Raw genomic sequence first — 144,179 nt, 5'->3', positions numbered from 1 at the left:
GTAGGAGCAGGCTATTTAGTCTCTTAAACATGCTTCATTGTTCAATAAGGTCATAGCGGATCTGATTTTTACTGTAGCATGAACAAAACTCAACATTGACTAAACACTATTTTAATTGATGACTTGTACTCTAAGCTAGAGGAAAGATTCCCTCCATTTAAGATTTACAATGGCTGAAAGTTTCACTCTGTCCCTTAATTAGACCAGTCCAAAATAATTCTTAGCTTGCTTTTCTTTTTTTGCTTTACTAATTGAACAGTTTCTTATCCCCAGACTAGCTTTTATGGTTAGTGTTACTCTGAAGATTCTTCTTTCCAGACACAGCTGGGCAAATCTTCCAGTTTCACTTAACTCCTCACAAACCAGATCTCTTCAATTTGAGCACAAGCTCCCAACCTCTATCTTTGCATGGTCAACCATTGAGGCCTGTTGCCAACATCCCTCAGTTTGCGTTCTGTCTCTCAGGTTCTGTCAGACGGATTCTGTCTGCGAGGTTCTGCGATATTTTTAGAAAGCATACTATTACCTGACTCTACAGTTGCTTCCCGTGGGCTCTTGTCTCTCTTAAAAACCAAAATATTTCCAGGGCAATATGAATCACATACGTCTAGAATCCATCTTGTAGAAATATTAATTAATTATCCTTTAAACTTCAAACATGATTCTTGAAACTAAATAGATCGTAGTACAAAGCCAGATATTGTTAGCACCTTCCCAGGGCTTCAGTGATTAAAAGTTAATTCACTATCAGCGCAGATGTTTTGGCCATTGTAAATACATATAAATTCTTTGCATTTTCTTTCCAGTGAAACAAGCTGAACCTTTCCCCAAAGTTTAAACACCTCAAGTTTATGACTAGCAGAATTCCGAACAGGTCGCAAGATATACATAATTTCTTCATTTTCCATTAAGTTGAAAACACAGTCCCAAAACTTCACAATCTTATTCCATTTGTAACAATGTCTGCTCCCTCACCACTTAACTATATGTTGCCATGGTGCCAGCAAGTCAGCCTGATCCACAATAGCCAAATTGAATAGTCTGAATCCCAAAGTCTCCAGCCATGAATGTTTTACAGGTCCCATCATGAGCTGCCTTTCACCAGCTTTTCTGAGAGTATTAGGAAAGAGCTTTGTAGAGGTGGTGGGTTGAATAACAATTATATATTTTGTTTATTTGGGAAAACCCACCACATAGCAATGTCATCATTAAGACAGTGCATTTCCACCCTTGTATCCTTCCAGATCCTGGTCTGTGTTTAGTTGCCAAAATCCTCATCCATGAATTTGTTCTCAGTTGACTAGGCAAGGCCAATGCACTTCTGGTTGGCCTCCAGCCTTTTGTAATCTTGTGACCATTCAATATTCTGTTACCTGTGTCCTAACCTGCTCCAAGTCCTGTTCACCTATTGCACCCATGCTTCCTGACTGATAATTGCTTATAAACCTGTTTTTCAAGCAGTCTCTGGATTTGCACTCTCCCTCCACCCAATATCTATTATTTCCTCAAGCACCAAAAGGGAATAACCTATCCATTGTCTCTTGATATTCAATGGCACTACCAGAGCTGAATCCATCACAAATAGCATTCTGGATTTACAACTGTGATTCACCTCTTGATTCCCCACACCCTGCCCACCATCTACAAGACACAAGTCAGAAGTGTGATGGAATACTGCCCACTAGCCTGAGTGAGTACATCTCCAACAACACTCAAGAAACTTGACAACATCCAGGACAAAGCAGCCCACCTGGTTAACAAAACATCCTCAAACATTCTGAAGAAGGGTCTTGACCCGAACGTCAGCTTTCCTGCTCCTCTGATGCTGCTTGGTCTGCTGTGTTCCTCCAGCTTCACACCGGGTTATCTCGTGTCCTCAAACATTCGTTCCCTTTTCCCCTGAAACACGGCAGTAGCAGTGCATACCATCTACAAGAGACACTGCAATAACTTCAAAGCTCCTTAGCCAGCACCTTATAGACCTGCAAATTGTTACCATCAAAGACAAGGATAATAGTTGCAGGTGATGGTGTTCCCATGTAAATTCCCCTCCAAGCCATTCACTATTATAATTTGGAAATTTATTGCTGGTCTTTTGCTGTTGTTGGGTCAAAATTCTGGAATTCCCCCACTAAAAACACCGTGGGTCTAACTATATCAAATAAACTGCAGCTGTTCAAAAAGGCTGCTCACCACCAACCTCTCAATGGCACCTAGGAATGGGCAATAAGTTTGGCGCCATCCAGTGAAACCCACATTTCCTGAACAATTTAAAAAATCTACATGAGATTCAATTTAAGCTAACAGTTTCTAAAGAGAGGCTTTATCAAATGCTTTCTGGAAGTTCACATAAATAGTATTTATGGCAATCCTCTGTCTATTATGTAACACATCTCTTCAAAAGGTTCAGTTGGATTCATCAGGCATGACCCATCCTTTACAAATACACCTTAATTTCTTAATTTCCCAGCAGCAGAATTTAAGTTAACTGATCTTTAACTCTCCTGTTTGTCTCATGAGAACGTCATTTTCAAACCTAGACAAAGGTTCCAACATTGAGAAAACATTGATATACCATACTTTGAGTCTGAGCAATGTTCTAAAACCTGGGATGGAAATTATTTGTTCATGTATTGCTATTTAGTACCATTAGTTTCTCAGTTACTAATATCATTGGACAAGCAAATGGACATACATGGAATAGTATAGGTTAGATGGACTTCAGATCGGTATGCCAGGTCGGCACAACATCAAGGGCCGAAGGGCCTGTACTGTGCTGTAATGTTCCATGTTCTATGTTCTATCTTGCCTATGTTAATTTTGTTCAGACACCGTTTCTAATTCAATAAATTTCTTTAAGGTATCCTATATGCTGACCTCTTCTTCCACTGGAAGTACAGACATAAAGTAATTAATCAATATCTCCACCACTTCCTTATTATCAACAACCAGATCAGTGATAAGTTTTCAAAGACCTCACATTGCTTCTGAATAGAACTTTGTTTATTTTTATATCTGGTACAAGTTTATTTTTGTACTCTGCTTTGTAATTCTTATTTTCTGCTTCTCACTGTTTACTGTCTTTGTAACTTGCTCATTCACCAGGATCTGAGTGGTTTATCTTTACTTTTTCTTTTGGCTTTATATTGTCTTTTCTTTAGGTGACCATCCTGTCCTTTTTGACAAGTTGACATGAACTTGAATGGGCTGGTTCTGTATCAAATTAAATTCTTTAATACTTCCCACTGATATGTTTTGTTTTGTCCATCGAACAATGTAGGGAAATGTGTTTTCATTTTTAAAAAATGCATTCATTTTGAATAAAATGAAATGGATCCAACTTTTTTGTGGTATTGTTCTTCCTGATATGCTATAAAATATTTCTTGATTGCCAGGGTTGAAATTCCTAAGATATGATTTTTCTAGTGACAAAAGATAATCAGTTTACAATATTTGAAATTCTATGTATTTTGATGTTTATGTATTATTTGGTGATAAATGTCATATATTCCCATTAACCCTGTGTGACTCAGGTTAAGAAAATTATGGAGTTGAATGATGCATTTATCCAGAGACATCAAAAACACTACTTCATGAAAATGAAAAGATCGTCAGTTCTATAATTTATTTTGCTTTGGTGAAAGCAAGATCATTAGTTTGAAACATTTGAAGCTGCAAATAAACAAAATGACACATTGTACAATTTCAGCGTTTGCTACATGATGTAACAAGTCTCAGCAACTTAATCTACTATAACATTCAGTTCCCAAATATATGCAACAAAAATCAAGAAGTGACCAGTTTGTTTGATCTCTGAAAAGTACTGTATGCTTGACAGCACTCTTCATCCTCCTGATCAACTTATTCAATTGCTTTGATGATATGTGGGAATGTAGGGTTTCATTTTTTTTCTGCATGTTTCTTGGTTTACTTGCAAAACTGTTTGAATCTAGTATTTGGCTCTGTAATCTCTTTCAATATTAAAAGGACAGAATCCAACCATTCAAAGACACTACCATAGCCTAACCCGCAATAGCAACATCCTGAGAGTTGCAATAAATTGGAAACTTAACTGGACCGACCGTATAAATACTGTGACTGCAACGGCAGCTCAGGGTTTGGGAATTCAGTGAGCAACTCATCTCTTGACTACTCAAAGTCTATCCACCACCTATAAGGCATCTACAAGTGTAATGGAACAGTGTCAGCCACTTTGTGGATCTTATAATATCAGACTATTTAAGTTTGTTCTTTGACTGAATAAAGTTAGTTTTAAAAGTCTGTTGTATTTTCTTTATTCAGTGGATGTAAGCAGCATTTATTGCCCATCCTTAATTGCCCTTGAAAGCTGTGGTAAGCTGCTACATTTCACTGTTGCTGTCCTTAAGGGGTTGGGACACATCACTTTGACCCAGCGATAGTGAAAGCATGGTGATATAATTCTGGGTTAGATGGCATGTCTCTTGGAGGGGATATTGCAAGTGGTGGTGCTCCCATGTACCAGCAGCTCTTGTCCTTCTAGATGGTGGAGGTTACGGGTGCGAAAGGTGCTGTCTAAAGAATCTTGGCGAATTGTTGCTGTGCATGTTGCAAATAGTACACACTACCATTGTATGTCATTGATGGAGGGAGTAAACATCGAAGGTGTTAGATGGTGTATCAGCCAAGCAGACTGCTTTGCCCTGGATGCAGTCGATCTTCTTGAACATTGTTGGAACTGCACAGATTGAGACAAGTGGTGAGCATTCCATTGCACTCCTAACTTGTACATTGTGGATGGTGGGCAGGCTTTAAGCAGTCAGGAGATGAGTTACACACTGAATTCCCACCCTCTGACCTATTGTTATAGTCACGGTATTTTTATGACTGATCCAGTTCAGTTTCCTACCTTTTACAACTCTCAGGATTCAACTATGGTAATGCCATTGAATGGTTATATTTTTTCTTGATGGAGATGTTCATTTCCTACACCACTGCAGTGTAAATGTTACTTTTCCTTTGCTAGCCCATACATGTATATTATCCAGGTCTTGCTGCTTTTAAACATTGACTGCTTCAGTATGTAAGGAAACCTGAATTGTGTTGAACATTGCACAATCATCAATGAACATTGTGCAATCATCCCCATGTCAGAACTTATGACAGAGGATAGGTCATTGGCAAAGCAGGTAAGAAGGTTAGCCCCACTAACTGTATGAATTCCTGCAGTGAAAACCTGGGGCTGACTCCAACACCATACAATCACCCTTTGTGTTGGGTATGATTGCAACCAGCAGAGAGAATTCCCAGATTCATATTATCTCCAGCTACTTGAACCCCATTTGGTCAAATACTGCCTTCTTTTCAAATGCAGTCACCCTCATAATCTCTGGTTCAGCTGCCATGTCCATTTTTGAATAAAGGCCGTAATGAGATGTGAAGCTGAGTGGCCCTGGCAGAACCTAAACTGGGTGTCAGTTGCAGGATTTTGTTCAGTAAGTGTCACTTGACAGAACTGTTAATGATACCTTGCTAATGATTGAGAATAGACTGGTGGGACAGTAATTGGTGAGGTTGGATTTGTCCTGCCTTTTGTGCACATGACATATCTTTATAATTTTCCACATTACTGAGTAGATATCACTGTTGTAACTATATTGAAACAGCATCTCTAGGTCTGCCTGAGCCACTCCTCATTTTTAAAAATTATTTTAACAGGATTAGGGTGTCACTGGCTAGGCCAGCATTCTTTGCCCATCCCGAATTGATCAGAGGGCAGTTAGGAGTCAACCACATTGCTGTGAGTCTGGAAATACATATAGGCAAGGCTAGGCAAGGATGGCAGATTTCTGTCCCTAAAGGACACTAGTGAATCAGATCGGTCTTCCTGATAATTGACCATGTTTTCAGAGTCATCATTCATGGCAGGGGAAGCGGTGGCCTAGTGGTATTATCATTGTCCTGTTAATCCAGATACCCAGGTAATGTTCTGGGAACCCAGGTCTGAATCCCGCCATGGCAGAAGAATTTCAGGTTGATACTTGATTTTTAGATATGCCTGGAATTGTTTCCCGACCTGATCTTTTCATTGAACCAAGGTTTGCCCATGGCTTGGTGGTAATAGTAGACTGGGAGAAATGTTCGCTCACAAGATTGCAGATTATGATTGGATACAATTCTGCTGCTGAGGGCCCATAGTGCTTCTTGCATGGTCAGTCTTGAGTTGCTGGATCTGTTCAAAATTTATCCATTTAGCGCAGTGGTAGTGGTGGCCTTCAGTGCAAAGATGGGTCTTCATGTCAACAAGGACTGTGCAATGGTCACTCTTAGTGACACTACCATGGACATCAGTTATGGATAGATTCATGAGGATGATGTCAAGTAGTTTGTTCTGGTGTATTGTTTCCTTTGCCATATTCCGCAGACCCAGTAAAGCAGATGCATCATTTGGGCTCGAGCTAACTCAACTGATTGCGGGTGCTACCAAGACCGTTTTGGTGATGGAGACTTAAAGTCCCTCAACTAGAGCACTTTCTTTGCCCTTTCTATTTTTAGTGTCACCTTCGAGTGTTGTTCAGCATGGGGGAGAACTGACTCATTGAGGGGGATACAAGAGATGGTAATCAGCAGGAAGTTTCTTGGTCCATGTTTGACCTGATGCCATGAGACTTCATGGTTCCAGTGACAATGATGATGACTCCCAAGACAACTCCATCCTGACCATTTACCACTCTGTCTCCTGATCCCGTGTGTCTGTCCTCTTGGTGGAACAGGTTGTACCCAGAGTTAATAACAGTGGTGTTTGCAAATTATCTGTAAAAAATGTTTCCTAGAGAATGACTATGTCAGGTTGTAGCTTGACTAGACTGGGGGACAGCTCTTACAATTTTGGCGTGAGCCTCCAGACGTTATAAGGTAGACTGAGCTGCACGTGTTGTTATCATTTCTGGTGCCTTGGTAATAAAATTGGTTTAATTCCTTTTCTCAAACGTTTTTGAAGTTAGATTAAACTGGGAAGCTTTCAAGGCCATTTCAGAGCACAGTTAAGAGTTAACTACATTGCTGTGGATCTGAAATATCTCAGGCCAGACCAAATGATCATAGCAGATTTTCCTTCTCTGGAGGATGTTAGTGAATCAGAGGGGATTTCATGACAACTGACAATGACTCATAACCACCATTACACTGGCTTCAATTCCAGGTTTATTAATTGAATTCAAACTTCATCAACATGCCTGGTGGTATTTGAACCCATGTCCCCAGAGCTTTAGACCCAGTTTGAGGTTTCTAACCAAAGTGCCAATGCCATGATGTCATGACTTACTCAAGTTGATTCAGCATTTTTTTACAGAATAAACCAAAGGTCATTTTAATCAGACATCTCCTGTTTGGTCTGCTGGCCCATCACTTTATGTTCAGCTCTATTGTATTTCATGTATTTTAAGATCTTATTGCAGCGTAGCCTATATTCTTTGCTTTGCTGCTGTGCATTAATTTTCCACAAGATAACTCAAAGAAAAGGTCATTGTTGAATTTGCAAAGAATGCCACTTGTTCAATATGGTTGACTATAGTTTTTAAGAATATCTGTATCTCAGTTTGTGGATGAGTTTGTAGACTTGCTTGCCGAGCTGATGTGTTTAATTGCAGATGTTTCATCACCCTGCTGAGAAACATCATCAGTGTGCCTCCAATGAAGCATTGGTGTGCCGTCCCATTTGTTATTTATACACTTCAGTTTGCTGGGTTAGTTGGTATCACTTTTGGTTTTGCTCTTCAGTGGTTTGTATGTTGGGTCCAATTCAATGAGTTTGTTGGAGTTTTGTTTGGAAAACCAGGCCTCCAGAAATTCCCTGGAATATCTCTGTTTGGCTTGTGCTATTATGAATGTGTTGTTCCAGTCAATCTTGTGTCCTTTTTCTTCCGAACTCCAGACTAGTGTGCGCAGAAAGACAACACCGACCACATACTGAATTACACCAACACCCCCCTCAATACCCAGAAACAGAGCTGTGTTAGGGCATTTTTCAAATGAGCCACAACATACTGCAGCAACCTGGAACTGTGCAAAGCAGAACAGGAGCAAGTATACAGAGTTTTTCAAATGAATGGATACCCAAAAAGCACAATCCACTCTTACCTCTGCCATAGACCACGACAGGAAGATACAACGCGGCCAGACACAGTGGTCACCCTATCGTATATCAGAAACATATCAGAGATGACCACCAGACTACTCAGACCCCTAGGTATTGGGGTGGCCCACAAACCAACAACCACCCTACGACAGCTACTAACGAACGTAAAGGATCCCATACCCACTACCAATAAAACTAATGTAATATACAAAATACCATGCAATGACTGTGAGAAACATTACATAAGCCAAACTGGAAGAAAACTGACCATAAAGATACACAAACACCAACTAGCCACCAAGAGACACAGCTAGTTCTCACTGATCTCAGTACACACGGACAAAGAAGGACACAAATTCGACTGGGACAACACATTCATAATAGCACAAGCCAAACAGACACATGCCAGAGAATGAGAGATAATGGGAACTGCAGATGCTGGAGAATCCAAGATGCTAAAATGTGAGGCTGGATGAACACAGCAGGCCAAGCAGTATCTCAGGAGCACAAAAGCTGACGTTTCGGGCCTAGACCCTTCATCAGAGGGTCTGATGAAGGGTCTAGGCCCGAAACGTCAGCTTTTGTGCTCCTGAGATGCTGCTTGGCCTTCTGTGTTCATCCAGCCTCACATTTTATTAACATGCCAGAGAATTCCTGGAGGCCTGGCATTCCAACCAGAACTCCATCAACAAACACACTGAGCTGGACCTGGTGTACAAGCCACTGATAAACAGAACCGTAAATAATGCCAACCATGCCAGCAATCCGAGGCATATAAATAACAAGTGGGACGGAAGATACACTGATGTTGTTACCTATCAGGTTGACGAATGTCTGCAATCAAACACAGCGGCTCGGCAAGCAAGCCTGCAAACCTCATAATTGACTATACTTAGTCGAATAATGTGTATTGCAACGGACATGCTATAAATGCTGGCCCAGTCAGCAATCCTCACATCCCAAAAGTGAATAAAAAAAGGCTATCATTTAATGTTTCCCTTCAACTGTGTTATTCACCCAATTTCTATAACTATTACATAAGTCTAAGGTACATTACACAAATTGTGGGCATTATGATAACAGAGTGGGAACATCTCCAGGAAAATTCTGCCATGGTCTCTGCTGCATTTGCTAACTCAAAACATGGATCCAAATTTTGCACCCCTTTGTACAAAAATTGTTACTTCTGTTCCTTGTCCTAAGTCCTTTGCTTTCAAAAAAGATGGAAAGAATTGAATTTAAACCATGTCTTTCATGATCTCAGTATGTCCAAATTTACTTTGAAATGTGGTCTCTGATAGAAAGTTGTTAAAACAATTTACACAAGATACCAAAATTATCAGTGAAACAAAAATAACCAGATGATTTGTTTTTTGAGTTGGTACAAAGTAGATATTGGCCAGATCATCAGATGAATCCCTTGCCATTTTTCATAAAGTGCAACAGGAAAAATTGCCATTCCAGATAGATCCTAGATTTCGCATCTCATTTCAGAGATAATGCTTCTAACTTTTCATGCTTCCTCTGAATTGCATAGTAACAGGAATTACTTTCAGTCCATCAAGCCTGCTACACAGTGCAATCAGATTATGGCCCATCATTCACCTTAATACTTCCTTCATCTCGCTTCCTACTCTGCATTCACATCCCAATTGCACTGAAGTTTGAGATTAATTTTAATGTTCACATGCAGAATCTCCTGATTCAAAGGAGAGAGCACCATCAGTGAACCAAAGCTGATGCCTTTAATCATATTTGTGGCTTCTGGTTCTGCTCAATTTGCCTCATGTAGTAGAAACAGGCGACTTACTCCTTCAATTTTAGAAACACATCATTGTTATTGAGAAAACAGCCTTACTTTTCAGTTGTTCCATATCTTCGTATGTAGTAGTACCAGACATCTGAGTGAATCCGCAAAGCCCCTCGTTGTTACTGCAACATTTTTCTTGCATTCCTATTCCTGTATACAGTATTTGAATTCAAGTCACACTAAGACTTTATATAGATTGACCATTATATCTTCACTTCTATATAATTTAACTTAGCATTACACACATGTGCTTAGGTACATTTTTATACACTTTGATCCCTCAAGTGGTGACTGCTAGTTTGTTTTGGAGCATTGATTTTGAGTGTTAGGAGGATAATTGCACAGTATGTGGCTATAAGGCTATCACCTTGAAGCCTGCTTCTTTCTTTACTTAGAATGTTTCAGACTGAACACGAACAGTGATTATTATTAGAAAATGTGAGCAGAATTTGTTCCTTCCCTAACCTGTGAACTACCATGGTAAATTTCAGCATCTTTGACCTGAGATTAAGAAATTTGATACAAATAAAAATAAATTACAAAATGCAAAAGTTCAGGATCTGTATAACTCAGCTGTAAACTGGGTATACCCAATAAGCCACAATGGAAATTAAATACTCTTAAAACTGAAATCTTCTTGTGTGAGTCCAAACTGTAAATAATGGTAAGTTATCTAATTTTGTTAGATATCAATAGCAGAGCCTAATTTTGCCTCTATCTAACATCACCTATGCACTTTTCAGTAGAGGCATTGGATAGCAATTGATAGTAGAAACCATTAATAATTATTCCGTACTCCAGCTCTTAATCTAGAGACAATTAAGCCTACATTGCTGCTCCAACTGCTATCAGCTAAACAGCACTGACTTTCCTGGATTGCGCTGCAAATATCATGTTTTGTAGAGAATTTACTTTGAAACCATTTGAAAAGAGTTTTAAATTCTAATCAGTTCAGTCTGATACAATGTCTCCAGCTGTTAAGGGTTTTCTATGGAATATGTTCGGGCAGCATCATCTGAGTTCCTATTCAGGATAAATTCATTGCAGAAAATGTTACATTATTTTCCACAATAAGAAATTTGAACATTGAAGTTAAGTAAATTGTTATAACATAATTGAAATAGCTTTATCAGTATTTGGAACTTGATGTGCCGGCATTCTGTTTTGAATGGGCAACCTTTTAGTTTTAAACAGTGGTCCCTGGTTCTAGATTCTCTCCTAAGAAGAAACATTCAATCCACATCCACCTTGTCAACCCTGTTGGAATAAACATTTAAATTGTTTCAATGAATGTCATTAGTCTGACATGTTTAGCAGAATTTAACCATCCTAGGTTGGATGGGCTTAGAGATAGAAGGAGTGATTGTTAAAATGGGGTTGGGTGTTGTATTGGGATGAAGCCGGAACATGCTGCTGCTTATGGTCATTCATGGTGCCTTTGGTCAAAAGTATGCGTAGCTTCAATAAGCAAGCAATTGAGCCTGTTAAAAAAAATTGACACTGCCACCTATATTAGATCCTGTTTAAATTTAACTGGGGATGCTGTAGATCCAGGAATATTGTGTGGCTCATGGGTTATAAGAATGTGAGAGCTCAGAGGCAGATAAGTGGTGGTTAGACTTGGAACCCACTGACAGCAGTTGCAGTAGAACAAAGGGAAAGTGAGAAGTGTTAAAATGCCGGAGAAATGGACTGAAGGTACTGCAAAGTGGACAGAAATCAGAGGCAGAATTTTCTAAACGTCTGTCCAAGATGGAGGGCATGCAAGCAGACTCAATGAGGTTGAATAAGCAATATGGCTTGTGCAGTTAGCACTTGAATCCTTCAGTGAGGATAAGAATGAAAGAGAGAGAGAGAGAGAGAGACAGGGAGGGAGGGAGATAGAGTGTCCACAGCAGCAACATGATCAGGAGGGTAAAAAGGGGCGCAGAGGATCATGAATGCAGGATGATGCAGAAGGTAAGAGATACTGGAGCATTCAGTATCTGTGAAGACTGCAGCAGTCGAGGCAGATGGTGTTGGAGTTCTGCACAATACTTAGGAAGGTTTAAGGCCAATAGACAATCCATTGCTTGTGCAGTGAAGAAAACTATGGTCTTCAACTTTTTAACTTCAAAATCTCTCCAGAGATATTGGTCGGACCTTGAGATTGGTGGGTTCTTGCTGCATCAAGCCACCCATAGATACCTTGGCAAGCTCATTAGTCAACTTCATGCATGTGATCATCAAGGCTCCCACATCAAGCCAAAGCCTTTGTCAACAAGAAGGAATTCCACTTGATGAATGTACAGTTCCTCTGTGACTACCACAATTGACCCAGCAGTTGTGTACACAGACCCTGGGAAGCTGTTATAACTTATTCGTCCTGAGACAATCTAAGTGTTTTTCTCAGGCTGCTTAAAATCTTCTATAGACCCAGGGTGACTAAGGGTATACTTTGGAGACATGGCTCCTTAAACCTTCCCAACACTCCACATAGCATGGAACCTCTACATCTGCTAGTCTACAATTACAAGGGTAACTATTAAGCAGTCCACAGCCCTTCTGAGAGTGAGTTTCAGATGCTGGGCTAGATCTGAAGGCGCCTGCTATATGCATTAGCGGAGAACTGTTGAATGCTATAATTTTTATAATGTAGCATTCCAGAAGGAAGTATTCTTGACGGTGGAAGTACCTTTGGTTTTTAAGCTGCTCTCTCCTCCTGAGAGTAATAGATGGAAGGGCCCCCAAACCAATCAAATGATAACAGTGTCATTATACGAACACATTTCTCTGAAGCTTCCCAAAAATACTCAATAAACAGCTTTGTCTTCTCCCTCACAGCTGTGATGGTTTTTCCCTTAATGTCTTTACCATCTCAATTGGCATGTCAGAACACTAACCCTGGGTATGCATTCATCACTACTGGCCTGCATTGCAGACCTTTCTATTACTTCTTTTTCAAGAGTTCACAAATTGGTGACTGCTTGAAACAAAAACAGAAATTACTAGAGAAACTCTGCCATTCTGGCAACATCTGTGGAATGAGAAATAGGATGAATGTTTTGAGTCCAGTGATCCTTCTTCAGATTGGACGGCTTGATTATGCAGAAAGAGTTCAAACTATTAATTGAACCAAAATGTGACATTTCAATTGACATATTAGCCAAATCTTTGACATTACACAATAAGCTATCTTGCAGTGAAACTAAATGCAAATGGGTAGATCTACCCAAATGTGATGCTGCTCAGTTGAACCCTCCTGGTACATGAAATCAAACTGGAAGCAGGTTCTCATAGTTTTGGTCCAGTGTACTTGCTGAATACTATCTGGGTGCCTGAGAGCATGAGGACCTGAGCAAATATGGGGAGAACATAGGAATAAGGGAAGGTCATTCAGCCCATCTTTGGAGAGTTAGAGGTGTCCTTGGTGAAACTTAGAAAATTCTTATGCAGTGTGACTGGGGGAATGTAGATAAAATGTTTCCCCTGTCTTGTGAACCTAGAACAAGGGGAAAAAAAAGTCTCAGGATAACAGGTAAGCTGTTTATGATTGAGATGAGGAAGAACTTCCTCACTCAGAAGGTGGTGAATCTTTGGTATTCCCTATCTCAGGGAACTGTGGAAGCACAATCATAGAGTACGTGCAAGATGGAAATCAATAAATTTCTGGAGACCCAAGAAATATGAAGATGTTGCAACGAGCCACCTGTGTTATGTGCAGGAGCTGCCTCTGTCACCATAGTTTTGCAAAGCATTGGTGTTCCTGCCAAAGCAATCCAGGAGCTAAGAAAAGACCCCAGTGCTTCAGGCGACTGCTCAAACATCCTTTCGGTTCTACCCTACAGCTCAAGTGCATGAAGACCTAAAAAGGACTCTATGTATCTTAGGTTCAACTCATCCAATCCTGCTGCAGCCTCTGGGTAACTCTGCATGCAGATACTTGATACCATTCAAGGCATAAGTGGATGTGTCATTGTCTGTTCATGGTTGCAAGTGTTCTCTGGGAATTCTGACAGATGTCCACACATTTTACGCTGTGCCTCCAGCATCTACTAATTTGAAGCTGACACCAGAGGCTGACAAACTGCATCACTGGGCCTTTCCTGATCTCTCCAGGGGAAAAAAAGCCACAGTGTTCTCCCCCTTTGTTACCAGCCTTTCCGTGTGTGTGTGTGTGTGTGTGTGTGTGTGTGTGTGTGTGTGTGTGTGTGTGTGTGTGTGTGTGTGTGTGTGTGGTACTCAGCTGCTTGTGCCAAGCATGATAATGATCACTGGTATGAGAGTAATTGCACCAGTTAAGAGTACACCAGAATGATGTGACGTTGATTCTGTGGTCTCAGGGGGCTCTGCTGCCATTTTTGGCACTTCAGCTGCTAGGTGACCTGTGAAAGGGATGGCTGTGTGTTCACGCACAATGTTTCCCACCAAGTCTTTCTGCCTGTCTTCCATTTGGCGTTCACTGTGCTCACTGTCCACAGGTGTGCCACTGATCATGCTGGTCCAGAAGGCTTCAAAGCTACTTCCATCATGTTCCTCACTTTCTGTGGGCTGCACACTCTCACTCAACTTAGCAACACAGTGCTTTGTTTAATATCTGCATTGGCTGCTCCTCCATTGTTGCCAATACAACTAACAGTCAAAATCTCCTTTTTTTCTGGCAGTTCACTTCTCCTGGAAACACACACCAACACCATGTCACTCGTGTCCAGCTACATTTTCCAATCTCAGTTGAAATGAATGCAGGGCAATGATCAAATCTGAATCACTGTGGGCTTCACTGTGACACCATGAGGCTCTTCGCTGTGTAGACCCATGCTAGGGTAGACTGTAAGAGTGTTGTCAACCCTCTTCCATGTTTCCCTGATGGTTTTTGGGGATCCATGACTGTAAACCTGTTAGAATGAATTCCACTCATTTTGTCCGACTGTAACAGATCCTTGAATTGCTTGCAGCTCTGGAATAATGTCCATGTGATCAACTGATGGCTATCTACTTCCTCTGGCCTTTCCTTCCCATTTTCTGGGGAAGGATTTTTTTACATAGCCTTTCACCAGGAAGAGCATCTCTATCATTAAACCTGGAAGTTGCCCTTCTCTAACAGCAGCCGTTCATTTCAAACCTCCCTTGTTGGCTTCTAGCCTGCTTCCATTTACGATGCCTTTGATGTGAAGACTGTTTTCCCTTTAAACACAGTACTTAACTATTGCATTTCAGGTGCCAGGACCTCCTTCCATCTGCCAACCATTGGTAATTATCAGCTCCTCATCCTGTTGTTTATTAGATGGAAGCATCAAAATCCATTTCTGTGTTCCATCAGCTGTCCAGGTCTGATTCAGATCCCATTCCATGACTTCCTTTTGGTAAAATTTAGCTCATTAACTCTCCCGAAATGCTGGCTGACCATCTGAGATTTTCCAGTATTTACTGTTTTTCTTTTGCTTTAATTCACTGGCTGAATTATGTTAAATATCTTCCACTTTTTAGTATCATTGTGAATCTACATGAAATCGCTGTTTGTTTTGAATAAATTCATAGTTAAAACATCATTGTAGCTTTGTACCTTTCACAGGGGAGGCGATGACCTAGTGGTATTATTGCTGGACTGTTAATTCAGAGAAGCGACTAATGTCCTGGGTTTGAATCCTGCTAAGGTAAATGGTGGAATTTGAGTTCAATAAATATCTAGAATTAAGAACCTAATGATGACCATGAATTAATTACATTCCCTACAGTGTGGAAACAAGCCCTTTGGCCCAACAAGTCCTCACTGCCACTTGAAGCATCCCACCCAGACCCATCCCCCTGTAACCCACATACCCCTGAACATTACGGGCAATTTAGCATGGCCAATCCACCCAGCCAGCATATCTTTGGACTGTGGGAGGAAACTGGAGCACCAGAGGAAACCCATGCAGTCACGGGGAGAATATGCAAACTCCACACAGACAGATGCCTGAGGCTAGAATCAAACCCAGGTCCCTGGAGCTGTGAGGCTGCAGGGCTAACCACCGAGCCACCATGCTGCCCATTAAAGCCAATTAAGTGTTTCATTCCTGACTGACAGAGGGGGGAGAAAGCCTAGCTTGTTCATTAATGTCCTTTAGGGAAGGAAATTGCCATCCTTTTACTTGGTCTGGCCTACATGTGACTCCATGCCCACAGTAATGTGGTTGACTTGTTAACTGCCCTCTGGGCAATTAGGGATGGACAATAATGCTGCCTAGCCAGTCATACCCTCATCCTGTGAATGAATAAAGAAAAAAAATCATAACTTTGGGCTGAATCAATGCTGTAAATTCAGTTAAATGCCTCAAAATCATTATTTTACTTTTAAAAGAGGGAATTCATGTTTTCAAAGCACCAAACCATACAAAAGAAGAGTTACAAAAAATGACTCTGAATTGTGTTTCCATTCAGACTGGGAAGTAACCATCCTCCATCACAAATAGACAATAATGTTTATCAGTATTTCAAACTGTTTTTATTGAAATAGAATGTAACATATTTCAAAAGTCTAGCAATTGATTTCATGGTTTAAGGATCACCAGGACAGATAACAATTTTGTTTTTTTTATTTCAAAACATTATACTTGTGTTTTTGTGCACATTACTTTGTCTATCTCTTAAATTTGATCTTTGTTTGTTGTGAGTGCTGTTGACGAGGAAAACTTCTTCTTTCATTTTATCTGTCTGTAACTAATTGCAAGGATTACTGGAGAATCTAACCTCAACCTCTCCTCTTCATGTATGAGATATATGCAAGTTGGGAAAGCGGAAACTGATAGAGTAGAATCTGCCAGGTCAGATATCAAGTCTCCAAAAACTGGAGCAGGAATCCAATTTCTCTCAAGCTGCTCACTTCTGGTTTCAAGGGAGGTGAGACAAGGGTCCAGTGAGTTCCTTATTTACATATCACAATGAAGCTGTGTATCTTCATTTGACAGTCATTATATTTTTAACTCCTGTTCATTGGATTTCTTGAGTTTCAGGAAACCTGACAAGTTAAAAGATGCGAGAAGGCCTGGGTCCATGAAATAGATAATTTACACCAAACTGTACAGACCAGGAGGCCAGAATATTTTGATTAGACCCAAAAAAACTACCTGATAAACACCCTGTACATCCTTCCCAACCACATGATCCTATTACAAGATCACAAGAAGCTACCAAGACAAGCTTGGAAACTTGACCAGAGTAATATTTAAAGGAATTTGTACATTGATTCTGGGAATGCTTCAACAAGACAAACTATCACAGCTATGCCAGGACAATGTTGGTGTCAAGAGGACAAGGTGCCTGGCAAAGGGGACGATATATAGGCCTGAGATATACAGGTAAATGTAAAGTCACCACAGTTACAGAGGACCATAAGGTTGCTCTCTCATTAGACAGATATGACTGGCGGTGGTTTAACGTGAGGGTCACCACACATGAATTCATAGGAGATGTCGAGAAGGAGAATCCTTCATGGTGACCTTAGCTGGGGTGACAATTGAACCCACACTACTGGCATCATTTTGTTGCAAAGCAGCCATTCAGCCACTGAATTAACTGATCAACTATTGCCTGGGCTAAACACTGATGTTAAAGATTGGTGCTAAAGGTGCACCCTGAACGGTCAATCTAGCTCAAAGAATTGTTCTGTCCTCATAAAGTTCTCTGACTCGTGGCCAAGGACTGCAATTGATTTATTTGCCATCTGAGTTGACATCTTTCTCTTCTGTTCTCAGAATTTCCAATAGTTTAGCAGTTAAGGAATATATCTAGGATAGCAAATACTAAGTGCAGTCTTTAGCCTGTTTACTTCTATGGAGAAGATCATGTCAGACAATGTTTCAAATTATATTGGAAAACTATTCCAAGAAAGGTGTGCCAAGTATAGTGCAAACCACTTTATTGGATCACTGCATTAGCTGACAACAACAGGCTCATAAAGAAAAAGGTTCTCAAACTCAAATTATTGAGGATTACCAAGTTGCTATGTGCATTTACAACAGACCATTAGATGCAGATTACCTACAGCCAAAATCATGTTCAAGTGGCAGATCAGAACAGCACTCATCATCAGTATGGGAATGTTTACTAGATGGACAGTAAATGATAGTCTACAGAAGTAGCTTTCTTTGCATATGGGTGGATGATCTGAGTTATATGCCAAGAGAAAGAACCTGGTTTTCTGCAGAGGTGTTTAAAATCTGCAATGAGCCAAGATTATATGAAGTAACCATTGGAGTGATACTGAATTGGAGTCCTGTAGCATCAAGAACATATGTGAGTCCATAAGCCCATGACCTTCTGAGAGCCGATCTGAGATCTTCCTCAGATAAGTACTAACTGGGTGATGCCTTTCACAGAGTGTATGCTTTCTGGTCCTGTACAGTCCCAGAGGGGAAACAACCTCTCACTCACAACCCTGTCAAGACCCCTAAGAATCTTGTATATTTCAATCAGGTCACCTCACTTTTCAAAACTTCAATAAGTACACACCCAAACTACTCAACCTCTAGTCTTAAAATACATCCCTCCACACCCAAGATCAACCCAGTGAACTTTCTTTAGACTGTCTCCAATACCAAAATACCTCACCTTATGTAAAGGGACCAAAACGGTTAACAACGTTGTAGCTGTGGTATAACTATTGCTTTGGATAATTTTACCAAAACTTACCTATTTTTATACTCCATTTCCTTTGAAATAAAGGCTAACATTTCATTTGTCTTCCCTATGACACTGAACTTTTATGCAAGCTTTTAGTGATTAATGTATGAGAATAACCCAAATCCCTCTGTTTTGCAGCATTCTGCAGATTTTCTCCATTTAAACAATATTCAGCTCCTCAATTCTTCCTTCCAAACTATATAGCTTCACATTTCTTCATGTTATATTCCATCTGCCAAGTTTTTGACCCCACTTACACTGTCTATATCCATCTGTAGATGCATTGTGTCATCGTCACCACTTGCCTTCCGATTATTTTTGTGTCATCCACAAGCTTGCTGATAAGTACACTCACTTCCATCATACAAATTATTAATATATTATTGTAAATAATTGCAGCCCTAGCACTGATCCTCCATGGCCACTAGTTGCAAGTTACCATCCTAAAAACAAACATTATCCTAATTCTGTCTTATCCTAATTAACCAATCCTCTATCCATGCTAATGTACTTCCCACAAATTGATGGGCTGTTATTTTATTAAATAACAGTACTTTGTTGAACATCTTTTGAAAATCCATGTGTAGTTACTAATAGGGAGCCTGTTCACCACTGTCTCAAATGACTTCTTGCCTTTATCATTCCGTATCTTTACTCAAATCTTTCCATATCTTGGTGTGCTGAACTTTGGTGTTTACTTCTTTTTGGGTATTAATGCTACTATTTAATGTACAAAGCCACACTTCCATCTTTTCCAACCTCCTGTCCTCCCTAAATGTCCTGATACTTCAATATTTCGCTACCAATCCAGGTCATGTTTCTCTGTAAAAGGGACCTGATTGTATTTGTTTATGTCTGTTTGCTCTGTCGGTATATCTGTTTTATTCTGAAAGCTACATGTTATGTAAAAGCTTTAGCATCCTGGAGTAACTTTGTGATAATGTTAAGATGATCCTCATTACTGGGCAAGTATTGTGATAATCTTAACATGAAATAAAGAGAAAATAACAACTAGACTCACCATACAAACACAGTAACTACAAGAACAGTTCATAGGCTAGGAATTTGGGTGAGTAGCTCACCCTTTAACTCCCCAAAGCCTATCCACAAGGTGCAAGTCAGGAATGAAATGGAATACTCCCCACATGCTCAGATGGTTGCAGGTCCAACAACAGTCAAAAAACTTGACACCAGTCTGCCTGATTGGCACCACATTTACAAGCATCCACTCCCACCATACCAACACCCAACAGTAGCAATGTGTACTATCTACAAGATGCACGTCAGAAATTGACCAAATATCTTTAGATAACACCTTCTAAACCCGTGCCAACTTTCATCTACAAAGACAGCGGACACATGGGAACGCCACTTCCTGCAAATTCCCTCCAAAATGTTTACCATTCTGAGTTAGAAATACATCGCTGTTCCTTCACTGTCACTGGGGCAAAATTCTGGAATTCCCTCCCTAAGGGCAATGTGGGTTTACTTAGAGCACATGGGCTGCTGGAAAGGCAGCTCATCATCACCTTCTCAGATGAAACTAGGTCAACAGCGGACAGGTAATAAATACTGGCCAGCCAGCAATTTTCTAACGTGATCTGAACACAGCCTCATACAACCTCAATAGTACATCCCTGCTCTTGTATTCTAGCCCTCTGGAAAAGAATCCTAACATTGTATTTGCCTTCCTAACTGGCAATTGAACCTGCATGTTAACCTTTAAGTGCATCCTGAATTCAGAGTCCTAAGTCCCCTTATGCTTCAGACTTCTGAAGCATTTCCCCATTTAGAAAATGATCTACACCTCTATAATTCCAAAGAAAATGCATAAACTCATACTTTCCATCACTAATTCCAATTGCCATGTGCTTGCCAATTCACCTCGTCTGTCCAAGTCCTTCTGCATCCTCCCACTTCCTCAAAACTATTTATTCCTCCACTATATTTGTGTCATAGGCAAGCTTAGCAACAATGCTGTCAGTTCCTTTGTTCCAATTGTTAATGTATGACATGGATAATTGTGGCTAAAACAGAGCTTGCTCATTACCTCAAAGAATTCTACCAGACTTGTCAAGCATGACCACCTCTTGATGAAGCCACACTGACTCAGCCCTATTTTACCATGAACTTCCTAGTGTTCTGCAAACTCATCCTTAATAATGATCTCTAAAATCTTAATAAAAACTGAGGTCAGGCTAACCAGCCGATAGTTTCCTGTCTTCAGCCTCCCTCTTCTTAAACAGAGATATTACATGAGCCATGTTCCAGTCCTCTGGGACCCTCCCTAGCTCCGATGATACCTGAAAGATCACCACCAACGCCTCCAAAATCTCCACAGCTATCACCTTCAGAACTCTGAGGTGTAGTCCATTTAGTCCAGTTGAATTATCTATCCTCAGACATTTCAGCTTCACCAGCACCTTCTCCTTAACATTGGCCACTACACTCACTTCTACCCCTGAGTCTCTTAAAGTTCTGGTATGCTGCCGTTGTCTTGCACCATGAAGACTGATGCAAAGTACCTAATCAGTTCATCCACAATTTCTTTGTTCATCATTACAACTCCTCCAGCCTTATTTTCCAGTGTTCCAGTGCCTCTTGCCTATCTCTTACATTCTATACATCTAAAAAATAAGGTAGACAAACTGATTTTAAATTATTAGCTAGCTTACCCTCAATATTTCATCTTTTCCCTCAATATTGTTTTTTTAGTTGTCCTCCACTGGTTTTTAAGTACTTCCAGTTCCCGTGCACGCTCCTTCTGCTTTGATGCTGTCCCTGACTTCTCTTGTCAGCTTGTCCTCCCCTTTGTCTGTTTCTTCTTCCTTGAACTTCTGTCCAGCTTCCTGAATTAGCCCCAGAAACTTCTGCCTTTGCCGCTCCACCATTTTCCCTGGTAGGATCCCTTTCCAATCAACTCCAGTCAGCTCCTCCCTCATGACTTCATAGTTACCTTTACTCAGTTGTAATACCATTACAACTGAATCTAACTTCTCCCTCTCAAACTGCAGGGCGGATTCTGTCACTTATGGTCACTGGCCCCAGGCATTCCTTTACCTAAAGCTCCCTGATCAAGTCTGCCTCATAATGCATCAGCAAATCCAGAATTGCCTGTTCCCTAATGGGCTCTAGACGCAAACTGTTCCTAAAAGCCATCTTGTATACACTTCATGAATTCCTTTTCTTAGGATCTGCTACCAATCTTTTGTTCCCAGTTCACCTGTGTATTGAAGTCCTCCATCATTATTTTAATAATACCTTTCTTACACACCTTTTTTATCTCCTGGTTTATTTTTTTTCCCACAGCCTGACTTCTGCTTGGAGGCCTGTACCCAAATCCCATCAGGTGTTTCCTTTCCTTTGCAGTTCCTCAACTCTACTCCCACAGCTTCTATGCCTTTGACTTGATATCACTTTTTGCTATAAATTTGATTTAATTTCTTCCAAACAAGACAACCCCCCCTGACACTGCTCATCTGCCTGTCCTTTTTTGGACATGTATCCTTGAGTATTTAGTTCCCAGCCCTGATTCCCCTTGTGGACTTGTAATGTGGTGGCCACATCATTCTCACTAATTTCAATCTGTGGTACAAACTCATTTACCTTGTTTCATATACTGTGCGGATTTAAGTGCAACACTCTCAGTCCTGCATTGACCGCCCCTTTTCTCATAGTTGGCAGCTCATATGCTGTGCCTGAAGTTGGGGAGGCAGTGGCTTAGTGGTATCATCACTGGACAGTTAATCTAGAAACCCAGTTAATGTTCTGGGGATAATAAAGTGTGAAGCTGGATGAACACAGCAGGCCAAGCATCATCTCAGGAGCACAAAAGCTGATGTTTCATGCCTAGACTCTTCATCTAGGCCTGAAACATCAGCTTTTGTGCTCCTAGATGCTGCTTGGCCTGCTGTGTTCATCCAGCTTCACATTTTATTATCTTGGATTCTCCAACATCTGCAGTTCCCATTATTTCTAATGTTCTGGGGACCCAGGTTTGAATCCTGCCATGATAGATGGTGGAATTCGAATCCAGTAAAAATCTGGAAATAAGAGTCTAATGATAACCGTGAATTGATTGTTAGCAACACACATCTGGTTCACTAATGACCTTTAGGGAAGGAAACTGCCACCCCTACTTGGACTGGCCTACATATGACTCCAGATCCACAGCAATGTGGTTGGCTCTTAACTACCTTCTGGGCAATTAGGGCTGGGCAATAAATGCTGCTGAGCCGGCGATGCCTTCAACCCATGAATAAATAAAAAAAGTTAGATTCCTGACCCTTTCTATACTCTCTGTCCTATTATTCGTTCTGGAAACTTTAAAAGCCTCTCCTGATACCCTTTCCCCAGCTAGTTTAAAGTTCATGTGACCTCAACTTTCATCATCTACCTTAGTCCAAATATTTCATGCTTTAATATACAAAACCTTTATGTTTGTTCTATTGTTGAGTTTCCCCAAACACTTTTTGGTTCTTTGGTACAATATGACATTGGCACATTTTGTCCCATACTTTTATTTTTCTATTAATAATCAGCCCCATCACTTATCTGTTATCCTATCATTTCCTTTGCCTTTGATTTTATTCTTTTCCATGCAACTGAACACCCAACCCCAATCCCACAACTTAGCTTAAAGCCCTATCCACACCCCTGGCTATGTGATTCATCAGGGTTCTAGTTCCAGCATGAGACAGAACAGTACCCTCCTTCCCCAGTATTGGTGCCAATATCCTATAAATTTCAACCCGTTTCTCCCATACCAATCTTTGAAACACTCATTTATCTCTTTAATCTCATTGGGGCTGTGCCAGTTAGCACGAGGCTGAGGTAGTAATCTGGGTATTCTTGTCTTTGTTTAGTTCTGCTTTTTAATTTAGCCACTAACTACTCATATTCCCTCAGCTGAACTTTTCTCGTTCATTCTATAATGTTAGTAGCTATGTGGGCCAGGACTGGATACTCCCCTCCCATTCCAAGTTCCTCTGCAGCCCAGAAACAACCAGGCAGGTAACACAGTCTTCGGGACTCTCATAGTGAGTCTGGCCACAAAGAATAGTGTCTCTTCTCCTGACTGTACTATCCCACATTACAACAACATTTCTCTTTTCTCCCACTTCTTGAATGGCTCCCGGTACCATAGCACTATGGTCAGTTTGCTCATCCTGCCTCTAGCTCCTCCGTCAGAGGCTGCACTGAGGATGTTACCCAGCAGGGTAATAAAACGTCTGTAGAACAACAAACCACCTAGGCGAGCCAACCAACATCGACACCCACTACCCGAGCTACAGATCCAGTCCAAAACCTCTAGCTCCTTCTGTTATATGTCACAACAAGCCTGTTTGACAAGCTCAAGGGCTGAGGCTCCTTTAGCATTATCTCCTGGATCCCTCTAACTGCTTTGTTAACAGTGGCTCCCTCCTGTCCTTGATCACTGACTGAATTAAAAATAATTAATCTGAATTCTTCCTGAACCACAGTGTCCAGGTAACACTCTCCCCTCCCTGACGTGTTACAGTTTGAAGCTCAAAATCTAGCTCATTTTCACTGAGCCAGAGTTTCTCAAGTAACTAACTCTTTCTACAGATAACAAGGTATAGAACTGGATGAACACAGCAGGCCAGGCAGCATCAGGGGAGCAGGAAAGCTGACGTTTTGGGCCTGGGCCCTTATTCATTTTCTGAAGAAGGGTCTAGGCCTGAAACATCATCTTTCCTGCTCCTCTGATGCTTCTTGGCCTGCTGTGCTCATCAGCTCTACACCTTGTTATCTCAGATTCTCCAGTATTGGCAGTTCCCATTATCTCTAGCTCAAAAGATATTATTATACCGTTGGTGGTCTCTATGAACTACGGTGGGGTCCACCAGCTCCTTCATGCAGGTACAACATATTGCCTAGCCCTGCATCTCTGATTTATTAATTTAGTTCTTAATTTTTTTAAAATTCCTGCCGGTATTTTAGTTTGTGAGCTGTAAATATTTCTCCTATTTACCTTCAATCTGAAAGTAATCCAAAACAGTCAAATTAGTATCAGAGATAATGGGAACTGCAGATGCTGGAGATTCCAAGATAATAAAATGTGAGGCTGGATGAACACAGCAGGCCAAGCAGCATCTCAGGAGCACAAAAGCTGACGTTTCGGGCCTAGACCCTTCATCAGAGATGAAGGGTCTAGGCCCGAAACGTCAGCTTTTGTGCTCCTGAGATGCTGCTTGGCCTGCTGTGTTCATCCAGCCTCACATTTTATTATCTCAAAACAGTCAAATTAGCAGCTTTAAGCAACCAATGAACTTACAGTTTTCCTGTGATGTCACTCTAATTCCAGGGCTTCAATTTTTCAAAAGTAAAGTACAAAGTTTGAACTAAGAAACCAAGCAAAACTCATCCCTTCCCCTCTGCAGCTGCCTCCAAAGTCCCCAAATAATGTGCACATTATTATAATCATCATTATGAGCAAACCCGACTACATTGAGAAAGAGAGATAACAAAGCGTGGAGCTGGAAAGCATAGGCACGCAGATACAAACACTTACCAACAGGTGGTGATAGAACTAATACTGCAGCTAGGAAATAGGATCACCCAAACACTGAAGAGGCAAAAGGATGCAGGATAGATAGCCAAGACAGACTACATGAGAAATGAAGCCAGAAGGCACAAACAGTCGTACTTCTACGGACTTCCCAAAGTATACAAACCAGACATCCCCCTCAGACTCATGGTCTCCCTACTGAGCATACCTTCACACAAACTCACCAAGAACCTACGACAAAGACTGAAACATCTAGTCGATGGATCACCCCATTCCATCCACTCAACCCAAGAATTCCTCAAGAGCATGAAAATTAGTGATGACAAGGTTATGGTACCCTTTGACATCGCAGCTTTATTCACATCAATCGACATCCCACTAGCCAAGGAAACACCAGCCACATTACCAGAGGAAGCAGCAACATAGACCAGCAGCTCCATCTGCAATGACAACATACTCAAACTACTAGACTTGAGCCTCACCACACACTTCGTCCTTAATGGTCTAGTATACAAACAGATCAATGGCACACTCATGGGCCATCCATCCCCATAAGACCATAAGACCATAAGACATAGGAGTGGAAGTAAGGCCATTCGGCCCATCGAGTCCACTCCGCCATTTAAAGCATGGCTGATGGTCATTTCAACTCCACTTCCCTGCACTGTCCCTGATAAGGCCATAAGACATAGGAGTGGAACTCATTGCACTCTCAGCACTCACTGCAGAAGGAGTCATGCAAACACTAGAACACACCACCCTCCCCTGCATTCAACCTAAACTGTGGATCCGGTGCATGGACAACACATTTGTCATCGTTAAACGCACTAAACTAAAACAGACCCACCACCTCATCAACAACGTATTTGCTGGGATTAAGTTCACAAGAGAAGAACAAAATAACAATCAGCTTCCGTTTCTGGATGTCAGAGTTGAGCATATAACCACGGGGGAGTTCCAAACCTTGGTGTGCAACCCACACTGATCAAATCCGCAGCTTCCACATCAACCACCCCAATGTCCACAAACAAAGCTGTGATAGGATACAATTTAAATGGGCCACCACTCACTGCAACACGCCAGATCTACATAAGAATGGGAACGAAATCTTCGCTATGAACAGATATCCCCACAACTTCATCTGCAAATGTCTACTAAATAGATGACAACAAGGGGACACAGTACACCCTAATACACTGGACACACTGCCCTACATCAAGAATATTTCAGAATTGGCAACAAGCCTCCTAAAACCACTAGGAATCATGGTGGCCCACAAGCCTACAGCCGCTCTATGACAAACACTCACAAGGATTAAAGACCCATTATCACAATATACAGAACCAACATAGTCTACAAAATACTGTACAACAGTGTATCACAAGCACTGCATTGGGTGGACAGGAAGGAAACTAGCCATCAAAATACACAAACATCAGCTAGCAGCAAAATGACAAGACGAACATTCCTTAATATCAGTACACTTGGACAATGAAGGCCATCAGTTTAACTGGACAACATAACCATAGCAGCCCAAGCCAAACAAAGACACAAACAGGAATTCCTGGAGGCATGGTTCTCAACCCTTAATGCAATCAACAAACATATAGAATTGGACCCCATATACAAACCCAATACAGAACAAAACAGGAAATGACACAACTCACCATGACGGACTGGACAGTATAAATTCTAAGTGGAGTAGAACAACATTGCTTCATTAGAGGCCTCACTGATGATATTACCTAGCATGGGGATGAAACATCTGAGCGAAAACAAGCCAGCTCAGTGAGCAAGTCAAAACCACATTATATACACAGTCGGGCTGTGTATCCCTCAGATGTTGATTTCTCCTTCTTGACTGTGGGAGGCTTACTGAATGTAAAAAGATAGCTCAAATTCAGATAGGTAAGATGACAAATACAACAAATTGTAGAGGAAATTTTGTAGGGAAGGTCTAAAGCTGGGTCAAAAACATAGACTTCAAGGAAGTTTTTAACAAAGAAATCGAGAATGGCAGATTTTTAGGTCAGGAGTTCCAGAGAGGACTGAGGCAGCTAAAGGACAAGGGAGCAAAGTACAAAAGCTGAAGCCAAAGAGTGGAAAAGATTTTAAGTCTGGAAGAGGTTTTGTAGGTAGAAACATGCATCAAAAGAACATGACAACTTTCCACTGTGAGGCAATTTATTAATGAGACGACAGTGTATATCATTGTCTCGGGCAGTATGTCTGTGATGTGCCTCAAGGGTCAGAGCTGAGGCCTAACATTTCACACTTTTTATAAATAACATTACTGAAGGGACTAAATTTCCTGATATCACAGAAGAGATAGGAAAGTACGTTGTGAAGAGGATGTAAGGAGGCCATAAAGTGATGTGGATAAAGTGAGCCACAGGAATGTTCTAGCACATGAAGAAGCTATTCAGCCAATTGTGTCTGACTAAACTGCACCTGCTGAATAAATTAGGGACCCATTCTAATCTCATTTTCCACCTCCTGGTCACTGTGCAGACAAAGGTCTGGGATGTGTAAAACGTGAACTTGCCATTTTTCACAAAAAGAATAAAAAAGAAGCATAATATCTAAATAGTGAGATTGCTGAGCTCCCAGATGTAAAACGATTCACATTGCCTCATGCATGAAGCTCAAAACATTAGTATGCAGATACAACAAGTAATTAGGAAAGACAATAGAATGTAATAATTCATCGAAGGGAATTGAATAGAAAAGTTATGCTTCTGTTATATAGGGCACTTGTGAGTGGACATTCAGAGTTCTGTGTGCTGTGCTAGTGTCCTTATGTAAGGAAGAATGTAAATGCATTGTAAACAGTTCATAGAAAATTTACTAAACTAACACTAGTAATACATAAGTTGACCGATGAAAGATTGGTCAGAAAGGTCGAATCCATTGGGGGCCAGAGTAATGAGGTGATTTGAATAAAATATACAAGAACCTGTGGGATCTTGACAGAGCAGATGTAGAAAAGATGTTTCCTCTTGAGGGAGAATCTAGAATTAGTGATCACTGTTTTAAAATAAAGCAACACCCGTTTAAGACAGGAAAAAAAATATTTTTTGTTTCTCACTTAGGGTTTTGAGTCTTTGGAACACTCTCAAAAACCTCTGGAAGCATAGTCATAGGGAAAGAATGATTTTCTGACTGGAGAGAAGTGTATCTTGAGATCCATCTTAAATTACTATTGAATTTCTCGTTCTATAAGTAACTTGGACTTGTGACAGGGAGTGTAGTATTGAAGTTTGCAGATGGTAATATAGTCACGATGATAATAGACTTCAGGAAACATTGACAGTCATGGCAGAATTAATTCCAAATTCAAATTAGCCACTGAACTTAATATCTGTCAGAGGGAAAATGTTAGAATCTATTATTAAAGATGTTGAAACAGGGCAGTTGGATAAGTTCAAAGTTCCTGTTGGCGTGGATAGGAGATTGGCTGGCTGACAGGAAGCAGGGAGTAGGCAAAAATGGATTTTTTTTTAAGGCTGGAAGGATATCATGAGGGGTGTGCTAGAAGAGTCAGTAATGGGGCCTCAAGTCTCTACAGTTTATACAAATGATTTGGACGAAGGGACCGAAGGTATAGTAGATAAATTTGTTGACATCAATAAAGATAGGTAGGTTGAGGGCAGACAGATACAGACTCTCTACAATGTGGTTGAGCCTTAAGTTCTCTCTGAAGTGGTCTTAACGAGTCACTCAGATCAACGGGCTCTAAGCAATAAATGCGAGCCCTGCCATTGGCTCCCACTTCTGACAACCAAGCGAGGAAAATAAGTGAGTTATGAAAAAGACATAGGAGCCTACAAAAATATATAGATCAGTTGAGTGAGTGGGCAAGGATCTGGCAAATGGAATATAAAATAGGAAAATGTGAAATTGATTATTTTGGCAGAAAGAATAAAAAGTATGCATATTTTCTGAGAGGTTACAGAGGTCTAAGATATAAAGAGATATTTGGTATCTTACTGTATGGATCACAGGCTAAGATGCAGGTAGAGCAAATAAACATAATAAAAGATAATGGAATGTTTGATTTTGTTTTGAGGGGAATTGAATATAACACTGGGAATTCTATACTTCAGTTATACAGCATTTGGAGAGATAGCATCTACAGTACTGTCCACGGTATTGCTCACTGTGCATATGGAAGGGTGGTAGTGTGTTGGAAACAGTTCATGGACAGTTTACTGGGCCAATCCCTGGAATGAATGGTTAGGCCCGTATCCTCTGAAGTTTGGAGGTGTCAGAGGTGACTTAATTGAAAACATAAGATCCTGTGGGGATTTAACTAGGTTGATATGGAAAGGATGTATTACCTTGTTGGACAATCTAGAATTAGGGGTTATGGTTTAAAAATAAGGGGTCGCCTATTTAAGACAGGTGAGCAAAATAAATTCTGAGAGTTGAGTCTTTGCAATTTCCTTCCTCAAAATTCTGTGGATGCAGAATCAATATATATTTATAAGGAAGAAGTAAATAGATTCTTCATTACCAAGGGAATGAAAAATTATCAGATTGTGCAAGATTGTTGGGTCGTGGTTAAAATCAGTTCAGCTACAACCTTAGTGAATGGTGAAGCAGGCTTCATGGGCAAAGTGGCCTAAATTTGTTCATGTGTTTGTATGTTTGTAGTGCAAATAAGTGTAAAGAAATGCATTTTAGGAAGAAATACACGAAGCGCAATAAGCACATCAGAACATAACAAATAAGAATAGGCCTTTTGGTCTCTCAAGCCTACTACGTTATTCATTAAGGCCATGGCTGATTTGATTGTGACCTTAATTCCACTTTGCTGCCTGCTCCAATAACCCTTGACCACCTCATCAATCAAAAGCTTAGCTCAGCCTTGAATATATTTAATAACATAGCTTCAGCTGCTCGATTGGGAAGAGAATCTTGAAAGGCAAAATTTCTCCGAGAAGAAATTCCTTGTCATTTCTCTTTTAAATCGGAGATGCTTCTGTTGAAAACTGTAGGGAATGTGTTTATCAGATTGATTAAAGGGATGAAGGACCTCAGTTGTGTAGAAATTGGAGAAGCTGGCAGTTCTCCTGTTATAACAGAAAAGATTAAGGGGACACCAAATAAAAGCATTTAACATCACAGGACGTTTTGATACAGTAAGCAGAGAGAATCTTATTTCTCAGGCAAGTGGGCCATTGAATTAGCTAAAGAAGTAAAGGGGAAGTGAGTCGTGTTTTTGTTTGCAGTGGATTGTTAAGATTGAGAATTCCCTAAATGAAGTGAAGAGGGAAGCAGGAACCAAAGGAACTATCAAAAAAAAGGCAGTTGGACACTTAGTTAAGTATAATGCATTTGTAAGTTATGGAGAAAAACTTGAGTTGTGGGACTACACTCGACAGGTCTTTCAATAAACCAGCCCAGGTAAATTAAGCCAAATGGCCACCTCATATGTCGAAAGATTCTATGATTCAATATGCACATGTGTAGTGTGTATAACCACACATAATAATTCCAGTAATTTTAGCTGCTGCTTCCTCTCTACATTTGGCAAACCGGAGTTTATTTTGATTTGTACCCAACCAAAATCAGTCTTCTAATTTCTATGAATCTATTTTCCTATCAAAAGACACTGACATATCATAACTAACCTTACATCTTTCTTTTAGAAATTACCTGGGTCATGATCTTTCACTTTGGATTATTGGATTTTTTTTCTGTTGTCGGAAACCGTGGAAAGGATTTAACAGCAGCTGAATTCACAGAAGGTTCTACTGGTGATCTTCAAAGCAAAGGGTTTGAGGCATTTGAGAAAACAACTTCAGGAAGCACATGAAGAGGAAAGTCTGCAACCACAGGCTAATTCAATAATGTTTGTATGAGTAAGACAGAACATGATATTACATTCTAATTATTGTAACATTTTCCTCTACGGCATGCCTAAGCATGGAAAGAATGGTCAGAGATCGGTTACTCTGTTTCTCCATCCCATACCCTGTGCGTGTACAACCATTCTGCCTGTCTTTTACATCTCAAAGGCTTTTAAAAGAAGAAGCTACATGTGCAAATTCAAGTAAGGAACAAATCATTTTACAATGGTCTGATGTCAGGCTTCCTGAGATCTTATTTGTAGCAGTTTGGTGGTAGACAGCTTCCATGTAAAGTAAGTGCTGGGGCACAGAACAATGTTTTTAAGGGCATTGACCTTAAATTGAACTTCTCATGTAATTTCCATATTTACTTTAATTTATATATGAGATGTGAACATCATTGGCAATATCATGGTAACAAAGTGTGGAGCTGGATGAACATAGCAGGCCCAGCAGCATCTCAGGAGCACAAAAGCTGACGTTTCGGGCCTAGACCCTTCAGCTTTTGTGCTCCTGAGATGCTGCTTGGCCTGCTGTGTTCATCCAGCTCCACACTTTGTTATCTTGGATTCTCCAGCATCTGCAGTTCCCATTATCACTTGGCAATATCATCATCTGTTCCCTGTTATCCTGAGAATTTGCTGGTGGTTGTCTTGAAATTCTGCTATCTGTGTGGGGAGTACTGACAGTGCAAATAAGGAAGTTAGAGAGTTTTGACAGTGAAGGAGCAACAATATGGTTCCAAGTCAGAATGATGTGAGACTAGAAGGGGAACTTTAGTTGTTGGTGACATTTTCTTTTATGGAATTCCTACAGTGTGGAAACAGGCCCTTCAGCCCAACAAGTCTCACTGACCATCAGAGCAACCCCCATAACCCACCTAATCTACACATCCCTGAGCACTATGGGCAATTTAACATGGCCAATTGACTGAGCCTGCACATCTTTGGATTGTGGGAGGAAACTCACATAGACACAGGGAGAATGTGCAAACTCCACACAGACAGTCACCCAAGGGTGGAATCGAACCTGGGTCTCTGGTGCTGTGAGACAGCAATGCCAACCACTGAGCCACTGTGCCACTCAGCTGTTCTCCTTGCCTTTCTACGGAACAGAGGTCAGAGTTTGGAAAGTGCAGTCAAATGGAACTCGATGAGTTGCCGCAGTGCATTTTGGACAAAAGGCTTTCTGATATTTGCCCGGTTTGTTTTTTTCAATATAAGAGTATGGCGTGTTCAAAGCACGGGGCCCTTATGTTACTGTAGGCCATACTTCATTTTAATACAAGGGAAATTCCACATCATTGAGGATAGAGTGGAATTTACCCTCCTGTTTGGAAGGTGTTGGAATGGGTATGGCTAGGTTGGGAATGGCCTTTTGGTGACAGGTACATTATTACCATGGGAAATATATGCAGAATTAGTCTGCTGGAAAAGAAGGATTTGTTTCTGGACACCAGTGACCTCACTGTGGAAAACTCAGTCTCCTGAGGCACTGATGGAAAGTAAAAACCTGCATAGAGGGTAAATATTTGCATGGACAGAAGATTTGCTGGTTAACAAGAAGCAGTGAGTCAGAATGAATGTGTGAAGCTGGATGAACACAGCAGGCCAAGCATGTGCTCTTGAGATGCTGCTTGGCCTGATGTGTTCATCCAGCTTCACACATTGTTATCTTGGATTCTCCAGCACCTGCAGTGCCCATTTTCTCTCTCCAGTCAGAATGAATGTGTCTTTTTCAAGCTGTGGGGATTTCCAACTGTGTATTGTGCCAAGGATTGGTGCTGGGGGATGAAGAGATCAAACATAATGTATCTAAATTTCTAAATGATACAAAGATAGGTAGGAAAATAAATTGTGAAGAGGTTATAAAGAGCCTTCAAAGGGATGTAGGTAGGTTAAATGAGTGAGAAAAGATCTAGCAATGAGTGTACAATTTGATAAAGTGAGAAATTGTCTACTTTGGCAGAAAGAAGAAAAATGGAAGCATTTTATCTAAATGATTAAAGGTTGCAGAGTTCTGAGATGCAGAGAGATCTGTAAGAGATCTCATTAGGTGTCTTAATGTATGAACCACAGAAAATTAGCATGCAAGGAATTAGGAAAGCTAACAAAATATTATTGTTTATTGAGCGGGGAATTGGCTGTAAGAGAAGGCAGGTTATGCTTCAGTTATACAAAGCACTGGTCAGACTGGTGAGACCTTCCTTCTGAGGAAGAGTCACCAGGCCCGAAACATCAACTCTGATTTTTCACCGATGCTGCCAGATGCTGAGCTTTTCCAACAACTTTTGTTTTTGTGCTGGTGAGACCACACCGGGATTATTGTGTACAATACTGGTCACTGTACTCATGGAAGGATGTTTATGCATTGGAAACAGTACAGAGAAGGTCAGAAATCACATGACACCGGGTTATAGTCCAACAGTTTTATGTTAAAACACAAGCATTCAGAGCCTCCCTCCTTGTTAAGGTGCTAGAGAAGGTTTGCTAGATTAATAACTGCAATTAGCAGATTGCCTAATGAGGAAAAGCTACACAGGCTAGGCCTATATCATCTGGAGTTTAGAGTCAGAGGTAACTAAATTGATACATAAGATCCTGAGGAGACAACAGAATGGATGTGGAAAGGACGTTTCCTCTGTGGGAAAATCTAGAATTGGGGTTCATAGTTTAAAAATACAGGGGAACTGAGATGAGGAAATATTTATTCTCTCAGGAGGTTGCAAATTTGTATTCCAAAAGGCATTGGAAGCAAAATTGTAAGAATTTTTAAGGTAGACGTACATAGATTCTTGATTACTGAGGAGATGAAAGATTATCAGGGGAATGCAGGAATGTAGAGTAAAGATTAAAATCGGATGAGACTTGATCTTGTTCAAACATGTAGAATTCTTAAGGGGCTTGACAGGGTAAATGCGAGGAGGATGCTTCTCTCCAATGGGAGAGTCTAGGGCACAGTCTCAGAATAAAAGGGTGCTAATTTAAGACGGCGATGAGGAGCAATTTCTTCTCTCAGAGGAATTGAATATTTGAGACTCCTTGCCATGGAGAATTTTGGGGGCAGAATCCTTGCGTATATTTAAGGCTGATATAGATTCTTGACCAGTAGGACAATCAAGGTTTAGAGGGAAAGGGCAAGAAAGTTGATGTGAGGAATGTCAGATCAGCCATTACCCTCGAGGGAGGCCAACCCCACCACCACGCTTCCTACCCTCCCTTGGCCTCTTCATCTCCAACGGCCGTCAAAACATTAAATACCTCAACCTCTCCACCCCTCTCACTCACTCCAACCTCTCCCCCACAGAACGGGCAGCCCTCTGCTCCCTCTGCTCCAACCCCAACCTCACCATCAAACCCACAGACAAGGGAGGCGGAGTGGTAGTATGGCGCACTGACCTCTACATCGCCGAGGCCAAAAGCCAACTCTCCGACACCTCCTCCTACCGCCCCCTTGATCAAGGCCCCACCCCCGAGCACCAAACCATCATCTCCAACATCATCCATGACCTCTTCACCTCAGGTGATCTCCCACCCACAGCCTCCAACCTCATTATTCCCCAACCCCGCACGGCCCCCTTCTATCTCCTTCCCAAAATCCACAAACCCGCCTGCCCTGGCCAACCTATTGTCTCCACCTGTTCCTGCCCCACCGAACTCATCTCCACCTACCTGGACTCCATTTTCTCCCCCTTGGTCCAGGAACTCCCTACCTACATCCGTGACACCACCCACGCCCACTACCTCCTCCTGAGCTTCCAATTCCCTGGGCCCCAACACCTCATTTTCACCATGGATGTCCAGACCCTATACACCTGCATTCCTCATGCAGATGGATTTAAGGCCCTCTGCTTCTTCCTGTTCTGCAGGCCCGACCAGTTCCCCTCCACCGACACCCACATCCGCCTAGCCAAACTCGCCCTCACCCTCAAGAACTTCTCTTTCGATTCCTCCCACTTCCTACAGACAAAGAGGGTGGCCATGGGTACCCGCATGGGCCCAAGCTATGCCTGCCTCTTTGTAGGTTACGTGGAACAGTCCCTCTTCTGCACTTACATTGGCCCCAAACCCCACCTCTTCCTCCATTACATTGATGACAGTCTTGGCGCTGCCTCTTGCTCCCCAGAGGAGCTCAAACAGTTCATCCACTTCACTAACACCTTCCACCCCAACCTCAAGTTCACCTAGACCATCGCTTACACATCTCTCACCTTCCTGGGCCTCTCCGTCTTCATCTCAGGCAACCAGCTAGAAACTGATGTCCATTTCAAGCCCACCGACTGCCACAGCTACCTAGAAGACACCTCCTCCCACCCACCCCCCTGCAAAAATTACATCCTCTATTCCCAATTCCTTCACCCCCGCTGCATCTGCTCCCAGGATGAGGCATTCCACTCCTACACATCCCAGATGGCCGTGTTCTTCAAGGACCGCAACTTCCCCCACCGCAGTGGTCGAGAACACCCTTGACCGTGTCTCCCACATTTCCCGCAACACATCCCTCACACCCCGCCCCCACAATAACCGCCCTAAGAGAATCTCCCTCATCCTCACATACCACCCACCAACCTCCGGATACAACGCTTCATCTTCCGACACTTCCGCAATCTGCAATCCAAGTCCACCACCCAAGACATTTTTCCAACACCACCCTTGTCTGACTTCCAGAGAGACCACTCTCTCTGTGACTCCCTTGTCCGCTCCACACTCCCCGCCTACCCCACCACACCCGGCACTTTCCCCTGCAACCGCAGGAAGTGCTACACTTGCCCCCACACCTCCTCCCTCACCCCTATCCCAGGCACCAAGATGACTTTCCATATTAAGCAAATGTTCACCTGCATGTCTGCCAATGTAGTATACTGTATCCACTGTACCCGGGACGGCTTCCTCTACATTGGGGAAACCAAGCGGAGGCTTGGGGACAGCTTTGCAGAACACCTCCACTCGGTTCGCAATAAACAACTGCACCTCCCACTCGCGAACCATTTTAACTCCCCCTCCCATTCCTTAGATGACATGTCCATCCTGGGCCTCCTGCAGTGCCACAATGATGCCACCCGAAGATTGCAGGAACAGCAACACATATTCCACTTGGGAACCCTACAGCCCAATGGTATCAATGTGGACTTCACAAGCTTCAAAATCTCCTCCTCCCCCACTGCATCCCTAAACAAGCCCAGCTCGTCCCCTCCCCCCACTGCATCACGAAACCAGCCCAGCTCAACCCCGCCTCCCTAACCTGTTCTTCCTCTCACCTATCCCCTCCTCCCACCTCAAGCCGCACCTCCATTTCCCACCTACTAACCTCATCCCATCTCCTTGACCTGTCCGTCCTCCCCGGACTGACCTATCCCCTCCCCACCTCCCCACCTATACACTCCTCTCCACCTATCTTCTCCTCTATCCATCTTCTGTCCGCCTCCCCCTCTCTCCCTATTTATTCCAGTTCCCTCTCCCCATCCCCCTCTCTGCTGAAGGGTCTGGGTCCGAAACATCAGCTTTTGTGCTCCTGAGATGCTGCTCGGCCTGCCCTGTTCATCCAGCTTCACACTTTGTTATTATATGGCCTATTCCTGTTCCTACTTCTTATTGTATGGCAGAGCAGGCTTAAAGAGCCAAGTGGCCTATTCCTGTCCCTTGTTTATATATTTGTATAGTGCTCTGACATGTTAAGAGAGCTGATCTTTTGCTATAGACTCTGCATTCGCTTCTGATCCAGTTGAATTGCAGTTTCCTTTCCCTCTGCCCTGTAGAATGATGTGAGGATGAGGTGAAGGCAGCTAATTCTGTTTCTGGTATTGCTGTTCCCTTTGCAGCCATGTTGCCCTTTCCGTTACCCATGGTCAGAAGTGCAAGTTAATCTGTTCCAATGCTGTGGTGAAGGCTGATAGCAGGGAAGTATGACTGAAGATGATTGAAGAGCCGGACAGGTGAAGTGCCTTCCAAGAGATTGGCACTCAAACCGTCATAACATTCTCTGAGATTAGTGCAATGAACAGCAGCGTCTCTTTTATTAACAGCTGGAGCTCTTCAACTTTACCGAAGCTTCCTGAACTTGTCACTTTCACTAAAGTGGTTCTTCCTGTGGTACACTTGCTTCAGTGGCGCTGGCAAGGTGCTGATATTCCTGGAAAGGTGGGCCTGCCGAGGAAATCCAGAGTTCAGGGGTGAAACTTTTGAGAGTTCTCATTGATTGGTAAATAGGCCTTGAACGGATAAAAAGAGGCGTTGCCATGGTGGATGCATCAGTTAATGATTAACCACAAACTTTCATTTAACTTTACATTTTAAACAAGGCAGATTGACTCCGATTAGTCAAGGCCCAAGCTGAGAAACGAACAGCCAATGTCTGTCACCAATGAATTGAACTGAAACAGGCAGAGAATAGAAGCCAGGAGTAAGCCAACACTGCCAAGGTTACAGCTGGCTTTTAAGGTATAACGGCTTCTCCATGGACAAGAGGCATATGAAAAACAGCGTGTTTGGATAATGCAAAGGAAACAAAACAGGAAACTGAGCATATACCACAGCCCCTTGAGGAAAAGTAGCACCTACCTCAGAGTATTCTATTTAAAGTACTTGATCATATTCTGGAGTTATAGCTCTAAACTAGAGCAAATGTTACATGATGTAGGTGCAGGATTGAAAATTGAGTTTATTGTACATCTGCTTTTTCCAATTGACAAATTTATGTTAAAAAAACACCGCAGCTTTTCCTTTTGGTTAGCAGCATTTTGGTATGCAATCCAGGGAATTAATTTTACACTGTTAATGAGGTTTCACCCAGAGAAATTCTACAATTCTGGAGACTTAAAACTAAGCAAAATTAAACAGGCTTCTCAGAGGCAGAAAGCAGATTCTAGAAATGATTTTTTTCGCTGTTTTCTTTGTATTTTACCTCTTATTTAATTTAGTTCCAACTATTAGTTGGTTTTGTTGGGCCAGTTTCCATTTATTGTATTCTTTGTTTCTTTGCCCTGGCAGTGTTGACTTATTATTGGCATTTAGCCAGTTTGATGTTATACTTCAAAGTGAAATGGGTTTTTAGTTGTGCTATGTAATTTAGAGGTGTACTGGAGGGATCAGCAAGCACAGATCTACATGTCATTCGTTCATACCTGTAGCCACCCAAAGGCCTGCACTCGAGCATCTCAGAGGATTTCTGCCTTTGCTGCCTCCCTTTCACAAAACCAGCTGTTATTGGCTTTGTGGCAGTAATCTGCACGCAACATCTGCACCAAGAATAGCTCTTCCTGTTTGGGGGGAACATTACCACATCATGAAGCTTTCAAGCTACTGTAAGCTTCCAAACAAACACATAAGGCTGCTGCCGCATAAGCCTCCCTGCAATGCACATATGGATCAAAGAATAGACAGCCATTACAATTTAAGACATGTGCCATCATTATTTTCTTGACAATTGGAAGAATGGGTGGAACACTTCACACAGCTTTCACAGGATAGTAAGATTCCTTTGAATGAAGCAGTTGCAAATAGTGGTCTTTGAAGACAGAGGCTTGGATTAATTAATGTTTTAAGTAATAACTGACCACAAAAAATACCACTCCACATGTCAGTGCCTGTTACTGAGAGACCAACTATATACTTTCATTGGACAGCAATCCATGGGACTGATACAATTTAAATGAGAAATGACACTGGGGTAACTGTCCAGACCAGGGATTTCCTCTGCATTCATGGCTGCTGACCCAAATGATAAGGGATCTTTTTGCCAGAGAGAAGGCTTTTAACTAATAGAGGCAAGGATGTGTTGTGAGAGAGGAAATACAGGGCAAATGTTCACATAATGATGCCCTAGTGTGACAGTTGAGGACTGAGTACACAAACATAAAACACAGCTGCAAATAGAATCAAAGGAGAAAAAAAATTGTAAAATGGTAACATTGATGACTCTTTGCTTAACTGCACATAATACTCAGAACAAAATAAATGAACTAATGGATGCGATCTTATAGCCATTACAGAGATATGGTTATGAGTGACCAAGCTAGGAACTAAATATTCAGGAGTATTTGACTTTCTAAAAGGACAGATTGGATTGAAAGGATGGTGAGTTTGCTTTGGAAGTGTAAGATAGAATAAGCATGATAGCAAGATATGATGGGAGGTGAGGAATCCATATAGAATCATAGAATCCCCACAGTGTGGAAACAGGTTTATCAGCCCAACATGTCCACACCACCCCCCAAAGACCATCCCACCCCGACCCACTCTCTGTAACCTTGCATTTTTCATGGCTAATTTACTCGCCCTTGGACACTACAGGCAATTTAGCATGGCCAATTCGCCTAACCTGGACATCTTTGGACTGTGGGAGGAAACCCACACAGACATGGGGAGAATGTGCGAACTCCACACAGACAGTCACAAGGGTGGAATCGAACCTAGGTCCCTGGCAACGTGAGACAGCAGTGCTAGCCACAGAGGCACTGTGCTACCATGGGTAGAGGTAAGAAATAACAAGGGGAACAAGACACCGGTGGGAATAGTTTATAAGTTCCTGAACAGTAGCTATACTATTGGACTAAATCAGGATAATAAAGACGTATTAAAAAAAACAGGATGTTAATAATTGATGACTTTAATCTTCACAAAGATTAGCAAATCAAAATAGTAGAGGTTGGTAAAAGGAAAACTTAATGACCCGTAGTTGCTATAGTTTCCTTGCATTTGTTGTGGATCCAACCGGGCCCAGGCTATTTTGGATCTGGTAATGTGTAATGAAGCATGTTTCATAAATGATCCCCGGGTAAAAAAGATCCCCCATGTAGAATTTAGCTTTCAGTTTCAGAATGAGAAATTTTGTTGAAAACAATTGTGCTCAATTTAAACAAGGGTAATGAGGACAAAGTTGGCTAGAGTGGACTGGGAAAGGTGTTTAGCAGAAAATACAGGTGATAAACAATGACAGACATTTAAGAAAATAGTTGATGTTTTACAGCATAGCTATCCCAGTGAAAATGAAAGATTCTGAGAAGGGGATAAACCGACTGTGCTTAGCCAAAGAAGTTAAAATCGTATCAAATTGAAATAAAAAAATACAACATGGCAAAGATTACTAGTTAGCTAGACTATTTGGAAAGTGTTAAAACTCAACAAAAGATGGCCAACAAAAAAGGGAGAACTTAAGCTTTTTGAGTAAACCAGCAAATGATATCAAAATAAGCACTCCTTTATGTATAAGAAAGGAAGAGAGAAGCCAAAGTAAACATAGGCCCATTAGAGAATGATTATAGGGAAAACTAATGGGAATCAGAAATGGCAGAGGAGTTGAATAAATACTTTGCATCAGGTCTTTCTGTTAGAAAACATGAATAGCATTCCAAACATACTAAATAATCAAGGGACAAAGGGCAGAGGGAATAAATAACATCATTATCACTGTGGAAAAAGTACTAGGGAAATTAATGGAGCTAAAGGCCAAAAAAATCCACTGAACATGATGGGTCGCACCTTAGGGTATTAAAGAAGGTAGCTGCAGGGATACTGGATGCTCAGATAGCAATCTACCAGGAATCCTTAAATTCTGGAACAGTTCCGGAAGATTGGAAAACTGCAAATGTAACACACTAATTCCAAAAGGCAAGGAGGCGAGAAAAAGGTAACAAAAGATGAGTTTACTTAACAACTGCCATTGGGAAAATGTTAGATTTTAAAATTAAGCATGTTGAGCACTTAGAAATACTTGATATCATTAAACAGAATCAGCATAGCTTTATGAAGGAAAACTTATGAGAATTCTTTCAGGATCTAACAAGTGTGATAAATATAGGGGAAGCAATAGATATATTTGCATTTCCAAAAGGCATTTGATAAGGTAAGGTAAAAGCTCACGATCTTGTGACGAGTATACCAGCGTGGATGGAGGACCGGCTGACTAATAGAAGATAGAAAGTCAACTTGCAACTGGTGGAGTGTCACAGGAGTCAGTGCTGGGGCTAAAAATGTTCAATATATCTTCACGTCATGAGGGAAGTGAATGTACTATCACTAAGTTTGCAGATAATACAGAAATTGGTGGGGAGGCTAGTTGTGAGGATGACACAAACAGTCTACGGAGGGATGATGACACGTTAACTAAAAGGGTAAAAACCTGGTAGATGAAATATCATGACAGAAAACGTCAGATTTACAATCACTTTGACCAGAAGAATAGAGGTGCTGATTATTATTTAAATGAAGAAAGACTGCAGAAAGCCCGACAATGAGCAATTTGGAGCCCTTGTCACGAATTACAAAAAACAAATACCCAGATTCAGTAGGTAATAGGGACAGCAAATGGAATGTGGGCCTTTATTTCAAACAGAGTGGGGAATAATATGGGGAGGTCTTGTTAAACCCATACAAGGCATTAATTAGACCACAGCTGGAATACTGCGAACAGTATTTAACTAAAGCTGCAAACATTTTAATTGCAGTAGAGATAACAAGGTGTAGAGCTGGACGAACACAGCAGGCCAAGCAGCATCAGAGGAGCAGGAAAGCTGATGTTTCGGGCCTAGACCCTTCTTCAGAAAAAATTGTAGTGGAGCTTTGCAGACCAAAGTAAGTTCACTGGTTGACACTACATTGGGAGGGATTTCTAATGAGGAGAAATAGAATGGGAAAAGCCTGTACTCATTGGAGTTCAGATCAATGGGAAGCAACTTTATTGAATACGTAAGATTCTTAGGGGGCTTGACAGAGCAACTATAAAGAAGTTGTTTCCCTTCTGGTTGAGACTAGGACCAGAGAGCATATTGTCAGATTAAGGAGTCACTTCTTCATGACGGGGATGAATGGAAATCCCTCTCTCATGGGCAGTGAGTTTGTGGAATTCACTTCTGCCGAGGGCTGTTGAGTTTGGGTGGTTAAGTAAATTCAAAGCCAAGGTGGGTTTTTAGTCAGTAAAGCAAATGTGGATTATAGGGAAAAGGCAGTAAAAGTGTACTTGAGGATTAGCTAATCGGCTATGACATCGTTAAAAGGAGCACCAGACACAATAGGCTGAATGACCTATTTCTACTCCTAGGTTTACAATTTTGCATTAACTTAAATGCTTCAGCAATGTCTTGCAGTACTAGGCTGCCATCCTACCATCAAGAAACATGCACCATACCGTACAGACCCAGTGATAGTCTGAAACGGCATTGGTTGTACATTGAAATTGTACCTCCCAGAGGCTGTGGGAATGCATACTTAGGGTTTTTTAAAATATAAAGACGAAAAATGTGTAAAAATTAGGAACACGTACCTTCAAGGGGCAATAACTAGTCAGTTTGGTTTAGTTGATTCATTTGATTGCAGGTATTTTATTGGTTTATTTATAAAAATAGTATAAAGGAAGACTTGCTTCTGGGCTTGGGCAAAATGCCCATTAGCAGATCGAGGCAATGGGTTGTGGAGGGAATCATTAGAGTCATCTGCTTCCCTCTTTTACATGCTTATGTCTGTGCCCAATAATGGCCTTGGCACTTTAAATCCTTATGTAAAATCAGTATTTTGTATTTTATGGCATAGATGCCAGTTGTTTGGATAACGATGAAAGTTTGAATTTTCTGTTAAACTTTGTGTGAATTTTGTAAAAAAGTTGATCTATTTGATACCTCATACTTGATAGATTTTAAAATACAGATAGAAACATGGATACATACTAAGCAGGAGTAGGCTATTTGGCCCTTCAAATTGCTCTGCCATTCAATATGATCATGGCTGATCTTCAATGCCATTTTCCTGTTTTCTCATCAGAACCCACAATGCTTCTAAAATTTAAAAATGTATCTATCTGTACCTTCAATATATTCAGTGACTCAGCCTCCATTACTTCCAGCGGTAAAAAATTCCACAGGTTAGCTACCCCTTGGGTGAAGAAATATTTTCTTGTCACCATCCTGAATAGCCTACCCTGTTTCCTGAGATTGTGACCTTTGGTCCTTGGCTCCCAAACCAGGGAAAACAGTCTAGCCTTGGAAAAATGTTATGCATTTCAGTCAGATCCCCCCTCAGTCTAGGAAGAGTGTCCTTGCACTCAGTGTCACAGTGAGGCAGTCTGGGAAGAGTGTCCTTGCATTCAGTTCACAGTGAGGCAGTCTGGGAAGAGTGACCTTGCAGTTGGTGTCACAGTGAAGCAGTCAGTGTCATGTTGAAGCCATCTGCGAGTGAAATCGAAACTCGTTGAAGCCGAGTAAGGGCAGCTCCAATGGCGATAGTGATATTACAGAGAATCTGTCATCTCATTGACAGGTTAAGGGATTTATATTAAGGATGAGTCTTAAGTAGTATTTGATTCAGAAAAGAGCATAGTCATGTACGGCTGTACAAAAATAATATTTTTCTAACAATAACTAAAACCCAATTAACTAACTAGAAATGGAAGTACAGGCTACATTTCTCTTGCATGATGTGGTAGCTAATAGATCCTGTTGTGAAGCACAGTGATCATATCTTCAGCAAGTGTCTGCAGCTTGAGGAACTTCAGCTCAGAGTGATGAGCTGGAATCTGATCTTCAGACGCTGCAGCAAATCCAGAAGGGCAAGTCTTACCTTGATGCTGTGCTCTAGTCAGTCACCTGTGGCTTCAAATTTCAAATTTGATCACTAGTCAGGGAATGGAAAGCGTGACAACAAGTGAGGCAGTAGAGGGGTCCTAAACATAGCATTGGAGGACTCTCAGCTCCTAACTTAGTTCAACCACTATGAAGTACTTACTCTTTTTGTGAATGAGGCAAGTGTCTGTAGGGAGAATGGCCAAACTGACCACTACACCGTGGTCCAGGGAGCCATCATGTGAGGCTATTTAAAAAGAAATATGATTGTGGTCAGGATTCAATAAACAGGGGGAACAGATAATCCTGTGAGGTGCGTTGTCTGCATGGTGCCAAGGTGAATAACATCTCAAGTTGGCTTGAAAGGATATTGGGGTGGGAAGGGAGGGATCCAATTGTTGTGGTTTATGTCGGCAGCAATGACCTATATAAGAGTAGGCAAGAAACCCTGTTTGGGGATTGTCAGGAATTAGGAACAAAATTAAAAAGCAGAACCTCAAAGGTTGTAATCTCTGGATTATTATTTGAGCCACATGCAAATTGGTAAAGTGATAAGATTAGGGAGGTAAAGGAATAGTTTGGGAAAGAGGACACTGGCAGCTGTATTGGGACTAGACAGAACTGCACCATCAGGACAACACCTGAACCAATCTGGGACTGGGATCTGAGCAGGAAGACTAAATAGGGTGGCCAAAAAGACTTTAAACTAGTTGAAGGAGAGGTAAGGGTGTGGAGGGAAAGGTGAGGGGAGGTTGTTAAAGGCGCTAGAATAAGTTATAGACATTATGGAAAGAAATAGGAAGCATTTATCAAGGCTAGGATGCTGGGAACACATGAAGCAAGAGTGGAATAGAAGGAAAATCAAAAGAAACTTAAGCAAGGAGCCAGGAGAGCTAAAAGGGGTCATGAAAAGTCATTGGCCAACAGGATTAAGGAAAATCCCAAGGCTTTTTATACATATATAAAGAGCAAGAGGGTAGCCAGGAAGAGGGTTGGCCCACTCAAGGACTGGGAAGGGAATTTATTTGTGGAGCCAGAGGAAATGGGCAAGTTATTAAATGAGTACTTTGCGTCAGTATTCACCATAGAGAAGGACTTGGTGGGTGATGAGTCTGGGGAAGGGTGTATAAATAGTTTGGGTCATGTTGAGATCAAAAGGGATGAGGTACTGTGGGTGTTGAAAAACGTTAGTGTAGATAAGTCCCTGGGGCCTGATGGGATATACCCCAGAATACTGAGAGAGACAAGGGAGGAAATTGCTGGGGCCTTGAGGGAAATCTTTGTATCCTCTCTGGCTACAGGGGAGGTCCTAGAGAATTAGAGAAGAGCCAAAGTTGTTCCTTTATTTAAGAAGGGAGGCAAGGATAATCCAGCTAATTACGGGCCGATGAGGTTTATGTCAGTGGTGGGGAAGATATTGGTGAGGATTCTTCAAGACAGGATTTACTTCCACCGGAAATCAGTGGGTGTATTAACAAGAGGCAACATGGTTTTGTGAAGGGGAGGTTGTGTCTCACTAACTTGAATGAGTTTTTTGAGGAAGTGACGAAGATGATCAATGAGGGTAGGGCAGTGGATGTTGTCTACACGGACTTCAGTAAGGCCTTTGACAAGGTCCCTCATGGCAGGCTGATACAGAAGGTAAAGTTGCATGGGGTCAGAGATGATCTTGCAAGGTGGATAAAAAAAACTGACTCAGTCGTAGAAGGCAGAGGGTAGTAGTGGAAGGATGCGTTTCTGAATGGAAGGCTGTGGCTAGTGGCATTCCTCAGGATCGGTGTTGGCACCATTGCTATTTATAACATATAAATAATTTGGAGGAAAATGTAACTGGTCTGATTAGTAAGTTTGGGGATGACATAAAGGTTGATGGAATTACAAATAGCAATGAGGATCGTCAAAAGATACAGCAGGATGTAGATCGGCTGATGACTTGGGCAGAGAGATGGCAGATGGAACTTAATGTGGAAAAATGTGAGGTAATGCATTTTGGAACGTCTAATCCAGATGGAACCCTTAAGAGTACTGATTGGCGGAGGGATCTGGGTGTATAGGTACACAAGTCTTTGAAAGTGGCAATGCAGGTGGAAAAGGTAGCCAACAAGGCATATCGCATACTTACCTTCACTGGCCAGAGCATTGAGTTTAAAAATTGGCAGCTAATGTTGCAGCTTTATAAAACTTTATTTAGGCCGCACTTGGAATATTGTGTTCAATTCTGGTCACCACACTACCAGAAGGATGTGGTGGCTTTGGAGAGGGTGCAGAAAAGATTTACCCGAATGTTGTCTCGTATGGAGGGCATTAGCTATGAGGAGAGGTTGGAGAAAATTCGGCGGCTCTCACTGGAATGGCGGAGGATGAGAGGCACCCTGATAGAGGTCTACAAGACTATGAAGAGCGCAGACAGACTGGACAGTCAGAAGCTTTTTCACAGGGTGGAAAAGTCAGTTACCAGGAGCCATGGGTTTAAGGTGCAAGGCGTAAGTTTAAAGGTGATGTATGAGGCAAGGTTTTTACACAGAGGGTGGTGGGTGCCTGGAACTCGCTGCCGGAGGAGGTAGTAGAAGCAGATATTATAGAGGGCACCTCGACAAATATATGAATAAGATGGGAATAGAGGGATACAGGCCCCGGAAAGGTCAGGGGTTTGAGTTGCGACAGACAGCATGTCGGTGCAGGCTTGGAGGGCCGAAAGGCCTGTTCCTGTGCTATAATTTTCTTTGTTTTTTGTTCCAATCAGGAATTATAATTTCAGGCACACAAGATACCAGACAGCTGTGAGGTGTACAAAATGTTCAGAGGTATAGATAGAGTGGACAGCAAGAGACTTTTTCCTAGGATGGAGGTAGCTATTATGAGGGGCCATTGTTTTAAAGTGAAAGGAGGTAGATATTAGAGAGACGTCAGAGGTAGGTACTTTACTCAGAGAGTGGTAGGGGCGTGGAATGCATTGCCGGAGAAGGCAGTGCAGTCGGCCTCATTAGGGGCATTTAAGTGGCTGTCAGATAGACATATGGATGATAGTATAAGGTAGGGATGGAAGTTAGATAGGCCTTAGGTTTAGGGTAAAATTTCAGCACAACATCGTGGGCCAAAGAGCCTGTACTGTGCTGTACTGCTCTGTGTTCTACATTCTATGAGAAAGGAGTGGTCAACACAGGACTGAGGATATTGTTCTTAAATGCATGTGGTATAGGAAACAAGGTAAATGAGCTTGCAGCGCAGATTGAAATTGGCAGGTACAATGTTGTGGACTTCACAGAGGCATGGCAACAAGGGGTTCAGGGTTTGGAGCTGAATATCTAAGGGTTATATGATTCACATTGAGAGGATAGGCAAATGGTCACAGGGCAACAGGGTTGCCTTGTTAGTAAGAAATGAAATTAAATCAATAACAAGAAGTGATATATGGTTGGAAGGTACAGAATCTGTGTAGGTAGAGTCAAGGAACTGCAAAGGATAAAAGACCCAGACAGGAGTTACGTATAGATCCCTGAGCAGTGGCTAGGATGTGGGTTGAAAACTAAATCAGGAGACAGAAAAGGTATGTAAGAAAGATTTAATTAGAGTACAGTAATCATAGATCTTCAAAATACGTGGGGACTGGGAAAATCAGGTTGATAGCAGAACCCAAGAAAAGGAATTTGTAGTATGTCTGCAAGATTTTTGGAGCAGCTTGTAGTAGAGCCCGTTAGGGAACAGGCAGTTCTGGATTTGCTGATGTGCAATGAGGCAGACTTGATTAGAAAACTTAAGGTGCAGGAACCCCTAGGGGCAGTGAGCATAATATGACAGAATTCACCCTGTAATTTGAAATGGAGAAGGTGGAATCAAATGTAACGGTATTCTAATTGAGTAAAAGTAACTACAAGGACATGAAGGAAGAGCTGGTGAGAATTGATTGGAAGGAGAGGCTAACAGTGAATGACAATGGCCAAGATTTCTGGAGGTTATTCAGGAGAGACAGCAGAAATTCATCCCAAGGATGAAGAAACACACTAAGGAGAGGGCAATGCAACTATTACTGGCAAGTGAAGTCAGGGACAGCATGAATGCAACAGAAAAAAGGAAAAATGTTAGTGGGAAGCCTTTAAAAATCAGCAGTTGGTGAATGAAAAAGCAATAATGGTGGAGAAGAAGAAATATGACAGTAACCCAGCTGGTACTATAACAAAAATTAATGACAAGAGACAAGAGTATTTTTTGATTTATAAAATGTAAGAGATAAACAAGAGTGGACATTGGGCTGCTGGAAAATAAGGCTTTTCAAAATAGTGACCTCCATCACCAAGGATAAGGGCAGCAGGCACATGGAAATATTGATGTCTTGTCATGAAGATGACATTTATTTTGGGAAGCAGCTTTTGACTTTGGGTCTTCATATCAACTAGTGTCATTTCTCAATCCACATGAAGCAGGATTTTTAATTTTATTTTTATTTTGGATGTTTTCCTCATCACTAAGACCTTGTGATTCAAAGCATGATATGGCATGTTATCATTTCGATCAATATTGAAAATCATCGCCTGCAGGTTCCCCACTAAGCTGCACAGCACCATGACTTAGAATGGTATCAGTATTCCTTCATTGTTATTGGTTCAGTAGCCAGCAGAACAGGGGTCCACCTATACCATGTGGACTGCAGCAGCTATGGTTACATCCTATGAATGAATAATTTTGAAAACCAGAGGTGGACTCGAGGAGTTTGAACCAGCCAACTTGACACAGCCCATTCAGTCTAATTCAGGAGCTGACTCTCTAAATCTCTTTGTGAAACATCAGATCCAGTTGAAGTAGGTGGCACAATTCAATGTCAGATTCAGAAATGTTTCAAAGAAATGGGCAGAATTTCTGCCCCTCTGATACAACTTCACTTCAAAAAAAGTCCACAGAGAAATTTCAGGACTTTGTAATTTCTAACTTGTTTTCCACAACAGATGCCCAACTCATTTCTCAATGTTACCACTGGGTGGTGCAGCTGCTTTGTTATACAATAGAAAAACCTTTCTACATTTTGTGACAAACATAGCCACACAAATAGGCTTGATTTTAGGCATGGGCAATGTGCTGCATCGTAAACATACATATTACATAATGCATAGAACAGTAAAAAAGTAAGATTTAGATTCCTACTGTTTTTTGAAAAAATTCTAGTTTTAAACTTCATGGATTTTCAAAATGTGTTTTTTTTATTTATAATAGTTTGTATTAACAGGTATTGTCTTGATTAAAATTAGAATATGCAGGATAACAAATATTCCACAACTTCTTGTTTTATGATACTGACCTGAAGCTAATTATAATGATATTTAAAATGACAATTAATAGTCAAATTTTGTTTTTATTCCACTTGCAAAAAATGGGAAGCTATTCATTTATCATTTTTTACTTAGGAAAACTGGTATCTGTCAGCAGCATGCTTTTCTTCACTTATCTCTGTTTTGTACTTATCAACAACTGGAACGACTGATAATTTGGTTCACAAGAGTTCCTACTTCTTTGTGATCCCAGCTACCAGACTGAAAGAATCACCTGGCTAACTTTTGTCCCTTGAAAGCAGCCATGAATTGTGAACATAACATCAGCTGATGCAATAAATAAATGGTGTTATATTTCAGACAAATACACATTATTCAGTGCACAAGGGTGGCTTTAAACAACAAAGTATCGTATTAATTTTACACACAATCATCTGGGTGGAGTCACCCAGGCTCACCCAGAACTCTTAGAAGTGCAGAGTTGGAAAGTTAGTTGAGCAGAAAGCAAAATTCAGTTTCCCAATAGCAGCTTAAAGTGTTTGATATTAAGTTCCTGGAACCTTTCTGGCAGGCCGGTCTCCTGACCTTGATGTTTGGAAACCTGTTTTGCATTCATTAGCATGTCATGTATTATCAGGAATGTTGGAATTAAGTATATAGTCACAATCCTGTTTGGAAAAATGGGAAACACATTTTGCAACTCAACTAGAAATGTGTGGCGAAAACCTGGAAGTGCAGATGTTTTCTTCCAAGTTCCACTGAGCACCAATTTCTTCAGCAACATGGTTCCTCAATAACCAAGCCTTTACTCTTGTCCAAATGTTTACAGAGTAACGACTGTGTGGGTCAACCAGCTCATGAGAAGTCTCTGTGATATGCTGATTGATGATAAAAGCTTTACTATAAGGGGTGAAGTCTGACTGAATCAACAAGTCTGCCAAGGGGAGGCAGCCACATTGGCTGATGCCATCGAACCTTACCGAAGCTGGCAAGCGCAGTCCCACCCAAAAGATTGGTGCAACCCGAAAGAGTCGCTACTCAACAGTTGGGTTAGGTTGGGTGGAAGGGAATAGCAGGAAATGAAACTGGAAGGATCAGAGTGTAGCAAACAATGGAAGTACTCTGGAGAATGGTGGGAGGGAATTGGTGATGCAAGGGAACAGGAACTGTCATAGGGATAAAGAGGACGGGAAAGGGTGGGAGCTGCAAACTTGAGAGGCAACCCAATGAGGTACTTACATGTTGGGGAAGGGGAGGTGACAGAGCAGGTGAATTGAATATTGGCTGCTGTAAGATTAAGGTGAGTTAGGGAGATTCAGATGGGAATGAGATATAGATATACAGCTAAGGACCAGAAGTAAGTGCCTCAGCTTTTCAAGCCAGTCAACAAGGTCATACTGACTTGAATACTCCACATTCCTACCTACACTCGATAACCTTTCACCTTAAGTCTTATCTTTATCATTTCTCTTCTTTGCATAAACCATTTCTATATCCTGATTTCATGAATGTCAGCCATCCCTCTCTGTTGCGCTAGTACCATCATCAACTAACAAAGCCACCCCTTCACCAGGCTTCCTGTCTTTCCAAACTGTCACGTATCCTTCAATATTCTGGTCTCAATCACTACCATCATTCCACTGTAATGTCTATCAAATCATACATTTTCATTTTTCACAGTTCGTCTGTTTTGTTTACATTGCTATGTGCATTCAGTTACAAAGCCTTTAACTTTGTCCTTTTATTATTTTTGTAAAATCTTAACCTTGTCTGTTAATTTACTCATATATTTGTACTTTTTAAGCTTTCCTATCACAGTCTGTGTATCATTTCACATATTATCATATTCTCTTGCATTATCTCTTGTCTAGGATTTACCACATTTTCCCAAATTTGAACTCTCCCACTATTTAACTCAACACACTCTCTACTTCACCAGTTTTTCAGCTCAAACAAACAACAAGTCTAGCATGATTCACATGTGGGTCATCCCAGCAGTACAACCCCCAAGCTTGCGTAATACTTACCCCCAGTGCCCTGTGATCCAAACCCTACCTTCGCATTGGGAGAAGAGTATGAATATCAAAGGAGATAGTGAAAGGACCAAAAACAAAAGCAGGACCTTGAAGGACGACAGAGGGCTTGTCAGAGAAAAGAAAAAGGCCATCTCCAATGATCAAGGATAAGGTTATAGTGTACAGAGCGAGGGTAGAAGGTGCATACATTAAAATGTATGACCAGTATCTTTCTCCTAAACCAGCTCACGAAAATGGTTTTGAGGAGAATGGACCATACAAATGGAAGGGAACCAAGATCAGTTTGCATTATTTTGCCCAGGGATCTGTGGTGCATGACTTATAAGCAAGAAATTGTTTTTTGTGAAAGAAGTTGAATAACCAAACAGGGAGATTATGCTTCAGTTGTACAGGACATTGGTGAGACCACATCTGGAGTACTGTTTACAATTTTGGTCTCCCTATTTATGAAAGGATGTAAATGCATTGAGAGCAGTTCAGAGAAGGTTTACAAGACTAAAACCTGGAATGGGTAGTTGTCTTATGAGGAAAGGTTAGACAAGCTAGACTTCTATGTGCTTGTACATAGAAGATTAAGCAGCAAAGTGATTTGAAACATATTGTTTCATGATAGGGCTTGCAGGGTGCATGTTTCCTCTTGTCAGTGGATCTAGAGCTAGGAGTCACTATTTAAAAATAATCAAGCCATTTATGATAGAGATGAAGTACAATGTTTCCTTGCAGAGAATTTTAGGGTTCACTTAATCAATAAGTGGTGAGAGTAGTCTTTGAATATTTTAAGACAGAGGTGAATAGATTTGTGGGCAGCAACAGAGTCAAAGGCTTTTGGTGCAGGGTAGGATGTGGACTTGTTACAATTCTAACAGACAAGAGAAAGCACATTGTAGGTTGCCTCTGAGAGATAAGTATCGCTACCTTGCTTTTTTGAAACTAAATGTGGCATTATCCCTGTAAACAACCTACTGTGTATTCATTAACCAAGACTGTTTGTACCTTCCTCACAATTTAGTTTCTTGCCTATCTTTGTATCATCAACAAATTTGGCTGTAAATTAAGGTCTGAACCTTCAACCGTTTTTCATGGATTGACAGTTCTGCTTGGCTACAACACAATCAGGCTTCTTCAGTATTTTGTCTTTTGGCAAAAATCAGGTGGTTAGATTTTAGAAGGACTGGCAGACAGTTAATTTTAGGGTACCACTGATTTGGTGAGGACTGTGTCCAAGTATTTTGTGTGCACACGCTGCCCTCGCAGGGTCTAGGATTCTGCTGAAGAGTACATGTGGCCAAGTCTAGCAGTAAAATGAGATAATAAAGTGTGAAGCTGGATGAACACAGCAGGCTAAGCAGCATCTCAGGAGAACAAAAACTGACGTTTCAGGCCTAGACCCTTCATCAGAGAAGGGGATGGGGAGAGGCTTCTGGAATAAATAGGGAGAGAGGGGGAGGCGGACCGAAGATGGTGAGAAAAGAAGATTGGTAGAGAGGAGAGTATAGGTGGGGAGGTAGGGAGGGGATAGGTCAGTCCAGGGAAGACGGACAGGTCAAGAAGGTGGGATGAGGTTAGTAGGTAGGAAATGGAGGTGCGGCTTGAGGTGGGAGGAAGGAATGGGTGAGAGGAAGAACAGGTTAGGGAGGCAGAGACAGGCTGGGCTGGCTTTGGGATGCAGTGGGGGGAGGGGTCGAACTGGGCTGGTTTTGGGACGCGGTGGGGGAAGGGGAGATTTTGAAGCTGGTGAAGTCCACATTGATACCATTGGGCTGCAGGGTTCCCAAGCGGAATATGAGTTGCTGTTCCTGCAATCTTCGGGTGGCATCATTGTGGCACTGCAGGAGGCCCATGATGGACATGTCATCTAAAGAATGGGAGGGGGAGTTGAAATGACTCGCGACTGGGAGGTGCAGTTGTTTATTGCGAACCGAGCGGAGGTATTCTGCAAAGCAATCCCAAAGCCTCCACTTGGTTTCCCCAATGTAGGGGAAGCCACACCGGGTACAATGGTTACAGTATACCACATTGGCAGATGTGCAGGTGAACCTCTGCTTAATATGCAAAGTCATCTTTGGGCCTGGGATAGGGGTGAGGGAGGAGGTGTGGGGGCGAGTGTAGCACTTCATGCGGTTGCATGGGAAGGTGCCGGGTGTGGTGGGGTTGGAGGGGAGTGTGGAGCGAACAAGGGAGTCACGGAGAGAGTGGTCTCTCCGAAAAGCAGACAAGAGTGGAGATGAAAAAATGTCTTAGGTGGTGGGGTCGTATTGTAGACGGCAGAAGTGTCGGAGGATGATGCATTGTATCCGGACATTGGTGGAGTGGTGTGCGAGAACGAGGGGGATCCTCTTTGGGCGGTTGTGGTGGGGGCGGGGTGTGAGGGATGTGTTGCGGGAAATGCGGGAGACGTGGTCAAGGGCGTTCTTAATCACCGTGGGGGGAAAGTTGCGGTCCTTGAAGAACTTGGACATCTGGGATGTGCGGGAGTGGAATGCCTCATCGTGGGAGCAGATGTGGCGGAGACGGAGGAATTGGGAATAGGGGATGGAATTTTTGCAGGAGGGTGGGTGGGAGGAGATGTATTCTAGGTAGCTGTGGGAGTCGGTGGGCTTTAAATGGACATCAGTTACAAGTTGGTTGCCTGAGATGGAGACTGAGAGGTCCAGGAATGTGAGGGATGTGTTGGAGATGGCCCAGGTGAACTTGAGGCTGGGGTGGAAGGTGTTGGTGAAGTGGATGAACTGTTCGAACTCCTCTGGGGATCAAGAGGCGGCGCCGATACAGTCATCAATGTAACGGAGGAAGAGGTGGGGTTTGGGGCCTGTGTAGGTGCGGAAGAGGGACTGTTCCACGTAACCTACAAAGAGGCAGGCATAGCTGGGGCCCATGCGGGTGCCCATGGCCACCCCCTTTGTCTTTAGGAAGTGGGAGGAATCGAAAGAGAATTTGTTGAGGGTGAGGACGAGTTCGGCGAGGCGGATGAGGGTGTCGGTGGAGGGGAACTGGTCAGGCCTGCAGGACAGGAAGAAGTGGAGGGCCTTGAGGCCATCTGCATGAGGAATACAGGTGTATAGGGACTGGACGTCCATGGTGAAAATGAGGTGTTGGGGGCCAGGGAATTGGAAGTTCTGGAAGAGGTGGAGGGCGTGGGTGGTGTCACGGATGTAGGTAGGGAGTTCCTGGACCAAAGGGGAGACAATGGAGTCCAGATAGGTGGAGATGAGTTTGGTGGGGCAGGAACAGGCTGAGACAATTGGCCGACCAGGGCAGGCAGGTTTGTGGCTTTTGGGAAGGAGATAGAAACGGTTTGGTGTCTCGGGGGTGGGGCCATGATCGAGGGGGCGGTAGGAGGAGGTGTTGGAGAGTTGGCGTTTGGCCTTGCGATGTAGAGGTCAGTGTGCCATACTACCACTGCGCCACCCTTGTCTGCGGGTTTGATGGTGAGGTTGGGGTTGGAGCGGAGGGAGCGGAGGGCTGCCCGTTCTGCAGGAGAGAGGTTGGAGTGGGTGAGAGGGGTGGAGAGGTTGAGGTGTTTAATGTCTCGACGGCAGTTGGAGATGAAGAGGTCAAGGGAGGGTAGGAGGCCTGGGGTTGGTATCCAGGAGGAGGACTTGTGTTGGAAGCGGGTGAAGGAGTCAGTGGAGGGAGGGTTAGGTTCCTGGTTGAAGAAGTAAGCGTGGAGGCGAAGGCGGCGGAAAAACTGCTCTATGTACAGATGTGACTGGTATTCCTTGATGTGTGGTTGTAGGGTGACAAAGGTGAGCCCCTTGCTTAGGACTGACCGTTCGTCCTCAGTCAGTGGGAGGTCTGGGGGGATGGTGAAGATATGGCAGGGCTCAGTGTGGCTGTCTCCTCTGGGGTTGCTGGCTGTGGAGGTTGTGGGCGGAGCGATGAGGTTGTCGGATGTGGGCGGGGTTCCGTCGGCCATGGGTGGGGTTTCGTCGGCCCCATCCCAGGCCCCAAGATGACTTTCCATATTAAGCAGAGGTTCACCTGCACATCTGCCAATGTGGTATATTGTATCCATTGGGGAAACCAAGTGGAGGCTTGGGGACCGCTTTGCAGAACACCTCCGCTCGGTTCGCAATAAACAACTGCACCTCCCAGTCATGAACCATTTCCACTCCCCCTCCCATTCTTTAGATGACATGTCCATCATGGGCCTCCTGCAGTGCCACAATGATGCCACCCGAAGGTTGCAGGAACAGCAACTCATATTCCGCTTGGGAACCCTGCAGCCTAATGGTATCAATGTGGACTTCACCAGCTTCAAAACCTCCCCTTCCCCCACCGCATCTCAAAACCAGCACAGTTCGTACCCTCCCCCCAACTGCATCAGACAACCAGCCCAGCTCATCCCCTCCCCCCACTGCATCCCAAAACCAGCCCAGCCTGTCTCTGCCTCCCTCACCTGTTCTTCCTCTCACCCATCCCTTCCTCCCACCTCAAGCTGCACCTCCATCTCCTACCTACTAACCTCATCCCACCTCCTTGACCTGTCCGTCTTCCCTGGACTGACCTATCCCCTCCCTACTTCCCCACCTATACTCTCCTCTCCACCTATCTTCTTTTCTCTCCATCTTCGGTCCGCCTCCCCCTCTCTCCCTATTTATTCCAGTTCCCTCTCCCCATCCCCCTCTCTGATGAAGGGTCTAGGCCCGAAACGTCAGCTTTTGTGCTCCTGAGATGCTGCTTGGCCTGCTGTGTTCATCCAGCTTCACACTTTGTTATCTTGGATTCTCCAGCATCTGCAGTTCCCATTATCTCTCGCAGTAAAATGAGTTTGGGCATTGGATTCCAAACTAGTTTCTGTTCATTTCCAGATTAAATTTACTCTAGCCTTGGTCTTTTCTGTGACACCCTTTCAGGTGTTGATGGTACATTGGATTGTGGTCCAACATGACTCCAACGTTCATGGCGTATGAGATAACAAAGTGTGAAGCTGGATGAACACAGCAGGCCAAGCAGCATCTTAGGAGCACAAAAGCTCCTGAGATGCTGCTTGGCCTGCTGTGTTCATCCAGCTTCACATTTTGTTATCTCAGATTCTCCAGCATCTGCAGTTCCCATTATCTCTGATCACAATTCATGGTGTATGGTTTCTTTACTGGTTTACAGAAAAAGGTGACGTGTTAAACAGCTGCTGATGTGAAAAACAGTGACTGTGGTCTTGTTTGGGCTGGATAGAGACTTGAATAGTTGAAAGTTTGCTCAATTACTTAAATCCTGGGACAAGCCTGCTGAAATATACTAGTAGTTTTCCTGGATAGTAAAGTCTAGATCATCTACACAGACATGCTTCCTAGAGCTGGTGGGAGACACTCACATATAATTTAAAAAACATTCGAGTTAAAACAGTAGCTTGAGGAAATTTAAATTCACGATCCTTCTGAAGATTGCTTATCTGCTCTTCAAGTAAAATCCTGTAACTTGTTAAACATGTAGATAAGCTGTATCTTACTTATATAGTATGTGACTGCAATTCAAAAGTAGTTTATTAACTCTGAAGTGCTTTGAAACAAAGTCATTTTGCAAGATGCCATAAAATGTAACTTTTCTTCAGTTATGAATGTTCTTGAGGATGACTAGCAAGAAACTTTAATGCATAACTTAAATAAACAGGTTAAGATAATTGCATATCACCGAATCTGAATTGTTTAATTAAGCAAAATATTTCATCAATCTATATTTTTTTAGGATGCAATTAATGCTATTCTGGAAGAGTAAACTTACGTATAGACAATGAATGAAAGAAAAATGAATCAAATTCAGTGAATGGCATAGGGCTGCAAGTAACGTATTTCCAAGCTTAAAAGGGTTCCAAAACATGTCGGTTTCCAATCTGAAAGGTTCAATAGCTGAGTCTCACTGGTACTTGTTTGATTGGGGAAATTAATAGGAAAGGCAACTAAAGTTAGCCTCACAGGAAATCTTCATCCCTGGTGGCTATGCAAACTGGCAAACCACAAAAAAGCAGCTTCCAGCAACAACACAAACACAATTAACTCTGCTTGAGATCATCCTACGAAGCACAGCAGTATAAGGCTGTACAATTTTAATACATGTAGGCGTTGATTACATTGTCCTGAAATATCAATAAAAGGAGTACATCATATATGTGCAACATTCTGAGTGAGCAGAATCTGTCATCATGGATACACTGTCTTGATTTTTCTAATTTGGCCTGAATTTTCAACTCTCATGCACATTTTTGTCATTTTCAAGACTCTGAATTTTTCCATTGATATCCTGATTCGCGAAGATGACAATTAACATTACTCCTTGTCCAAGGGCCCTAGGAGACTCCACTTCTGACCCGGCAGCTTGTAAATCTACTCACATTTATGACTGCTCTTTGCCTTGAAGATTACGATCAATTTCCTATCCAGCAAAAGATTTGATTACCAATTTCACATGATAAAATCATTTCAATAGTTGTCAATATCGTACTTTAATTCTTCTGTGTCATCAGACAGCAGCCTTGGCTGTACAATGTCTTCATTATAGTCTGAATAAATGGCCATTTCCAGTGTGCGTGGGCCTCATGATAGAGGGTAGGTGACTATAGCACACTGAGAAGAACAATTGTACAGAAATCTCCCCTTTCGTCACGACAAATGCCAAAAAACAAAAATTGTACTTATTGTATGTTACTGAGTTACCCAAGTTACCCATGTACATACAACTGTTCTTATGAGTTAGCAGTTTGTTATTCTTGTCAGTCTTTGCATATATATTTAACATACAGGACAGAATCATACAGGGATCTAAACAACATAGGTATGGTGAGATTTGTGGCAGAATTGGACGAGAAGTCAAGGCAAGGCCTATCTCAATGTTGGGAGCATCTAACTACATCTTTTAGGGTTTTGACAAGCAGCATGTTGAGTTTCTATAGTTGCTAAAGAGGAAGGATTATTGCTTCTTAAATGCCTTGTTGATGGCCCAACTCACCTCATTGGTATTCAGCTTCCTACCTTACCAAGTGTGCCAAGCAGACTGGATGTTGACAAAACTCACCATGGACATCAAATCGCAATAATTTCAGCTCACTGCTTGCCCCGAAAGACTTTCACGTTGTGTAGGACCAAACTGTGCCTCCAGACACGATGTGCAGACACAGGCCATGTACACCCCTGATCAATGGGAATTGGCACCTGGAATTTGTAAACCCTTCACAAACCATCATGGCACCTCCATGATGTGCTTACAGGCTGCATAGAAAGCACAGACTTGCATTGGAGGGCACACTAATGACTAGTTTGAAAAGCAACCGCAGGGACACTTTGCGTCCACAGCTCACACACTGAACCGGGCGGCATCTCAGGGCTGTTTGCTTTTCCTTAGAGCTCATTCAATGAGCAGTATCCATGCCTTGCCTTGCCAAATTGATCAGCAGTCCTCAGTCTAGGGGACGTACACCTTGCTGTTTGGCAGTGAGCTATGTCAATCCCACACCTGGACCAGGTGCCAACTGCTTCTGGAACAAACATGCTATAAACAAGCAGGCATGTCTCAAAGTCTTAGGGGAGTAATTATCACCAAATTCCATTGGAGGCCCTTGCCAGTTGGAGGGTCCCGACACAGTAAGTCAAGGTAGCTCTGACATCAATCCAAGGGATTGGCCACTGTCAGGTGACAGTTTGGGGTATTTCTGGTCAGGAGGTCCATGACTGCAGGGTAGGGCATGGTCAATCCTTTAGTTCCTTCGTGGCAAGTCCAGGGAGTAGATCTAATGCAATCTGGGAGAAGTACCGTCATCAGTCAGGCGACTAGACCCTTCCCGAACTATTCATTTTGGTTGCTCAAAAGGACAACAGCCAGTCCATCAAGCCCATAGAAACTAAGGACAAGGAAGGATGGGAGAGAAGAAAGGGTTCGCTGTCACAGGAAAGAGTCCTGGCAGGTTATTCTTCAGAACTGAGGTCTCAGGCTGGCAGAAAGGGGAATTACCATTGTCAGGGTGGGATCAAGATTATTTGGAAGGGGCGGAATACAGTAAGCATGCTGGGATCATGCTGGAGACCTTCAGTCAGGGCCACGAGTGCATTGGCTTCAAAGGTGGAACAGTGTATGAACACACCAGGCTTTGTAACCTCATATAGCAGGGACTGAGGCAAAGGTGCAGGATCATAAAGAAAGTTTGGGTGGGGGCCTGGAGAGGTGTGAAACCTGTTGGGTTTATGGGAAGAGCCACCAGGAAAGGGATTTGGATGTTTGGGGACTAACCAACACACAGAAGCAGAGGCCTAAAGCCACTGGTTGAGGAGCGGCCACTGTCACCTGCCATCGCGCTGGAAATTGGAAGCGAGCAATGGGAAGAAAGTGACTATAACCACAGTCCGAATTGGCAGGTGAAGTGTCTCAGTTTATGTTGGCGGGGGCTGCAAGACTCATTGATATGACAGCATATAGTGTGAAACAACATTGTACACAGGCCCAAGTGCTGTACCGGACACAAACTGGGAGGATCCTTAATCCCTAGTGATCACTTGGAATTCAAAGCATTCCTTCGAGGCTTTCAAATTTTTTGTAGTCTGTCTCATCTGCTCTTCAGAGAGTTTCAGAGTGGAGTACACTTTGAAACTTCCTTTTCCCAACAGTGAGGAGAGTGTGGCTACTCTTACCTCCTCCGACTTGTTCCTATTTCATCATTTTGTCATTGTCTATTGGAAATCTGCCAATTTTCCATCATAGTGCTTTTCATCTCTACCAGAACTACAAGTTGACATTTGCAGCCATTACCTCTTGCCCACTGCTCTAGGTCCGTCTGTTCCTTTGTGTTTTTTTCAGTTTCTTTGTGTTATTTTCAAAGCTCTGAACATTCCTACATTTCTCTGTCAGTATGTGTGCCTTTATATACACTTCAAGGCTCAATTGCATCTTCATGGCAGCATTTTGGTAACATCAGTGGGCTAATAATCCAGAATCTCAGGCAAATATTCTAGGGATATTGGTTTGATTCCAACCATATCTAACCATTCAGATAGTGAAATTTGAATTTATCAAAAACCTGGAAAGAAATGGCAACCGCTATTGATTGCTGTAAAAGCCATTTGGTTCACTAATGTCTTTTAAAGAAGGAAGACTTCCATCTGTGCTTGCTCTAGCCCACATATGACTCCAAATTTAGGGTAATGTGGTGGATTGTTCTTTTGGACAATAAATGTTGGCCTAGCCAGTGATACCCACATCCCATGTAGGAAGTTAGATAAAATGACAGCCTTATCTGTAGAGTATCTCTATTGAAGACTCTGTGAAATTGTCGCTTTCAGTTTGCATGTCTCATCGTGGAGGTCATATGACTATGGCAGAGCAGGTAGGATATTTGTATTCCATGATTGCATTCCAAACTAGATTTTATAAATGAAGAGTTGCTGAACCTTACAGATTCATGAGGTAGTAAAGAAGGCAAACAGTACGTTAGCCTTCATTGTGAGAGGTTTCGTGTACAGAAATAGGGATGTGTTGTTGCAGTTAAACAGGGAGTTGGTGAGGCCACACCTAGAACATTGTGTGCAGTTTTGTTCTCCTTTTCTAAGGAAGAATGCTGTTTCCCTCGAGGGAGTGCAGTGAAGATTTACCAGACTGATTCCAGGTTCGGCGGGTCTGACAGGTATGAGGAGAGATTGACTAGGTTAGGATTGTTTTTACCGGATTTCACACAAATGAGGAGGTATCTCATTGAGACTTATAATTCTAACAGTACTAGACATAGTTGATGCAGGGAGAATGTTCCTGGTGGTTGGTGTGTCCAGAACAAGGAGTCAAAGTCTGAGGATTCGGGGTAGACCATCTAAGACAGAAATAAGGAGATATTTCTTCGCCCAAAGAGTAGTAAGCCTGTGAAATTCATTACCACAGGAAGTAGTTGATGCCAAAACATTGAATGTTTTCAAGAGCTCGATATAGCACTTGAAGTGAATGGATTCAAAGGTAATGGGGAGAAGGCAGGATTAGGCTATTGAGTTGGACAATGATGTGTGAGTTGGACAATGATGTGATGAATGCTGGAGCAAACTCGAAGGGGTGAATGGCCTACTCCTACTCCTATCTTCTATTTTCCTATGTTTCAACTTTCTGTTCTATCAGTATCCATTAATTTGGTCAATTTATCAAAATCTTGATCAGGTTAGGTAAAAGCTGTGCTAGAATTTTATAATATAATAAATCTCAATCCATATTCAATTTATTACAAATCAGATCATTTATAATACCTTCTGAAACCTTTCCTGAGACCTTCTTGAGTTTAGCACTGGGACCATCCTCTGTTCATGCCTTGTTTCTCTTCACAGTTACTATGTAAATATTACACAAGGTAGGTCAAGGTAGAAATTGTAGGAGAGGCAATGGTCTGGTAGTACTACCCCCTAGACTGTTACTCCAAAGACCTGGATAACATTTGGGGACCCAGGTTCAAATCCTGCCATAGCAAATGATGGAATTTGAATGCAGTAAAATATCTGGCGTTAAGAATTATTTTAATTTGATTATTGGTAAAACTCACCTGGTTAACTAATGTCCTTTAGGGAAGGAAGGAAACAGCCATCCTTACCTGGTCTGGCCTACGTGTGACTCCAGACCCACAACCAGGTTAACTCTGAACTGCCAGCCAGGGGAATTAGGGATGGACAATAAATGCTGTCTAGCCAGCAATCTCCTCGTTCCGTTAATAAATAAAGTGACAAAATCATTGTTGCAGCTATCAATACCTCTTGTCTTTGTAGCCTAGAGCTGTGGGTCAGCAGGTACATGTTGCAATGAAGAAGGCAGCACCCATGAACATCTTGTTGATGATGAAATAGATGATGATGCATGCAACTTATAAGCTTCTTAAGATCACAATTCACTATTTAGGAGGAGTGGTGCAGGAAGAAACTCCATGGCCACCTTAAAGATGTCTCAATTTTTGGAGAAACCTACAATGTGACAAAACTGGAGTGCAGTGTTTTTTTTTAATGCTGCTGTCTCTTTTTTATGTAGAAAACAATGAAGACAGTCAATCCTGGCAAACCAAGCAGTTGTCATCTGCTTTATACCCATTGCTTGTGAAATTTAACAGATCTCCTACTGTCCCATGAAACCCAATTGATCCTGTAGAAGTTCAAGGTTGTTGTCAAACAAAGACAGAAAATACCGAAGAAACTCAGCATCTGTGAAGACAGAAATAAATTTGGATTTTTGAGTTCGGTATGACTCTTCTTTGGAACAGTTCTGTGTTTGTATGAATACAAGGTAGTTGTCACAATAATGACTCTTACGGAGCTGTTGTCTCTTAGAATATATCTGAAAGGCTGGACCAAGGGTAGCCACCGATAGCCATGGGTGTTATGACAGAAGACTGGAGGGTGTCTAATGTGGTGCTATTATTTAGGAAAGGTAGTAAAGAAATGCTAGCTTTATACACCAGTGAGCCTGACATCAGTGGTTGGTAAATTGTTGGAAGGAATTCTGAGGGACAGGATTTATATATATTTGGAAAGGCAAGGACTGATTAGAGATAGTCAACATGATTTTGTGTGTGGCAAGTTATGTCTCACTAACTTGATAAAGTTTTTTTGAAGAAGTGACAAAGAAGATTATTGAAGACATTGTGGTGGACATGGTCTATATGGACTTCAGCAAGGCATTCAAAAAGGTTCTGTATGGTAGACTGGTTAAGTGAGGTTAAATCACATGGAATCCAGGGACAGCTCATCATTTGGATATAAAACTAGCTTGAAGGGAGGAGACAGAGTAATGCTGGAGGCTTGTTTTTTGGACTGGAGGCCTGCGACCGGCAGTGCCCCACAAGGATTGGCACTTGATCCACTGCTTTTTGTCATTTATATAAGTGATTTGGGTGTGACCAAAGGAGGCTATTAAGTTTGCAGATGACACCAATATTCGTCGTGTAGTTGACAGTGAAGAAAGTTATCTCAAAGCACAATGGGACCTTGATCAGATAAGCCAATGGGCTGAGGAGGGGCAGATAGAATTTAGTTTCGATAAATGTGAGGTGCTACATTTCAGTATGGTAAATCAGGCAAGGACTTATCCACTTAATGGTAGGCCCCTTAGGAGTGTTGCCAAGCAAAGAGACCTTGGAGTACGTATTCATAGATTCTTGAAGGTGGAAGAAGGCACTTGGTTTGCTTGCCTTTATTGATCAGTGTATTGAGCACAGGAGTTCAGATGTCAATGTTGTGGTTGTACAGGGCATTGGGTTAGGCCACTTTTGAAATGCTGTGTTCTGTTCTGGTCTCCATGCTGTGGAAAAGGTGTTGTTAAACTTGAAGGGATACAGAAAATGTTTACAAGGATCTTGCTAGGGCTGGGGGATTTGAGCTATAAGGACAGATCGAATAGGTTGGGGTTATTTTCCCTGGAGCGTCAGAGGCTGAGGAGGGGCCTTTTAGTGGTGCATAAAATCACAAAGGGCATGGATAAGGTGAATAGCCAAGGTCTTTTATCCAGAGTAGGGCGGTCTAAATCTAGAGGCCATAGATTTAAGATGAGAGGAGAAAGATTTAAAAGGACCCAAGGGGCAGCTTCTTCACACTGCCGGTGCTACATGTTTGGAATGAGCTGCCAGAGAAAGTGGTGGAGGCAGGTAAAGTTACAGCATTTAAAAAACGTCTGGATGGGTGTATGAAAAGGAAGCATTTAGAGAGATATGAGTGAAATGCTGGCAAATGGGACGAGATTGATTTAGCATATCTGGAAGGTATGGACAAGTTGGACCAAAGGAAATGTTTCCATGCTGTGCAACTCTGTGACTCTATAAGGCACATCTCTGTGTCTGACTGCCTACAGTTCATTATGGGAGAGTGTGAATGGCATGTCGATGAGCTAGTGAAGAAAGTACATGTTAGTTTATATAACAGAATTGAATGCAGGTGGTTGTGACATCTTGTGTATGAATACCTACCTTCTCTCCTCTTACTTTTATCTCTGATTGGAAAATTACAGAGATTAATCCAGTTGAAAACCGAATAGTTGCCGACAGCTACCAGATGGAAAATAAAGGGTCTAAATTAATGCAACGTATACACTACAAATGAAACCAAAAATCAATGCCAGAAAAAAGCAAACAGACGAGTAATGCTGCAAAGAAAATTTTAAAGCCCATTGATCAAACTCATAACAATAACAATAACAATAACATGACAATGTCCAAATGATAGATCACTTCAGCAATAGTTTTAAATGGAAACTTGAGGATATTCCTGTTGGAAAACGCAGAATAAGACTGTTTAGTCATTTCACATTTTTCAAGACCTTGTTGCCAATTCTGTATCTGAAATGCAGTAGCCTACTGTGAATAGGTAACCTATTAGGAATCTTGTGTTCTGCGAAACTAGTAAACAACAGTCCACAGAGTCACAAAATGAAAATATTGCAAATGCTGGAAATCAGGGAAAAAACCTCTCAAGGTTTGTTCTTCTGAATCAATAATATCCGTTTGCTAACTGTACATCCAATCATATCATTAGTCTCATACAGGAAGTCTTTGGAAAATATTCTACGACTATATTTGTGCTGCAAATATCTGCCTATCTATATCTGAACATAATCAACTTGTTACCTTTATTTAGTGCATGAACATATTATTTTCTCTACAGATAGAAAATAGAACACAGAACAATACAGCGCAGAACAGGCCCTTCAGCCCTCAATGTTGCGCCGACCTGTGAACTAATCTAAGCCCCTCCCCCTACACTACATTTGCATTGTCCAACTATACAAAGCTCAGTTAAAAAGTCACAATCATTTCAGTTGACATGATAAGGGAACAAGAGGTGCAATGATACATAACCACTGAACAGTTGTGTTCCGAAGAGGGTGAGGGAGAGATATTTAAGGTGTACTCAGGGCACACATCCTGAATCAGAGCAATTTACAATACAAACAGAAGTCCTTTGAATCCTAACACACAGGTCAGCTCCTTGAAGGAGCAATGCATTTAGTCCCCCACCTCAAATCCATCTCCATACCTGTCAAAATCATCTTCAACTTTTTGTGCACTTCCTTTTTAAACCTATTGTGAATCTCATTTCTTCTGCTATCTTTCATCTTAATAAGTTTGTGCTTATTAGTGCTATTGCAAAGGTATGCATCTGCTAAAGTAGTAAACCATTAAGGAAATGGGTCAGAGTAATCTGTGATCAACCAATGCCAATCAATATGGTTAATGTCAATGATATTGTACAGTTGAGCAGAACATAATTGGTGAGATTACTGTACCTTTCTACATGCTCTTCCAATGTACCACTGCGGGACACAACGTTATGGAAGTGGAGGACACAGTTTTCTGTAAGTGGAGGTAGTATGCGAGGAATGGCAACAATTACTCAGATATCTAACACAATGCACTATCTCCTGTTATGTGATTTCTCTGTCCAGTCAGCAGTATTGATAGAGGGAGCTATTCTCCACATGTTTCTTCTTCAGAGGACAATGTGTGATATCATATAATAGAAGTGTGGCTGCTTCCTAATAAAATACATCATCAGATGGAATTTTACAGACCCTCACTGGGGGGTTGGAAGGTAGGATGAGCTCATAAAAAGTAGCACATAGGCTGCCTACCACCTATCTGCCTGCCTGAGAGGGTGGAGGCATCGGTTACTCACCTGTCCTTTAGCCTACTGAGGTCATTGTGGCTACTTGGATGCTTCATTTCATACCTACTGCTATCCTACCCACACTAAAGCAGGGGTTTGGTGCAAATGGCAGGTGATAACCCGGTGTATTTCACCAGGCAAGTTGATGCCAGAGAAGAGGTGGAGTTCTATTTTGGGTGTCCCCTGTACCAAATGAAAACACACACACTTTCAATGATATAGCAATGTTTAATCCAACCTAATCCTATCCCTCTCATTGCAGCATGCTAATACCCTGGACTTACTGGGATCCATGGCTGCCTGTCATCCCAGCAGTGGCCATTACTCAAATGTAGTATTGGGATTTCTGAGCTGTCAGCTAACTGGATTAGGCAACAATTCTTTGAGACCTCTCCCCAGAAGGGAGTTAAACTCTTGCCCTGAGCTTATTAACAATTATATAAATGTAAAATGTTTTTGGGCAGACAGTATGGGAGGGAATATGTATCTGAAAAATCCTGCTAGTGATGTTTCGTTGCTAAGTCCCATCTAAGTGTCAGTTGAGTGAAAATCCTTCTATCCATCTAGAGAAACTCGATGCCTACATGGCTATATTTTTGAGGGAACCCAGCTATCCCGTAGAACATCTGTGCCATTTCCTGCCACTATCTCCTTTATGCAGTAGACGAAAGGAAGATATTGTCCATTGTCATATACTTAACACATTGTGTACTATAGGTTCCCTGGCATGTTTTGAAAGACTTCAGCAACATGATCACTTAACTACTGCAGCAAGTCTCAAATGTTGCAGCACAACATTCAGCAACACAACTCTGGTCGCCTATCTTGTGAAGATATAACTCCTGTAGCATTTGCGGAGGGAAAGCGGAGCTAACATTTTGAGCCCAATGACTGTACGCCAGAACTGGAGTGAAAAATTCCAGATAAAAAGAAAAACAGTTTTTTTTTAAGAACTCTGCTTGACTAGTCCAGGTTCCCAAATTCCTGATGCATCTATTTCATGTCTATGCGGTGCACAATGCGAACACAGCATCACCCAGTTGAACAAATGTTGATTTTCAGTGGCAATGTTAACTGGACATTAGTGAAAAGTATCCCATTTTACATTTCATGATTTTTATTTCTATTGACATCAATTCACCATTTCCCACTTAATACAGCAGATAAAGTCAAAATAGCTCAGTGGTGCCAAATTCACCACAAAATGACCAGTGTGAACAAATATTCATATTTTAACATTGTGCAGTTCAATAATTTATTAAGCTCACCCTTTAGTTTATAGATGGTTGCAAATAAAGCTTAATTGTGGACTGCCATTTTTTTTCCTGGCAGGTTACTATCACATGGAAAGTTATAAAAGATGCTAACTAAATGCACCATTCAACTTAGCATGCTTTTTCAAAGACAGTAAACATGATGATCCTCATTTAGAATGAAAAATACATGCAGACATTGTTTTAACTGATATTGCTTCATAGATTGATATTCTGTCAGGACAGAATGCATTAATGAAGTGAGGTTTGTGAGGTCTATAACAAAGATAATGCATTGTTTTCATTAAAATGCAATCTGCATGGACTATATCTACCAACACTAGAAAGTCTTCAGTTGTCATGTTTATCTAAGAAAGGAGAGCAAGCCTCTACATTTTATCACTGGAGTCTGTCAGAAACAAAAAACAGTTAGCTTCCCACAAATCAACCGACATGTACCCTGATAAGAAGACTTGAGTTTGAAAAGCCCAGCAATCGGCCTATTGCAATGCCTATTCTAGTTTGATCAAAGAACTTTAATTTGTAGCAGATAATTTGTCGCAGAAGATTATGACTCCATATATTATTGGACATTTATAAAAATTAGGATCTAGCAAACCTATGTCAAATATGATATATAATATTTATTCAGGGTTGACCTACATCTAACATAATCCATAGTCTATCATAATGAGCACCGTGTAGAACCATGAATACATTCCATAAAAGACAAAGAATTCTGCTTGTCATATTATTAGCTTTAGTGTTTCATTTAATCTTGTGTTTAAATTGCACTGATCAAATATGACTGATAACATTTTTTTAAAAATTACATTTGTGACAATACCTGCTATTGCATTTTTGGCATGTATTCATTAATTTCATACTTTCTAAATTCCTAAACAACATTAGTAAAACAAATGATCTGTATAACCATGGTTTACTGCATTTGTGCCATTGATGGCACTGCAACATCTGAGTTTGTAATTCCGTCTGTAATGCAGAGTTTTTATACTCCGTCCAACTCAACTCTGCAATGAACTACCAGTTGTTTCATTATTTAACAACACATGATCAAAGCACTATAGAAAGATAAATACAGAATAATACAGTTAGACTCAACTATATCTGTACATCCAGTCCAATTACTCCCTCTTTCCTAATGTCACATTGCCCAAGCATTACAATGAACCATGGTTTTCCATGTACAATCTATAGAACCATAGAAATGGGCAGCACAAGAAACCATTTGGCCCATCGTATCTATTTCATCTGTTTGATTAGGACATTGATAAAACTGACTGCCCAGCTCTCTATCCACAATATTGTATGTCCCTGCACTTCAAATATTTATCCAACTTTCCCATTTAAAAATATAATGGCCATTTCATCATGCTTTCACTGAGAAAAACATTATAATCCCCAATAATCTTATTTTACACTAACTTCCGTCTGCGCATATGTTGAAATTTTTAGCGATTTTGGTTTTGGGACGCTAAAAGAGCATAGGATGACTGAAGCATCACTTGCAATGCAAGCTTCTTTTGGTGATATTTCTTGCAACTGGCATCTGTTAACACTTACATGATATCAAACAACTCAGAAGCTGGATATCAGAATTTAAAACATTTATTTGTCAGGTTGGCATCTATAAAGAGAAGGAGAGCTAACTTTTTGGATTGTTGATGACCCTTCCTCAGAATGATCCAGTGTCGTATAAATTTAATTCATCTTCTACATCTTTATTTAGATTGGCTTCTATGAAATAAAATTGTTATGGGGTCACTCCTTTGTGGAGGTGCCGGTACTTGTCTAGAAAGCATTTTTATGGTCAGTAAAATCAGATTCTTTGATAAGGATTTGTGGATATGTAGCAACTGAGCTTTAATTGTACCAGAGTGTCTTTGACCTTTGGACAGCTCTTCCTGTATCAAATCTAGAAATGCATTGCGGTCCCAAAGGGTATTCTGATCATCCAGTATTTTTTAATCAGTGAAAATTAACTCTATTGTTGGAATGGGCTTTGCTATGTGATGCAACAAAATAATTTTATATAGCAGAAGGAAAAAATGCCACAATGATAGTTGCAATTCAAATTCATAATCAAGCTATTCAAGCAGTACCAAAACTTTCAAAATTCCTCCTCCTGAATCCGTTATCTTCCAATCTGTACTTTGAAACAGCAAAGGATTTTCCTTTTACACAGTCTATGCTGGGTTTGCTGCAGCCATCTGTATGCCAACAATTGGGGCTGGACATGAGCAGGAAGACGCAGAAATGATCCCTTTGCATCTCTGTCCTCTCCTAAACGATTGTATGTTGTAGCTCACACAATGAAAACCTGTCTTCAAAGAATCGTCTACATCCTGCTCAGTAGATTTCTCCAAAACAGTGAGTAAGGTAAAAGGGTGAATGACTTCATTAGGCCACTTACGTTTCTACTTCTCCTTAGTGGCACCTTGCTTTGAATCACCAAGAAGAGAAGGGACCCAGTTCATTGCTGGCAGCTTTTGGAGGATCAAATCTTGTTTCATCATAAACTAAAACAAGGAGCTGCAGATAGAATCACAGAATTTACAGTACAGAATTGAGCCATTTGTGTCTGTATCAGCTCCCAAATGAGCTACCCAGTGCACTCCAGAGTCCCACCATCCCCTGGATGAAAGAATCCCCTGTAAACCTCTTGCCTTTTCCCTTAAAATCACGACCACTTTATTGACACTTCAACTGAAAAGAAGAGCTGCTTTCTATCCACTGTGTCCATGCCCCTTATAATCTTTTATGCCTCAATCGGGTGCCCTCAACCTTCTCTGCTGTAAAGAAAACAATTTATCCAGCCTCTCCTTATAATTAAATGGCTCCATCTCAGACAACATCCTGCTAAATCTCATGTACACGTCCTCCAGTGCAATCACATGCTTCCTATGGCGCAGTGACCAGAACTGCGTGCAGCACATGTGGCCTAAGCAATGTTTTGTACAGCTCTAACATAAACGCCCTGCTCTTATAATATATGCCACTACTGACAGAGGCAAGGCAGCCTGAAAACCTTCTTTAACCACCTTATTAACCTGTCATGCTCCCTTCAGGGATCCATTGATAAGCACCCCAATATCCTTCTGTTCCTCTGAGCTTCCTAGTGTCTTGCCATTCATTGAGTACTCCCTTGCCTTGTTACTTCTTCTAAAGTGCATCACCTCGCATTTATCAAGATTAAATTCTCTCTGCCCATCTGACTGATCCATGTATATCCTTCTCTAAGTTAGGACCTCCTTCCTCATTGACAACTACCTGACCAATCTTCTATGTATCTCAAAATCAGATGGATCCTCAGTCAGGACAAGAGAAAGGCCCTTCAGTTAAAAAGTCTTTGGCATCGCTGATGTCAGTTCTGCGGCTTCAGCATGCTCAGTCAGACGCTTGAGTGTTCAAGGTCCAAGTGTCCATATTGATACAGCTCGAGTTTGTCAGGGATGGGCCATGATCAAGCCTGGGGATCAGCTCATTGAAAGCCAAGGGTGAAAATCAGTGGCCACTACCATGGTAGGTGTTTTGGGAAAGTCTGCCTGAGGACTGGAGGCAGGATGCTCGAATGTAGAAGGGCGATATTTGCGAAAGAGGGAAACTCAAAGTAAGAGGGCAGGGGAGACAAAAATGTATTAGAGGAAATGGATTATTGCAGGTGGGGGTATCATTGGCAGTCACAGCCATCAAGTTTTGATGCAGGATTAGAGCAGCATGATGGTTGGCATGTCTAGGCTGTAGGCCCCGTTCTTGAGGATCAGGTCAGGGGATGAAGCCACAATTGAAATGTGTGTTGGGGAACATGTGGAAGCTCTGAAATGATGGGCTCAACAGTGCACAGAAGGAAGGAACACAGAGGTTAGGTGAGACCCCTCCAGACTGAACTGTGACTTGCAGTGCCAAGCACAACATACATATACTTTGATACACATGTGAGTAGTAATTGCTCCCTTGAAATGGAATTTTTTTTCTCTATTCATTTGTGGGATGTGAGTGTCACTGGCTGGACAGCATTTATTGCTCATCCCCAGTTACCCTTGAGAAGATGGTGGTGAGCGGTCTTCTTGAATCACTGCAGTCCACCTGCTGTATGTTGACACACAATGCCCTTAGAGAGGGAATTCCAGGATTCTGAACCAGTGACAGTGAAGGAACAGTGATATATTTCCAAATCAGGATGGTGAGTGGCATGGAGGGGAAATTGGAGATAATGGTGTTTCCACATGTCTGCTGCCTTTGTCCTTCTCAATGGAAGTGGTCATGGGTTCAGAAGGTGCTGTTTGAGGATCTTTGATGAATTGCTGCAGTGCATCTTGTAGATGGTACACACTGCTGCTACCGGGTGTCGGTGGAGGAGGGAGCTTAAGCTTGTAGATGTCGTGCCAATCAAGTGGGCTGCTTTGTCTTGGATGGTGTCAAGCTTCTTGAGTGTAGTTTGTGCTCCACTTCTCCAAAATGGCTATAACCACACCCAGCTTGGGCAGAGTAAGTGTTTCTGGCTGTACACACAGGCTGTAATTGTGAACAATATGAGGTCTTTCAAAGGGGCAATTGCATGAAACATCCACTCACAGAGTATGGGTTAAAGTCACCTTTAATCCTTGAACCCTACATACAAAACACAGCAGGCCAAGCAGCATCTCAGGGGCACAAAAGCTGACGTTTCGGGCCTAGACCCCCTCTCTGATGAAGGGTCTAGGCCCAAAACATCAGCTTTTGTGCTCCTGAGATGCTGCTTGGCCTGCTGTGTTCAACCAGCTTCACACTTTGTTATATTGGCAAAACTTGGACGGTTTTTGCTAAAGCATTGGAGGAAGAGGAGTGACCTGGTAGAAGCATATACAATTATAAGAGGCACAGATAAGGATGGACAGTTGAAGCCTTCTTCCCAGGGTGGAAATGTCAAATAATAAGGGGCATAGTTTTAAGGTGAAAGGGGGAAAATTTAAACGAGATGTGTGAGGAAAGTTTTTTACATGAGAGTGGTAAGTCCCTGGAATGTGCTGCTGCAGGACATGGCAGAAACAGATATATTAGCCAAATTTCAGAGGCATTTAGACAGACACATGAATGGGCAGGCAATAGAGGGATAGGGACCACATGCTAGAAGATTGAATTGGCTTAGAATGGCATCATGGTCAGCCCCAACATGATGGGCCAAAAGGCCTGTCTTGTGTTGTACTTTTCTATGTTTTGTGCGCTGTTCAACTGTGTCAGATACTAACCCTGGTCACAAGCAATCTCCACCATATCACCAGTCATTACAGATTGATTATAGTCATCTGTATGAAGCAGAAGTAATCAAAAACAACATTGTAAGTCTCCTGTGGGTCACTATTCACAAAGTCATTCCAAGATCTCATAGGCTGCATAAGGGCACGGAGCTGATTTTCTCTCAACTTAAATTGGGAGTATTCACCAACATGTCTTACATGCAATGTTGCCTTTCCTGGAAGATGTGCAGATGGCAGGACAAGGTATCAGTAATCCTTCTGCACTTGCAATCTCCTTCTGTTTTTGCAGGATATGGCCTATCCTGCATCCACCAGAATAAGGTTTCCTGTGTCAAAGGTCTCTATGGAGACACTTCATGACCCTTGTTAGACTCTTCTGTATCCCACTGTATGGAGGATTATGCTAAGCCATTAACTGGGTTCGATTCAAATGCTGACTGCTCACTTTACTAATATTCCTGTTTCTGACATTCACCACACAGATTCATTGGAAACATCATGAATGAATCCAACCACAAAAGAGATTATCACTGCCGATGCTGTGGTGCAAGGAAGGCACAGAGAAACTGAACTGCAATGGAACCAAAGACCAGAAATAATCTCCACATGAAGACATTGCCCCTGAACATACCTGAAGTGGGATAACAAAGTGTGAAGCTGGATGAACACAGCAGCATCTTAGGGGCACAAAAGCTGACGTTTTGGGCCTAGACCCTACATCAGAAAAGGGGGAGGGAAGAAGATTCTGAAATAAATAGGGAGAGAGGGGGAGGAGGATTGAAGATAGATAGAGGAAAAGATAGGTGGAGAGGAGACAGACAAGTTAAAGGGGCGTGGATGGCGAGCAGTTTCAAGGCCAAAGAGATTACAAGAGACTTGCAGTGGGAGAGAGAACCCCTGGGGTTTTTCCGGAGGGGGGAGGGTACCTTCTTCAGGTTAGGCATCCCTGGAGGAGGCTTTGCAGTGAGGTTAAAATTGTATCAGAGATAATGGGAACTGCAGATGTTGGAGAATCTGAGATAACGAAGTGTGGAGCTGGATGAACACAGCAGGCCAAGCAGCATCTTAGGAGCACAAAAGCTGATGTTTCGGGCCTAGCCCCTTCACCTACCCCTCTCTCCCGACATATTTCAGAATCGTCTCCCAATCCCCCTTTTCTGATGAAGGGTCTAGGCCTGAAACATCAGCTTTTGTGTTCCTAAGATGCTGCTTGGCCTGCTGCATTCATCCAGCTCCACACTTTGTTATCTCGGATTCTCCAGCATCTGCAGTTCACATATACCTGAAGTGGGTACAGGAGATCCAGAAGTGGTCAGCCTTGATGTTTTTTCTCCAAATGACCCCACATTTTGAAGGTGTCCCATGACGCTATCATAAAAATACACCCACTGCTGAGGCAGGATTTACAACCTGGAGGAGTGATTGGCCATCAATGTGGCAGTCACATTAAACTGCCCTGCAACTAGCTTCTTCAAAAGATGCACTGGGGCCCAGTGTGATATCACATGACCCTTGAGCCATAAATGTATGAAGACTGTCTGCGATGCAATTTATGCCAGACCACACCATTTTATCTCCTTTTCCCATGATCAGATCAGTGCTGTGGTCTGGGCAGGAGGCATTGCCAACACAGATGGCTTTCACCAGGGCAAGGTCCTAAAGGCAGTGCACAAGTTGCAATGAGAGTGCCATCAGAAAAGATAGCTGACCTCATCAACAGTAAAAGGTACTATTACAGTAATGTGCAAGTCATCTGTGACCATCACGACCACTATTTGGGAGCTACCATGTTGCCTATAACCTTGACAGCTCCTGTGTTACTGTTTGGCTTCAAGGGTTGGATGCTTTACAAAGATGGTTGCGAGGAGACAAGGACAACCCTCGACAACCATGGCTGATGTGTGTGGATATGCTACCCATTCTTCCACCAGGACCATGGTGGAGCAGCCTTGTGGTATGATGGTGGCAGAGTAGCACGCTCCAACTGGAGTACCTCTCCTCTGCCTGTACTTTTACTTTCTTTTCTCAGTTTCTGACAGCCCCTGAGCAGTGCGAGGAGAAACGACTCCTGGGGCAGCACGATGAGGAACAAGAGCTGGAGCAGCGAAAGGTGAAGTGAGCCCTAGGGCAGCGTGAGAGGAAGCATGTCCCAGTGCAGCGCAAGGGGAAGTGGGTCGTGGAGCACCAATGGGGAATGAGACCTGGAGCAGCGTGAGGGGAATGAGACCTGGATCAGCGTGAGGGGAAGTGGGTCCTGGAGCAGCATGAGGGGAATGAGACCTGGAGTAGCGTGAGCGGAATGAGACCTGGAGCAGCGTGAGGGGAAATGAGTCCTGGAGCACCAATAGGGAATGAGACCTGGAGCAGTGTGAGGGGAATGAGACCTGGAGTAGCGTGAGGGGAATGAGACCTGGAGCAGCATGAGGGGAAGTGGGTCCTGGAGCAGCATGAGGGGAATGAGACCTGGAGCAGCGTGAGGGGAAGTGGGTCCTGGAGCAGCATGAGGGGAATGAGACCTGGAGCAGCATGAGGGGAATGAGACCTGGAGCAGCGTGAGGGGAAGTGGGTCCTGGAGCAGCATGAGGGGAATGAGACCTGGAGCAGCATGAGGGGAATGAGACCTGGAGCAGCGTGAGGGGAATGAGTCCTGGAACAGCGTGAGGGGAATGAGAGCTGGAGCAGTGTGAGGGGTAATGAGTCCTGGAGCAGCGTGAGGGGAAGTGAGTCCTGGAGCAGTGTGAGGGGAATGAGAGCTGGAGCAGTGTGAGGGGTAATGGGTCCTGGAGCACCGTGAGGGGAATGAGACCTGGAGCAGTGTGAGGGGAAGTGGGTCCTGGAGCAGTGAGAGGGGAATGAGACCAGGAGCAGTGTGAGGGGAATGAGACCAGGAGCAGCATGAGGGGAAGTGGGTACTGGAGCAGTGTGATGGGAATGAGAACTGGAGCAGTGTGAGGGGAATGAGACCTGGAGCAGCGTGAGGGGAAGTGGGTCCTGGAGCTCCAATGGGGAATGAGATCTGGAGCAGCGTGAGGGGAAGTGGGTACTGGAGCAGCGTGAGGGGAATGAGACCTGGAGTAGCGTGAGGGGAATGAGAACTGGAGCAGCGTGAGGGCAAGTGGGTCCTGGAGCAGTGTGACGGGAATGAGACCTGGAGCAGCGTGAGGCGAAGTGGGTTCTGGGGCAGTATGAGGGGAATGAGACCTGGAGCAGCGTGAGGGGAAGTGGGTCCTGGAGCAGCATGAGGGGAATGAGACCTGGAGCAGCATGAGGGGAAGTGGGTCCTGGAGCAGCGTGAGGGGAATGAGTCCTGGAGCAGCGTGAGGGGAATGAGAACTGGAGCAGCGTGAGGGCAAGTGGGCCCTGGAGCACCGTGTGGGGAATGAGACCTGGAGCAGCGTGAGGCGAAGTGGGTCCTGGGGCAGCGTGAGGGGAATGAGACCTGGAGCAGCGTGAGGGGAAGTGGGTCCTGGAGCAGCGTGAGGGGAATGAAACCTGGAGCACCGCAAGGGGAATGAGACCTGGAGCAGTGTGAGGGGAAGTGGGTCCTGGAGCACCGTGAGGGGAATGAGACCTGGAGCAGCGTGAGGGGAAGTGGGTCCTGGAGCAGCGTGAGGGAAATGAGACCTGGAGCAGCGTGAGGAGAAGTGGGTCCTGGAGCAGCGTGAGGGGAATGAGACCTGGAGCAGCATGAGGGGAAGTGGGTCCTGGAGCAGCGTGAGGGGAATGAGTCCTGGAGCAGCGTGAGGGGAATGAGAACTGGAGCAGCGTGAGGGCAAGTGGGCCCTGGAGCACCGTGTGGGGAATGAGACCTGGAGCAGCGTGAGGCGAAGTGGGTCCTGGGGCAGCGTGAGGGGAATGAGACCTGGAGCAGCGTGAGGGGAAGTGGGTCCTGGAGCAGTGTGAGGGGAAGTGGGTCCTGGAGCAGCGTGAGGGGAATGAAACCTGGAGCACCGCAAGGGGAATGAGACCTGGAGCAGTGTGAGGGGAAGTGGGTCCTGGAGCACCGTGAGGGGAATGAGACCTGGAGCAGCGTGAGGGGAAGTGGGTCCTGGAGCAGCGTGAGGGAAATGAGACCTGGAGCAGCGTGAGGAGAAGTGGGTCCTGGAGCAGCGTGAGGGGAATGAGACCTGGAGCAGCGTGAGGGGAATGAGAACTGGGGCAGCGTGAGGGGAATGAGACCTGGAGCAGCGTGAGGGGAAGTGGGTCCTGGAGCACCGTGAGGGGAATGAGACCTGGAGCAGCATGAGGGGAAGTGGGTCCTGGAGCACCGTGAGGGGAATGAGACCTGGAGCAGCATGAGGGGAAGTGGGTCCTGGAGCACCGTGAGGGGAATGGGACCTGGAGCAGTGTGAGGTGAAGTGGGTCCTGGAGCAGCGCAACTCACCTTGTTGCAGCTGAGTGCCGGTGTGGAATGGACTGGAGACTGGAGAGGAGTAGGACAGTTGTTTGGCTGGAGCCTGGTGCTGGTGGCCAGACCACGTGCTGTGCTGCTGCTGTAGGAAATTTTTAACCTGGCTGTAATATCGATCCTTTGAACTAAGCCGCTCGGTTCACAATAAACAACTGCACCTCCCAGTCGCGAACCATTTTAACTCCCCCTCCCATTCCTTAGATGACATGTCCATCCTGGGCCTCCTGCAGTGCCATAATGATGCCACCCAAAGGTTGCAGGAACCGCAACTCATATTCCGCTTGGGAACCCTGCAGCCCAATGATATCAATGTGGGCTTCACAAGCTTCAAAATCTCCCCTTCCCCTACTGCATCCCAAAACCAGCCCACTCGTCCTCTCCCCCCACTGCATCCGAAAGCCAGCCCAGCTTGTCGCCGCCTCCCTAACTTGTTCTTCCTCTCATCTATCCCCTTCTCCCACCTCAAGCCGCACATCCATTTCCTACCTGCTAACCTCATCCCACCTCCTTGGCCTATCCCCTCCCTTCCTCCCCACTTATACTCTCCTCTCCACCTATCTTCTCCTGTATCCATCTTCGGTCCGCCGCCCCCTCTCTCCCTATTTATTTCAGAATCCTCTCCCCATCCCCCTCTCTGATAAAGGGTCTAGGCCCGAAACGTCAGCTTTTATGCTCCTAAGATGCTGCTTGGCCTGCTGCGTTCATCCAGCCTCACACTTTGTTATCTCGGATTCTGCAGCATCTGCAGTTCCCATTATCTCAGATCACACTGAGAGAAAGTCCATTTGTGGTCAGTAGGTGATACAGGATAGGTGAAAATGTGAAAGGATACACAGTAGATCCCTACAGGATGGAGAAAGGAGAGCCACATGCAGAAAAAAAAACTGTGATGGCTGTTTATCTGGATTTTGCCAGTGAAATCTAATTCTTTAGGGAATGCTTAATCCTGTCTCCAAACATCCAGTTTCTTCAATTTGGTATTACTAATCCATTATTCTCAGTGTGCCCTGTTTCATCCAGCATTTTCACTTCCCTGTATGGCAGGTTTCCTGTCCTATCTAAACTCAGGCCATGCCAGATCTGGGTATCATAAAATCCTGAAAACTGATAGTATAAGAGGATGTGTGAATTTTAAGAAGTTAAGTGATTCTCTCAATTTTAGGCTGGTGGTCTGTACTTTCCTGGGATTGCTTCCCTATTACCAATCTGGGAACATCTTCATCAGCGGATTGCAGCAGTTAAATTGTAATACCACCACCATTTTGAAGATGACTAAAAAGGGATAATAACACTGACCTTGTTAGAGTCCTCATGCCTTGAGAATTAATAAAGAAACCCCAATGGAGAAGGTTGAAATCTGGTTTGGGATCAATTTAAACAAGCTCCAGAGGTGAAATAAAGCTTGTTCTGATCAACAATGAAGTCTCTCAAAGTGGATTCTGGAACCTACTTTTGTCCATCTTGTTATTTCCCTAAATAGATTCCTTTACATTTTTCACGTGTTAATATAGCCTTTCTTATGTCATGCCTTCTTTAGCTTTTATCTCCCATAAAACTTGCTAGCTTTTTTTAATCACTGCTTTGTGCTAACTGCTCACATGAGAATGTAAAAGTTTTTTTTTCAAGCCATGACTTGTTATTATTCAGGATGATCACTTTTCATTGGTTCCCTCTGGATCCAGGATTCTGGTGAGTAAGCAAATGAAATGATAGCAGTGTAAAGAGAGCTCACAACTAGAATGATCCAGCTGATATTGTGAGTCCATATTTTTGTGCTTCTTCTGCAGTGGTTTATGAAACATTATGCAGGTTATTATACAAAACTGCAATCATTAAAATAACGGACATGAAGCAATTTAGATACAATTGTAAATTCAAAATGCAATCATTGTAAGTGAGACACCATGTTGGATTTACTGCTTTGGAAAATTAACCCTACAATGTGTATACAAGTGACTTCTTCTAGCTGAAGACAATCTAAAGCACATGTTGATATCTCTATCCAAATGGGTAGTGTGATCAACAAAAAAAATTGGTATTAAAATGGTTTTATTGTTGTCGTCAAAAGTCATGAGCCGCTCTTACTGATATGGTCAACATTTGCCCTCTTCTGAAAAAGATTGGAAGTGCAGCAAAAGGTGACACTGCAACAATATTTTAAAGTGACAAAGTGAAACAAAAAAAGTCAGAAAAGATGAAAAAAGAGAATCTCGCACATTGCTTTCTTAGTAAAGGCATCTAAATGAAAGTGTGTAAGTATAAACATCAACATGGACTGTACTGACAGGACAACGCTCTTGACTTCCAACTTGTTATAAAAATGTATCAGATCAATCACTCAGAAACACTTTCATAAAAAAAACACAAATGATCTGTCACCTTAATGACAGTTTTAGTTGTTTCCTCCTTTTATACTTTTCAACACCGAAACTAAGTATTTCATTTTGATCACTTGATTGGCTGCAGTGGGACTCTTAGAAAATCCAGAAATATCAATAGTCTAGTAGAAATCATGTTTATCCTGTCATTTATTATTCCTACTGGGTATTTTCTGCAGCTTTACAGAAAAAATATCATTAAAAGTTTCAAAACTAATTGTTGCTTTTGAAGGTAATGGTTTGACATGACCTATCTTTTCAACTTTAAAGGAAGATATATTGAGGGATAAAATTCCTTGTAGAATTTGTACAAGAATTATTATCACAATCTGTTGATATATGATGTTGTTAGTTCATTCAGCATTGTCTTTTTAACAACATAATATAGCTAATCTTATCCATTTTGAAATGTAAACTGACCTAAACAGACATGTTACCTTTTATTGATCTAATAGGATATAACTGAAACATTTTAAATGAAATATGCTCCTAATTGTAAGAAAGGTCACTCCTTTTGTTACACTATAAATAACCCTGAATTATGTATCACTACAGTGAATGCACTTTCTGTTGGATATAAATTTATTTGATTTCTTGTAACGTAATTAAGGGCATAAAAATTGAGAAGATTATTGGCTGCGTTGATTTTAATATGAAAATTAGTCATGAGTAAATGAGTCTGTGATCATGAAATTATTGGTGTTGACTCTGAAATATTGGCCTCGTTTTGCAAAATCATCAGTATTATTCCACTGAAGATGACTGTAATTTCTGGAGTCAATGCAAGCGAAGAGTAAAGCAGAAATCCAGAAGTTGCTGTCAGTGATTCTTTTCTCCTTCACATGGAGCACTGCTGACATTGTCCCAAAATTAATCCCTAAGCAATCAGTTAACTAATAAAACTTTCTCTTTTTTGCTGATAAGCTTGCTGTTAAAATGCTCAAAGTTCCACCTGTTTAAATGAGCTTTTAATGCTGCATTAACTTCACATTTACTCTTAAGTGGCCTTTCTGGCCTTGAAATGCCAATGCTTATTGTTTAATGCCCTTGTTTAACCAATGTCAGATTTTGTCATTAGGTAACTTCTAGCAAAAGTTTACTTATAATATCTTATCTTTTACCTCAGGTTAAATTTGAATTATTCTGACTAAAATTTAAATTTAAATTAAAAATTAAAGCATTCAGTACTTTTAGTTTCCTACTTTGCTTTTGGCAAGACCACTTCAGTGTGAGTGCAGTATGCCCTAATTATTGACATCATTGCTGGATGTCTGGAGATTCCTTGACTTTATGCCAGACTTAAACCGCTACAGTGAAAGGGAATGCTTGTGCTGTGGACGATGAACGATCTTTGTATCCAGCTTCACATTTTAAAAAAAGACCATATTTAGGCCATTCAGTGTCTTGACTATGTTCCACCATTCAACAAAATCATGGTTGATCAGATTATGGTCTTAACACCACGTTTCTGCCAGATCCTCGTAGTCCTTGACTCTTTAGTCAATCACTAATTCTGTCTAAGTCAGCCCCGACTAGCCCCCACTGTTTACTCGGGAAGAGAATTCCATAGGTTTATGGCTCGCAGCGAAGAAATTCTTCCGCATCTCCTTAAAGAAATTACACACTATTTCTAAACTGTGTCTCCCAGTTCTAAATTTTCCCATGAGAGGAAGGGGAAGCTTTCATTATTGTCATTGCTGAGCACCATTGTTGAAATCAATGCTGTTAACACGTAGTAATAGCAGATCCACACCTTTTGTATTTGTAGGCTACCCTATGGTGCCAGAGAAGTTTAAATGAATGTCTTTGTTTGAATTTCTCATGTTTCAGGTTAATAGTTTTCATCACTGCTCAGGGAAAAACATACCTTTACAAGATTTCACACCTGCTAAAGACAAGCTGGTTAAACCAATAGACTATGAGATTTGAGGGCACGTAGAAATTCAGTCATTGGGTTTTCAAAGTCTGTATGAATAACAAAGTCTATAGTCTATAATGTAGATTGATAATCTGTGTTAGAGATTTTCTTTCTACTGTGGAGGCAGGCAGGAAGGTGGAGTTGCAGCAAACCAGCCATGGTTTTATAGAATGGTGGAACAGACTCAAGGGGCCAAATGGTCCACTCCATATTCCTATTCCATGTGTCCAATGAAGTAACAACAATTTGTTCACACTAGTTATGTGTCTTTGGGCAGTGCTTTTTTAAAAAACAGAATGCAATAACTGAAAAAAATATTATTTTCAGCAGTTTTTTAAGCTGTTGTAAAATAGGGAAGATTCAAGGAAAGGAGCATCTGGATATTGCTGCATGGGAAAGGGGAAAATTGAATGTGAGGTATTGGCAGATGCCTGGGAAAAGGACTCTTTAACCACTGAGCATTAACATGTGGTGTGGGAGGGCATTTGTGAGGGAGTAAAATAGCTTGAGACAGTTACTTTGAATTTTTAATAAATCATGAAAAGACTCCCCTCTAAGTTACCTCATTCATCCAGCCATATCTTTTAATTGTGTCAAATAACTTTAATATTAAGAACAGGATAGGAGAGCTGACAATGATTGTAATAAAGATGTAGTATTCATTTTCATGATTTATAGCTATTTTTCAACAGAATAAGGTTGAAATTTATTTACAATAAAATAATTCAGCCATTTGCAGGCTGAAGAAGCAATTATATTAGTATTAACAGTACAAATGTGCCTATCAATGCTGATAAACTGATGTGAAGGCACAAATACGGATTGGATAAATAAAGAAGATAAAATTATTCCAAATGAAGGAATATGTTACAGGATTAACTAACTAACTGTTTAGGGAATTAAGGAACAAACTCATTTGGAGTAGCCAGAGCAGTGGGTGTATGGTAGAGGAGGAGGAGCACGTGAACCTGGGAGTAAATGGGAGAGAGGGGGAGTGATCCTGAGGGTTTATGAGGGAAAGGGGGGATGAGCCTGGGGCTGAATGGGGGAGAGGTGGGAGGGGCATTGAGTGTAAATGGGGGAGAAGGGGGGAGTGAACCTGAGGGTGAACTGGGGAGAAGGGGGAATCGGCCTGAGGGTGAATGGGGGCTGAATCCAGAGGCGTTGCTCCTGAGGTGACATCACAATTCAAAAAGTGATGATGAGCAAGAGCACCAATTACTTAGGAACCAACTTCAGACACTGAGTGAGTAATGCTGGTTGGGAGAGGGATTGTAAGAAACTTGTTTTTGTGGTTTGTGATTTGTTAAGAATAGAGAGCGAGAGACAAAGGCAGGGAGGGAAATCTGATTGTTGAGTAGTGAGTAAGGTTGAGTAATTGGTTCCTAATTCATTGGTTGCAGTTTGTAAGGTTCACAATGGCATAAAGACTCAGCCAAGTGGAACGCTCCTTCTGCAATATGTGGGAAATCAGGGACTCTTCCAGCCTCTGCATCCAGAAAGTGTGTTCTGCTGGAGCTCCTAATTGACAACATGGAGCAGCAGGAGCAGTGGATGGGCTCACTACGGAGCAACCATGAGGCTAAGAACGTTGTGGAAAGCATGTTTAATATGCATGGCATTTCAGTCCACAATCAGAAACACAATTTTTTTTAAAAAATTTACATTAGCAATAAATCTCCCACACTCCATATTTTTAAGCATTCAGCAAAATAGTGAAATGCATTCTTTGTTTAAAAATTATGCAACATTAACAGTAATTTTTAAAATGTTGAATACTGGATGCTGAATGTCGTACAGGTGAACAATTGCAGATTATTGTCATAGAGATAGTAGGAACTGCCAATGCTGGAGAATCTGAGATAACACAGTGTGAGGCTGGATGAACACAGCAGGCCAAGCAGCATCAGAGGAGCCAGAAAGCTTGATGTTTCGGGTCAGGATCCTTCTTCAGAAATGGGGGAGGGGAAGGGGATTCTGAAATAAATAGGGAGACAGGGGAGGCGGATAGAAGATGGGTGAAGGAGAAGATAGGATGAGAGGAGACAGACAGGTCAAAGAGGCAGGGTTAGAGCCAGTGAAGGTGAATATAGGTGGGGAGTTGGGGAGTAGGTCAGCAGCGGGAGGATGGACAGGTCGGGGGGGGTGGCGGGATGAGGCTAGTGGGCAGGGGATGGGGATGGGGCTTGAGGTGGGAGGAATGGTTCAGGAAGCGGGGACTAGCTGGGCTGGTTTTGGCATGTGGCCAGGGGAAGGGAAATTTTGAAGCGTGAAGTCCACATTGATGCCTTTGGGCTGCAGAGTTCCCGAGTGAAATATGAGATGGTGTTTCTGCATCTTTTGGGTGGCATCACTGTGACAATGCAGGAGGCCCAGGATGGACATGTCGTCTGAGGAGTGGGGGGGTGGAATTGAAATGGTTCGCAACTGGGAGGTGTAGTTGTTTGTTGCAAACAGAGCATAGGTGTTCCGCAAAGCGGTCCCCAAGCCTCCGTTTGGTTTCCCCGATGTAGAAGAGGCCACAACGGGAACAGCGGATACAGTATACAACATTGACAGATGTGCAGGTGAATATCTCTTTGATGTGAAAAGTCTTCCTCGGGCCTGGGATCGGGGTGAGGGGGTGTAGGTATAGGGCAGGTGTAGTGCTTGCTTCGGTTGCAGGGAGAAGTGCCGGGGGTGGTGGGGCTGGAGGGGAGTGTGGAGTGGACAAGGCAGTCACAGAAAGAGTGGTCCCTCCGGAAAGCAAACAAGGGTGGGGAGGGAAAAATGTTTTTGGTGGTGGGTCGGATTGCACAGGGCGGAAATGCCGGAGGATGATGTATTGGATTTGGAGGTTGGTGGGGTGGTACGTGAGGACGAGGGGATTCTCTTTTGGTTATTATTGCGAATGGGGGGGGGGTGAGGGATGAATATATTGGAATGCAGGAGACACGGTCGAGGGCAGTTTTGATCACTGTGGAGGGGAAGTTGCAGTCTTTGAAAAAAGAGGACCTCTGGGATGTTCGGGAGTGGAATGCCTCATCTTGGGAGCAGATGCAGCGGAGGCGAACAAATTGGGAACAGAGGATGGCATTTTTACAGGAAGGTGGGTGAGAGGAGGAATATTATAGGTAGTTGTGGGAGTTGGTAGGCTTAAAATGGATATCTGTTTCCAGGTGGATGCCAGAGATGGAGAGAGAGAGGAGTCAGAGATGGTCCAGATAAACTTAAGGTTGGGGTGGAAGTTGTTAGTGAAGTGGATGAACTGTTCAAGCTCCTCATGGGAACACAAGGCGGCATTGAAACAATCAATGTAACGGAGGAAGAGATGGGGGATAGGGCCAGTGTAGCTTTGGAAGAGGGATCGTTCCACGTACCCAACTAAGAGGCAGGCATAGCTTGGGCCCAAGCGGGTACCCACGGCCACCCATTTTGTCTGTAGGCAGTGGGAGGAATTAAAGGAGAAGCTGTTGAGAGTGAGGATGAATTCAGATAAGAGGATGAGGGTGTCAATGGAGGGGGACTGGTCAGGCCGGTGGGACAGGATGAAGTGGAGGGCTTTTAGGCCATCTGCATGGGGAATGCAAGTGTATAGGGACTGGATGTCCAGAGTGAAAATGAAGTGTTGGGAACCAGGGAATTGGAACTTCTGGAGGAGGTGGAGAGCATGGGTGGTGTCACAGACATAGGAAGGGAGTTCTTGGACAAGGGGTAGAAAATGGAATCAAGATAGGTGGAGATGAATTCGGTGGGACAGGAGCAGGCAGAGACAATTGGTCGACCAGGGCAGGTGGGTTTTGTGGATTTTGGGAAGGAAATAGATGTGGGCGGTGCAGGGTTGGGGAACGATGAGGTTAGACACTGTGGGTGGGAGGTCATCTGAGGTGATGAGGTCATGGATGGTGTTGGAGATGATGGTTTAGTGCTCGGGGATAGGGTCATGATCCAGGGGACAGTAGGAGGAGGTGTTTGAGAGTAGGTACCTGGCCTCAGTAACGTAGAGGTCAGTGCGCCATACTACAACTGCACCTCCCTTGTCTGCAGGTTTAATGATGAGGTCGGGATTGGAGCGGAGAGAGCAGAGGGCTGCACTTTCTGCGGGGGAGAGGTTGGAGTGTTTGAGAGGGATGGAGAGGTTGAGGCGATGTTTCGACGACAATGAAGTCGCTCTGCAACCGCCAACGTCACACATCACTCCACTCACCACTTTCACAGCCAGTATCTCGAGACAAAACAATAATACAGAGCCCTGCCAAGTCTTCACCATCCCCCCAGACCTTCCCCTTACAGAGGACCAACAAACAGTCCTCAGTAAGGGTCTCACCTTTGTCCCCCTCTACCCACACATTGATGAATATAGCTCCCATCTAAATATTGAGCAGTTTTTCTGCCGCCTCCGCCTCTATCAATTCCTCTTTTATACCAGCCCAGCATTGTCCTCAACTCCTCAATATTTCAAAAATCGGTTTACATCCTCTTTCAATACTTTCAATGATCTTCCCTCTACAAATCTCTGGGGTAAAGAATTTCAGACATTTGCTAACCTCTGAAAGAAGACATTCTCTGACATCTTAGTTATAAATGAGTATCCCCTTAACCTCTAACTATGTTCCCTAGTTTGAGATTCCTCCACTAGTGGAAACATCAACAGTGCCCATCCCTCCTCAGAATCTTGTATATTTCAATAAGATCACACCTCATTCTTCTGACCTCCAATATATAAAAGCCTAACCTGTTTTGCTGTTCTTGATAGTCGACTTCTTCATCCCAGAAATCAGCCTTGTTAACATCTCTTAAATTGTCCCAATGCTGTATACTTCTTTTTATACACAAGGACCAAAACTATACACAATACTACAGGCCCTGCCTCACCAATACCCTTTACAGTTATAACAAGACTCTCCTTTTTTTTAAACTCCAACCACCGAGCAATAAAACCCAACATTTCATTTACCATCTTAACTACTCCACTTTCATACTAATGGTTTCTGTGTCACACTCATATGTCTCTGAGCTATATTGTTCTGGAGTTTCTCTTCATTTAAATAAGAATATGACTTTTGATTCTTCCTATCAAAGTGCACAACCTCATACTTTCTTAAATTAAACTCCATCTGCCAAGTTTTTTGCCAACTGACTCAATCTGTCTACTCTTCCTTGCAGATTCCTTCTGCACTCATCAGAACAATCCCTATTACCTGTTCTTGCCCCCTGCTCCAAGTCATTAAAATAGATAGTAAATAATTAAGGCCCTAGGACTGATCCTTGTGGGATTCCACTAACTACATCTTTTCAACGTGAAAAGGACCCATTCATCCTGAGTCTCTGATTTCTCTGTGTTAACCAGTTCTCAATACTTGCTAATACCATGAGCTCTTATATTGTGTGATAATCCTTTATGCAGCACGTTATTGAATGACCGCTAGAAATCCAAATCTGCCACATCTATCGGTTCCCCTTTATCAACTCTGCTTGTTATAGCCTCAAAGAACTCGAGTAAATTTGTGAAATACAAATTCCCTCTCAATAAACTGTTAACTATGTTTGGAGATAATGGGAACTGCAGATGCTGGAGAATCCAAGATAACAAAGTGTGAGGCTGGATGAACACAGCAGGCCAAGCAGCATCTCAGGAGCTCCTGAGATGCTGCTTGGCCTGCTGTGTTCATCCAGCTTCACACTTTGTTAACTCTGTTTGATTGTGTTAAGCTTTTATATATGATCAACTAGTTCTTCCTTAATAAATAGACTCTAGCATTTTCCTAATGACTGATATTGGGTTAACTAGCATATAATTTCCTGTCAATTATCATCTACTGACCTTCCCCTTTACATAATTTGCAGGGCTGCTTGAGATAACCCTTTCTCGTCTCCTCTGTAACTATCCTTATTTAAGTTGACAACATTGTCTTGAGACCTACGTAGGTCTACTTCAAATTGAGTTTGAAATTCTACCGTGCTCTGATTGCCATTTCCTAGAAGATCCCTAACGATGAGATTTCTTATTAATCCTACCCCATAGCCTACACATTACTAGATCTCAAATAGCCTATTCCCAGATAGGTGCTACAATGTACTGCTCTAAGAAAAAATCCAGATGCACTCTTCGAATTCATCTTCCATATTGCCTTTGCCCATCTGATTTGTCCAGTCAATATACAGATTAAAATTATCAATGACAATTGTTATGCCCTTTACACATTATATCCTGATTTATACTTTGATTTATAGCGAGTCAAATTATTGGAGGCCTATGGATGATCCCCTTCCATTATTTCTTTCCCATGCTCTTCCTTATTTCAAACCAGTCTGATTCAACATCACAATCTATTGACCTACATTACTACTCACCACCACACTGACATCTGCTTTATTAACAATCCTACCCATCTCTATTACCTTTTTAGCCTATTTTTCCAGAAGGTCAAATGCTTTTGAATATTGAGTTCCCAGTCCTAATCACTCTGCAACCATGCTTCCATAATAGCTACCAAGTCATATTCATTTATTTCTACTTGTACTGTCAACTCATTTATCTTGTTACAAATGCTGAGTACATTCAGATACAGAGCCATATTAACTATTGACTTTTTGCTATAATTAACTATTCTGGTTCTAATTTCTGCTGCACCCTTATGCTTATATTTTCTTCCCTTTCCTGTCACACTTAGATTATCTTTTGACTCTTCAGTACCTAGAATTTTTGTTCTCTCATTTCTTCTTGATATTTTAAAACTTCCTTCAATTGACTCTTCCACCCAACTAATCAGTTTAAAGGTGATAATGGGAACTGCAGATGCTGGAGAATCCAAGATAACAAAGTGTGGAGCTGGATGAACACAGCAGGCCGAGCAGCATCTCAGGAGCACAAAAGCTGACGTTTCGGACCTAGATCCTCTGATGAAGGGTCTAGGCCCAAGACATCAGCTTTTGTGCTCCTGAGATGCTGCTTGGCCTGCTGTGTTCATCCAGCTCCACACTTTGTTATCTTATAATCAGTTTAAAGGCCTATTTACAATGCTAGTTATACAATTCACCAGGACACATTATGTTTCAAATGAAGGCTATACCAACAGAATATCTCTCTCTTTCGTCAATGCTGATGCCAGGGGCCCATAAATGAAAGCCTATTTCTCCCACACTAATATCTGAATCACACATTTACCTCTAATCTTATTTATCCAATGCTAATTTGCATTTTGCTCCAGGAATAATCTAACAATTCTTACCTTTGTGGTCTATGTTTCAATTTACCCCCGAAGTTGCTCATACGACCTACCTATGTCATTGTAACCCATTTGAACCGTGGCAATCAGATTCTTCTGCACCCCATCCAAGTTTCTGTCTATCCCAGAAGGAATGTCCGGCACTAGGTATGCAGACTTCACAGCTGTCTGTCTTTGGTGCAGAGAACACCATCTATCATCTAACTATGTCCTCTTTAATACGACTACATTTTTCTTTTTCCACCTCTACACACACGCAAATGCACGCACACACATGTACACACATGCACTCGTTCACACTGGTAGTAACAATCTCTTACCTATTGGAGAGGTCATTTGCTAAGGCTCTTCCAAAAGTAAATTCCAGATCCCAATACCTGCTTCACTCATACTTATACCCTTCTGTCCCTGACCATGTACCAAATGCCCCACTCACCCCTTCCTGTGACCACCACCTGCCCCAGTGTAACAGAGCCTGCAGTTAGCTGTACCAGTCTATACAGCCACCTAAGGACTCACCCTGAGAGTGGGAGAGAATCGTCCTCGTCTGTGAGGGACAACCAATGGTGACGACCAAATTCAATGTAATTAATCTAACGGGTGGGACTATCTCCTGAAAAACAATGTCTAAGAAACTCCCCTCCTTCCTTTTGCTTCATAGTACCTGAAGTTGAGACTGCAGCTCATCAGCTCTGAGCAGAACTTCCTCAATCAACAAACATTTTCTACAGATTAGTTCACTATGGATTTCAGTAACATCTTCTGGCTTCCACATACTGTAGCCACAATTCATGACCTGCCCGGCTATCTCTATTCTAATCAATTAATGAATTAATACAGGTACGTAAGTGATTAGGAAGGCAAATAGAATGCTGTCATTCATTACAAAGGTAATGGAATATGCGAATAGGGAAGTTCTGTTACTATTTGGAGGACATTGATGAGGCTATATCTGGAGTACTCTGCTCATTTTGATCTCTTTGAAAGACAACATGATTGCTGTGAAAGCTGTTCAGTGAACGTTGACTCAGCTGACTTCAGGGATGAATGGATTACTTTAAGAGGATAGTTTGGACATGTTGGATCTGCATCCATTGGTTTTTAGATGGATGAGAAGTGATCTTGCTGAAACATACAAGTGTTTGAGGAGATTTGACAGGATTGATGCTGAAGTGATTGTTTGCCTTATAGAAAAGACTAAAACTAGGGGACACAGTTTAAAAATAAAAGGATATCCCATTTAAGATGGAGATGAGATGTTCTTCTCTGAGGGTGACGCATCTGTAGAATTCGCTTCCCAAAGAGTGGGGCAGGCAGCGTCATTGAATCTTTTGAAAGCAGAGTTAAATAGATTAATGAGTAACAAGGGATTTGAAGGCTATTGGAGTAATCAGGAAAATGGAGATGAGGACAAAGTCAGTTAAGCCATCATCTTATTAAATGGCAGAATAGGCTCAAAGCACTGAATAGCCCACTCCTGCTTGATTTCTGTGCTTGACTATATCTTTGTATTTTGCCTGTTGGATTTTTGATTGAGAAGGAAGTTGAAGGTTATGGTGGACAGCAAGAAAGCCACCATCAGATTGCTTATAATCTTACTGAATGGCGGAGCAATGTTGGTAGGTGTATTTCTATTCCTGATTCTTATGATCTTTTTGCTGGTAGCGACCACTGGGGCATCTACCACCATTAAGGATGGTGGTCCTATTGTTCCCTCCTTGCAAAGAGCTGTTGGTCCAAATAAAGGGTCACTGCTCTGCTGCACCACTGCTATTGGTGATCAGAGATAATAGGAACTGCAGATGCTAGGGAATCTGAGATAACAAAGTGTGGGGCTGGATGAACACAGCAGGCCAAGCAGTATCTCCTAAGATGCTGTTGGCCTGCTGTGTTCATCCAGCCCCACACTTTGTTACCACTTCTATTGGTGGCCGCTTTTGGGACTGACCTCGAGAATGACAGCATTATACCTTCAAACACTGGCAAGTGTGGTGTGGAGATGCAGAGGTCATAGAGGCTTGAGTGAATTGCGGAGGAGAGGGGTGCTGATAGCTGGGGAATATTGGTGCTGTGCACCAAATAATTGGTGATTGAGTGCCCATTGGCTTCCATTGGTAACTGTTAAGGAACATCCCTCAGAGCCCAATGGGAGGCTGCCACAGTTTAATTTGCATTGCTCCCCACTAGACTGGGGGGCCCCACCCTCTTCCCCCATCATTGTTAAAATATCAACGAAGGCAGGAAAGAGCTCTTACTTAGCCATTAATTTGGTATCCATCCCAATTTATCCCCAAGGGTTTGTTAAAAGGTAGTTGGCTGCCTTTTACGCTACTTATCATTTAACCTCTATCATTTCACGTAAGCAAATCAGAGCCACTGTGACAGTCCAGGTATGAAAGATATATTTGATAATGATTTCAATGTGCCCGTTTGATAACTACCATAAGATTATGAGTGTTCATAAATACCTAGGTCAACGAAGTTCACCATTTAAGGAAAGGCAGGTTTGAAAATGGATAGTCAAAATGGTCCGCACTGAGAAGTAGGGTATGAAATGAGTGAAGATCTGATCATTAGAAAGCAATAAAAAGGAACAGAGTTTATTGTGATTGTTGACCATTCACTGGAATCTTGTATCTAATGTGAAATGATTATCACCAGGCTCAACAGGAACAGAATTTATTAAAGGAAAGAAAATGATATTGGCTTGGTGGGGTTGTGGGGCAGTTGCATAACCCCTACCCAGGAGGAAAGCATGCAAAGAGCTGACAGTCCAGAAGGAAGCACAAAATGTGCTGTGGGTTGAGCTAGACTATCAGTTTTTGGGTCTTCTGCCCTCAACGGGAGGAGTATCTGCCTGTTAGAACTGCAGGCCATTCGGATTCTGAACTGCAGACAGATCCATGAAGGATACCCAATGGATCTGTACTGAGGTAAGTCTAGTATTGGACAAGGGAGCATTTGTCCACCTGAGGGAGAAGTGTAAGGTGGGGGGTGAGGTATAGAGAGGCTATTATCTTTTCAAAATGTTGCCCCGATTAAGTAAAGGCAACCTTCAACCTTAAAAGGCAACCTTTCCTTACATGGTGAACTTTGTTGACCTAGATATTTATGAACACTCTTAATCTTTATGGTAGTTATCAAATGGGCATGTTGAAATGGGCACTATGACCTTCTAGTCTTATTCCATTTCAAAACCTTCTGTCAAGTGACAGACTGCCCATACCCACCCGGTTACCAACACCAACCATTGTAAAATGTATGCATGTAATAGTAGGGTAAACTGAGCTTCATTCTCAGTTAGCCTTTATTTATACACATACTCTGCACAGGCTGCTGGTTTTGGCACCCACCCACCACTATAATCGGGTAACTCAGGATTAGGTTGGAGGTGTTTGGCTAGTCACCCAACCTGTTTTACATGCCCCTCTCTTGAAAATAATCCCATTGAGGGCATGTAATATTCAGCCCAAAGTATTTAATTATGTGGTGGAGATTACGTTAAGTCAGGATAATCAATTGGTTAAGTCACATTTAAAATATTGTTGTATACACCATTTTCGGCTCCGTGCTTTCATAAAGATATTGATGCGGTGGTGAAAGCCAATCTTTAAAGCCAATTATATTCTTTTTAATAAAAAAAACGTCTAGCCACCATTGTAATATAGGAAATGTGACAGCCAATTTACACACAGCAATGTCCCACTACTATAATGTGATGATGATCAGATAATCTGTTTTAGAGATGTTCGTTGATTAGAAGAATCTCAGATACGGAATATTGGATTTATGGAACGGTTTCTCATTTACTGCAGTTAATGATATATCAATAAACTCATTTAATATATATTTATGAAAGGCAATTCGAATTATAAGGAGAAACAGTTCTTTTACAGCTGATGGCATAGATTTATGATCTGCAGAATACAATTGGCCAGCGTTAACTAATGTAGGTTGAAAGATTGAATCAATAGTTCAGAATTTTATTAGATTACTTTTGTGGACATAAAGATATCAGCTTTGTACCCATGATTTTCTGTAGCACAATCTTAGTGAGTAATTCAGCTCACAAAGAAATCTTTCATTATTGTATTTTAATTGTATTCATTCATATTTGTGTATTGATATTGTATATTTTATTTTGTCAATTGGAGCCAAAAGTCCTGCATTAGCACATTATTTATTTGCTCCAAAATCTGTTATTCTTAACTAAATTTGTACACAACTTGAAAAAAGTCTAAGATATGTTTCTGTGTGCAGCCATCAAAAGATTTACATGTGATTCCACTTATGATTAAATATTAGAGGGAGAATTATGTGAGGTATTGCCACTGAACAAATCGTGCAGATGTTCAGGTTAATGCTCCTGGGACATTGGTTTACCATAGCTATTGGTGGAATTTAAATTAAATAAGTAAAATCTGGACCCTTTTTAAAAAAAAACTAGTCACAGTAATAGTGGCTGTGAATTAACAATTGTTGTAGAAACCAAACTAGTTCACTAATGTCCCTCAAGAAATGAAATCTGCTGTCCTTACCTAGTCTGGCCTTTATGTGACTCCAGACCCACAGCAATGTGATCGACTCATACTCCCCTCTGAAATGGCCTAGCAAGCTTCTCAGCTTGAGGGTAATTTACACTGGCAATAAATGTTTGTCCTGTCAATGACACATCCCACCAAAAAAGCAATAAAAGATATTATTATACCATTGGTGATCAAATACACAAAGTTTCAAATATTAAGTAAGACTTGAATCGTTTGGGCCTACAAAGTTTTGCATTTTGTGTAAGAAATGTATGAATTATTAATACTGCATGTGGTAAGCACTCTATGGCAGCCTGGTTTGCACTTTTCATATTCAGCAGGTTAAGTCAGTGTATCAACAGCAGTATTCATTGACCTGTTCAAGTGAAACGCATTGTCTCATGTTGATAAATTACAATAATAACTTGAGGGCAACAGGCACATTTGTAAATTTTCTGCACGAGTGGATAATTTCAATTATATTCATAATTGTACAACTTTGAAATCAGTATTGTGAAAAATATATTACTGATCTCAGATAGTAGGAACTGCTGATGCTGGAGAATCTGACATAACAAGGTGCAGAGCTGGATGAACGCAGCAGGCCAGGCAGCATCAGAGGAGCAGGAAGGCTGACGTTTCGGGCCTAGACTCTTCTTCAGAAATCAAGGGTCGAGACCGGAAACGTCAGCCTTCCTGCTCCTCTGATGCTGCTTGGGCTGCTGTGTTCATCCAGCTCTACACCTTGTTATCTCAGTTACTGATCTGAGAATTCAGCCTACTCATAGCCAGAACAATTTGGATGAAAAGTAACAGTTTAAACATGTCAGAATCAGCACTTTTACAGAGTGAGATTATCTATCGTCTATCTCTATAGAAATCATTATCACATCACCTGAGGCATTGAACCAGATAGAACCTACACTTTTGAGGCTGTATAATGGATGATACCAAATCAAACATTCATGAAGGATCCTGCTCAAAATTTCACTGAAGTCAGTGAAAGCAAAATAAGGTATGGTATAATCATGAGCAGCTTTCACCTCATATCAAAGCCAAAAGACTTGATTCAAATTATTGTTTTGCACATAACTGTCTTTATATTAGGTTTGTAAGGTGCTAGGACCCTAAGTTCTCAAATGGTTGATATTGCGTAACTGATAGCTGTCGTACCATGGGAATGCCTGGCAAAAATGGTGGTCAACTTCTGTGAGTTTATCAAGTTCAATTTCGGATTGACAATGTTTCGGGAGATCTGCATATTGGAAGCCAGACACTTCAGTGTACCACTGCACTCAAACATAGAAGAAGATTACATTGTGTGTTGCTGCTGAATTTGGGCTCTGGGATAAAATTAGAATATAGACTGCACTAAGTATAATGTATCAACTAATGTGATGGATCTTTTAGTGTAAGATTAAATAAACAATTTATCATAACAGTTGCCAGAATCTTACACCAGTACTGCAATATTGCAAGATTATAGTTACATTATTTTACTGCCTTAGAATGCACATGATCAAGTTGTGCCATTCAAGTAAAATGTTTATCATATTAAATAAGGATTACAACAATCAAAAATCTTGAAAGGCACTGATTCATTCTAAACTATTCAAAATTAGATTAATACCAAAATGATCTTTTTGTCATTGCTGTGATTAATTATTAGCATTATTTTTCTACTTGCTGAATATTCTACCTAAGATATATTAAGGCATCTCCTGCTTATGAAGATCCTTGGATTCTTTCAAGCATTTCTTCCAGTTAAATGAAACAGAAAGAACCTTCGATATTATGCTTGTAGAAAAATTCTAAATAAATCCTTAAAACAGTATCATATAAACTTATTTTAATCGATCCTTGAAATAAATTGATACTGCACAATATTTTTTATAAGGGCTTTTCATAAATTGCTTTTAATAAGAAAGTGTAGAGGTCAATATTTTTAATATATTAAACATTGCTATTTGAAGGTTTCCCCCAAAATCTCTCTCATTTTAATGGATGGTATCAATTTTGTGGACAAGCACTATGTTGGACCAAAGCATTGTCTCCCAAGTGATCCATTATATTGTTGCCTTTCTGCAGTAGATGCTTAAGGGTGTTGTTAATACAAATAAGTTATTGGTCAATGCCACTGAGATTACCTTTGAATTATTTGAAGTTCTAGGAAATGAATGCCATTTTTGCAAATTCAGTCTCTGTCTGTCTGAATACATGATTGGGTCTGTGCACACAGGTGAATATATATTGGTTGGAAAATGCCACAAATCAAGAAAAAGATGAATGTTGTTGCTCTCTAAGACTGTATTAGCTGAAGTGCCTCTTGCCCTTTTTTAGTATACCATGCACAATTTCTATATATTATTGAATGCTAATAACGCTGAATAAGATCAGGCATGTATCAGTTGGATAAAAAAATTTTGTTCAATGTAGGGTACTAATACCAAATACTTTATGGTATTCCTGAAAAAAAGCTAAATGACCATTCTTGTGTTTAGTGATTGGTGTCTAATATTACTATAGCCCTAAGCATGCTAATCTGTCACTTTGATCTTTGTCTCTGATGATTCAATTATACAGCATGTGTCGTTCACACTGGAATAGCATGGGAGATGTGTCCACATGAAACTATTGACTGAACTAGTTAAGAACAGCTCCACTAAATTATATCATCTGTCAACTTTTCCAAAAATAAGCTCGTAACGTTCATCATATGGCAATTTTGTGTATGTATTTTTGAGCAGAATAGAGAACATCTTGAAGCCTTTCAATCTTGTTATTGATCAGTGCTTATTAGTTGGATTTATAGCATGGAAGGTCAGCATTAAAGTAATGGACAAAACTTCTATTTCAAAGTAAGTGAAAGGTCTAACAATCCCCTAATTACATAGTGAGAACAGGCAACAATTTTATATTATTTATACATATAAAAGAAGAGCACCACATTTTCCTGAATGTATATTCATAATAGCAATGATGTCAGATTTGTTGAGAAATATAGATGGAAATGCACACTTACACTGTAATGTAACTAAAATATATTAGCTGATAATGTCATTAGATGCACACAAAGTGCTCCGCAAAGTTCCATTAAGGGGCTAATCTAAATGGCAATGTGACATGATTTCTTTAAAGCAGTTCAGAAGATCATATGATTCATTATAAAATGAGCACAACAAGCTAGACCTGTTTCATTCAATTGAATTAAAGTTGTATAAAACAGTAGAGTAGACTTTAGTATATATCTAGCCTGTGAAGGAGAAATTCTAAAGAAAAATTAGAGATACGTATCAAAAATTCTAGGTCTGTGATATAGATTGTGATAGTGTTAGAGAAAAAGGCAAGGACGGGAAGAAATTTGTGAAATATGTTCAGAAGAACTCCTTTGACCAGTATGACTGCGGTCTACCAAGCAGGCATTGCTGAATCTGGTGTTCAGGAGTAAGGTGGGCAACGTGGTCAAAGTGTGTGTGGGGGGCAGTGAGTAAGAGTGAACACTTTATCAGAAGACTTGGACAAGTAATGGAGAAGAGGAAAGAACAATTTGAAATAAAAATTCTAATTTGAATGAGCAATGAGAGCGTAGCTAACCAAAGTAAAACCAAGACAAATACAGACAGGAAGAAAAGTGATCTTTTAGAAAGAGGTTTTACAGGCAAAATATAGGGGAATCATTGCTAGGGTTCCTTGGATGGCAAGGGAGATGGAGGATTTGAATTAATGGTCATGATCAGAGATTTTAATTTCCCATCATTGACTGGGATTCACTTAGTGTTAGGGGTTTAGATCGAGCAGAATTTGAAAGGAGCATCTAGGAGGGTTTTATAGAGTAGTATGTAAATAGTCCAACTCGGGAAGGGGCCATACTGGACTTGGTGTTGGGGAATGAACCCAGCCAGGTGGTTGAAGTTTCAGTAGAGGATTACTTTGGGAACAGTGACCACAATTCTGTAAGTTTTAGAATACTCACGGACAAAGGCGAGAGTGGTCCTCAAAGAAGAGTGCAAAATCGAAGGAACGCCAACTATAGCAAAACTTGGCAGGATCTGGGGAATGTGGATTGGGAGCAGCTGTTTGAGAGTAAATCCACATTTGATATGTGGGAGGCTTTTAATGAGAGGTTGATTAGAGTGCAGGACAGACATGTCCCTGTGAAAATGAGGGATGAAAAGGGCAAGATTAGGGAACCATGGATGACAGGTGAAATTGTGAGACTAGCAAAGAGGAAAAAGTAAGTGTACATAAGGTCGAGGTGACTAAAAATAGATGAAGCTTTGGAAGATATCGGGAAAGTAGGACCAATCTGAAATGAGGAATTAAGAGAGCTAAAAGGGGTCATGAATTATCTTTAGCAAACCTGGTTAGGGAAAATCTCAAAGCCTTTTATTCATATATAAGGAGCAAGAGGGTAACTAGAGAGAGGGTTAGCCTCCTCAAGGACAAAGGAGGGAAGTTATACGAAGAGTTGGAGAAAATGAGTGGGATTCTTAATGAGTACTTTGCATCGGTATTCACCGAGAAATGCATGGTTGATGTTGAGGTTAGGGATATATGTTTGATTACTCTAGGTCAAGTCAGTATAAGAAAGGGGGATGTGCTGGGTATTCTAAAAGGCATTAGGGTGGACAAGTCCCCAGGTCTGAATGTGATCTATCCCATGTTACTGAGGGAAGCAAAGGAGGAAATAGCTGGGGCCTTAACCGATATCTTTGCAGCACCCTTGAGCATGGGTGAAGTCCTGTCGGACTGGAGAATTGCTAATGTTGTCCCCTTGTTTAAGAAGGGTAGCACGGATAGTCCAGGTTAATTATAGACTGGTGAACCTGACGTCAGTAGTGGGGAAGCTGCTGGAGAAGATACTGAGGGATAGGATCTATTTACATTTGGAAGAAAATGGGCTTATTAGTGAAAGCAGCATGATTTTGTGCAGGGAAGGCCATGTCTTACCAGGTTGATAGAATTCTTTGAGGAAGTGACAAAGAACAAAGAACAAAGAAAATTACACCACAGGAACAGACCCTTCGGCCCTCCAAGCCTGCACCGATTGAGATCGTCAGTCTAAGCCTATCATCTATTTTCTAAGGATCTATATCCCTTTGCTACCTGCCCATCTATCTACCTCTCCAGATATATCTTAAAAGACGCTAACGTGTCTGTGTCTACCACCTCCGCTGGCAACGCGTTCCAGGCACCAACCACCCTCTGCATAAAGAACTTTCCACGCATATCTCCCTTAAACTTTCGTCCTCTCACTTTGAAGTCATGACCCCTAGTAATTGAGTCCTCCACTCTGGGAAAAAGCTTCTTGCTATCCACTCTGTCTATACCCCTCATGATTTTGTAGACCTCAATCAGGTCCCCCCTCAATCTCCGTCTTTCTAATGAAAATAATCCTAATCTACTCGACCTTTCTTCATAGCTAGCACCCTCCATACCAGGCAACATCCTGGTGAACCTCCTCTGCACCCTCTTCAAAGCATCCGCATCCTTTTGGTAATGTGGCGACCGGAACTGTACACAGTACTCTAAATGTGGTCGAACCAAAGTCTTATACACCTGTAACATGACCTTCCAATTCTTGTACTCAATGCCAAGTCCGATGAAGGAAAGCATGCCGTATGCCTTCTTGACCACTCTATTGACCTGTGTTGCCACCTTCAGGGAACAATGGACCTGAACACCCAGATGTCTCTGTACATCAATTTTCCCCAGGACTTTTCCATTTACTGTATAGTTCGCTCTTGAATTAGATCTTCCATAATGCATCACCTCGCATTTGCCTGGATTGAACTCCAATGTTGATAGATGAGGGAATGGTAGTAGATGTCATATACATGGACTTCAGTAAGGCGTTTGATAAGGTTCCCCTATGATGGGCTGATGGAGAAAGTGAAGTCGCATGGGTTCATGGTGTACTAGCTAGATGGGTAGAGAACTGGCTGGGCAACAGGACACAGAGAGTTGTAGTGGAAGGGAGTTTCTCAAAATGAAGAACTATGACCAGTGGTGTTCCACAGAGATCCGTGTTGGGACCACTGTTGTTTGTGATATACATAAATGATCTGGAGGAAGGTATAGATGGTCTGATAGCAAGTTTGCAGATGACACTAAGATTGGTGGAGTATCAGATAGTGAAGGGGACTGTTGGAGAATGCAGCAGAATGTAGATAGATTGGAGAGTTGGACAGAGAAATAGCAGTTGGAGTTCAATCCAGGTAAATGTGAGGTGATGCATTTTGGAAGATCCAATTCAAGAGCAAACTATACGGTAAATGGAAAAGCCCTGGGGAAAATTGATGAACTGAGAGAACTGGATGTTCAGGTCCATTGTTCCCTGAAGGTGGCAATGCATGTCAATAGAGTGGTCAAGAAGGCATACGGCATGCTTTCCTTCATTGGACGGGGTATTGAGTACAAGAGTTGGCAGGTCATGTTACAGTTGTGTAGGACTTTGATTCGGCCACATTTGGAGTACTGCCTACAGTTCTGGTTGCCACATTACCAAAAGGATGTGGATGCTTTGGAGAGGGTACAGAGGAGGTTCACCAGGATGTTGCCTGGTATGGAGGGCGCTAGCTATGAAGAGAGGTTGAGTAGATTAGGATTATTTACATTAGAAAAGATGGAAATTGAGGGGGGACCTAAGTGAGGTCTACAAAATCATGAGAGGTATAGACAAGGTGGATAGTAAGAAGCTTTTTCCCAGAGTGGGGGACTCAATTACTAGGGGTCGTGATTTCAAGTTAAGAGGGAAAAGTTTAAGGGAGATATGCATGGAAAGTTCTTTACACAGAGGGTGGTGGGTGCCTGGAACCTGTTGCCAGTGGAGGTGATAAAGGCAGGCACGATAGCGTCTTTTAAAATGCATCTAGACAGATACATGAATAGACAGGGAGCAGACAGATACAAGTCTTTGGAAAATAGGCGACGGGCTTAGATAGAGGATCTGGATTGGCGCAGGCCTGTTCCTGTGCTGTAATTTCCTTTGATCTTTATTCTTTGTACAATTTGTGTAGGTACTGTTTTGTCTGGAAAGAACAATTCACTCATATAATGTGGGCATCACCAGCTGGGGCAGCATTTATTGCTCGCCCCTAATTGCCCTTGAGAAGGTAGTAGTGAGTTGCTTTCTTGCATTGTTGGAGTCTGGTGTGTGTTGGTACATCCAAAATGCGAGGGAGGGAATTCCAAGATTTCATCCCCAGCAACATTGAAGAAACTGCGATATATTTTTAGACCAGGATGGTGAGTGTCTTGGAGGGGAACTTGCAGGTAGTGGTGTTTCCCTGTCTTTCTAAATAGTAATGGTCTTGGTTTGGAAGGTGTTGCCTAAGGAGCTTTAGTGAATTTCAGCAGCACATCTTAGAGATGGTACATACTGCTCCTACTGAATCTCTGTGGCGGAGGGAATGAACGTCAGTTCACGCAGTGCCAGTCAAGCAGTTGCTTTGTCCTGGACAGTGTCAGATTTCTTGAGTGTTGTTGGAGATGCACCCATCCATGAAAATGGGAAATATTCCGTCACACTCCTGACTTGTGCCTTGGAGATGATGGACAGGCTTTGGAGATTCAGGAAGTGAGTTAATTACTGCAGGATTCCTAGCCTCTGATCTGCTCTTCCACTTATGTATGCTACAAGAAATGTTCCCAACAACGTTAATAAAACATTACATTGCTATCATGTATCCATTTGACTATGCCAAAGTTTACCACAGTTTAAACTTTATTTTGTCAATGTTTTACACTCAGGTAAAATTAAGGTAGTTCTTTCACTATTCCTGTTAATTTTCAGTGGGGGATTCAGTGATGATATACCATTAAATATCAACAGGCTGATGGATAGATTCTTTCTTGGTGGAGATGCTCATTGCCTGGCATTTATGTACAGGGAATATTACTTGCCACTTGTCAGTTGAAGCTAGATATTGTCCAGCATTTGGGCATGGACTGCTAAAGTATCTGAGGAGTCACAAATTGTGCTGAACATTGTGGAGTCATCAGTGAATGCCCTTTATCACCTTGTGATGCAGGTCATGTCATTGATGAAGTAGCTAGAGATAGTTGGGCCAGGACAGTACACTAAGGGACTCCAACAGAGATGTGCTGGAGCAAAAATGACTAACCTCCAACCACCACAAACATCTTCCTTTGTGCCAGATTTGATGCCTACCAGTGGAGAGCTTTCTCCTGATTCCCTTTGACACCAGGTTTGTTAGAGCTCCTTGATGCCACACTTGGTCAAATGTAGCCTTAATTTCAAGGAAAGTCACTCTGACCTCATCTTTGGAGTTCAGCAATTTTGTCCAGTTTTGGCCAATGTTGTAATGAGGTCTGGAGCTAAGTGGCCCACATGCAATCCAAACTGAGTATTAGCAAGTAGTTATTGATAAGCAAGTATTGCTTGATGGAGCTTAAAGATTGCTTCTGGTACACTCAAATTAATCACACTGTAAACCTGACTGGGCTCTGAAGGTGCAGACAGATTTACCAGATTCTTTCAGGGATGAGGATTTTAGCAATCAAGTAGCATACAAAATTATGCCATGTTTAGCTGAGGTAGACAAAACCTGCTTCTATTTGCTGTTGTACTAGGACTAAGGGAGAAAACTTTTAGGTTTTGAACAAAAGATACAGGGAGGAATGTGAGGAGAATCTTTATACACAGCAAATAGTCATGCCTTAAACTTACTTCCTTAGAAGTAGATGGTGGAAAGGAAAACTACAAATGATTTCAAAGGGAAAATTTGATGATGCCTGAGGGAGATATATTTGTAGGGGTCAAGGATGGAATGAAGTAATGGGGCTGACTAGATTGTCCTACAGAGAGCCAACATGGACTAATGGTGTGAATGGCCTCCTATAGTGCTGTAAATGCTTCTGCGGTGACCACAGTGTTGAATGAGATAAATTCAGAACTGATTCACCAGCACAAAGTTGGTACCCATGAGATGCTATAGTATTGCAAAGGAACAGAATCGTATTTGACCGCAAACTATAACCTCATGTCCTGCTATTATCTCACACTTAGCAAATAGTGGGATCAGTGCTAGGGTCAAAGCTGTTCATAATCTATATAAATTATTTGGATGTAAGGACCAATTGTAATAATTCCAGATTTGCTTATGATGTAAAATTAGATGGAAATGTGAGTTGTGAGGAAGATGCAGTGAAGCTTCAAGTGAACTTGGACAGGTGACATGAATAGGGAAGAGCATGGAAGATGGAATACAATAATGTGACTACATGCAAAGCTATCCATTTGCTTTGAAAAAAACAGAATGAATATTTCTTCAGTAGTCAGCGTTCAGGGAGTGTTAATGTGAAAAGGAACCTGGGTATCCATGTTCATAAGTCACTAAAAGCTGACACTCAGATATAAGTTTTGAGGAAGGGTCACCAGGCCCGAAACATTAACTCTGAATTTTTTCCTCACACCTGCTGCCAGACCTGCTGAGCATTTCCAGCAACTTCTGTTTTTGTTCCTGGCTTACAGCATCCAAAAAGCAGTTCTTTTGCTTTTGATTCCGATATAAATATCAATAAAGAAAGCAAACTGTGATTTGGGCTTCAAAGCCAGAGGATGTAGTAGACAAGTAAAGATGACTTGCTGCAATTGTATAGCCTTGGCGATGCTGCTCCTGGAGTATAGCGTACAGCTTTGGTCTGCTTATCGAAGGAAAGTTATAGAAGGAGTGCAACAGAAGTTCACCACACCAAACCCTAGGATGACAGGCTGTCTGATGTGAAGAGATTGCAGAAACTGAGCCGGTATTCTCTCGGATGAGGTGATTTCATTGAAACTTACAAAGATCTTACAAGGTGTAATAGGGTGAATATAGATATGACAGTTCCACTGACTGCTGAGTCTAGAACCAGGGAACATAATCCCAGAACAAGTGGTAGGCCAGTTTAAGATTTAGATTGGGGAGCTTTTTGCTCAGAGAGTAATGAATCTTTGGAATTCTGTACTTCAAAGGACTGGAAGCTCAACCTTTGAGCGCAGTTAGAACTCACTACATTTCTGGAGACTAATGTCAGCAAAGGATATGGAGATAGCGTGGGAAATTAATGTAGATGATCAACCATGATGTAATTGAATAGTGGAACATGCTGGATGGGCCAAAAGGCCTTCTCCTTTTCCTATGTTCTGATTTCCAATAAATCAGGTAACCAACACTTGTTCAGTGAGAAATGTAGAAAAAACTATCAGAAGCAGTATCTAAAAATGAGGTGGGATAAAGCTACCCTGTTCCCTTCCCTCTGCAATGCACACGAAATAACATTCTCACGTGAAGTGCCTGTGGCCTCGGCCCTTTGCAAACCTGGACCTTGAGAACATCACTCAGGCAGCATGGTAGCCTTAGTGCTGCTGGTCTCTGATTTTCTGGCAGTGTTTGCTAGGCAGAACCAAAGTCCCCTCCCCTGCTCCACAACTGGGCTCACCAATACCTGATGGGTATCTGGTCTGATCTGCCTTCTCAAAGGAACGGGCAGTGCAGGTTTCTTGCCTGCTCTCCAGCCACACATGAGACTCTTGTTGCCGTAGAAAGGCTCCACCTCCAAAATGACATGCATGCTAACCAGAGGCAGTTTGCTTCCTTCAATGAGTGGATCAGATCGAAGCTTTGCATTCCCACTGCAACTGTTCATAAATTGCTATGGACAGTCAAAGCAACAAATGGGAGAAAGTGGCTCCATGAACATCCCATTCTCAGTTATGGCAGAGCCCAGCAAATGAGAGTAATTGGGTAGGATTAAACTATTCATAACTACTTTTAGAAATAGTGAATAAATGTTCAATGTTGACATCCTCCTGAGGACTCTATCATCACAGACATCTGCCTTGAGCAAATTCATTGAGCACAGCAAAGGCTATGGCCCCCAAAGACATCCTTGGTGTAATGCTGAAGATTTATGCTCTAAAATTGACTATGTTTTTAAATGAGCTATTCTAGTACATTTACAACAAACGCGTCTACCCAATAACATAGAAAATATCCCCAGTTTGCCTTTTCCATATAAAAACAGTGTCCCATTAGTCATCTGCAATGGGACAGAAGGCATAATCAATAATATGATCAAATGTCATTTATTCTCTAATAATCACCTCACTGAGTTTCATTAAGTTTCTCCAGGACCACTCAGATCCAGACAGCTTTGATTCAAACTAGGATGTAACAGTAGAGAGTGATAAAGAAAGAAAGAAACTAAGTGCTCCAAGATAATAAAATATGAGGCTGGATGAACACAGCAGGCCCAGCAGCATCTCAGGAGCACAAAAGCTGACGTTTCGGGCCTAGACCCTTCATCAGAGAGCTCCTTTTGCTTTTGTTCAACAGTTTACAGCCTCCAGTGACTAGTTCTTATTTTGGCAAAGGGGAAGTGGCTGTTTAGTGAGTAGCTAGTAAATTATTCTACTTGTTATGATTGCAATAAACAGTTTTTCAAGTTACAGTGTGGTAGGTCATCTTGGCCAGTTGAATGCTCAAACTACAGCATGTGGGAATTCATGGACACATCATGTATCCTGGGCAAACATTTCTGCAGGAGGGCACACCAGCTGCACAAGTTCAACACTGGAATTTCGAAATTCAAGTAGTGGCTGGTGTGAAAGTTCTGCCTCCATGAAAGAATGATAATGAATAGCATGTTTCGGGAAGTGATCATGTTACAGGTCAGGAGTTTATAAGCAAAAAGGGAATAGCTCACTACCAACTAGCCCAAGACAAGCACGCTGGAGACAGTGCCACAGTTATTGACTATATCTTGGTTGCTAATTGGTTTTCTATTTTAGATACTGGTGACAGAGATGGCTCCTTGGGGCAATGCAGTCAGTGCCAAGTTTGTGGCACCATGGACAATTCAGATATATGGAATGGGATGGTGAAGAGTGGATGAACAATTGTAAAGGGAGTTCCATAGTCAGCAGATTAAACAGATGTTTCTGCTCAGTAAAAGTGACTGCAGGATGGTGTGAATAGTAGTCGGACATGTTTCAAGGAAGGCGAGTATCCAGAGGTTGAGGTCTACATTGGTATCAACAGCATAAGTGGGAAGAGGGATAAAGACAGATTTTAGGGATTGAAGAACAAAATTATAAAGCAAGACCTCAAAACAAGTAATGTCAGGATTAGTTCCTGTGCGATATGCAAGTGAACATAGGAAGAGGATGATTTATCAGTTGAACATGTGCATGGAAAACTCGAAATGGGAAAGTGGTCACCAGATCTCTCAGGCTCTCTGGGGGATCAGTTCTTCACGAGCTGGATAAGTTACACCTCAACATGACTGATATGTTTACAAGGGGATTTGCTGGCACTGCTGAGGAGGGCTTTACTAACTTGTTGGAGGGCAGGAATTTTGAGAAAAAGCTCAACTGGGACGAAGTAAAGCTGGTAAGAGTAGATAAAATCAGCGAGTGAAATTATAAAGCAAGAGAAATGAAGGTGAACATTAACTAAGCTTAGAATGTGGAGTAGTATCAACAATATAAAGGTAAGGGCACTCTGACTGAATGTACACAGCATTCACAACAGGACTGATGATTTGAAGGTACAGATGGAAGAAATTGGGTATAATCTAACTGCCATTGAGTAAACATGGCTATATGGTGAGTGAGACTATGACATAAATATTCAGGGATATTCAACATTTAGGAAGGACGGGCAAAAAGAGGTTCACTAGACTTATTTCCAGGATGGTACTAATATCTAATAAAAAAATGAGGGAGGCTGGGCCTGTACTCTCTAGAGCAGCAGCCTTCATCCTTTTTAAGTAGAAAATCACTTCTTGAATTTAAGAGCAATACAGGATCTACAGTTAAGAAAATATAAAAGAAACAGTATTTTTAATAGTCATAGGGTAATGGGAGAACACCCTTCAGCCTATTGAGTCAAAAACAACCACCTAATCATCATCAGTGATAATTGAAACTGCAGATGCTGGAGAATCCAAGATAACAAAGTGTGGAGCTGGATGAACACAGCAGGCCAAGCAGCATCTTAGGAGCACAAAAGCTGATATTTCGGGAAACATCAGCTTTTGTGCTCTTGAGATGCTGCTTGGCCTGCTGTGTTCATCCGGCTTCACGCTTTGTCACCTAATCATCATAATTCATTTTCTTGCTCTTGGCCCATAGCCTTGTATGTGTTGGCACTAAATCTAAAATCAACTATGCATAATTAATCTGTGGTCTACAAGTTTCAAGATGACAACTGTGACTGCACGTTATCTACCTATGTTTAACACAGTATGGAGCTGGAGGAACACAGCTGGCCAGGCAGTGTGAGAGGAGCAGCTTTCCTGCCTGGCTTGCTGTGTTCCTCCAGCTCCATACTATGTTATCTCAGACTCCAGCATCTTCAGTTTTTACTATCTACCTGTGTTTTGAAGACTGGGTTGCAGTTTAAGACTGCTAGTCATGTATAGTCCATCAAATGGGCATCTGTGAGTCAGGTTAGACTTCATTATCCTCATTTGGAAGAATACTGACTCACAGCAGTATGTAGAATCGAAGTAAACGTTCACAAGGTGTAAAAGCAAAGAATCATAGAAGCAATTATTTTTCTCTGTTTATCAGTCCCAAAAACTCACTGTCCCTTGAACTGACTTTCAGTTTAATATCATTTGGCAAAATAATTACCTTCATTATCAACTCCACTGCTTTGCAAATCTGATGGAATTTGGCAACCAACTCACATCAGATCCAGTTTCAATTTGAATGAATTCACAGCACTGGTCATATGTGTTAAATCTCTGTCCTTTTCCTTGCACTTCATGATTCAGCTTGTTGAGTTTTGATATCATGACTCCAAATTCAGCAACCATGCCTTGCCTGACAGTTCAGTGTGCACATTCCTTGATTTAAGAGAAGTGATAATCTTAGGTAAGATCTAGCTTTACAAGACCTACCCCTGATTTAGATCAGCATAGGGGATTAATATGCTGTAGGCTGTAATGAAATTCATCGAGTGATAAACAGTGCTGAAGGGCTCGTGGTCAAGTTGAATTACAATCTTAACAACAACTTTTGTTTCCTGAGCGCTGTCCATAGCTTTACTTGCTAATGCTTGCTCGTGGAATATCTCATGGCAGTTCACAAAAGAGGGGTAATCATTGTATTTTTGCAAAAACGGTCCTAAGTCTGCATTTGTTCCAAGCATGGCTGGTGCATCTTCAATTGTGATAGAAAGCAGTTTCATCCTTAAAATTTTTTTGTTTTATCAAGCACATACCTTTGGAATTCATTGTAGATATCCTCATTGCTTGTTCTCTCTCTAAGGGGCTAAAGGGTGAGAATATCCTCTTTAGTTTTTACGTCTTTAAAAATCATTCTCAGAAAAGCAATCAGTTGGGCCATGTCAGTCATTTTGATGGATTAATTGAATTATATTATGAGGCTGTCACAGTCCTTCGTGCCCTGTTGTAGTTGCTGAAAGACATCTTTGGATGAAGATTCCACTTATCTTGCAACTGGGTAAGTACAAAGTATCATGTTCTGGATTTCCATTGGTCCACCATTATTACAAATTTAAGTCTGTAAAGGTATTGGTGGAACTTCTTAACTGCCAAAGCTTCCTTCTCTGTTTGGGAGTATTTGTGGTCAGAATTAGCCACGGCCTTGGATGCATACATTGTTGGATGTTCCTCTCCACTTGGCCACCTATGAACTAATACTAACCCAGTGTTGTACGGAGAGGCATCACATGGCATTACCAGCTCTTGCTTGGGATCATAGAGCACCAATACCTTAGAAGATGATAGCTGTTTCTTCACTTCCCTGAAAGCTATGGCTTGACTATGCAACCATTTCCAAGGTTGACCGTTTTTAATGAGTTGACACAAAAGTGCCAGGATGGAAAGCAGGTTATGTATGAACTTTCCCTAATAGTTCACTAACCCTAAAAAAGACCTAAACCCTGGTGCAGAGATGGGAGCCAGGGCTCCTTTGATCACCCTCACTTTGTCTTCCAACTGGTGTAATCCAGTCTTGTTGACTCTGTAACCGAAGCGGGTCACTTGTGGCGCCTGAAACACACATTTTTCCCTATTAAGACATACGTCCGTCTGGGAGAAAAATTTAAGGGCTATGTCCAAGTTCTCTAAGTACTCTTTATTGGCCTTTCCTGCTTTTAGCACATCATATTGACTAGGAAGCAATTCCATGATTCTGCAAGGCCTGTCCAGTGCCATTTGCCTTATGGGCAAAAATGGAGCCAGAAATCAGGAGGCTGGAAAGTGAAGGAATCATCAAACCAGTCTGATTTGCAGAATGGGCAGCACTGATTGTACTAATTGTGAAGCTCAATGGGTTGGTTCGCATTTGTATTGGCCCTTCCTGCTTTTAGCACATCATCTACATAAATCGCAAACTGGAGTAGACTTTGTAAAATGTTCTACATCATCTGCATAAAAATTGCACAGGCTGATGTAACACCACATTGCATTCTCATATATTGGTACAAACCTTTGTGGGTATTAATAGTGGCTTACTTTGGGAATCCTCATCTAATTGTATGCATGGCTCATGTCAGGCTCAAATAAGGATAGTTGTCCCTCCCAGCTTTGCATATAAATCCTCTTTGTGAGGGATTGGGTATTTATCAATCTGCAAAAAGCGGTTTACTGCTTTTTAAAATCCCCACAAATGCGAACCAACCCATTGAGCTTCACAATTAGTACAATCAGTGCTGCCCATTCTGCAAATCAGACTGGTTTGATGATTCCTTCACTTTCCAGCCTCCTGATTTCTGGCTCCATTTTTGCCCATAAGGCAAATGGCACTGGACAGGCCTTGCAGAATCATGGAATTGCTTCCTAGTCAACATGCAAGGTGATCTTGACTCCTCTGATAGCCCCAAAAGCTTCCTGAAAAACCTCTGGGTATTTAATTAGGACTTCATTCAGGCAGCCATTTTCTACTTGAAAAATGTTGAGCCAATCAAGGTGAATCTTTCTCAACCAAATTTGTGGCAAAGTCTTTGGCAAACCTAAGGGTTGGAGTCCAGAGCAAATTTTGTTAAAGACTGGTTCTGCAATCACTGAAACAGTTATGCACTATCAACCTCCATGAGAACCGGGTCACCATTTAACCAGACATTTATTTTGATTGACTCTGATTTGGATGTTGCCAAGCTATTTAACTTCCAAACCAAATGTAGGGGGATATTCCAGGGTGTGTACATTCCTGGGTACCAGCCGATGAGTTCTCTTTCTCAATTTAAGTCTAGTGGGATTCTTTTACTGTCTCGAGTCTGCATACTGGCAGCAACTACAATGGTTTGCCAGCCTGAATCCTGAGGAAAATTAGGCTTTGCTCTGTTTTGCCATTTTGCTGCAGGTTGACCTCGGGTCCCTCTGCTCAGGGTATGTCCTAAGTGAGGCTATGCAATTGCCTTCACTCAAAACGTGTTCCATCAGCTCAGTCTGACTAGCGAGGGTGTCCATTCCTGCTACTCATATGCTCCACTTGCTGCATTTTCCAATGATCAAGCCAGTTGTGGTGCCTGTTTGAAGTCTAACTGGGCATCAGCTAATAAGCACTTGGTAACATCAATAATCCCATGTACCGACAGTCTCTCAGCATCTCATTAGGGGTTAAATCAAAGTCATATGTCTCTGCCAATCATCTTAACCGAGGCAAAAGTCCCGGTATAGCTTCCCCTGCTCCTTGAATTGCAGAGTAAAACCAATAGCATCTCAGAATTAGTGGAGGCTTGGGGTTGTAATATTCTTCAACTAAATCCATCAACTCTTGAGAGGTTTTAGTATCTGATGCTTCTGGGAAAGTAAGGCTCCTATCAATCAAAAAAGCTGCAGCTCCACAAACTGTCAAACTGTCAAACTGCTTTTCATCTGCCTCAAAGTCATTTGCATGGAAAAAATAATGTATTCTTTCCACATCCTGGGCTCAGCCTTTGATGGCAGGATCAAATGAGCGAAGCTTTCTAACTAACAGCATGATTAAAGTTTTGGCAAAGCTCTGTAGCTTGGGCTGTGGATGAGGTTGTTGACTTGCTCGCCGAGCTGGCTTGTTTTTGTTCAGATGATTCGTCACCATGCTAGGTGACATCATCAGTGGAACCTCCGATGAAGTGATGTTATTCTACTCCGCTCAGAATTTATACTGTCTGGTCCATACTGTCATTTCTGGTTTTGATTTGTATGGGTTGGTCTTTGGGGTCCCATTCTATGTTTCTTGATTGAAGAATGGGTAGAGAACTAGGAATTTCTGTGTGTGTCTATATTTGGCTTGGGATACTGTGGCTACTTTGTCCCAGTTAAATTCCTTAATTCCTTAATACCTGTACATTCAGACAATGAAGGCCATCAATTTAACTGGGACAAAGTAACCATTGTAGCCCAAGCCAAACATAGACACGCATTGGAATTCCTGGAGGCATGGTTCTCCACCCATACTTCAATCAACAAACATATAGAAGTAGTTCCCATATACAAACCCATACAGACCAAAACCAGAAATGATACAACTCACCGTAATGGACTGGACAGTATAAATTCCAAGTGGAATAGAATAACTTTGCTTCATTGGACGCTCCACTGATAACATCATCTACCATGGCGATGAAATGTCTGAACAAAAACAAGCCTAGTCGGTGAGCAAGTCAACAACCTAACAGCTTGATGCCAGAAATGTTTACCCCAACTCACAGACGACTGTTGCAAGCGAATTTATTCATGAGCATGCTTTTCTCCAGTCACCATTGTAATAACTCCTACAGAGGCTGGTATCATGTTAAGCTTTATTTCCATGTGGAACACCTTTGACACTGATCCAACTTCCTCAGATCCAGCTCTCGGCGTGAACAGAACCACTGACATTCCTGTTTACATCTGTCAGCCGGAGCTCTCTGACTAAACCAGATAAACAGCCCAATCAGGGAACTCATCTTCTGTGAGGTCAACCCTGGCTGATCTGATTAAATTTACTAAAATCACTTCTCCCTATAGTCCATGACATCATTCCAGTTACATTGCAGATAGGCCTCTGGATCCACACCCCTAGAACATCCAGAATGCTGCTGGCTGCTTTCGCGTGTGGACACACAGGAGGTCACTTCTATGGCTGTGATTTGTTTCTGAGGCTCCTGTTCAGCTTGCATTGCTCAAATGTGAGAGTTTTCCATAACTTTTCTTCCTGTATGGACCTGTTCAATGAGCAGCTGAAGACAATAAAACCGCAGGGCTACAGAGAAGTGACAAAGGTAAAGCAGTGGCCGAGCTACCTCTGCATAGAGTGAGTACGCATGATTCATACATGAGTTCCCAATACTTTTTTAATCATTTGCTCATTTTTCCACCACAAAATGTACTCCATAATGATAGTCTACCTGGGCCAAACTGAAACACAATGCCACAAGCTGGGAAACCCTGTTAAGAGCATGCACTTTTTTCTAGCTTCACTATGTCCAGAAGCAGAAGTCATGCATGTGGGATGGTAGTAAAAATGTGGACAGTGGGTGGGCAATAAGATTGACTTTGTGGGGTAAACAAGTCAACCACGGCTCAAAATGCTCAACGCATCATAGAATCCTTAGTGTGGAAGCTGGCCATTTTCCATCTATTCCACACTGACATTCCAACAATTATCCCACTCAGACCCCTACCTCTCTACCTGTAACCCTACAGTTCCCATAGCTAGCCGACCTAACCTGCATACTATAGGCCAATTTTGCGGAGGCCTGTCCACCTTACCTGTACATCTTTGGACCATGTGAAGAAATCAGAGCTCCTGGACGAAACCCAAGCAGACACAGGGAGAATATACAAATTCCACACAGTCAGTCACCCAAGGCTGGAAACAAGTGGAGCAGTAGTGCTAACCACTGTGCTACTGTAAATTATAGATGATCTAATATATACCTATAAAATACTTAAACCGGAAAAACAGGGCAGATACAACAAAAATGTTTAGTCCTGGCCAGCAGTCCAGATTCAGGAGATAGAATTTCAAAATAAGGAGGATGCCACTTAGGATCAAGATGAGGTGAAAGTGTTTTGAATCTTTAGAATTTAATCACCCAGAGGCTGTGGAAGCTTAGTCTTTGAATATGTTTAAATTCAAGATTGACAAATTTCTAATTACCAACAATGTTAAGGGATGTGTGGGCACTGTGAGAAAAAGACAATGGAATGGATGATCAACCATGATCAAAATGAAAGATGCAGCAGGTTCAATTGCCTACATTATCTACCCCTGCTCCTTTGTTCCTATGTCTCATGCTCCTAATTAAGAAATAAAGTGGTGTAACAGTTGAGAAGATGTTCGGATGGGGAGGGAACTGTACAGTGATTATGGATCAATGAATTAAGGTGAACTTTCTAATCCATATTATGGTTATTTAGTAAACCATTCTATCTGTGAGTCCTTCAATTACATCATCCTTCCTTCCTCACCATCCAAGGCTCCAAATACACCTTTGAAGGGTGAAGCAGTGATTTATCTGCATTTCATCCAATTTAGTCTACTGTAAATGCAGAGGGGTGGCCATTTGTGAAACGCCTCTGTTTGGTCCATAAAAATGACCTCTAGTTTCCAATTGCCTGCCACTTCAACACACCATCATGTTCCCATGCCAACCGTTCTGTCTTGGGCCTGCTGTGTTGCTCCTGCAAGGATCAACACAAAGTGGAAGAATGACATCTCATCTTCCGCCCAGGTGCTTTACAGGCCTCCCTGCTGAACATTGAGCCTAACAATTTCAGAACATGAACATATGTGAATACTGTTTAACATAGAAGAATATTTATCTTCAATTTCCTTTCTCACAGGATCTTCATCACCGCATCTGTTGTAATGATGCCATCTTCCATAGGGATGAAGGGGTTGGCGGGTGCACAGAAATACCCACCTTTCTCTTCAACCAAGGACTCCCTATTAGCTCGGTTGACAGGACCCTCAGCTCTATTTAGCCCATTTCCCAAAATTCTGCCCACACTCTATCCCTTCCCTACCACAACAGCAAAAGGATCCCCTTTGTCCTCACTTGCCAGCCCACCAGCTTTTGTATTCAAAGCATCATAAGCTTTCATTTCCAATACCTCCAGCGGATTGCCCCCATCTGATACAAATTCCCCTCCCCTCCCTTGTCAAAATTCTGCAGGGACCATTCACTCCAGCATATCCCTGTTCATTCCTCCTGCACTCCCAACACCTACCCACAGCATCTTCCCCTGCAATCACAGAAGTTGCAAAACTTGCCCATTTACCTCCTCCTTCCTCACCATCCAAGGCTCCAAACACACCTTCGAAGGGTGAAGTTCTGATTTACTTGCACTTCATTCAATTTAGTCTACTGTAAACACAGAGGGGTGGCCATTTGTGAAACACCCCGTTTGGCCCATAAAAATGACCCCGGGCTTTCAGCTGCCTGCCACTTCAACACACTATCATGTTCCCGTGCCAACATTTCAGTCTTGGGCCTGTTACAGTGCTCAAGCGAGGTTCAACACAAATTGGAAAAACAATATCTCATCTTCCCCCTGGGTACTTTACAGCCCTCACTGCTGAACATTGAGTTTAACAATTTTAGAACATGAACACATTCTTCCATGTTCATTACCCAGTCCAATATCCAGGGGTCTTGTTCTGTATAGTTTGCCATCAGTGTAGCCAATCCATTTTTGACTCTTCATGCCTCCCATTCTACATTTATCTCTCTCCCAGCTTATCATCAGAAATCCCTTTGTCTGCCTCTCTTTTTTTCTCTCTCTCTCTTTGGGCACTTTCTCCATCTATTTGACTCACTGCCCTGTCCACCCTATCATTAGTTGAAAAAGCACCATTTTCCAGTTGCTTTCAGCTCTGATGAAGAGTCACTGAACTTGGAACATTATCTGTTTTTCTCTTGACAGTTGCTGCCAGGCCTTTTCAGTTTCTCCAGCACTTTTTGTGTTTGTGAGTAACTTACCTTCAGACTCCCCAGAGCCTGTCCATTTTCTGCAAGGTATAAGTCAGGAGAAGGATGAAATTATCTCAAATTAGCTGGATAAGCGTAGCTGCAACAGCACTGAAGAATCTCAAGACTGTCCAAGGCAAAGCAACCCACTTGACTGGCATTTCCCCACCACTGATGCACAGTGGTGGTAGTCTGCACCATCTATAAGTTGTACCGCAGCAAATCAGTAAATCTCGTTCGACAGCATATTCTAAAAACTCTACCACCTAGAAGGACCAGGCAGTATAAGTGTTGGAGCATTGATTCAGAACTCCCTTCCTAACAACACTCTGTCTGTACCTACTATCTGTGGGCTGCAGTGATTTAGGAAGGGGATTGCCTGTCACCTCTCAAGGCAATAAATGCTGGCCTAGCAGGCAAAGACATCACTTGAATAAATAAATAAATATAACCACAAATTTTTTTTTTAGATAACATCGGAATTCTCTCCAACTAATATTTTTAGCATTCCTATTCCTAGTTATATAACCTAGCTATAACCTTGTGAGGTTTTGTCATGTCTAAGAGAAACTCATTTCTCTGGAGGACTTCACAATTTAGTAAAACAAATTCGACTAAACTTTATCCATCTACTGGTTCAACTAGTGTCCCTTCCAAAGAATGCCTCTGAAGATAAATGAACAGAGGGAGCAATTAAAGTAAGAAAAAACCTGCAGATTGGCTGACATGATTTAAGTTTTCTACTGAAGCTGTTTGTCATTTTGTCTCTTATAGTCTCTATCAGAATTGACTGAAAGAGTAAACATAAATCATTATCCTAATTTATTTCACCACACTGCAACCCACGAGTCAAGAAATTGGTTTTTACTGACTTTAGGGACCTAAGTAGTCAGCATCAACTTTTTTCAACTAAGGATCAATATAATTAGTAACACTGTCCAAAATCATATTTTGCACCAGTGAGCAAATTGGCTGCTGGAAATGACAAATATCCACATTAGTGATCATTGAACACAAAGATAGCAAACTTCCACTAAAAATTCGAACCACCTATGTTTTTGTAAGTCCTTATAAATTTTAAGGCCATCATACTTGTGTAGCTGAAAGCAGCCCATTTGCAAAAATAATTACAGAAGCTTTATGCAGACTAGCTAAAACCAAAGTATAAAAGCAGTAATCTAAATGCATCATTATCACTGCTTATTTAAAGTAACTATTTTTCATAAAGTATAGATAAGATGCAAGTTGCCCCAGAGGAATATTCAAGTCTATTTTGCTTTATTTTCTCAGAGTATATTAGCGTCTAGAGATATTAGTTTTTTTGAAAGTGAAGTTAAACTGATAAATTAGACCTCATTTATTGAACAGCAGTTAGAACCAATTGTCAAGGGAGTCATTTGACACCTTTGAACATCCTGCTAACTTAATTGGTGATAGTTTGGGGTTGGAGGAAACATTTAAGCATGTAGCAGCACTCTGCAACATGAAAATGGAAAAAAGCAAGCTTTTGCTCTCTGACAAGGGAAGTCATATATAGATTTTTGTGTCCATTGTTTTGGCTTATTTGTGTGTGCTTTACTCAGTCAATCAAATATAATTGACACCACTGGGTTCTACTGTTTTGTGGATGACAGGAGTTAATGCAAGAAAAAAAAGCTGCAAGTAAACTTATCTGTGGAAGCTGTGAAAAGGTTCTTGCCAGGGCTGTGACATTTTTTCTCAATTGCATTAATCGACAAAGTAGCAGGGCCTCAGCTTTATGATTGATACTGGTCACCTTAGCCTTTTAAGCCTGTAAAAATACCTCCAAAATAATGGTATCCATCAACAGGTACAAGCATTGCATTTTTTAATCTAAACAATAGATAAAAAATATAAGGTGGAATTTTGTTAGCAGGCTGCTTGCATGAATTAGGAACAATCCTTGCAGTAGAACACAGGACAAATTTGGGCTTCATTTAAAATAAATCAGCCAGCTTTGGATCCCTGCAGCCTGGATGAAAGCAGTCAAGCTAGTGTTCCAAATCTTCCAAAATGACCAGGAGTTTCCGGGAATCAGGAATTCCTCTTTCAAGACGATAGAGAAGGTCCAAGCAAGAGCTGACAATGGTCTTTGGCACCTTTTTGGAATTAATTTCCAGAATGAATGAAAACAGAAAATCCTTGAAATACTCAGAAATAACTTTAACGTTCTACACCATTGACCTTTATCGCTCTCCACAGATTTCATCACACCTATATCTGGAATAAAGAGCCTAATGATGACCATGAATCTGTTGCCAGTTGTCGGAAAAATACCATCTGGCTCACTAATGTTCTTTAGGAAAGGAAACTGCCATCCTCACTTGGTCTGGCCTAGATGTGACTCCAGACCCACAGCAATGTGGTTGATTCTTAACTGCCCTCTGGGCAACCAGGGATGGACAACAAACTTTGGCCTAGTCAGCAATGCACTCATCCTGTGAACAAATTGAAAAGAATTCTGATTTTATTTCAGATTTTCAGCTGTAGTACTTTGCCTTTTGATTAATTAATTAAGTGCCACATTAGTCACTGATCCATGAAAAAACAATTCTACAACAGTATTATTAGCCAGACAAGGACTTTATTAACAATTGTATGGAACCAAGATAATGTTACATTATCTTGTAATACCTAACTGTTGGTACTTGTGTATTATTGATAGATTACCAAGTACACCTTGGGTATCATATATGGAGGTTACTTTCTAATTAATTTCATTTTCAGGCTAACAATTTTATTGGGTTCCTAGATCAATTTAACTGATCCTATTCAGGAATAGTTAGTAGTCACCATTGAAAGATTGAACAGGCTGGGACTCTTTTCTCCAGAAAAGAGAAGACTGAGAGACCTGATGGACATCTTTAAGCTTATGAAGAGGATACAGCTGATACAGAAAAGATGTTTCCACTTGCAAGGGAGACTAGGCTATGGACTCTTCATATAAACTCGTAACTCATAAATCCAGCATAGAATTCAGAAGAAATACTTTACCCAGCGATTAGTTTGAATGAGGAACTTGCTCCCATGAGGGACAGCTGAGTCAACAAATATGGATGCATTTAGGGAAAGTTAGATGAACTTATAAGGGAGAAAATACTAGCTGAATATGAGCTTGATGAAGTAGAGGTTCATGTGGAGCACAAATAACAGCATGGGCCTGTCAAGCTGAATTCCCTGTTTCTGTGCTGAAAATACAATGTAACACCAGTAGACTAATCTCATTTTTAAGCATTCTGTGACAAACTCTGTGAGTACTGTAATCTTAAATACATTTCTTGTAAACTTTTATCTTTGGTCTATGGCCCTAACTTGAATCGGAGCATATAACTCTGATTGACAAAATTCTCATGAAATATATGAACTAAAGATTCACAAAAGTAAGTTCAGTCAGTTTCCAAGAGATGCCTTAAGACAGAAAGGTATCTCTATCATCCTCCTCGTCATGCATTTTCTTTCATTAGTACCAATGGAACAATTTTTATTTAAATTTTAACTATTAGTAGATGAAGAAAGCATGAAGGATTTTCTAGTTAATGAGAATTATCTGTAAATAGCTTTTTTTTAAATGAAGTACAATCTAGAGCAGCTTCTCCAGAGAAATTATTGTTAGATGAAGTCACACTGAGGTAAATATTTATCTTAAAGTTTGCATTTTGTAAAACTCCATCCAGTCTAAAGGCCAACATGCGACACTATTTTTAATCCTAACACAGGAGCAATATTACTGTAACTTCCTTAGAATTAAGCTGGTTTTACAGTAATACAAACATTATGCGATGAAATGTGCAGTTTTCTACATTAATTGCATATTCCAAATGATTCAACCTAGCCAGATCTCACTACTTTTTACAGCAGGAAAATTTCATCAGGTAACATTGTGAAGTGACATTGAACTAACTTTCTGATAAGTCATAGATTAACATATTTAGAAATAATGCCTATCTTTTACATATTTGCTACAGATCTACGAAAAAAAGGACTATTGATAATCCTGCCAAAATGACCCAATCCCTGGTATGAACCAACTTGGTAGGTTTCTCACTTTTTGTTTAATTATTATCCTTTTTTTCACCTTGCACCTTATTTTATTGATCTGCATGTGGCTGTGACTGCATATTCCTGTAGGGATTGAAATTGCAAGTCCCAGCAAGCCTCAGAGACCTTGAGATTGATTGGCTCATTTGCACCTCAGTGGAATCCTTCTTACACCAGAGCATCATTTAGGTCTGTGTTCTTCCATCTACCTTGTTTGCTGTAAATAGCTGCTCATTATGTCAGGTCAAGCTAGTGCTGTGGCGTCATGGCTCAGTGATCGTGAGCAGCTTGCAGAATACTGCAGGGAAGCCTCTTGGGAAAAAGATATGTCTCAGGCTTTGTAGTTGTCAAGGTTATAAGCGACAGTTTAGCTTGAAGGTTTAAAATGCACCAGCAAAACCCTAACTTCTCTGGCAAATGACTTTACAATGAGTTGACACTTGGTTTGAAATAAGACAGATGTTGGTGCAGTTTTCTTCAAGTTTGCTCTAATTCTAGGAGGTCCAATTCACCAAACTTAATCCTCTACATCAACTGAAGACTGACAGTGTGAGACAGGCCCATTTATTTTTGTAAACACTGTGACTGAATAATTTTCACTATAGTTTGATACAAGTACTTTAACTCCTTGAAGAAAGAAGTGTATGTTTTGGCTTATAGGATATTGTATCTTCGGGACACTGAATTTCAAATAATATCATGTGAATTCATCACTCTACATGTGACTTCAGCAACAGTGCAACTACAATGCAATCAAACAGTACTGCATGCCCTGAGTTAACCAGCTGTTAAATTTCCTGAGGAGCGATAGTTATCCCGATTCTGTTAGAACTAGCCTGGTGCAGAGTAGTTTTCAATCCTACGTAAGTCAAGTGTTGTGCCATTCTTATTTGTAAGAAGTAGCAGAGTGCATTCTATTTGGCTGTGTGAAGCTTACAAATAACGTTCATCAATATGTATGCTTTTCCTGCACTTTCATTTTGAGCTACATTATGATTGGGATGCAATAAGCAAACTGTAAGTCCACAAATCCTCCACTATGTTTAATCATGTATTAATATGATGTTCTGTTTACTAGGTAAAAAGTAGAAAAGGTCAGAAATAAATCCTTTTGAGGGCTTCAGATACAGAATAATTACTATTTTGTTTCTAAGTGTAATGGTTCCCTGCTACCTTAACAACAAATGTAATTAAAGCTGGAAATACATGTATATATGAGAAACTAAGCCAATGACAATCACTGTTTTAACTTCCTTTAATCATTATTGTGCACTTAGAGCCGTTAGTGTGTAATTTTTCTGATTACATTTGTTTCATGTTACTACCTATTTTTAGGTCTCAGCTATTGAACTACCAGGGCAACCAAATATAATTCCAATCAATGTTACCAAATATGGATGAAGTTAAAATATCAGTATTTCTTATTTCTAATTTAGTATTAATGCGATTCAAACATTAAATAGAGTTAGAAGGCCAGTTTACTGTTTCAGGCACTAAAGGGAGAAACTAAATCTTTGTGCACAGCCAGCATTAGCTTACAAGGATTAGATTGTCTGCCAAGTTGGCTATACGATTTGCTGCTATGGAAACAATTAAACTTTAACTTTCAAAGCTGGCTTCTCAGCCATGTTAAATGTAAGTAATGGTGACAAGAATTGCTGTGTATTTGATCCAAATTATGTTATTGTATCAGTTTTACAAGATTACCAATTACTGTGGTAAGATTGATTCAAGTCTATGCTCAATGGAAGTTGCACTTTGACTTATTCCTACTGCTGCATGGCTGTACTTCAAAAGCCAGAATTTTAGAAAATTGTCTCAATAAAAGCTACCATTAAGAAGTTTGTTTTTTTTCTGTAACTCCTCTTTCCTTGTGGAACACGTTGACCTGAGGGATATGTCTCAGTAGGTAAGTAGATGTGTTTAAGGCTGTTCCCATATTGATTGCTTTTCCACTTACTTATTCCTGAGGACAGCCTCAGTGATATATCCATTTTAAGGCCACTAATATAGCCCTTTCAATGGGCCACATTAAATTTAAAATTTAAAATTAAATAGGTACTCAAAATAACTTGCTACTGTGGTAATGAAACAGCTTTAAAATATCCACAAAGGTTTTGTAAGCATGACAAAAGTTGAATTGTTACATGACCCATTATCCTGATATGCCAAAGACTTTGATTATTATTAGGACAGTTATACTTACATGGCTCATTTCGCTCCATTACCATTTGAGATTATCTGTGTTACTTATTTAAGAAATAGTATTTTATTTTTCTCAGTATGCATTAAACAACATTGTTATAAAGATATATTTTTGTGCTTTTAGGACATTAACCATACCATGGAAGAGAGGAAGGGTGAATCGAGTGATAGTATTTTACAAGCACATCCCCTTAGTAGCTTTCTATTACCAAACAATTTAAGAAATATAGTTATGTTATCACTGACTGTAATACATAGTTCAAAGTCCAAGCATGCCAACACATTTAAAAATCGTAGTCAGGAGCAGCAATTGACCATTCAGTCCCTCAAACCTGCTCCATCATTCTATAAGATTATGGCTGATTTGGTTTATTCTACATTCCCTCCCACACTTGATAATTATTCACTCCCCCTGCCTTTCAAGAAACTATCGACCTCTTGCCATTAAAATATTAAAAGATTCTGCTTCCACCACTCTTTGGGGAAGAGAGTTCCAAAGATTTTTCATCCTCTGTGATAAAAATTTCTTCTCTGCTTTGTCTTAAATGGGTGACCCAATACTTTAAACAATGGTCCCTAGTTCTAGATTCGTCCACAAGAGGAAACTTCCTCTCTATACCCACCTTACCAAATCCCCTCAGGATGTTATATATTTCAATCAGGTTGCCTGTTACTCTTCTAAACTCCAGCAGCTACAGGTCTAGCCTGTCCAACCTTTCCTCATAAGACAAGCCACACATTCTAGATATTAGTCCAGTGAACCTCCTCTGAACTAATTCTGATGTATTTATGTCCTTCCTTAAATTACAAGACCCATTCTGTACTGAGTATTCCAGATTTGGTCTCATCAATGCTCTGTTTAACTGGCGCATAACCTCCCTACTTTTCTACTTAATTCCCTTCACAATAAATGGTAATATTGGCCACATCTCACTTCTTTTGGCTGAGTCTGAGTTGCATCATATTTTTTGAAAAGTTTTTAACTGCATGCCTGGTGTGTTCTCTTACAATATCTCACTACCTACATGGGCCTCTTTGGAATTCCTCACATCCAATTCTGGATCCATCTCACTGTGCGCCATTCCCAGAACAACTCACCAATTAGCAGATATTCCCCGAAAGACTGACATCCTTTATGCCTGCACAATCTTTAAAATGCCACAATGGACCTGGAAAAACACTGACAATCCAACATTGCCCTTCACTGGTGGCATCATGGCACAGTAGGGGAACATCACATTGGAAGCAATCGAAATTCAGACTTGAACTTTTATTTAGCAAAAGGGAACACAAAAAAAAACTCATTGCATGTTGAATTTCATCCTGATAATGTAAACCATATTTCAACAAAATTACCAAAGAATATTTTACAGCTCACAATTGTCTGCTGCTCTCATTCAAAGTGACTATAAAGAAGGGTCCTGTCTGGCTTTCAGCTAATCCCCAAGCTAAACTCTGTCTTGGACAAGGAGAAAACTTCTTCCTAATGTCTCCATCCTCCTTCCCAGAAGACTGCTCAGATTCCCTCTGATTCTCAATATCCAGCACATCGCCATGTTGCCTGCTCTAATTATGCAGTGCATAGTACACCAGGATGATACAGCACACGCTGTCTGGGCTATATTGGAGGTCCCCTCTACATGAATCCAAGCAATGGAATGGCATCTTCACAGCCCTATACTCTGTTCCACCGTGGCTTTGATTGAAGCATGGATAGTATTAAACATGCACTCCACATCAGTCAAGAGGTTGCACAATGATGTCATGAGCCATCATCACAGTAGATAGGCCTTGGCTCCCAGGAAGCAACCTTGTAAGGCACCTGGACCTTCCAATGCAAAAGTACATAAGAACACCTTCCTGCTGATAAACTCTGCCTGGTTTATTTTCTGGCCCTCTCAGTGTCGCGGGTATGCAGGTGATGGGCCCCCTGTACCTAGAGGATCCTAACTATTTTCCTAAATCCTACTGCCCAGGCTCCAGCACTGACCTTGCAATGGGAGAAGGAAATGAAGCAGCATGACTTTGCACAGATGGTATCCATCACTAACAGGTTACTCACTGTTCTCCTTTTGGTCCTTGGAAGGAGCCAATTACATGGAGGTTAGAACATGTGTCCCCTTCACAGTCACCAGGAGTAAATGGCCTCCCCACTTCTGCAGCCTGTCCAGCATCCAGCGCAGTTCTGTCACAGTGTCCAGGGCCATGAGAAATCTGCACCAATTCTAGGCCTCATTCTAAAACAGAATCAGCACAGAAAAACTCTAGGCTTCCTGTGAACTCTACACACCCTGTTAGGCTGGAGGCAGCAACTTCCCCCTGCTGTTGTTCCTTGACCTCTGTAGGAGGCTTGCTGCTACATGCTGTTGACCATGGTCCTTTTGCATCCATGTTTTCTTTCTTAGGTAGACAGTGGCAATGACCAACATCCCACCATCAACAGGATGTAAGTCACTCAGTGGAATTGACCTAAAATCAAACCAGAAGGAACAAAAGCATTTCTCAATTCACAGAACAGTCACTGGGACTATACCCTGCAGAAGTGAGCTGAGTACACTTCAGCACACAGTGAGGCACGCTTCACTCTGATAACAAGGGTCATGTCTCATCACCCATCCATATTCAGGGAAAGTGTGTGCAGCAGTTTGGTAAAGATTCTGGACTGGCTGAGTGACCACACAATGTCATCCAGAAGGCAGTGCCTGCAATGCTACCACAACTTTCCCAACACAGATTCACATCAAATGCTCAACTTCTACCGAATTGAGTACAGACACTTACATGATAGATGAGCGTGCAATGCTGTGTGCCTATCAGAGGGGCACTGGAAACCACAAAAGTAACAGTTTCCCTTCAGTTCTCACTAGTTTTTTAGTAACATTGTTGCTGCTCACTTCCATATTATTGAGGTGCCCAAGTTCAATTTGCAAGCACCAACGGCATTTAGTAAACAGCCTTTAACCAGCATCTGACTCCAAAGTACCTTCACTTTGCATGCATAACAAACGGATGTTGCAATGATTATGAATCCAGTGTAGCTGTGTTTGCAAATGGCAGCTTTGTGTTCTGTTTGCTACAATGTCAGGACATCCAGCAAATGTGGATTCTATATCTTTACTCATCAAGCTGACACTTTCTCCACCCACAGTGGGTTGTTCTAGCCATTTTTAGTATCGCTTCACATCTAAAGAAAGGAAAATGATAGCATGCATGTGCTCCTAAGATGCTGCTTGGCCTGATGTGTTCTTCCAGCCCCACACTTTGTTATCTTGGATTCTCCAGCATCTGCAGTTCCCATTATCTCTGCATGCAGATCATGCTGGACATAATTAGCACTAGGCCCAGCTAGTTGTTAGGTCCCCATCACAACTCCCCCTAACCTCCCTGACCCTATCCATGTTAATATATACCCCCAACACCATGGGCTTTTATCTCATTATGTAGCCTAACATGTGGTCCCTTATTAAACATCTTCTGAATATCTAGATATGTTACATCACTGCTTCCTCTTTATCAGTCCTGCTTATTACCACTGCAAAGAATTCTAATAAATTTGTGAGACATGATTTTTGTTCCATAAAGCCATGCTGACTCTCCTTGATCATATTATGCATTCTGAAGGTGCTGCTTTTGCATCCTTCACAATAGACTTAACATTTTCCAAAGAACAGACATTAAGCCTATTGTTAAAGGATTTTTGTCTCTTTCCTTTTTCGATAGATATGTTACATTGGCCATTTTCCAGAATCAAAGGATTCTTGGAAGATAACTACCAGTCTATCCACTATCTTTGCAGCTACTTCCTTTAATACCCCATGATGCATCCCATCAGGCCCAGGGACGTATTCGTCTTTAGCCCCGTTAGTTTCCCAAGTAATTTTTCTCTTTTAATGATGGCTATTGCATTTGTTTCCTCTCCTGTTTTTTCCACTTGAGTATGTAATATTTTTGGAACTGGGCAGCTGGTTTTCCCAGATGTAGGGCTTGATAAATGGTTTGAGCAATGTGTTGAGAGTGCCATTTTATAACACGGCTGACTTCATGAACAGACAAGGATTCAATCCCATAAAGGTGAAAGCCATCTGTGATCATTAGTACCACATGCGCACCAGGAACGTGGGAGCTGCCATGATGCCTTTATCCATAAGAGCTCCTGCGTTACTACTTCATTTGAAGGGCTGAATGCCTTCCAACAACAAATACTGGGACACAAGGGCCAATGTCTCTTGTGTGGCTGATCTCTCTGTTACATAATCCCCTGCCTGAAACTGAGAGTAGACAAAATGTTGCCAATTCTTCAATCAGGGCCATTATTGAGCAAATGATAGGTCTCCTGAGGATGAAGTTCAGATGCTTGGAACAGCCTTTGGATCCCTTGAAATATAATCTAGATAGAGCGCACAACTTAATTCCTGCATGCTGCATGGTGCGCAACTGCAGTAGTCATCCATAACCATCAAAAGAAAAGGAGAAATATTCTCAAGACAGGATATGATGGATGCAGAAGCAGACTTCACAGGAGGAGAATGAGAACATTGAGCAGGAGAAGAACCACCTTCTCTATGACGGAACCCAGTAGCATCAGAAGCAACAAGCCAGACAAGACTTAAGCCCAGTAAATGTGAGCTGGGTGCAGTAATCAGTCATTGACTGTAAATTTATTGTTGATTGAAAGACAAGCAGTCTTTGACTGTTCCCATAAACAAATGCAACATTTCTTTATTTTCTTTTTATCTTTGCTTTCACTGTAACTGAATTAAAGTGAGGATTTTCAACAGTTTGAAAGGTTTGCAGTGTGTGATGCTCCCATATTGAACATGAAATTCTTTTACTGTACAGTAGATGTTAGGGAAAGAGTAGTACAACCTTAGACGTGGAGCCAAATATGGCTAACCCCAGTAGTTTGATTCTTAGAGCTAATGTTAGAATGATCCTGTCAGGCCCTGCTTAGTTATGGTCCTTTAAGCAAAGTGTTGGGTTGGCGTTGAAGTATCTTGATAGCTGGCTGCACAATTTTTCATCACAGTTTTCCAGTCATCCATAACTATCAAACAGCAGTCGTGCTTTAGCAGAGGGAGAGAATGCAAATCTTGCATCGGAATGGTGACCCAACTTCCTCGTCTAACAAAGCCCTCAAAATCACAGGAAGGGTTGGTGTAAATCAAGCAGCATCGCACTGGCAGAGGCAACCGCAACAAAAGCTTGTCAATACAAAGTAAGCACTGGAGACAGATCACTCAGTCCCTTTGAGGAACCACGAAATGACAACAAAGTTGCATCTTCCACTAAAGTAGCACTTGGGAAAAAAAGGTAGTAAAAGTCACGCAGAGCAGAAAGCATTAATGAGGGATATGTATGTGACAGACAAATAAAATGATGCACCTTTTTTGATATTTTTGGTTCTGATTTGACAGCCGAATGAAATGTTGGTGTTGGCAGAACGTTGAGATGGTAATGAACATTCAGTTGATTTGACCCAGCATGATATGGGATGAGGGCAGAAAGACTGTTTGTGAAAATATTTAAGGACGTCCTTTGTCTGTAGTTCCTGTTATTATTACACCTAAAGCTATTGCCAAGCACGAGCACTGATTCTTCCTCTTGCTTCACCAAATCTAGGACAGGTCCAGTAGAATGCCCACACTTAGCATTAGAGCCAGAGGGGAGTAGGGAAGTGGTGACAGGTAAAATGCTACCACAGAAGAGGTGTGCACTAAAGGATTGCTGACACAACAGGAAGAAAATAACATTGGACATTTTACTTAGTTCACTTAGTTGAGTTAAAACTACAGTTAAAGCTTTTTTGTTACAAATATGGCAAGCTTGTTTTAAAAAAGTGAAGTTCATGAAAAAAGAGTAAGTTGTACAGCCTATTGAGCCTGCTCCACTTTCAGTAAGATCACGACTAATCATTTACCTAAACTTCACTTTCCTACCTGCTCTCAATGTCCCTTGGTTCCCTGACAGACAAAAATTTCATCTACCTCAACCTTAAATGTGCTCAACAGTGAAGCATTCAGGACTCTCTGGGGCAGAGAATTCCAAAGATTCACAACATTTTGAGTGAAAATATTTCTCCTTTTCTTTTTCTGAAAGGATCAGCTAGTTATTCAATGACAGTGCCCTCTCTTGTTCTAGATTGCCCAGTCAGAGGAAATAACTTCTCAGCATTTAGAGAGAGTTTGGACTTAATTAACTCAGCCTACCAACACAGGATAACCCTCTCCTCCCAGGAATTAACCAAGGAAATCTTCGCTGTCATTTTTCCTTCATGAGATATGAAGGCCAAAAATCTGTTCCATACCCGAGGTGCGATCTCTCCAAATCAATAAATAATTGTAGTCAGAATAACTTATTCCCATACTCCAGTTGTAGTTGCCATTTATCAGTTCATCCACAATGTTGAGTAAATCTCATGTAAATGAGCATGGGATGCTTCATTATTTGAGGAAATGCCTATTAAGCTGAACAGTGTGCAAGCATCATTAACAACTCCTTTTATGTTGGAAGAAAGATCATTGAGAAAACAATTGAAGATTGATTGATATGATACCAATGCAAATAGCTTTCTTTTGACTTCTCCCTTTATTTTTCTATGAGTCTATACTTCTCCAGTCTGACTAATTAAGTGGGTCCAATCAAAGTTTGTACTTTTCTGGAAGTATTTAGTAGAGGAACAAACTACTTCAACTCTGGTTTCCAGCATCTCTCTCTTGCTATTTCTGTTGTATGTAATTTTATCTTGCTCTATTTTATCAATCCTATTATGTCAATTGGCCATCCGTAAGTTTTTCCTTTGCATCCTGTTCGTCCTCCTTTCTGCATCAGATGACGTTGAGACCTGAAGGGTCATCTTACAGTTTCATATGCTGGCGTGGAGTCTTGTTTGTCAGTAATACACCAGAAAATCATTGTTCTTTTTCCACATATTTTTAAAATGCAGTGCTGGTAGGTGAATCATCATCTGGCAATTTGTAAAATTACTCATTTCATAAACATCTAATTTAACTTGTTACTTTCCATAATCTCAAAACCTCAGGTCCATCCTGTAATCTGTAAGGTTTCAAAACCAGGCACTGGGTCCAGTGACACAATATTTGCTGACTCACGTTACTGCTATTAGACTTGGCTTCTCCTTGAATTTTCTTATAACTTAAAAAACAACACACATATCATTTTTCCATTGGACCTTTATAAACATACACGGAAAATAAACAATAAATTGGCCTAAAGTCTTTAGAGAGCTTATTCAACTTCGGCATAAAGTGTTGTACAGCAATTTGTTGCGGTCTACGTTTGACAGAACAGATCAACAACAGCATTCTGTACATGTTTACACGAGAACAAATTGATATCAGCAGCATGTTTGAGGGAGTTCATAAGGTCCCTTATGCTTTTTCTGAAACATTTTCAAAGACAGCTGTATAAACGACTGTCTTCAGAGTGACAGGAAGTTTTAGTCTTTCTTTCCCCAGAGACACTCTGTATCTGAACAAGTCAAAAACCCTTGACGAAAGCAAACAGGGGAATAGTTTTCTCCAACCTTATTGTTGCCTACTTCAGCAAAGGTAATGGTGCTCTGATGAATCAGGAAATTTAGCTTGAGGATCCTTTTTATACCTCTTCAATATGTGTAATACATTGCATCTGTTAGTATATCTTGATTCTTTTTACTAATTCACATTTATATGTGACAACTGTGCATTTTATAGCCTCTTGAAGCAGATCTGGTGTCTGGAAATTTTACTGTTGAAAATTTTCAGAATGTGTTTTGCAGACCAATCCTAGCTAGACTTCTTTGTTCAATACTGCAAAAAAGTAACTACTAAAACCATGTGTTTTTTTCCAAAGGTTGCAGCCATACATTTCCGAAATAGTGCTGTCAGAACATGTCAATTTTTTTGAGGTTGAATACTTTACACTTTCAATTTGATGTTTCCACTCTGTAGTGTGACTACCATGACTTGTATAAATTTCTTGATCACCCAAGCATCACATTATCCCCAATTAATACTGGATACTTTTCATGAGAGGAGGAAACAAGGAAGAATTATATAAATAAATAATTGATAGGCAAGGATATCAGTGTGTAAGATTGGCTGACTAGCTAAACTATCAGCTTCCCTGTAATTTATCACTGAGCTTCCATTATTCTCTATGAGAATAATAGATTGAAATGCATATCTGTATGTTACTGATTCAAGACCAGTAGGAAAAAGTTAATATTTTGCTGGATTTCATTATTGCTTCAATTACTTATATCTGGCAAGAAGCAATCAGCACTTAATAGTAAAAGTGCAACTGCAGCAATTTCTTAATTGAGCTATGTGACTGAAGGGTTATAACTCCTCATACCTGCACATCTGTATTTTGTATACTGCTCATATCTGGTGATTTGGTGAGCCTTTGTTCCAGAGAAATCTCCACGCTTTATATTAATTGGCAAATTTTAACCTACTCATGATTGAAATCATTTGTATAATTTCATCAAAGAAAAGTATCTGTAGGGCTGACAAATACTTCATTATTATAAATTCTTTATGTTGTCATGCGTACTCCATTGTGGGAGTGCAGTTCAAAAACCTTTAAGATGTCTGCCTTCTTATAGCAACATCTTAGGTACAAATACAATTCTTGGATTCTGCAGAGGAATAAAAGTAGTTGCATTAGTTATAGAGTTGAAAAATATGTTCAATATAGGACATAATTAAATGGTTGACATTACAGTAAGGTAGGAAATGTCAAATAGACATTACAGTGTAACAGCTCAGCGTAGGGCCTCTGCATGTGGTCTCACCACCCGTGCCAGACCCCAGCCCAACAGTTGTCCCCACTCCGCACCAAGCTCCATACCGGCACCCATTACAATTCCAACTTACTGCTCCACAGACCAGCATATATTTTACCCCAATTCTGAGGAAGGGGCACAGGACCCAAAGCATTAACTCTGTTTTCTCCTTCACATATTCCAGACCTGCTGAGCTTTTCCAGCTACTTTGTTTTTGTTCCATATATTTTACCTCAGTAGTTTTCTAAATCTTCAGTCAGTGCCTCAATTTCATGCTACCTGTGAGGACTGGGGCTTAGTTTTAAAATTGTGATTGTGATTCTCTGATCCAAATGTAAATGTAAACCTGCTAAGATTTTCTTTTTGTTTTACTTAGCTAATAGCTCTATGGTAAGGAGTTGAACAGGGTCCAAAGTTTTATCTTAAAAGGAGGGTAGAAAAATTGGAGAAAGAAGCATCTATGGCCCACCAAGTTACTCACTTCTTTTGTGGCATTTCAGAAGCTTATGAACAAATGCCTACCCATCAACTTTATGAATGTTAATGCATAACATGTGAATGCGTAAGCAATCAAAAGGTAGACTTTTGCCTGTGCTGCCAGGGTGTAAAGTATTGTCTGAATAACTTGGAAGGTAATGATGAAGCCCACCCGACTTTCTTGCTATTAATTCAATTTGAATGGGAAACTAGACATGCATTCTTTCAGATGAGTGACTTTTCTCACTCCATCATCGCCCCTCTGTGCCTCACCTACAAATGAAGCTTTTAATGTCCAGACTATTAAGAGGAAAAAGTGCGTCACAGATATCTTTTTAAAAAATTACCATTCTCAAAAGCAACAACAGTTGAAACAATTGAAATTCCATTCTGAAAGTTATTAATATTTTTCTACTCTGTTGAATTTGTCAGTCTAATTGTTACATAAACTCTGTAATATCCAGCATGAAAACAGTCTCTTTGGTCCACCATGCTGCATTCTAATTAGGTTTTGCTTACTTGCAGTTTTTTTTGTTGCTTATAGAATGGAAACAAATTACAGTGGACTTTCTCACGATCTTCACATTGTTGATATAGTCTGTTGTGTGCAATGCTTCAGAAGTCTTCGCATTCCTCATCGTAAGCCTTCACGGTTAGTTTTATCATTAACTGGTGTACTGAAACTTAAATGTACAAAATAGTTTAGAATTTAGCATTACATTTCCTTGAGAAATTACAGCTCTTTAAAATATTTTTCATGAGATGTAAGCACTGCTAACCAGCCCAGCATTCATTGCCCATTGTTAATGCTCCTTCAGAAGACGGTGGTAAGATGCTTTCTTGAACCGCTGCTATTTGTTGTAGATGTATTCACAGTGCTATTTAGGAAATGAGTTCCAGCATTTGATCCAGTGACAGGTAAAGAACCGTGATGCGGTTCCATGTCAGGATGGCGTGTTGCTTGGATCTGAACTTGGAGGCGTTGGTAGTCTCATGTATCTACTGCCCTTGTCCTTCTAGGTGGTAGAAGTTTTGGGTTTGGAAGATACTGTCAAAGGAAGCTAGGCAAGTTGATGCATTGAATCCTTTGCAGTATACACTGCAGCTACTGTGCACAGGTGGTAAATTGAATGAATGTGAATGATGGATCATACAATGAGCATGTGGTCTGCTTTGTCCTGAATGCAGTTAAGCTTCTTGACTATTATTGGACCTGCACTCATCTAAGCAGTTGGAGAGTATTCTTTCCAATTCCTGATTTCTGCTTGTAGATGGTTGGCAAGCAGTGGGGAATCAGGAGGTGACTCACCAAATATTCCCTTCCTCTGATCTAATCTTTTCGCTATTGCATTTATTTGTGAGCTTGATCCAGCTCAGTTTCTGGTCAATGGTCACCCAAAATAATAGAGATTTCTGTCATAACCATATCGATGAAGTTTCCATACAAGATGATTATATTTTCTCTTGTTGGAGATGGACATTGCCTGCCACTTTATAGTACAAATATTACCCAAAGCTTAACAGCCTATGTATGAATATTATTCGAACGTTGCTGCACATGGATATAGGCACTTACATATTGGAGGAGTCATAAATGGTACTGACCAATGTGCAATCATCAGCAAATATCTCCACTTCTGACATTTATTTTGAAGAGAAGTTAACTGATGAATCATCTGAAGTTGGTTGGGTTTAGAACACTATTCCAAGAAATACTTGTATTGATGTCCTAGGTCTGCAATGATTGGCTTCCAACAACCACAGCCATTTCCTTTTGTTTTTGGTCTGAAACCACCCAAGTGGAGATTTATTTCCTAATTCCTATTAACACAAATTTACCTAGACCTTCTTGATACCACAGTTGGAAAAATGCTACCATGTTATCAGCACAGTCACTCTCAACTCATCTCTTGTGTTCAGTTCATTTTATTCTTTCTTGGATCAAAGCTGCAATGTTGTCAGAGTCCGATTGTCAAGGGCAGGACCCAAAATGAATATTGATGAGCAGGTTATAGCTGTTCAGGTATCACTTCACAGCTTTATCAATGATGCCTTCCATCACTTTTTTTGGGTCTGAGAGTAGACTGACATGGTGATACTCGGCCAATTTGGAGTCAATACAGCGTGGAGCTGGACCCTTCATCAGGATCAGTACAGGCTCAAAACATTGATTTTCCTGTCCCTCTGATGCTACCTGACCTGCTGTGTTCCTCCAGCTCTACATTGCATTGACTCTGACTCCAGCATCTGCGGTTCTTGCTATCTCCTCGGCCAAAATGGATTTGTTTTGCTTTTTGTGGGTAGGACATATTGTTATGTAAGCGCCAGTCTTGTAGCTACATAACATTCATGTCTCTTTTTTGTGACAGCTGTGGGATTCTCACTGCCAACCGATGCTCCAGGCTGTCATAAAAAGCCAGAGATATTGGAAGAACAAAAAGAAAAGTCAAATTGGAACTATGACAACTCCAGGTTATCAGTGAAAGAAGGAATTGGTCATTTGAGTAAATTCTTTTAATAAAAATGATTTTGATTTGTTTCTATAATATATGTTGAATACCAAACAACTTTATAACTTCTTGGTACAAGCTATATAATGCCTATATCTTAGTTCTCCTTCTTTTTCAGAGAAGTTAATCTCTAATTTCAATGTGAAATTCCTTAATAATTTAATGTACTACAATAATAGTTAGAAATCAACAGACAATTATGTTAGTTGCTCTACTCATTGTTTTTGTGAAACTGATTTTGATTCTTGTGCTGTCATCTATGACTTTGAATTCAGATAAGACCATCTGAATTAGGTCCTGCTATTAAATTCAGAATGTAGAATTATTTTTATGCTTTTCATCATTTTGCATTGCACGTTCAACAGGTTAACTGGTATGAAAAAGAGTCATCATGTTACCACAGTGGGTATTCCATCATATTTCACATTTGTAAAACATATATAATGTCTATCTTCTAATGTACCAAATAAGTAAGACCAAGGCCTTTTTGACAATTCTTGGGCTCTTCCCAGATTCTGAATGTGTTTAACAAAAAAGCTCTGTAATTGTGTACTTACTCATGTGAAACCGTTTACTTGCTGGACGTTGGTTGAAACAACATTCTGATGGCGAGACACTTTGATTAGAATCTTCTTCAGGTACAGAGGCAGTCTAACCCACTGACCAAAATCCAGTGAGACCCCCTCACTCCTCGAATTGGAAAGGTCCACTGAACCATAAGTCAACCAAGCAGTGGTGAGGCTACCATTAGCCTTCCCTAGAATCAAGACTCTGGAGTAGAATTCAGCTGAGCAAGAAGTACCAGCCAAACAGTGGCTGGCAACTCTTGTGGTTAGCAACACCATGTGAGACAATGTAGTTGACGGAGGAAGAGCACCGACCCAAGTCCCAGAACCAAGGAGCAAACAAAGTAAGTGATACTGGGGTGGGAGGGTTATGAGCTGTAGGTTGGAGGGAGATGTGTGCACCAGGGCAAGCAGCACAGGCAGGCTTGTGTTTCTCAGTGACTCCCCCTCCGCAATGTACAGTGCCTCAATCAGGCACTGAATGCTGTTAATCAAGTTCCCTCATTCCTCACTCCAAGGTAACATTGCCTGCATAATTTTATCCACTGTGCATGTTGCATAGTGACAGATCTGCCTGTGGCTATCTTAATCCCACCAGTAACAGGATGACACTTTTAAATGGGTATTAATTTCCCTGGGACATAATTCCAGCAGACGCAAGATGTCAAGATTCAAGTATGCCATTACCCTGTTTAGTTAAATGCCCCTTCCTGTTCTAAGGTTACAGATAGCAAGACCATAAGATTCTGCCCATCAATTCTGCTCCACTTTTATTAAATGTACCACGGCTGAGGACTCTGGAGGATAACTTCCAACTCGGCTCCATCATCAGTCTTTCCTTCCACGGGTTTTTTTTAACTGTTTTAATTACTGGAAAAGGCTGGTCAGAATTCTAACGAATTGACGATTATAAATCACAGCTGTTGTATGTTCTAGTATTAATCTAATTGAGATAGCAGTTAATAAAACGTACAGTGCCCTGGGCCTCATTAATAGAGTTCAAAAGCTTTGGGGTTATATTGAGCTTGTGTAAATCACTAGTTTGGCCCCAGGTGGAGTATTGCATCCAGTTCTGGACATAGCATATTAGGAAGGATGTGAAGGAATTAGAGAAGGTGCAGAAAAGATTCATGAAGATAGTTCAGGGATGGGAAACTTCAGCTATTAAGTTAGATTGGGAAGGTTAGGATTACTATCTTAAGGGAAACTTCTAAGTCAAAATGTGATTCGTAGCTAACTATGCAGATTCAACCCAATTCAGATTGTTCGGTTTTTTCCTTCTGATATTCTCAAGTCTATACTGGAATGTTAAATTGTCACCAACGCTGTCACAGGAAGAAAGACACTGAAACTAACAAACTCTAATGCTAAAAATTTTGACAATATATATTAGTGATTTGATCTTTCTTTTGAAGTAATAGCTGTGGGTGACTGTGTAGAGTTTGCACATTCTCCTCATGTCTGTGTGGGTTCTTCCAGGTGCTCCAGTTTGCTATCACAGTCCAAAGACTTGCAGGTTAGGTGGATTAAATTTCCCATAATGTCCAGGGTTGTTCAGGCTAGGTGGATTAGCCATGGTACATATGGGATTATGGGGTTAGGATGGGGGGGCTGGACCTGGGTGGGATGCTCTTCAGAGGGTTATGCAGACTCAATGAGCCAAATGGCCTCATAGAGATTTATGATTCAGAGTATGATCATTCTAAACTTTATAGTAATCAAATCTCTTGACCTTCTAACAACTAAATAACTAAAGAACTTTTAAATGAGTACCTTGCACCTATATTCATTATACAGAAGGACAATGTAAGTGAAGAAATCAGGGAAGTAAGATAGAAATCAGCATCAGAATGTATTTGGGAAAATTATAATTGGGAACAAGGAAGTACTGGCAGTTTTAGCAGTTTTGAAAGCAAATAAATCCCCTGGAGATGTATCTGGGGCTTTTGTGGGAGGCCAGGGAGGAGGTTGTAGGGGCTCTGATATTAATTTTCAAAACCTCTCAGAGTGGGATGCTCTTCAGAGGGTTGGTGCAGACCTGATGGGTCAAATAGTCTCTTACTATGCTGTAGGAATTCTATGATTCCATAATTATGAGTCAAAGCATTGAATGCAATATCAGGAAGATTATGCTGGAAATGTGTATCATGTTCTGGCTGTTGCACTAGGAGAATGATGTGATCGCACTAGAGAGGGTACTGGACAGTTTAACCATGGGCTGTTTGGCTGGAATGGAGTATTTCATTTATGAAGTGAGACAAGGTATGTTGGGATTGTTTTCCAAGAGCAGAGAGGAGACCTGATTTAGGTGTACAAAATTATGAAAAGACTAGATGGAGTAGATAAGGAAAAATCTTTCTCCTGAGTAGAGGTGCCAATAACCAGGGAGCACAGATTTTACGTGAGGAGGACAAGGTTCAGAACGGATTTAATGAACTTTTATTTTTCATTCAGAAGGGGATAAAGGAAGGAACCATCCAAACATTTAGGAAGTACTTCAAAGGCCAAGTGCCAGAAAATAGGATTACAGTAGATAGGTGCTGGGTAATGGCATAGAAACACTGGGCCAAAGGGCCTCTTTTCGTGCTGTAAAACTCTGTGGCATTAGCAATCTCATATGAATATGTTCAAAGTATCAAATGATCACAGTATCAAATTAAGGTTCTATCAAGCCACATTTCACTCTGCAATCTGACTTGTCAAAATCACAATCAGCTGGGATCATAAAAAAATAACAAAAATAGGGCAACCATATAGTATAGCCAAAGACCTACAATGGAATATATTATTGTGCTTCAAATAGGATGTTTTTGAAGTGGTGTCTTGGAACAGCATGTTTCTAGAACAGCCAGAAAGCAAGTCACTAGATGAGGTATAATGCAGCAATTAATTAATAATCTGATTATGAAGGTGCCACTAAAGCAGCAACTGTATTATGAACACATTTTAAACTTATCTTGCGGAAAAGAGGGCTGAGATCAAAACTATTTTTTAAACCTAAGGAGGGGCAATTATGAGGGCATTAAAGCAGAATTGGATGAAATAAGTTAGGTTAAAAGATAAATCAGTAGAGATACAGAGGTAGACACTTAAGGGAAGGTACTTCAAAACAACAGAATAGATACATTCCAACATTAAGAAAAATTCCAAGGATGAGAGAAAGGTTAAAGATAGTATAAAACTTAAAGCAAAAGCATATAATGATGCAAAGTCTAGAGCAGGTCAGAAAACTGAACAGTATACAGAAAACAACAAAGTAGGACAAAAAAAGGGAAAAATCAGAGCATAAGAGAAAAATATCTAGAAATATAAAATCAGATAAAATGAGGTTCTATATCTATACAAACAAGACAAGAGTTAACAAAGTGAGCATTTGTCCCTTAGTAAGTGAATTAATAATGGGAACTAAAGACTTGACTGATTAAATGAAATTTGGCATCATTCTTCACTATACAGAATATAAGTAACATCCCAGAGGCAGTGATATGTTAGAAGATGGAAGAGAGGGAATCTGGAAAATTACAACCACCATAGAAATAAAGCAGACTAAATGGGCTCTCAGCTGACACTTGAATTGGTCCTGCCAATATTTGCTGATGACTCAAAGGTAGATAGGAAAGCAAGTTGTGAAGCGGACATAAGGAGGCTAAAAAACAAATAATATTGATAGGTTTAAGTGAATAGGCAAAGATTTGCAAATGGAGTGGAATGGGAAAATGTGAAATTGTCTATTTTAACAGAAACAATAAAATGGTACATTATTTAAATGGTAAGAGATTGCAGAGCTCAAGTGCAAAGAATCTCAGTGTACTTATGCAGCAAGTAATTAGGAATTAATAGAACTTTTTTTGTGCGGATAACTGAATACAAAAATAGGAAGGTAGATTTTTTTGAACAATAAATGAATTAAGGGATAAGGTAAGAGTGTGGGTAAGTGGATCTGAAACCACGAAAGGATCAGCCATCATCTTATTGAATGGTGACACAGGCTTGAAGGGCCAAATAGCCAACTCCTGCTCCTAGTTGTTATGTTCTTATGCTCCATTTATACTGGGCACTGGTGAGACTGCATCTTGAATACTGTGTACCAAATTACAAGAATCTCCTTCTGTAAATTTATTGGAAGCAGTTCAGAGAAGGTTTATGAGACCAATACCTGGAGTAGATGGGTTGAGGTAGACTTGAACAGACTAGGCTTATACCTGTTGTTGTTTAGAAGGCTAAGCGGTGACTTGATTGAAACATACAAGATCCTGAGGGATTTTGATTGAGTAGATGTGGAGAGGATGTTTCCTGCCATGGAAGATTCTAAAACCAGGGTCACTGTTTAAAAATAAAGGATTGCCTGTTCAAAGCATTGATAAAGAGATTTTCTTTTCTACCAGAGTGTGGTGAGTCTTTGGAACTTTTCCTGGAAAGGCAGTGAAAGTAGAGTTTTTGAATATTTTTAAGGCGGAGGTGGATAGGTTCTTGATAAGCAAGGGGTTGAAGAGTTGTCAGTGTAGACAGGAATTGTGGATTTGAGGTTACATTGAGTTCAGCCATCTTATTAAATAGTGAAGCAGGCTTGACAGGCAAATTGCCTTCTCCCGGTCCTTATTGCTTTTTTATAAATGCAAACTATATTTTGTCAAGGAGTAAAAGTTTGAAAAACTATAAAACAAATGGTTCTTTTATACTATAGAATGTTTGTGTTCCCTAAAGAATTAGAAATTTAAAATAGTCATAGCCCAAATACACCCCAGGGAACAAATTATTTGGAATCAGTTGAACATGTAGTAATTTATCAGGGGCTATTGTCCTGACCTTACAGTAATTTCGAAAACTATTTTACAGAAACCAAAAATTGAAAAGGTTAACTCCTGCAAAGTTGAATATTTCTCATGGATCTTTTCTCAACACAAGAATTCCGCATAATGTACAAAAATATAGCTTTAAAAATACCTTCATATTTTAATCTGTTTCAGTTGTACACACATTTTTGTATTTTCATAACTTCTGGAATTAATTGCTATCTTAAATGTCTAATTTCATATGAATATTGACCATATTTTTACTTTAAATCTACATTTTTGTTCTGAAGGTACAGTGCACTCCATTCCATTTTTTTACACTATTGCAGAGTACAGAGAGCCAACTGAACTGCCTGCACTGACAAGCACGGGATGGTTTCACTGCAGAAAAGTGAATACTCTTGAGATGATCCAAGAGGCCTTTTAGAGCACGGTATTGATCTAAGGGATGAACAGACTCCAGTATCAGCAAGTTACCCATTTTCTAACAATCAACTCTTAAAAATTGCTTTAATCAAGTGTTTAAAATACTAAATGATAACAGATAATGTGGCAGTACTTTTCCTGACTCATGCTTAAAGCAAGCTCAATTATCTATAATCCAAATGGCATATGAAAATGCTAATAACTATAATGGTCTAATGGATCTACCTTTCAGTTACATAAATAATTGGCGTAAAATACAAATTGTTGGTCAATTTTGCTGCTTTTATTTAAACTTGCAATAACCCAAATCTATGTTTGAATGTAAGACTCACAAGAGAAATTAATTAAATACAGCCAGACTGCCTAACTTAGAATCATAAATTAGAGTTCATTCTAAATAATCCAGTTTTAATGCGCTAGAATTATTTAAATTGCTGTTATGAGCACCTCCTTACAGTAGGAAACATGAATACATTTAAAACCATAAACGCTACAGCAGACTGGTGTAATTGTTTAAATTGGTAGAATCCAGTGCCATTTACTTCATGATCAGCTAAAGGCACATGCCTATCTTGGTAATTTAATATTGACTGGCACACAAACTAACTGAGAGGCTACAAATTGTTTAAATATCAAAAGATTGGTTTTTTTTGTTACTAATGCAATAGTATATGACCAGTTAAATGATTTTTGAATTATTTCATTAGTGAAAAGATTAGTTATACAGGCTGGTAGACATTGAAAAATAGCAGCCAGTTTGGATTGATGAAGGCTTATTATCGTAAAACCTCTTTGCTGGAATGGGTTAAGTGAAAAAAAATGTGCTGGGTTTCATTGTCTATGAGTCTGTTGTCTTGACATATTTTCCTAATTTGGATTGATAGCTGAGTATGAATGAGAAAAAGCCAAAAAATGATTTTCTTTGCAGCGAACACATTTGCAATCTTGGAAATTTTTACTCTTTCTGCATCCATATTTATCTGATGCTGTACAACACTTCTCCGATTTTTAGAGCTTCTGCCTCTCTAAAGGAATAGCAGCACAGTTTGCAGTGTAGAGAAAAGAGATAGAACATGTAATTAAACTCTAACATTTGAAGTAAAGGCATGTATTTACTATCTTAAACCATTTGCCTGCTTCTAAGAACTTAATAAATAGAATATTTTCCGTTAGTGTACATTGTAGAATACCAACTCAAAATGTCAGCTTTTTTCTTCTTTCACTAGTATATTGTATACTAAATTGTGTGGAACTATTTCATCAGAAACCATCAGTTTCACATCTGAATAATTACTTTTATACATTGAGCATTTTAAATCAGCAGTTGGAAAAAAAGTGGTTGGTAAGGACTTGAAAGTCTTTATTTATTGCAGAAGCATTTGTAATGACAGTGAAAAGCTCATTAATCTCTACAAATATAAGGTGAGGCATAGTGGAATGCTACAATGAGTTTATCTGAACTGCACTTGTGCAGTTGTCTGTATGATTCTTGACAGTATACCATCATAATGGGTGCTGAATGGAGATAACACCTCCTTCACAGGTAAAGAAAGCAGGAAAATTAAGTATTTCTTGTGAAACATACTATACAGTGGCAGTAGTGGCAGATACTGAACAGTAAACCATCAGTCCAAACTCCCTCCCAGGCAAAATGAAAGTTGTGGGAATATCAGCAAATAGAAAGGTGAAGAAAATTGAACACTGAAAACCTATAATCAGAATTGAAGTGGAACTCTTGCCCAATATGCACACTCAAGTGCATTTTAGGCTATGCTTGCTGAACAGCAATCAAGTTCTGGATGTAAGTTTGCTCACTGAGCTGGAAGGATTGTTTTCAGATGTTTCATCACCATTCTAGGTAACATCATCAGTGAGCCTCCAGTGAAGCGCTGGTGTTATGTTCCGCTTTCTATTTATGTGTTTAGGTTTCCGTGCGTTGGTGATGTCATTTCCTGGGTTGGTGATGTCATTTCCTGTTCTTTTTCTCAGAGGGTGGTAGAAGGGCTCCAAATCAATGTGTTTGTTGATGGCGTTCCGGTTGGAATGCCATGCTTCTAGGAATTCTCGTGCGTGTCTCTGTTTGGCCTGTCCTCGGATGGATGTGTTGTCCCAATCAAAGTGGTGTCCTTCCCTATCTATATGTAAGGATACGAGTGATAGTGCGTCATGTCTTTTTGTGGCTAGTTGATGTTCATGTATCCTGGTGGCTAGCTTTCTGCCAGTTTGTCCAATGTAGTGTTTATCACAGTTCTTGCAAGGTATTTTGTAAGTTCTTCTCACTTAGGCACACTTTTCCCTAAATATGAGCTTGACTAACTCTCCAGAGATAGGGCATCAGAACTTTGAGGTCGAGGTTCTCTGAGACTCAGTTACTCACGCAATAAAAGGCTGAACAATCAGTGAAGTGAATTCTTTTTTAATTGTTCTCCAGCCCCATGAAGACTATTTAAGCACCTAACCAGACTTTTCACCAACTCCACTCTGTGAACTTTTTTTAATAACAAAAATAAATCAGAAAGATGAATTACCATTTTCTTATTTCTCCTTATCTTCATTCACACCTCCCTCTTCTCCTACTCTTCCTATCCACCTCCATCACACTTACCTTCAATGAAATCCCGCTTCCTCCCCACCCCCTTATGCCCTGTCATCTCTCATCTTCCTCACTGCCACTTTCGCCAACCCATTTAATACTATCACTTCATCTCTCCTTCTCCTCCTTCCCAACTCCTTTTCGTTTTTCCTTCTCCCCCTCTTCCCCTCCTTCATCTTCACCTTTCCTCCAACGCTTGCCCCTCCTGCTCTCTCCTCCTCTTCTCCCCCTGAAATAACAATAAACAAAACAGCACATGAACAAGCCCTTCGTCCCACAAAGCCTGCACCAACACATGATGCCTTTCTAAACTAAAACAGTGGTCAGCAAGTCAGAGCAGAGTGGGACGGCCAGTGTTCAGCAGGTCAGAGCAGAGTGGGATGGCCAGTGGTCAGGGGATTGGAGCAGAGCAGGATGGCCAGTGGTTGGCGGATTGGAGCAGAGGGGACGGCCAGTGGTTGGCGGGTTGGAGCAGAGGGGATGGCCAGTGGTTGGCGAATCAGACCACAGGGTATGGCCAGTGGTCGGCGGGGTCAGGTGGTCGGAGCAGAGCGGGATGGCCAGAAGTTGACTGGTCGGAGCAGAGCGGGATGGCCAGTGCTCAGCGGGTCGGTGTGAAGAACAGCCAGTGTTCGGTGGAGCCGAGCCAAGCAAGGCAGCCAGCTGTCACAGGGCTGGAGTGGAGCGGTCGGCGGACTAGGATCCACGCAGTCAGCCTGTGAGATCTCGGGCCTGGAGCGAGAGCAAGATCACAAGTGGAAAGCTCACAGCATGGAGAGACTGCAGACAATAGAAGGGCTGTAATGTTTACCTGTTAACTTTATTTCTTTATGTTCCTATTTTATACTGTGAAGAGCTGAAATGTAGAACTTCTAGCTATTCTCTTAGTTTCTCTATTTTCATACGGAATCTATGTTAGTACCTCAGATTTGTACCGAGGTACTTTGTAACTATGTGCTGTATGTGGCAACATTTCACTGTTCGCTGTACTTTGTACTTGGCTGAATAATAATCTGCCTTAACTCAGTTCCAAACATTCCAAATGACATCAGAAATCTAGGCAGGCTGAACAAAAACTGAGTCCCTGACAAGGTGCAAAACCACAAGTTCATCATTGGCAGCAGCAGAGGAACTCTGCTAAACATGCTCCAAACCATTGCTTCTCCTGGGATGGTGGCAAGAAGATCAGGTTCAATTTAGATTCAATTTAACAGAAACCAAGTTTCTGTACTTAACAAGAGCTACTATTTATTACAAATAAATGGATTTTAACCACAGGTAAACAACAATGAAGAGTTAAGCTACAGCTATCAGTTAAAACTCATTCAGGCAGAAGTAGACAAAAGAAAACACTTGCATTAGGGTAAAAATTCTTCATTCTCTTCTCCACATTCTTTTCATCTCTTTTCAGGAAGTGCAGACAATCAGCACATTAACTAGAATGTCTCTAACTGACTGATTAAAGACACAGCTTACAGCAACTAGTGAAGGGAAAAGAAACATTCTTTCTTCATGTTTTAAGTATTTTACAGGAAATAAAAATACACCATTTCCCTTCTGAAGGTGAAAAGGTTTTTGCCCATATCGTTCATACCCACAAGCTATTCAGCTACGTAAATGCCAATCAGATAGTTGTTGTCAGGCTGATGGCCATTGTCATCCACATCTTCTCACAATTCCATAAACCAACAGGCTACTTGTTGCTGACTGAATCTTACTCTGTCTGCAGCTCTTCGTGCCAGCCTATCTGCGAACAGTCTCCTCCATTGGTGTACAAAGCGACAATGTAAGCACAACTTACAAAGGGTTTCAGTATCTTGTTTTTAAATGTACATCAATTAAGAGTTAGACAGGAAATGTTACAGGAGCTAAGACCTGCTCTAACTCTTGGCTACCTATTAAACTGACTCTCCTTCCAAACCCAAGCCCCTTTACGGTTCCCCTCTGGACACGTCAATCAGTCACATGAACCAGCCTCCACCTCAACTCTCGCACTGTTACCCAATCCCGCTACAAAGCTCTCTCTTGTTCTCCACATGGTGCCCTGGGATCGTTTTACATTCACCTCAGAAGGCAGTCAGATCGTTTGCATTATCTCTAAGGGACTGATTAGGCGGATGCGCAAGATATTTCTAAGCGTAAAACAGCAACCGCAGTCAGAAGAGAAAAGGCATGTCTACGCATGACTGATGTCCGGATTCCAACAATGAACCTGCAATGTAAAGAGCGGGTGGTGGGTAGAGAAAGCACTGGAGGCCCTGCAAATGGCCAACAACCATGAGGTATTGGCTTTCTTCTCTGCTGTCAAGACGAGTTATGGCCAAAGTCTAGAGGTACCACCTCATTGCTGGCCAAGGATGGAGTGACTCTTATCAAGGACAAAGAAACCATCAAATAACACTGGGGGGAGCACTTCAGAGACCACCCCAGCCAGGGCTCTGTCATCGATTGGAGCATCCTTGTAGCATGCTGCACGTCATGAGCTCAGCAGCACCCCAGCCTTGCACCGAGTAGAGAAGGCCACCCGGCAGCTTAAAGAAACAACAGGCTGCTGGAGCAGGCAGTATCCCCACTGAGGCATCGAAGTGCAGAGACGAAGGGCTTCTACTGCAGCTAACAACCATTGTCTTCCCTATCTGGAAGGAGGAGGGTTACAACATGCCACAGTCATAAACATCTTCAAAGAAGGAAACAAGTTTAACTGTGGTAACGACAGGAGAATCTCCATGTTGTCAAGCATTAGACAAGTCATTGCCAAGGTCGTCCTTCCTGTGGCTGAGGAACTTCTTCTATAATCATAGTGTGGCTTCTGGCCATGCAGGGCCACTTTGGACGTGATTTTCACCATATGACAGCTCCAGGAGAAATGCAGAGAAAAGAACCTGCTCCTGTAAGTGATCTTCTTTGATCTTATAACGGCCTTCGATACTGTCATTCGGGAAGCATTGTAGAGCGTCCTTCTTTGCTTTGGTTCCACCAAGAAGTTTGTTACTATCCTTCACCTATTCCACGATGACATGGAAGTTCTGGTAATGACAAACAGCTCCACCATTGACCCATCCCCAGTTTTGACCAGTGTCATGCAGGTCTGCATCATTACTCCAATACTATTCTCAATCTACTCCACTGCAATGTTTCATCTCGCTGCCAACAAGCTCCCCGCTGGACTGGAGCTAAACTGCTGAACCTGCAGGAAATTATCCAACCTCTATCACTTTCAATCCGAAACCAAAGTTACCTGGACCAAAGTCATCGAGCTGCAATATGCGAAATGACGCCTATGTATGTCCAAGCTTGGAAGACAAACTATTGTCAGCACCTTTACAGAGGCATATCAGAGCATGATATCATCAAAACGAAGGTCGTCTAACAACCTGGTCCAGCATTGCGGAGCAAATCCCCAATCATCAAGTTCCGTGAGGAGGCCTTAGAGAACTTTGACCATTTTCAATACCTCGGGAGTGACCTGTTGACCAAAGCAGGTATTTGTGAAGAGATCCAGCACCACCTTCAGTGTGCTAGCACAGCCTTTAGCCACCTGAGGAAAATGACGTTTTCCGAACAACAGCATCAAATCTAACAGCAAGCTCATGGTTTACAGAGCAGTCGGGCTTCCCACCCTCCTATATGACTCTGAGTCATGGACTGTCTACAGCAGACACCTCAAGGCACTGGAGCAGTATCACCAACACTGCCTGTGCAAGATCTTGCTGGGGAGAATCTACTGGGAAGAAAGGTGCACCAAAACCAGTGTCCATGACCAGGCCAACATCCCCAGCATCGAGGCACTGACCACACTTGATTGGTTGCGATGGGCTGGGCTTGTCACCCATATGTCCAACACGAGACTCCTCAAGTAGGCCCTCTACACCAGGCTCCAAAATGGCACATGACCCCCAGGTGGGCAGAGGAAATTCTTCAGTGATAGCCTCAAGGCCTCACAGGCAAAGTGCTGTATTGCCCACCAACACCTGGGAATCACTGGCCCAAGACCATCAAAAATGGAGGAAGAGCATCCAGGGAGACACTGAACACCTTGAGACTTGCCATCAGGAAAAAGTGCAAGCCAGAAGAAAATGGCATAAGGAGCGTGCAGCCACTCACCCATTCCCAAAATCACTGTCTGCCCCAAATGTAGCAGAGCCTGCAGAAGCCACATCGGACTGTATAGCCACCTACAGACTCATCCTGAGGGAGAAAGAGAGTCATCCTAATCTATGAGGGACCGCCAACAATGATGACAATTATCTCTCATTCCAAAGGCAATACCCGAAGCATTGCAGCAACTGTCAGTCGTCATACGTACAAGCTTCTGGAGTGGAACTTGAAGCCACCAGCTTCTGGCTCAGAAGTGAGAGTGTTCCCACTGACCTACAGCTGATATAAAAATTCAAATTTCCAAGATAGTGACATTCATCACAAAAACTCTTCAAACCTTTTGAAGATACAAATCTCTGAAGAACATGCATTTTGTTGTTTGTATGTATTATGCTGTTTC

General features: G+C 41.5%; 1 long non-coding RNA gene across 1 annotated transcript; it reads left to right on the top strand.

The window, feature by feature from the left end:
- Positions 1–78,014: 78,014 nt before the first annotated feature.
- Positions 78,015–131,254, top strand: LOC132209507 (uncharacterized). Its single transcript, XR_009445634.1, has 3 exons — positions 78,015–78,069; positions 117,251–117,317; positions 131,163–131,254. It is a non-coding gene; the product is annotated as an uncharacterized LOC132209507 (long non-coding RNA).
- Positions 131,255–144,179: the final 12,925 nt, after the last annotated feature.

The sequence above is a fragment of the Stegostoma tigrinum genome, chromosome 3 (assembly GCF_030684315.1).
Source record: "Stegostoma tigrinum isolate sSteTig4 chromosome 3, sSteTig4.hap1, whole genome shotgun sequence".
In the NCBI taxonomy this organism is placed as follows: Eukaryota; Metazoa; Chordata; class Chondrichthyes; order Orectolobiformes; family Stegostomatidae; genus Stegostoma; species Stegostoma tigrinum.
Note: the sequence above shows the minus strand (reverse complement) of the source record. Positions and strands in the feature narration are given on the sequence as shown.